Below are 144,179 nucleotides of genomic sequence, written 5' to 3' on the forward strand. Positions count from 1 at the left end.
AGGATCTGATTTATTTGCAAAACTATTGGATCACAGAGCCAGTAAGTCATCACTCCATGGGTTTTGGTGAACATAGCCATAGCTGGTACTTAAGGAAGTAGGCAAAGAAATATTCTAAGTTTAGAGAAGAAGTGTTCAAAATTAGGGAAAGTTCGTGGAATTTTTCATGTAAGAAAAATTACATAATCAACGATGATTGATGGGGTGTCTTTGTTAGTCCCAAATTTGCTACAAGTGCGTGCAAATCAGCTCTTATGGTAATAGCCACGGGGAGATACTGTTATGAAAAATACTTCATTACCCATTGACGTTTTAACTAGTTTGGACCTGATCCACTAATGATTTCAAATGACTAACATACCTCACTTTCTAATGTAAATTACAAAAAAAAGAAGTCTAATCCCCTGCTCAGTTTCTGCTTTATTCACTTGCACCAGAGATTCAAAGGCTGGTAAGGAACAGAGCCTGTAGCAGGCTAGTGTATACTGGTTAAAAGACCGGGTTTCCAGTCTGACTCACTGATCTCAAAGGTCTTTTCCAACCTACTTGATTCTGTGATTCTGTCTTTAAATTAAGGTTTCACCATTTTTTAATGAAGTGAAAAAACTTGGTAGGTCTAGGTGATCTGCATGTCAGGGCCTACCCGAAGAACTTCTCTCAGAGGCCGGTGGAGCATGTGGGATGCCAGCCTTTCCCCGGCTTTCGTAGAGGAGGGATCTGAATCCTGATTCGCGTTCCTACTTAAGCGCCCTGACCTCTGGAGGGGCTGGCGGGCTGTCACTGCCGCATCAGGGAGCGGCGGAGGTGCCTTCCAGGAGCCCGGCACCGAACGCCCGGAGAAGCTGGTCCCGCCTTCTCCCGGTTGCCGGGGTGCGGTGCGGTGCGGTGCGCAGTGCAGTACGGAGAGCATTGCGGTGCGGTGTAGTGCGCGGTGCGGTGCGCATGCAGTACGGAGAGCATTGCGGTGCGGTGTAGTGCGCGGTGCGGTGTGCAGTGCAGTACGGAGAGCATTGCGGTGCGGTGTAGTGCGCGGTGCGGTGCGCATGCAGTACGGAGAGCATTGCGGTGCGGTGCGGGACGGGCTGGCGCCCCGGGCCCGGCTCCACTAGGTGGCAGGATGCCGAAGGGCTCCGCGCTGCTGTCCTGGAGCCCGGGCGGATTTAGCCCTGCCTCTACGTATTGTCTGAGGACATGATAAAATGCGGACAGTTTCCTGGAGTCCTGCCTGCCCCGCGTTTCTTACTGACTTTGTCATTAATAAAGCAGAATCGGGAAGGATTCGAGGGAGGTCTGAGACACAAAGGAGCCCGGTACGGTGACAGGGTAAGAGGGCACTTCTTGTCTCGGCAATCTACTAGGAAGAATTGCCAAGGCAAAGAGGAATGCTTTATGAAAGCACTGCGGGGTGTTGCGAGAAACGGTGAAATTGAAAGTGTCTGCAGACTTTGCAAAGAGTAACAGCTGGTTAAATTGTAGTGCAAGGTATAAGTCCTTAGGAAAGTACGTTCGCTGCTTTACAGAGCAAGTTTAGAGGGCAACGGCTGCATGATTAAGAAAGCATGGCCTTTTCCATTCGTATTTTTTAAGTTATAGAAATGAAAGGACACTGGAATGTGTAAATATCAAATAAAGCATCAAATAAAATTAAGTCTTCTACAGAATTAAATCACATGTTCTTTTTTCTTGCTTCTTGTCATCTTTATCTCTTTTGAATATGCTTTCTGCTGCGGACTATGAAAACAGTGATTTTGTTTGTATGTCACACACACATAAAGCTTCAGAAACAGCTTTAGTGTTAGATCTGGGTTCTTGGGCTAAACTTACTAAAGATATAATTTCAGTTCCCATTCGTCTCGGTTCAGGTACGGGCGTGACAGAGAACTTGAAAAACTGAAGCAAGTGTATTTTAAAGTAGGTGTGATCGCGCTTGCCTCTCACCTTTCCCTGAGCTGACCTCCCTCTCCCTTAAGCCCTTGTGCCGCTGCGCTCGCCCGCGGGACCGCGCACAGGCATAGGGGCGGTGGAGGGGGCTTCTGGCCCCGGGTGCCCACCAAGGCCGAACCCCGCTAAGCTGGCCTCGGCTCCTGCGGGTCACGGTAGGTTGCAAGCAGGCGCCCTGTGTATTGGGACAGGCTCTGCCGTGAGGAGCTGCGCGCTCGGGAGGGCGAGGGGTGTCCGCGCTCCGACGGGGCTGTCCTCGCTGCGCTGGACCGAGGCCAGAAGGCCCGTCTGGAGGGGTGGTTTCCCCGCCTCGGCACTTGGTCAGGAGAGGGGTTCCGTGTTGGGGAGAGGCTGGAGAGCCGGGGTGCGTGACTCGGGAAGATGAGTCGGCAGGTGGAGATAACGGGCTGGGCGAGAGCCGTCGGGGAGCCGGGGAAGAGAGGGTGCGGGGGGAGCGGCGGGGCGCGCCCGGTGCGCGGTGCCGGGCGCGGCGGGGAGGCGGGGGAGGAGCAGCGGCGGCGGCAGCGCACGGGCTGAGGACCCAGCCCGCCCGCCTTTGAACCGGGGCAAAGCAGAGGCGGGGAGAGGGGCCGGGGCAGGAGGCGGACGGTGACATCAGAGCGGCCGGGCGGATAAGGTGGGAGAACCGCAGGAGCGGAGTGGGCGAGCGAGCGAGGAGTCAGCGATTAGCGGCTGCCTCCGGGTCCCCGCTCACCGCACCTCACCGCACCATGCAGAGGTCTCCCCTGGAGAAGGCGAACATCTTCTCCAAACTTTTCTTCAGGTGGGAGCCCCGGCGCGGCGGGACGCGGGCGGGCGGGGGCAGCGGGCCGGTCTGGGCAGCGGCGGCGCGGGGAGCTCAGCGGGGGCTCCGCGCTCCCCGCCCAGACCACTCGGTGGAGAGGGGCACCGAGTACTGGGCACCAATTAGCTCTGGAAAGGTCTGTAGGGAGAGCGATGGGAGTCTCGCTTGTTGACGAGATCACTCTTTTTTTTTGTTTTTGCTGGGGTTTTAGCACCAGGAATGGGCTCTGGCAGGTGTCATAAACCTTCGCTGGACCCGGACAGATGAATTTATGACATAATTTGAGCAACCTTTGGTAATTGCTCAACTAGTTAATCTGTTATTTCACTGTAAACTTCGAGAACACAGTGTGGTGGTAGGGAGCAGAAGGGAAATGCTCTCAGAACAAGGATTCCTTCTGTTTGGCTGTTTGAGTGTTTAGCATTTGCTCAGTGTGCGAGTGTAATATATGATCTTACTGGAAACAGTTCCTTGTAAGCCTTGAAAATGTTCTCTTACAAGTAAACTTCCTAGTGCCTTTTCTTTCTAAAAACTTCAAGTAAAAAGAGAAGGAGCCAATACCAGTGCCTGGGCACAATGTACTTTTTAAGACAATATGGAAGCCTGAATACGTCTTACGTGACATCGCTAGAAATGACACTGTGAACTGGAAAGAGCAAATAATCTTTTTGGCATTGGCCCACGCAACACCGGTTTTGCCAGAGTTCCCCCTTCTGTTACTGGAGGGTCTTTTTCATGGCAGAGAAGGGAGGGAGGAAATCTTGTGTAAGGTGTGAACATGGTAATTGAAATGAGAGCGCGTGGTGTAAAACTGTAACATTGTCATGAGGTCTCTGCTTGAAAAATGGAGGGCTTTTAGCTCACTTTTAAATGCTTTTGGGATAGCTTTCAGCAGGTTGGTCTGTATGTTTTTTAAAGTTTCTTAATGGTAGGGAGTCTGTATGAGTCACTGTTTGCCTGCCTCCCCCCACCTTGGGTCATTTTAGCCAGATATGATAGAGGGGGATGATCTCAAATATAACCTGTTACTAAAGTTTTAAAAACATCCAGGTAAAAGTGATGATGCTATAGGTGTTTTCCAATGGTGCTGCAGTGGGAAAGAAGCCGTGCTTGCTGTCAAATACTGCTAGAACCGGGAGCATAAGCAATTACGAATTCTCCATAAAAGATGCATCAGTCAGTGCTCCTGCTAAGTATAAGACAGAAATCTGTAGGAAATAAGTCTGTATATTAATTTAATTGCTCAAGGGGCCACTTGCTCTATTTAATTTTATTTGTTTATAAAACTTCTATCAGAGTACTGTTCTCCTAGAACCTAGGATGCTGCAGGTGTAAAGAAAAAAATCCAATAAAGCAAATATATTTCTGATTCCTACCATAGTGAAAGTTTCCATGTCTGAAACCAGATGCAGTTCATGATTATTAAGTACATAATTAACCATCCAGAAGCCTGAGCTCGTCTTTAAAATCACAGTCTTTAAGTCAATTGAATGGTGTTTTAATCATGCTTATCATGCATGACACATTATATTGTACCAGCTATTGGTCAGGTGACTGTAACCAAAGTGATGATAATAAAGCATACGAAGTTAAGGAGATGTTCATGATGAATATTAACTAGAGCAGAGAAATGGAAAAAAGATGTATGGAGAGAGATTGCTTCTTTTCAATGATAATGAAATAGTTGCTTTCAAATACAACACAGTACATGTTTCAGTGAAGTAACTTTTATAAGAGTCTGCTATGCATTTATGTGGGAAGTACAGTCTGAACATAATGTGATAAGTTGAAAGTCATGTTAGCAGAAGTGATGTTAAAGTATTAGCTATTATTATTCGGGAAGCCTTGCTGATAAATATATTACTACTATTTAATATTGTACAAGCTGTTATCAGCTATAAACCTATCAGCTGTAAACCTATTGGCAAGGTTTTCATTGCTTCATAATCTATCCTGTTTGTGCTGGAGAGATAGGTTTAAATGTGTTAAAGTCAGAATGTAACTCTTTGCTCATAACTGAATAATTTATACATGTTTCAGTATTCTTTGTACCTTTTTTCTTAATTCTTTATGCCAAAAAAAAAAAAAAAGTGAGAAACTGTCTTGGTATACAAAGAGTAGTATCTTATAGAAAGTGTTACCTTTTTGTTGTATTAGTGATAGTGATAGTACTGGGGCAAAATAAAAAAAAAAGAAGATAATTGCTAGGAGTTGTTATGATAGAAAGTAATTAAAATTAGAAATTAACCTTCATCCTAAATTTCAAATACTTTTGGTTTAAACTCTGAGCTTTGGTGATTAGGAAACAAGGTGTGAAAACAAGTGGTTTGAGATCTTCTGTTAGGGGCAGACTTAGAAAACACTAGATACTGAGAATTTGGGGTTTCAGAGATTGTTTTGTGTTTTGTTGTATTTTCCTTATTACATTTTCAGAGTTGATCTCTTTTGTTCCCAACCACATGCAAGACATTGTTTCTGTGCATTGGCAACTTTTTACCTTGCTTAAAGAAAACAGAGTTTTATGCAGAAGCAGTCAGATCATCATATGATTAGCTTCATATACATTGTGCAGCTTCACTTTTGTCTTTGTAACCATTACTTATTTTCTTTTGGAATTTTGGAGTTTTTCAGGGTCAAGGCCATACGTTTTGTCACAAACAATATCTGATTACTTTGCAGTCTCCTAGTTTTTATTGAAGATTAACTGAGATCAGGAAGTCTTGTTAATTAATCAATTTTTATCTGAGAGCTGGCACACAGAGTTATTGCTGGAGTTTCAGAAATGGCTGCAACTATGGGACTATTCTGACTTTATTACTTTTCTTTTACATGTAAATTTAGATATTACAATACAAGTTCTCAAAAAGTAATCCTTGTGCTCGTGTCCAACTCTTTCAGCATATACTTTTGCTTTGGTACCTATCAAACGTGACAACTCTTGGCAAGACCTAGTACTTTAGTGCCTGATTCATTATTAAATCCAAATGAGAAATACAAACTAACCCAGCTTTTGTGTCAAGTCTTCTCATGGATTCAATCAGTCAGATCTGCTCTAGTTGCTTCTTGCTTTCCAAACCAGAGAAAAAGAAATCTATACATTTATACAGCTGTCCAGTGGTTCCTAGAACAATTTAGCCTGCAGGGGATAAATGTTGGATTCATTCTTCTGCCCTCTGTGTGTTGTGAGGGCTAGGAAAAGGAATTCAATTCTACACCTCACCTCTTCTAGGAAGTAGGACCAAGTGTTACCAGTGTTTGGCAGTGAGGGTGTTTTAGTTCTCTATCTCTGGCTCAGCTACGTTTTAGAGCATAAATCAAAAGTGATTCTGTACTCTTCTGAAAAGAAACTTCTTTGCAACTCCTAATTCCTGGTGTGAAACTTCTTATGTAGTCTGCTAATAACCTTTAAGGTAGATAACAGAATTCAGGACTTAAGGTTTGAAAGTACTTAGCCTGTACGCTACAATAATGTTATTCTATCACTCTTTCTAGTTTGATTCAGTCATGATTTCAAGTTTAAGAGTGCCTTGTACAAGATAATTTCTGTCTTGAAAAGGTATTCTCATGAGAATTAAATTGATTCCCTTCGGAGAAAGGAACTAAAGCCAGATGTTCCCTAGGCAGTGCCTGCTCTATCCTTGAATTGCATATCTTAGAATTTAATGCCAACAAGTTGCTTAGGATTTTCATTCTTTAATTGAGAATATGTGTTTTCCTTGAGAAGTTTGGGATTTAATATGTGCATTTGTACTCAAATTTTCTCCTGAAACTGTCTCAAGTTCCTAAAAGTCCCAGATTTTGTATAGGAAACTTAAAGGCCTAATTCATGTCTATAAATTTCACTCTGGGGGGCAGGTGTCTCGAAATTGTCATAACCAGTATGTATTTGGAGCATCCCTTAACAACAATACCTAACTGTAGCATTTTGCTCATCTTTCCTCTTTGAGTAAGGAGCCTCTGTGTACAGTAGCAGGTGGATTGTATGGCACGTTATACTCATTTGCTGGGGCAGTCATCTTAGACACTTATAAAAAGCAATTTTTCTATAGTATATTTTTAAAGCCCTGTATGTGTCTAGCCCTGATGAGCTGCCTTTCACTGACCCCAGGCAATCATAAATCCTGGCTGTTAGTGATAGCCAAACACAGATGCAGCTGCAGCACAGATTATGGCCCTGTGAGCCTGCCTGATCATTTGTCTGTTGCCACAAGTGGTCCTTGGAGATCCACTGGTCTGCCAGCCCTTCAGACCTGTCCAAAACAGCAAGGTGTCAGTGCTTCTGGAAGTCAGATGGTTCAAAGATGTTTGTGCAAATTTTGGACTCCTTTTGAAAATTTGATTTCTATTGCTATTTCCAAGGTAAAATATGAAACTTGAAGTGAACTGGAGAAAGGATGCAGGGTCTCCTACATTCAAGTAATTTCAGTCAGAGGAATACCTTCTTTAACAATAAGGCTAAATTGTGTCCTTGGCTCACCCTGATACTCCATCTTTGGTCTAATGACCAAAAATGCAAAACTGGCATAGCACAGGGACCTTCTCTGGCTGCTTTATAACTCTAAAGCACAGATGCCTAGGTCAAGTTGCATCTGACTTCTGAAATATATTTAAAGTCTGTTTTCTTCCTGAAGGAGGAAGACTTCCTATCTTGATATTCAAAATGAATTATCAAGCATTTGAAATATTTTCAGACCTTTCTGTACCTTGTTATTTTCTACAAGCTTATTTGATTTGGGTGCGATAGAAAGTAATCCATCCAAATCCTTGATTTTTTTTTTTAATACTGTAGGCAATGACATGGTTAGTAGATTTATTATCTGTATTATAGAGGCTTCTAAATGCGCTAACAGAAATTTGAAGTCTGCTGTACTAAGCAAAATATTTGATAAAGAAGTCTGTTTTGAAGATCTTGAAGTCTAAGCAGATAGCACAAAGGATGGGTTAAAAAGAAGTTTCCTTACTAGTTCTGTAGAGAAGAAAGTGGTGTATACAAGGATTTTGATTTTTCCTGGAAGCATGTGGTGGAATCAGTGCAGTCTGCCTGAGATCTCCTGTCCAGGACTTTGATTGCACAAGGGTATTTCTAGTGTGACAAATTTATTTCGGAATATTTCTGCGGTGAACGATTATCACCTCTTTCATACTGAAGTCTTAGTCTCTGAATATCTAAAGTTTTGGATATGCTAAATTTCGAAGTGGTGAGAATAGTGTGACTTACTGCAAGAGGGTTCTACAGCTTGCTGTTAAGTTGGTTTATCTTTTTTCCCTTCACCTACCTCCCCAGCTTTGCAGCATACGTGTGTAGGTATAGTTGTGGAGGCAGGATGGTGCCAACTTGACATCCAGGTAATAATGTGTCACATTATGTCCTCTGAAATAAGTAAATTAAAAGTGAAAATTAACCTGTATATAAGAAGACACATTGAAACATTTTGCCATTGAAGTTGTAGATGCAGTTCAACTGCCTTCCGTGAGAGTGGGGGTATGCCTGGGTGAGATGAGCAGGAACTCAGAGGCTGTTTATGTATCACTCCCTCTCTTATAAGCAAAAGGATCTGCATGAGTTTTTCAGTCAGCAAGTAGCCAATCCAAGGCTGCATTGTCTTGAAGGTCCCCAAATTAGGAGAGAATAAGTAGGCGTTTAAGACATATTTTGAAACAGCATTGTTTTTCAATTTAAACCAGAAGCCTTATGACTGTCAGATATAGGTAGGCATCCTTCCTTCCAGAGAGGATAGGCAGGAGGGAGAATTGATCCTATAAGGCAGTGCTTGGGGTGGGCTGTTGCAATACAAATGTCTTGACTCCATGGGCAAGGCTGTGCCTTAGGAGAAAATCCTAAATGACAGCAGGTAAAGGTACTTGGTTTTAGGTATATTCCCATATTTTAATGTTGGTATTTATCCTTTATCGTTTTCCCCAACTTTTAAAATGAGGGATGTGAATCTTTGTTGTATTGGAGTCATTCTGATATCTCACTTTAACTTTCACCTTAACTCATTTTAAAGTTAATCTGTAAATTCTGGAACACATTTATTTCTCTAGAGGTAATAAATACAAAGAAAACAAAAGCACTAAGCTCCCCCCACTGTTGCTTTTCTGAAAGCCCAAGACTGTTTTGGAAATCAGAAGATATGAGGCATTTTCTCATTAGTTTACAAGGATCATGCTGAGGAATAGCATCATCAAATACCCAGGATACAGAGAAAATGGCAAAGAGCAAGTAGTAAGAGAAGCAGCACCTAATTCAGGATTGATTCCATATTACTGTAATGGTAATTTACATTTAGATACTTGGTATTAAAATTAAATAAAATGTAACTGTGTTCACCTGTTTGTTTATACCCGACCACATATAAGTCATTGGGGTTGGACCAAATTATAATTTTGAAAAGGGCCATTGCACCTGATGTGCAACTCTATGCTATTTTATTATGAAATGTATCTTTAAAAATGTATGGCTAACACAGTGAAGTGCTGAATTGGGTGAAATTTGTTTCTATCCCTTAGTGGCATGTCTGGGAGATTTTAAAATTCAATTAGATCATGAATAGCACTGCTCTGCAACACTTTCGCTGATGCAAACTTGCTGTAATATTCTTTGTTCTTTCAAAGGGCTGGAAGAAAATAAGTCTTTCTCTTATTCTTGCTGTGGGATATATAATTGAGAAAAAGAGGGAAGATGAAGAAACATCCTCTCCTAGTCAGTCTAGCTGTAGGTGTATGCTGAAACAGCCTTAGGAACTTTGTTCATAGCACATCATCACCACTGTTATTTTGCTAGCTTCTTTAAAGAAATATTTTAAGCATATCTTACACTTGGCTTAGGTACCTAAACAATTGACAGATTTCAATACAACTAATATATTCTGATGGTATTCTAATGGTATCCTTCTATCTTGCACAACCTAACCCCTAATGTGCTTTGTTTTCTCTCAAAAATAGCTCTCAGTACTTCTGCAAACTGAAATATTTTGATTACCTTATTAATTGTAAGGAAAAAGTATTGAGTTTCTGTTACAAAAGCATTTAGAGATTAGATAATAATTTGAGTAAGTGTCACTTCACAAAAACGGGGCATAAAAAACAAGCCTTCCCCAAGAATTGCTCTGGAGTAATCCTAATTAAGATTTGCTATTGAAATCCTGGGGTTTCAGCAGAACATTGATTATTCTTAAAATGGTGCTGCTCACAGCTAGTGGCAGAGTCAATAATATTGCAGCTAAATGTTTTCCATGTCAAATGGAAATTTTCCTCATGGGAAAGAATTGTTTATTAGCGAAGAAATTAAAATCTAAATTTTTGTGGTCCGGGGGAAAACAACAAAAAAGCAGAAATCAGTAGGGTCTGAATTTACCTTCTGTTGTTGAAACCCTGCAATAATTATATTTTAAAATTAAACTGTATTGCATTTTTTTGTTTATAAAGGGGGAAATGCTAAAGTTAATATGGTCTTCAGAATATATAGTATGCTGTTTCAGTAGGTTGCTATTCAAAACAAAATAACTGCAACCCTAGTCTGTTGAGAGTAGCCAAGGGGCAGGAATAAGTCTGTTGTGCTCCATGGGCGTGCTGACTTGTCCCATCTGTTAGCAAGGATCACAAAAAGCTAGGGTCACCTTTTACAGCTGCATCACAGGGTGCTCAGAGAAAACAGCTGGTGGTGCAGACACTCTTCTGGAGAAACAGTTTGGGGTGTAGTAGAGCTGGCACTTCCAGTATAAAGTCAGCAACAATTTACAATTTGTTGCCACTGCAGTGATGGGTATCTTTTGTGAGAGGATGGGAGTACAGAGCTTCTGTCAGAGTCTGGTCAGAGGGACTCTTTGGGAATGTCTGAGATCTATGTGGTACGTCAGCCTTTTCTTGCAGCTGGTAAGAATTCATGGCTCTACAAACATCTTGTGAAACTTAGGCTCCAAAGCATCATAATTATGGCTTGATTATGTTCCTTCCTCCGTGCCCCCCCCTTCCCCCCTCCTTAATTGTTAGGAGGAAGGATAAGTTAAAGCCAGAGGCACTTTTCGTTCTCTCTCCATGGAATTTTAGGTCCAGCTCCTTAGGAGCTGCAGTCACTATGCTTAATTATATTGTGCACAGGTATTAATGGTTTGTAGAGGGGAGTGAAACCATGGTTGCCTTTGCGCTGCTCAGTAGATGTTGCTGTGTTGTGCACAGAGAAGCTGTTGAAATGGTAGCAGTCTGATCAGTGACCCTTGTAGGATAGCTGCTCTGTTTTGCTGTTCTTGGGTAGCCCAGCACCACTGTTCTGTTACTGTCTCAGCAACCTGTGCCTGATTTGAAGAGCCCAATGGAGCTAGGGTATTCCTGTGCCTAGGAAGAAGATCTGGGCAGTTGGCTTAGCAACACAGATGCTCCTTCTGTCTTCAGTGACATGCAAAGCAGCCTTAAGGGAGAGTCAAATCCTATTGACAAATTGTCTGTGTTAATACTCTCTGGAAAGCCAAAGACATCTGTCCTATTGATACAGTTTGCTTGAGTGGGATGAGTCTGAACATGCTGTAGAAAGCAATAGTTGTAATAAGAATTCTGTTACATACTGCTTAAGTAAATGACAAAGAAATGGTCATTAGAAATCTACCAAACAGTATGTTATATATATATAGTTATATATATATATATATATATAGTTATATATATATATAGTTATATATATATATATATATATATATATATATATGTATATATATATGATTTTTACATATCAAGTTCTTAACATATTTTTTACTACAGGCAGTAGATAATAGATGTGGAACTTGCCTTCTTTTCTTCTTTCCTACTGTACCCCCTTGAAACTTGTTCCCTGCTGGGTGTCGTATGTGTGTACCCATAATAACATTCCTAGTTAGTGGCAAAACTCTCACAGCACTGCAGGTTTCTCCGTGAAAGGGTTCATTAAATGCCAGCCAGTAATCCGATGGCATTTGCTAACATAATGCTGTAAAGCCAATCTGTTTCCCTTCCTTCTTGCTCTCTTCCTTTCAGAATAAATTTCTCTCTCTCAACAACCTCAGGAGAAAACTCAGCATTAACACTGACCAATCATTTCCAATAAGCCAAAAAAATAGAAGAGCCATATTCATTGACAAACTCTGAGCTATGTCACCTAGTGTTATGGAAACATGGATAACTACAGGTTCTATTGCCAGTTAAAATAAATTCATAGCCATTTTACATTTAAAATCTTTGCAAAGAATCTAGAATATAATGGCAATTTGGGTGCAATAGGAATCTGGCAAAAAATTGGTTTTATGAGATATTTATGTATTTTAGGTCTAGTATATTCCTTTTAATAAGATACAAACTACCTGCCACAGTTCTTGACAGCACAGATCAAGCAGCTGTTGAAAATCCACCTTGAGACAAACATCACGTCAGGCCGACTCCTCCCATGATTACTACTCCAAGCCGAAGCCACTTGGCACAGTGCACAAGTTGGCCAGGTCTAGTTAGGGTGGGACTTCCAAGCAAGGCCAGGGTAGCTGGGAGATGAACAACTCTGTGCAAGCTGTGCCAGCAGTTTGCAGTAGGAACCTGGCTGCAGACTATGAGATCCCCAGGGGAAGGTGTCAGCACTGCTCCTTTAGCTGGCTGGAGGAGTTTATCTAGCACAGTTGCAGCTACCGTGATGAGCAGTGAGGATGAGGACTGCATATGTCTGTATCAAACATGGACTTGGGAGAGGAGGGTAGCTTCGGAACAACATAGTTTTGATGGCAGTGATAAATGCACCTGGTTAACACAGAGTTAAGCACAGAGTAAAACAAGGGACATTTCTAGAAGTACAGTAGATCTGCTAAGCATGCTGCCTTCCCCAAATGATAATACAGCCACTCAGCTCACTTTCTAAATGCAGTCACATTTTGTTAGTTCAGGCTGTGGCAAAATTCCAGGGTAGGTGTTAATCAAAACTATAAATAAAATCAAATATGTGGAGAGAAAAGGTGTAATAAAAATGTTTTCTCAAAACATACAAAGTGAAACTGTAAGGCACTTATCTTTTGTCAGGTTGGGGATTGCTTATTGCAGTATCAAAGCGTTATTAAGGGGCTCAGGAAGGTTATTACTTAGCTACAGTGTTGTGAATTAAAGAAGTTGCCTAGGAAGTACTGTTACTTCCTTGCATTGGCTGCAGTAGTGGTTTTGTGTCTCATAACTTGTATTCATTCTGTCATTACTGAAATATCTACATATACAGGACTTCGGTGAAGCTGGTTGATGAGAGTTTCTATTCCTGAATGACAAGGATTAGTTCTCCACAAGATGTTCACAAAGCCAATAGCAACTGGTCCTTTCTGTCTTCAGGAGCTGGCAAAATACAAATCAGTACCTGATATACCACTTGCAGTTACCGTGGAAGACTTTCACATAAGTGTTACATGAAATTCAAAGGTTTTCTTCTAATCCATTTTATCCCTGAAAGCATTGGCCCTTATTTCCAGTAGTTGTAAAGTTTATGGGTGTTTTACCATCGCCAAATGGTAAAATGAGAGTCCAGTGACTCTCCAAAGTGGACTCTCCTAGCTGCCTTCCTATAACATAGCATGAATCACTTGTTATTTCTCAGCTACAGTGGTGTGAAAAACTGAGCTAGAAGTCATATGATTCATCTGAAACCATACTATTATTGCAGAAATGAAGGATACTCCTTCCGTTTCTTAGAGCGTATTCTCTTTGCAGTGGGTATGATATAACCATGCACTTGAGAAATATCTTGGTGCTTTACTGAATTATGGGGATTATAGACTGGTGTCTCATGCAATTCAAAGCTTCATTAAACATTCAAGTGTGCATGTGTGTGCACACAGCTGCACACAGGTAGTCTTCATCTGTTGTGTTAAGGTCTTTTTGCACTTTTGTAGTGTTTAATGATGTTCTTTTACCTTTGTATCAACTTCTTTGCACCTTCAGAGGCTGCAATTGAGAATGTTGATTACTTGGTGTGTATGATGTGTTCTTACAGGCATACAGGTAAGCATATCCAATAAGCTGTTTTCATTTTCTAAGTGACTTTGGGAAACATTATTGCATATATATTGTAATTTTTTGGTTGTTGTCTACAAAAACAGTTTAAAACAAAAATTTTGAAATAATTGAGGTTTTGCAGAATTTTATTATAATCATGAATCATGCAGGGTTTTTTTACAAACTCTGGTTTACATATGGAAGTATGATAGCAATCAACCACAAGCTACTTCTTTTGCAGGCATTTCATTATTTTAAGGAAATATTTTTTATCAATGACAGTAAAGCAGAAATACAGGTGGTTTCAAAATACACCATTAGTTCAAAACAGTTCTTATGTTTTGATCTAGTCTTTTGCTTTCAAAAAGATTTCTGAACACAATTTGGTGAAAAATTTTGTATAAATTGAACCTTGGGGATTCATAGGCCTTTTGGAGCTGAATTGTTTGATAAAATTAGTCATAGCTTATAAAGATTTTCTCTATAGAATAGACATTCAGAGTAGTCTTTTCCTGCTTTATTTCAGCATGCCCTTTAAACTGGTATTAAAAATTTAAACATGGCATTTGACAAAACATGCAAAATATGTGTATATAATGGACACAATGAAGATCTTATGAGGAGTTCTGTGCAAGATCTGTGTTGTTAAGTGCATACAGCAATGTAAGATGTCATAGAATCGTAGAATGGCTTGTGTAGGAAGGAATCTTAAAGATCACTGGGTTCCAACCACTTTCCGCTAGACCAGGTTCTCCCAAGCCCCATCCAACCTGGCCTTGAGCACTGCCAGGGATGGGGCATCCCCAGCTTCTTTGGGCAACTTGTTCTAGTGTCTGGCTACCCTCACAGTGAAGAATTTCTTCCTAATGTCTAATCTAAAACTCCCCTCGTTCAGTTTAAAGCCATTCCCCCTTGTCCTGTCATTAGATGGCCTGGTAAAAAGTCCCTCTCTAGTTCTCCCGGAGTCCCCCTTTAGGTACTGGAAGGGTGCTCTAAGATTTCCCCGGAACCATCTCTTGTCCAGGCTGAACAATTCCAACTCTCTAAGCCTTTCTTCATAAAGAGAGGTGCTCTATCTTTCTAATCATCTTCGTGGCCTCCTCTGGACTCACTCCAACAGGTTCCTGTCTTTCCTATGCTGTGGCTCCAGAGCTGGACACAGTACTCCGGGTGGGGTCTCCCCAGAGCAGAATAGATGGAATGAAACTTACGTATCCACTTTACTATAGTTCTGATTTATTATTTGCTTATATGGACATAGCACATAGCATATCTGGAAATACAGTACAAAGATTTCAATCCCCTGTTCATTTGTCTCCTACTGAATCAGTAGGAAGTTTGGGGCATGATCGTACCCCAAAACTTATAAAATGCAGGAGTTTCACAATTATTCTTTTAGTATTATATTTGTCAGTATAGTTTTGTAAATACAATGCAGGGCTGCACTATATTTTGTCATATTTGTGTGGGTATGTGAATGCATGTGCACTTGGGCGTACTTGGATGCTGTGGACAAAATATTCAGGGTGAGACAAAGCAACTCCAGAATTAAGGTTGGAAATGTTTATAACCTTTTTTTTCTTTCATATTTGCTTAGATGGACAAACCCAATTTTGAAAAAGGGTTACAGGCGACGGTTGGAGCTGTCAGATATTTATCAAATCCCTTCTTCAGACTCTGCTGATAATCTATCTGAAAAACTGGAAAGGTATGAAAGATTAATTAAATAAATTTGTTTCAGGAGGCACATTGCAATTTTCATTACAAAGCTTTTTGATGAAATGTTTGAATAGCGTTGGGTGCAAGCTGATTGCACACAGTTGTACTTTGGACGTAACTGGGATCCCTGGTGCAGATGTACCACCTAGATGGTCTAAATTACGATATACAGGTACCTGTGATATCACAAAATCACAGAATATGCTGAGTTAGAAGGGACTCACAAAGATCATCAAGTCCAATTCCTCGCCCTAAAGAGGACATCCCCAAGAATCACACCATGTGCCCAAGAGTATTGTCCAAATGCTTCTTGAATTCTGTCAGCCTTGGTGCTGTGACCACTTCCCTCTACGTGAAGAACCTTTTTCTTCATGTCCAACCTAAATCTCCCTGACACGACTTCAGGCCATTCCCTCAAGTTCTGTCACTGGTCACCTCAGAAAAGAGACCAGTGTCTGCCCCTCCTCTTCCCCTCATGGGGAAGCTGTAGCTGCAATGGGGTCCCCCCTCAGTCTCCTCTTCTCCAGGCTGAACAGACCAAGTGACCTCAGCTGTTCCTCATATGGCTTCCCCTCAAGGCCCTTCTTCATCTTTGTGGCCCTGCTTTGGACACTCTCTTACAGCTTTATATCTTATATTGTGACACCCAAACCTGCCCAAAATACTCAAGGCGAGGCTGCCCCAGTGCAGAGCAGGGAGGGACAATCCCCTCCCTTGCCCAGCTGGCCATGCTGTGCCTGATGCACCCCAGGACAGGGTTGGCCCTCCTGGCTGCCAGGGCACTGCTGACTCAAATTCAACTTGTCATTGACCAGGACCCCCAGGCCCTTTTCCATGGTGCTGCTTTCCAGTACCTCATTCCTCAGTATGTCCGTGCATCCAGGGTTGCCCCATCCCAGGTGCAGAATCCGGCACTTTCCAATGCTGAACTTCATATGGTTGGTGATTGCCCTGTTCTCTAATTTGCTGAGGTCTATCTGCAGGGCCTCCCTGCCTTCAAGGAAGTCAACAGCTCCTCCCAGTTTTGTATCATCTGTAAACTTGCTCAGTATCCCTTCCTGTCCTGCTTCCGAGTCATTTATGAAGATGATGAAGACCACAGGGACAAGGATGGATCCCTGTGGAACCCCACTAGTGACAGGTCCCCAGTCTGACATCACCACATTCACTATAACCCTTTGTGCTCAGCCCATGAGCTCACCCACTGCATAAAGTGTTTATCCAGCTGTGGGATGGACATTTTTTCCAGAAGGATCCCGTGACAGAAAGTATCAAAAGCTTTACTGAAATCCAAAAAGATCGCATCTACTGTCTTCCCATGGTCAGCTGGGTGGGCTACCTTGTTGTAAAAGGAAATCAGGTTTGATAAGCAGAACTTTCCTCTCATGGAGCCGTGCTGGCTGTGACCAATGACTGTGTTGTCGTTAAGGTGTTTTTCAATACCTCCCGGGATAATTTTCTCCATGACTTTGCCAGGCACTGAATTGAGACTGACAGGCCTGTATTTTCTGGGGTCTTCCGTCTTGCCCTTCTTGAAAACGGGGACTGCTCCAGATTCCCAAGACTGCTCAAATGTTATTGAGAGAGGTTTTGCGATGACATCAACCAGCTCTTTGAGGATTCTTGGATGAATCCCATTAGCCACCATAGATTTGTAGGGATCCAGCTGGAGCAGCAGATCCCGCACAATTTCAGGGTGATGAGCGAGGCTAGACGCAGAGTTTCAATGTTGGTTCCCTGGAAAGGGAGACAGCAGAAATGCTGTTCTTTCTTCCCAAAATAACCTTGTAAAACCTTGGTTTTCTTCAACAAAATAGCATTCTTATTTTCCTTTGATACCACTGTAGACAGACTAATTGTTTCTGCAGAAATTGTACTCTGAATTTTGTCATTTAAGCTTTTACTATTTACCCTATTTCTGTGGGTCCTAATTTAGAAATTGTGCTGGACTTGTGACTAACTCTTACAATAGAGATGCCTAAATCCATTCCCTCTCCACCAGCTGGTGGTGTAGCTTTCACTGGTGTTTCAGGGCAGCTTACATCTGCCCTGTTGTGCCCACCCAGTCAATTGTAATTGCACTGTGGTATAAGTATTCCAAACCAGTGGAATTTATTGAGAACATTGGTATGCTTATGCATTTTGACAGTTTATAAATGAAATATTCTGGTTATCTAATATTCTGTTGAAAAATGAAGAAAATAATTAGTTGAGGAAATTCTCAGGAGTGCTTTAATCTGTGAGTCGAATTTTTGCTGAAATATATGTTCTCTGTACACAACATTGCTTCTGATCTAAAATTTATTATTGAGAAGAAAGTTATTGTCCCAGCAACAAGGTTAAAAATAGTGCTGTGCAGTAGAAAAGTCACGTTTTTGATGCTTTGGTGGTGCTTTCTTTTTTGCAAGACTGGAAGAGCTCCAAAACGTTTATTTGCCTATTATTGTACTTTGGTTTTAAGTACAGCAGGTTTCTTTAAAACATACAATGTGACCTTTTAATGAAATAATTCCCTGCGGGGTGATGTATGACTGAGTATTTAAAACTACCAAATATGTGGCTGAACTAGGTTTGAACTTTTATTGATCTATCAAGTCCATGAAGAACAGATCCTTGGGGTTTCTGCAAAGCTTTCTTTCATTAGCCACCTTAGCTAAATCTCCTTGGATATACTTGAGTGAATTGAAGTATGTCACAGACACAGACATGTGTATTTGCTCATACAGCTTAATGGTTCTGTTTTTGGTTTCTTTTCAGAGAATGGGACAGAGAGCTGGCAACTTCAAAGAAGAAACCCAAACTCATTAATGCTCTTCGACGATGCTTTTTCTGGAAATTTATGTTCTATGGAATAATTTTATATTTAGGGGTAAGAATTGTTCTCTTCAGTAAGGTTTTAGTGTTCCTTAAATAGATCCAAGTTTTAGGTACTGCTAAATTAATACAGAATATTGTGTATTACTTACAAAGGTGATAAATACAGAGATGTATTCAGGGGCTTTCATTAAAAAAAGCATTTTCTGATAATATCTTAATATTTTTAAAACATACATATTAATAGTTTTTAAATGTTTCTAGTGCTGTTAGTGCTCCCAAGTGTATGATCAGGAACTTGATGTGAAAGTCTGAACTGATTATGTTTATCACCTTTCCAGCATGTTAGCTAGGATTACCTTGACTTACTAAATGCCACCTGTTTGTTTGACAATCCTATCACTGGAGTTAAGAGCTGTGAAAATAATTTATTGCTAATGGTTGTCTCACTAGGTACGTTGTGTAGCCAGACTGTAAATCTGAAAATTGCTGTTAACCAATGTGCACGTTAAATATCTGTGTTATTTCCAAGTTTCTGTGATTGAGTAGTAAGAAAGAGAGTGTATCACCTCTATAAGGAGGGGCAGGCAAGTCGGGACTAAAAGGATGTTGTGAGGGAGAAAATTAGAAGGGCTAAAGCCAAATTGTAACTAAATTTGGCCACTGCCATTAAACACAGCAAAAAAAAAGGTTTCTATAAATACATTGGCAGCAAAAGGAAGGCTAAGCAGAGTATCCATTCTTTGAGGGCAGGGAGTAGCGTAGTGTCAGGGGGATACCCTTTATGTACTGGATCCTAAATTGTCTTTGTCCAGGTAGGACAGTTAACTATCTAGGACAGGGCCTCTTGCTATGTATGTATGATAACCCTTCTCTCTCCACTCTTTCACCATTTTTGTCAGCTCTTCTCTGGGATGACATCTTGACCCCTACTCAATCATGTCTTTTATGTGCTCCTGTGATGTCATTACTGCCTTTAGATTTTAAACTTTTTTTACTCACCAAGCCAGCAACTCCTTATTCATGATAGGTTTGTTTGTAAAAAAAACCCCAACAACAAAATGGTTCTACAAATGTAGCCTACCATACACTGTAATAGGTGCTCCTGCAGAGTCTGCCAGCCAGAACCTTTGCACTAATGCATTCCTGTTAAAAGTTAAGCAGTGTCTGAGGGCTTTTGCAGGCAGTCTTGAGGATAACACCCTTTCCCAAAGTTTAGGCAGTGTGTGTAGGCATGCATGTGCAGGGATTTATCCTTGTGGACTTTTTTAATGGAGTACAATTTTAGACTGGGTGAGGACAGAACAAGACTGCAGGATTTTTGAGTCATATTCTTTGGTTGTGTGTATGGGTTTTTAAAAAATATCTTTAAGAAATCACAGATATGTGCAATTAAACACATAGTAAACGAATCTGTGCCTTTCACAATGAACATGGAAAGATTAAATCTTAGTTTAATTTCTTGATTCTATTAGCATTAGTCTGCATTGTATTTAAAGCTTTTTAAATTGAAAGAGGAATTGTAAAAAAACCAGATTGCTCCTTAAGCTGCTGGTGTTCTTTGCAGGGCTTGCTCACGGAAATTAATGGGAGCTTTGCCATTAATTTGAAAGGGGACAGGATGTTGTGCCGTACTGGCATAGGTGTAACCAAGTTGTGTGTTCTTTTGATCTTCATTTTCCTTTCAGCTCTTCTCTTGTCTAATCTCTGAGCTGTTTTCATGACATCTTTCTTGGACTGTGGTTTAAACTCTGCTGACATCCCTGCTGTTTGTGTAGTTGTCCTTTCAACTGGCATCACAGCTTTGCTCTCATTAGGTCTAGCCTTTTTTCCATCTCTCCCTTGTCCCTGATGCGCTGTAGGTAATGATGTTATTGCAGGGTGGACACTTGTGCTCTGGCCCCCTAGAGTACTACAACTCCCCCTCATAAATAGTGTTATGTTAGGCCCATTGAGTTACTGCACTTGATGTATTTGCTCCCTTGCTGTTTGAGACAGTTTCCATTCCTCACCCCATCAGAATATGAGTCTTGCAATTTAAAGAGAAGGTGTTACAGTGGTGAAAGAAAAATCTTTCTTTTTAGCTTGATACCTGCTAACTAACTAGGTACTTTGCTGTGAGGATCAGTTTGATTCTATTTGTATTTTGGTTTTATATTTATCGCCATGAAATTTGTATTTCCACTCAGGCACAACAGCTGCTAACATTAACTTTGAAGTGGTTTTAGTATCATATCCCAAAGGACCCTAATGAGGATTTCCTGAAGTTCTTGCATATGGGTCACGGGTGTGAGTGAGGAGGCAGGGAGGGAAGCACTTCTTGGCCATATGCCAAAAAGAGATGTGCATTATTGTCTTCAAATGCAGAGTGCTTGAACATATGGGGGATACGTGTAACATAAAAGTTGTTTTTGCGTAAGAATAATCATACCCGGTCAGATTAGCACAATACCCTGTGTCATAATCTCATTTCTCTTCAGATCTTTGCTCTTTTAATTAAGATTTCTGTGAGGGGGATGTTTATGGGTTTCTCAGTGGCCTATGATGAATGCAGAGGGAAGAATAAGGACAGGTAAAGGCAAAACATGACTCTTGAAAACGGAATTTTTTGTTAGGTGTACAAATTCCATTCTTTTTTTCAGGCAGGTTGTTCTAATCAGTTTATTAATATTTATATCAGTGGGTAATTTTGAGTTTACAAGAGGAGAAATGAAAACCAGGTAGTTCTGCTTTGATTTGTATGTAGACTAGATAATATCTTTGGTTAGCAAGCTGATAAATCTCCACTGTAAACCAGTGGACTTTTATGCCCCATGAGATAGCGTATGACTTGGCTTATTGCCAGCCACTATTCTAGTCTGTAAATCTTCTTTTTTTCCAGCAATCTCGGAATGTATGCAATACATTTATGGTCACAACAAACACAGCAGCAGAACATGTCATTTTCACTGGAATAAAAGTAAACACAAAAAAAATTTTGCAATTTTAAGCCTATATAGAAAAGCTTATCTTGGAATCTCCAAGAATATGAAAGCACTGTATTGTCCTTGAGAGGTGAATGTTTTGTGAGTTTTGGGGAGTCTTGGTTTGACGCTTTGGGATGCATATGGTCTAAGCACAGCTGTCTTGGGTCATGTGTTTTTTAATAAACACTCCTCCCTTTGCCTACTAATAACACTGAAGTCTTTGTCAAAGCTGGTTCCTGATTCACAGCATTTATGTTGGGGAAGAGTGGTGTTGGATTTGGGTAATGTAGCACATAGTACAGGTATGCTGTTTGAGATGTAAAATTCTACCTCTTCTGTGGAAAAAGTGAATGTTGAATATCAGCTCCGCCAACAATGACATTCGAAAGGGATTACAGTACAGGTTATAGAAGTACTTGGGATTGCTTTTGTATAGAGAACTCAAAGGAGAAGAAAAAAAATTAAAGGGGATTTATCTAATCTGTTTATCACAGTAGAACATTAATTACAGCTAAACTTGACCAGTTCCCTTCTCTGAGTCTCAATGGTGCTCTGTGTGGTTTTCATCTGGAAGGCAGTACTAATAACTTCTTGGCAGAATTTAACACATCTCTATAAAAAAGAATTCAGTAGTGTCTTGTTACTTTGGAAGTATCAGATGCTTTCTGCTGCAACACAACAGAAAGAAGGATAAGGAGATGCATTTAAGTTCATAACACTATGTAGTTTTAAACTGAACATAACGTGAAGAAAGTGAAGCAAAGGAGCACATACATACTTCATGTCCTCCTGAAGTTCACACAGAAGACAAAGCAAAATGTTAGACCACAGCACACGGGTGATTTTTGCAGTTCTTTGGGAAAGACTGGGTGAGGAAAGAGGAGGCAAGAGGCAGAGGTGGAAAAAGATGAGGTTAGAGGAGCGAAAATATGGGAATGATGGGGTAGGGAGGGAAATGGAAGGCATAGGTGAGGTAACTCTGGTGCGATTTAATTACAGTGGAAAAGGAGACTGAGGACAAATGTAATAGCAGAATAAAGTAGAGTCAGGGCTTTATCAAATCATTTGGATACCTTGTAGTTTAGTGGTTTGACCGTACCTCTTTCTCTTCTCCTACCCTGGTTCTCTACTGTACTGCTCATCCCTGGATGGGAAGTGCTGGGCCTCCAATGCAGGAGGGACTGTTTTCTCTCTGGGACTTTTGTTAAATTTGCCTCCCCTACCATTTACTCCCTCTCCTCCTGCTTTTGTTAAAAAACTGCATACTGTTGAGTAGGATGAATAGGATGATCCAATTATTTATACTTTTATTCTGTTGCTATTTCGTTTTGTTTTTTTTTTTTTTTTAGCTGTATTCTCACTGTCTTATGAGAATGGTGGTGTTCATTTTGGGAGTTCTGAGGCTTCCTGTGTCCTGTATGTCCAGTAAAGTGCAGTGAGAATTGTTCCCTAGGGACCAAAACAGAGATCCAGCCTGGTAAACTGGATTCGGCTAGTCCATTACAACTCTGTAAAGTAAATGTGGAAGCTAATCTCAGTTGTCACTTCTGTAGAAAATGATCAAACAAAATTTATGAGCTAGATTTGCTTTGGTGGAGTTGCAGGAGCATCACAGACTTAGACAGCAGTGAGTTGTCTGCTCTCCTGTGCAATTACTGCAATTTTCTGTGGTTTGCACAGCAAACAGGCCTGACTTCCTCATTTAAGATATAAAACTTTAAATCTTGTTTGGTAGGACTTGAAATTGAAATGTTAGCCATTTTGAAAAAAATTAACAAACTGCTGACCAAAATTATTTTTCTTGTTTCCCTCTACAGGAAGTCACCAAATCAGTGCAACCCCTTCTTCTGGGGAGAATAATAGCTTCCTATGATCCGGACAACTCTGATGAAAGATCCATAGCCTACTACCTGGGCATTGGCTTGTGCCTTCTCTTCTTTGTGAGAACACTAGTTATGCACCCTGCTATATTCGGTCTTCATCATATTGGAATGCAAATGAGGATAGCCATGTTTAGCTTGATTTATAAGAAGGTATTTGTTTCATTTACACTCTAAGACAAGCCTATGTAACTTTTAGGCTACTTTGTTGAAAGATTGGTAGTTTTGTTAAGGTACACAAAGTACACAGAAGAACAATGTGGCTAACAGTTTCTGACAGCTCTCCATTTCCCAGTCCAAAGAATTAAATACCTGTCTACAGCTGGTTTGACTGAAATCAGTCTCTGTGAGTTCAGACTTGCTGGATATTTAGTGAGATACCTTAATTGTTCTACCACTGTGCTCCTGTTAAAAATGTTTACTGCAAAGGAAGAATAACATGCTGGTGGCCAAAGAATATCTTCAAAAGAGAATTAGAGGTGAAGATTTAAAGAACAAGTGTAACATTGAAGGGATTGAGTTTGAATGATACTGTGTGACATCGCTATAGCATGAAGAGTCAACCCATCACATGTTCAAAAATACAAAGATTTAAAAAGTAACTTGGTTTTACCAATACCCAAAGCAGCTAATTTAAACAAACATGTTAGTTATTCTAGTATAAACTCACTGTGAAAGCATCTCTCAGAAATATTTGTCAAGAGGGTCAACAGTAGGAGATTTTTGAGGATGCACAGCAGCACACAGCATGCATGCTTAATTAAAGTTTGCATTTGCATATATATATATATCTATATCCATAAAATATTCAACAGAAAGCAAGGATTAAGTCAATAAATAAATATTTTTAAAGCAATTTTAGTGGCTATATTGAATTCAAGTGACATAAATAACAAGTTTAATGAGACTTTATAGCATAAACAGATAAATGGATTATTATTTATACTACTGTACCATTGCTTATCATTTTTATCTTTATTTATTCTGTTTTGTGGAGATAACTTAGATGACCATTTTTATATGGTTTTGTTTTCTTTTACAGATCTTAAAACTGTCAAGCAGAGTTCTAGATAAAATAAGTACTGGACAATTGGTCAGTCTTCTTTCCAACAATCTGAACAAATTTGATGAGGTGCGTCATCAGTTGTTTAATTGGCTTGGTGATCCATCAAATACAAATGTTACCCTTCAAGCTATTCATGACAGATATTAAGGAAGGAAGGAGCATAAATGAAGAACTACACTGAGTGCTCGTTGTAGACTAAATGCTCAGTCATTATTTTAAGAAAATGTGTTGGCACATGGTCATAGAAATGCTCATTCTGATACTTATGAAATCCTTTCTCTCCTATGCTGATTAAAAGAAGAAACCTAAAGAACAGCTACATCATAAAAACATGTTTGTTCTGCAGTCCAGTGAAAACCTGCCAGGAAATCTCTGGGTTAAACAGTTGGTTTCAAAGAAGTCAGAACTTGCTGGTTCAATCTTTCCATCCTACTTCCTGAGGACTGTATCTTTTTACTAAGGTGATCCAGTCCATTTCTGTCATTGAACAAGCCATGAGGTTCAGCCCCCTGTTCCTATTATTACCCAGTCCACTCAAAGGGATTGTTGATTGAAGACTGTGTTAGGAAGTCTTAGAGGTCCGTCTTAGAAAATCTTACAGAGTCTTCTGTAAAACTTCTCTTTTGTTAGACTACAGTAAATCCCTGCTAATGCCTTTAGGAACTGGAAACTCTATGAACTTCTGTTCTTCATGTGTGTTTAATTGGCCCTTTGGTTGTATAAGATTTTCTTCTCATGAAAGACACAAGATCAGAGAGACTGTAGACACGTGGCTGGAACTGCAGGGTGTATTTACTTTAAGCACTGTGTGACTACACAGAGTAATGTCAGCTAGTGCTGCGCAAGGCAAGTGGTCTGTCATTGCAGCAGTGTGGCTGCAGTAACACAGACTCCTGTGCACCTGATCATGGGATTCACTCCAAAACCTCCTGAATGCGAAGGAATGTGACTGAAGTAGGCGGCAATCTGCTTTGAATTGGTTGTGTACAACATACATCTCTTCACCAAAGTAATATTTGCCTTCTGTATCAGATTAACACCCTCAGAAGATTCTTACATGTATTTTTCTCATCTTACAGTGGTTGAAAAGCCAGCATTGATGCCAAATTTTGTTTACTTTTACAAAGCTGTGACTTTTCCTCATGCATATACGTAACAAAGAGACAATTGCAGATTGAACTTTGCCTTAGAAAAATCAAAGTTTAGGTGTGGAATGTATATGTATTGCTGCCCTGTCATCATAATTAACACCCAGAATGCTATGTGCTCAGGATCAAAAGTCCTCCTTTATAAACTTGTTTTTCTGCTGGAAATATTTGTACCATTCTTCATTACATTTTTCAAAGTGTCACTTTAATGACTACTTCCTTTTCTTGTAGTTTTCAGAGCATGTCTCTAACTTTTATTATTGTTTTCTACTGTGGCCTTCCATAGGGTCTTGCTTTGGCTCATTTTGTATGGATTGCACCATTACAAGTGGCACTGCTGATGGGGTTGCTCTGGGATATGTTAGAAGCTTCTGCATTTTCTGGACTTGCTTTTCTAATAGTCGTGGTCTTATTCCAAGCCTGGCTGGGACAAATGATGATGAAATACAGGTGACAAGAATGTTCTAAAATATTTCAGTATATTTTCCTGAAACACATTGGTTTTAAGAAGTTTAAACCACTTGTTTAAGAGACTCTGGTTATAACATTGCATAGGATGAGTCCAAAGAGTGTTTTCTGTGTATGGAAAATTACAAACAAAACTTTACTTATTTAGCAGCAGGTGTCTAGAATTAAAAAAATGAAAAGTCTAACATGGAGTAAATAGCAATAAAATTAGATTTAGCATTAAATCTAGAATTTTTATAATTAAAACTCCTTGCTCATTACTTGATTTATTCTTTTTAGAATTCACATTTTCTCCTTTTAAAACAATTACTGGATTTATAATAATTCCTTCTATATTCTTCATAATAATTCTGTTAAAGTAAACATTTTAAGTAGAGGCATATATGGAAGCTGTTTTCATAAGATATAATGGGATACAAGCTAACTATGCAGGATGAAAAAGATGAAAATTAACCTATTGCCTTTTTACTTTGTAGGAATAAGAGAGCAGGAAAGATCAATGAGAGACTTGTCATCACCTCAGAAATAATTGAAAATATACAGTCAGTTAAAGCCTATTGTTGGGAAGATGCAATGGAAAAAATGGTTGAAAACATCCGTGAGTAAGTGTGCTTATTTGTTACACAAATTTTTTTATGTGTTCAGAAAAAAAAAAAATTAGGTGGCTATGAAGATCATCTGTGGTCATGTTAGTTAAGAGGTAAAGCAACAACTATTAATCCTCCATAAACTAACCATGCATTCCCACACTGCAGCTTGGATTTTTGTCCCAATTTTTTTTTTTCAAGTTTACTATGGAGGTGAGAGTTTTTTGTTTTTTTTTTTAAATTTACTTCCTCATTTGTTATAATGATGTTTCAGTGGTTAGTTTGCGCAGGTAAAACAATTGTGGGATGTGTGTTTGTTTCTGGCCAACCCTGTCCTCATCTTAAAATAAAAAGCCCTTTTGTGACGGTTGCTTAAGGCTTAACAGACGTCCCTATTCTGTGGTGAAGGAAACAATATGAATCCTGTGCTGCCATTTTCTGAGAAATGCTATAAAGCTGGTTATAAAATTTGCATACAAGCTGTGAAAGGAATAGAGTAGATTCATGTATTTATCATGCACATTTACATTAACATTTATTGTCTGTAGATGGCCTTGTAGACTGCTTATCTCCTCAATTAATATAAGGATTGAACTGTAACTACCAGACCTGAAAGAGAAAGGAGGTAAAAGTTAGCTGAAACCTGTGAGAAGGAAGTCTTTGTTACCAGCAAGGAGTCCTGGGGAAAGGGAGGAGAAGTGACATATTGATTGATGGGTGATGCTGCATTAAAGCTCTCCCATGTGTCCTGTGTGTTTGTTTAGTCCTTTACAGAGAAATAAAATTCTGTGCCAGGTGTGTGATTGGGAAAATAAAAGAAATATAAGTGTCACGTTATCATGTAAATAACAGACATAAAATTATATTGTTCCACAAACATCATCTTGTTCAGCTGCTTTCTGAAAGACAATCCAGGGAAAGAGTTCTTTACCATTAGAATTTGTAATTATTTACTATAAACAATTAGAGAAAACTCAGTCTGAATCCAGGTCGTGAGTGCTAGCTCAAGGATGGAACTAGTTTAGGATTTGCCTGATGTCATTAATCACATGTATTGCTTTTAGGAAATTTGTGAGCACATCATGCTAGCAAGTCCTCTAGAAATTAACTAAATAAACTCTAGTCCACAAACTGGTCACAGAAACCTGGAAATTGGACTGTTATTTTATTATCTATATTTTCTATAATAATTTATAGTCAATTTTGTAATGCTGCAGTTAATTTTTATTCTATGATGCATGGATTTTTAAAAGACAAGAATATTACAAGATCAGAGTAGTTCTCCTATGAAGAAATGCTGAGATAATTGGAATTATTCAGCCTGGAGAAGAGAAGGCACTGGGCAAACCTTGTTGTAGCCTTTCAGTACCTGAAGGAGGTCTATAAGAAATCAGTAGAGGGATGTTTTGCAAGGGTATATAGTGATAGGACAAAGGGAAATGCCTTTGTACTGAAGGAGGGTAGATTTAGATTAGATATTAGAAAGCAGCTCTTTTCTGTGAGGGTATTGAGGTGCTGGAACTGGTTTCCCAGAAAAGCTGTGGATGCCTCATTCCTGAAAGTGTTCAAGGTCAGGCTGGATGGGGTTTGGACCAGCCTGGTTTAGTGGAAGGTGTCCCTGCTTACAGCCAGAGGCTTGGAACTGGATGATCTTTAAGGTTCCTTCCAACCCAAACCATCCTATAATTCTATGATTCTTCTGTACTTTTTTGAGTCATACAGCAGGTCATTTGGTGAAGACATCACCAGAGCAGGTCAACCCAGGAATATCAGTTTCAATTGAATTTGGCTGCTGAACCAGCTCTGCCAAACCTCGCCATCATTTGGCTTGTTAAGGTGCTAGGAAACAAGACCTTGTGCTTGAAGCCATGTCTGTGTTTTAGCCAGTGTGTTATGACTCAGTCATCACAAAACCATTTTTACATGCTGCCATTTTCTGATACAAGCCAGTTTAATGAGCTTCAGAGACACCAATATGGGCTGTCTACTGTGTGCCCTCTTAAATGTGCACTGAAAATAACTGTTCGTGACAGGTGCCTGAATAAACATACCTGCACTCCTATGGGCTATGCAATGTATTCAGAGGAGCAAAAAAACACCCCAGCAAACTGTTGCTCTGAACCATAGCACAGCACTGGAGAGGGTGAAGGTTGGAAGTGTCTGTACTTTGCCAGCAGAGACACATCTTTATGTAAAGCGAAGGATCTCAAGCTTATGTATTTAGTACTGGTTTCCTGCAGCATCACTGCAAAAACAGGCCTACACTGGCCTATACTCTGTCTATGCACAAGGCTCATAGGGTCCCTTACATCTCTTTCCAAGTACCCATATTGCATCAGCAGGACCTATCCCAAGCAAGTGTGTAATCTACAGAGCTTTCAAGTCAGACAGAAACACCTTGCGAAAACTTTGGCTTGTGGCTGCATCATTCTGTGGCTGGTACTTGGGAACATACTGAAAAGGGTTAGTGCTTTTCGTTCTCCCTCTTTGGAGCAGGGCTGTGTTCTTCAGCACTGGGGGTCTTTTTGATAGCTTCTATCCAGACATTTATGTGGGACTGGATGAGCACCAAGTCCCAAAGTCTTTGTTATCCCTATTCCGTGCTGCCACTTGCAGTTTCATACAAGCTCTGGAGGGACTTAAAAGGCTTTTTCTCCCAGGGAGTAGCTCCATCATGGTGGTGACTTGTGTGTCTGGCTATTTTATTCAGGCTTCTCTTGTGAAATATAGACTTAACAAGAAATGCTGGGCACTGCTCCAAAACGGGCTGAGCTCAGATTTTCTGTCAGGGATTTTTAAGTTCTCTTTGGCTGACAAAAGTTGGTAGGATGCTGGATGCATATAGAATTCTCATGCATGTGTGATGGGCAGCTGAAAAGGTGTTTCACACAGCATCTATGTGGACGAACTTTGGATGCAGACACTGGGTCAGTATAAGAAGACACATAAAGATTATGGTGTTCAGCCTTGCAACACCAGGTCTTGCCATCGGTGATGTGACTGCAAACTTCAGCATGGTATTCCAGTGGTTATAGCACTCACCCAGTGAATGGGCATCGTCGGGTCTAGCACCATCTCTAGCCCCTGTTAATTGCTCTTGCAGGGGAGCAACTGCTCTGTCACTGCAGCAGAGGTGCTTCTGTCCAGGCAAAACTGAGCTGCAGGGCACCTGGGGTATGTGAAGTGAACAGAGTCAAAATGAGAGCAGTCTCTTCAGCAGAAGAGAAATCTTCAGCACTGTGAGTTAGAGCTCTCAACTCAGAAAATTATTTATATCCCCTGGATTATTTATCTTTTTGTTTAATAGCTTGCTATAAGATGCATAGACCTTGTGGAAACAGCTAGGAGTAATCACTGATTGCGTTCCTGTCTACAGGGAAGCTTACTGCACAGGAGTCAGTAAGCTTCTCTGTAGACTGAGCTTTTATGGAGAAAGGAAGGGGGAGAGCAGACTCCTTGCCTTCCGCCTCTTCAAACTGGGGTTAAGTGACACCTTAATTCACGGGTGAAGGTGTTAGTAGGTTGCCACGCAAAAGAAGGTGACCTTATAATCAGGTTGTCTATTGTAAGGTTTTTTTATGGTAACATATAGTTAATCTGGCGTTTCAAAGTATCTTTTTTCTAAGGGAGTTATGCATCTAAATGACCAGATAAGTATGGGATGATACTTCTGGGAGTGCATCACATACAACAGTGTTAGATGCTGAAGGTTGGTTGTGCCAGGAACTGCAGAGGCTTGTGGTTTATTTGGTATCCAATCATGACAGATATTGTTATTTTCTCTGACATCTCTGAACACTGATGTCAAAATTTGACTCTAATTATTTGCAAGGCCCAAAAATAGTTTGGAGTGTTACTTTATAGCTGCATTTCTAGAAAATAAGAAGGATGAGTGAGCCTCTGAGTTAATTCTTATGCCAACAGTTCCGTCCAAAATATTCGTAAATTGCAAATTGTGACATCCTACACTAATTATTTGTATTTTTTTTTTAACAGAACTGAACTGAAGCTTACCCGTAAAGCTGCATATGTGAGATATTTCAACAGCTCAGCCTTCTTCTTTTCGGGCTTTTTTGTGGTGTTTTTAGCTGTGCTTCCGTATGCTGTGATTAAAGGAATTATTCTCCGAAAAATATTTACCACCATTTCTTTCTGCATTGTTCTTCGAATGACAGTGACCAGGCAGTTTCCCGGCGCTGTGCAGACCTGGTATGACTCTATTGGAGCAATAAACAAGATACAGGTAGGGTACATAGACAAAAATCTTCCCAAGTACGTAAGCTAATTCTTTATATCATGTTATCTTGTCAGCTGATCAACAAAAGCACACAGCATTTATGCAGACTTTTTAAATATATGTTGCTTTGACTAAACACCATGAAATGTCATTATAAATCTTGATATTGTTCCCCAGGCAGCATAACCACAAGAGTCTCATGCTACCTGCTTGCTGCTTTTTTTTCAAAACAGTGACATTTAGTTAGTTATTCTCATTGCAGAACAAGGAACTTAATAAAATCATGAGTTGTGATGCTTAAGAGATGTTTTTCCTTTAGTAAAGGAAGTTAAAAATTAGGACATGTTTTATATAGCATGGCTTCCAGGAGTCACAGATCTTGCAGTCCCAGATCTTCTGTTTTTCTAGATACTAGTGGCAAGAACAGCAGGAGACTGTGTGTTTTATGCAGATGTGCATCTCATTCATTATGAGTAGCAAACATAATTAAGGTACCAGTCAAATAATTATTACCCACCTCACCTACTGAGATCAATTGCTCCTGTACCAGCATGAGACTCTTATCTGCAGAGTCAAATCAGAGTGGATTCTCATTAACTCAATCTTTTTTATCTGCTGTTCTGAAATTATTCCCTAGGAAAAGAATTCTTACACTATTTGGGGTGAAAGCTTAGACCTTTTTCATTACATATTTATAGATGTGGGGTGTTTTGTAGAACACAGGTTTTGTTATTTTTAGTATGATAAAAATAACTAGTACAAAACTTAAAGATCTTAATCAGATGTCTGAACCTCAGTCTAGAATAAGAAATACGTGTAGGATTTTTATGGTTTTCAACTGGGCAGGAAATTCAAGAAATCAAGCCATAAACCTTTCTATTTGACATTCAGAAGACTGCCTTATTTGGTCCCATTATAGGCTTTTCTTGTGCTGTCAGATTCCCTAGGCATTTAGTGGAAGTATCCCGTCTCTCCTGTTTACTGGAAGAGTGTGTCCAATGCCCTGGACAGAGTCACAGAATTGGCAAGCCCAGTTGCCACACCATTGCCTTCACTTCACCAAATGCTTGTCTTTGGAGATTTTAGCAAATGGGTGCTCCAGGATCCATAAATAATCATCTCTTTGTGGCAGGTTCAGTAAAGTCCCCATAGACAGACAGGACAGAATCCCAGAACACTAAAGTCCTTTGCTAGTCTTAAGAAACATAAAGAATAATAAACCACTCACACATCTCTCTGATTTAATTTCCTCATCAGTTTAGAGAGTTGACTGGGCCAGGTATATCCCCTGGGTCATTGTATTTTCACATGTTTTCTAGACCATGTCATTTCAGAATCAGTGTGCTCTCTCTGGCTATCACTGCTCCAGGAACTCCACTGGATGACCCCTTTGTCATGAAAGCATAGCTATAATTTCCGTTGGTTTTTTTTTTTTTTTTACATAAACCATGTGTGTTTTGCTTTATAGTTTTTCACTTCCTGCTCTTTCAATCATCTGCATTTTCCCTTCTTCTTGTTCTACTTCAAAAATTTGGAAGCGTACTGTTGAGAACTGATTTCCCCACGAGTCTGCTTAGTTTTTCCACTGTATTGCCCATGTAGATCTATTTGCTTCCACATAATTTAAGAATGCAGAATTTGGAGGAGACGATATCTACAGACTATATAGCCTTAATAAAATAATGGGATAGAGAGGCTGTCTTTCCTACATTAGCATAGGCTTACTCTTTTTTCCTAATGCTGTCCCAGAAATCAACAGGAGCACTGGGTTGCTGACTTGTGTCATTTGAAATTACACTACATCAGTGCTGCACTTGGCAGGATCATTATCTGCCTTTTATTTTTGTTGGTAGAGAGATCATTCCAACTCTTTTAAACTCATGTCGTTTTGGAAAATGAAGGTAGCAGCATGTAGCTGCTTTGTTTCACTGTTTTACCAGAGTGCTACCTTCTACATCTTACTCCAAAACCAAAGCTTTATTTGAAAAGGGTTAAGGTCAGAGGGTGATCTTGCCTGATACAAGTCCTGAAAGCAAAACAAGTGCCAAGTTTTGATATTCTTTCTAAATCAGAACCAAATGCCCTTATGGATATGTTTTCACTAGCAATGAAAGAATTGGTAGGTTCAGAAACATTTCCTTCTGCATCCAAAAGATACTGTATAATTTATGTTTGTGCCTCCGCTGAAAGCACTGCAAAAGTGCCACCAGAAATATTAGTGCTGTGTGTAGGCAAATATGTACTGCTTTGTGAGATATGACCTTGTCCCTTACTGTTTTATCTGCTTTCATGGTGTTTCTAGGATTTCTTGCTGAAAAAAGAATATAAAGCTCTGGAGTATAATCTAACAACCACTGGGGTTGAGCTGGACAAAGTAACAGCTTTTTGGGATGAGGTTGGTACTTTTACCCAAAATTTATTAAAATACAGAGTGTTGGGGTTTTTTTTAATATTTGCCATGATGCTCTCTAAAGAGAGCAGCCTACACTCTTTCATTTTAACTTGCTTCAGCTCTCAGCAGGCAAGGAATACTTAGTAGGTAATTAATGCATGATATCAAATTATCCACAGTTGAGAACCTTTGGAAGAAACCTTTTAGTGAGTGTTAAGGCCTGTAATAAGTAGCTATTACTGATTTAAGCCAGCTTGAAAACAGGATCAGGCTGTGGCATGTATAAACATTGGAAAACAGTTCTATAATAAGCAAATTTTGTTTGTGTCCACAAATTTAGGCACAAGTCCAGTACCTACATTGAAAAAGTATATTTAAGAATATAATGAGTATTTTATTGATAGGCAAAGGAACATGAGAAAAATAAGTTCATATGTTTTCATAAATCCATACTATGATATACATCTCTGCATATGCATGTTTTATTTATTTTTTATGTACATCAGATACATATCCATGTATGTTGCAGGGAATTGGAGAGCTGTTTGTAAAAGCAAACCGGGAAAACAACAACAGCAAAGCTCCTGGCACTGACAGCAATCTCTTCTTCAGTAATTTTCCACTTCATGCCTCTCCTGTTCTTCAAGATATAAATTTCAAGATTGAGAAGGGGCAGCTATTAGCTGTTTCTGGGTCTACTGGAGCTGGCAAGGTATTTTTGCTTCTGCTGTGTTGTTACCTGTATTGTTACTGTGTTCTTATTATCCTGTGCTTGCTGCAGAAATGATGGCTGCAGGAAAAAGTATGGATAAACTGCAAGTTTCACTAAAATAGTTATTTGAAGTTTTATTCTGTGGCCAATATGAGATAGAGTTTGCTGGATATTTTTTGTAATAGAAGGTTACAGAATTATAAGGTAATAGCAATTTAATGACAAAATGTTTTCCCATTGGAAGTAAAAGGAAATTTTACAGGAGTAATGCAGACTGAAACCTAAAGTTAAGGCTCAGGGTGAGAATCTCCCAGCCTTTAAAAAAAAATGAAGAATATAGCATAGATATTCAGATGGCTCAGTGTGCTAGAAAGCTTTTTTTTTCCCCTGCCTTGCTAACATTTTAAGGAAAAATTTGAACACAAGGTAGTTCATAACCTGACAAGCCTGACAAGAATATAGCCAGGTATGTGTGTCCTGGACATGTGGTGTACCTGATCACTTAGCTCTGGTTCCTACAGTGCCTCCTTTGGGCTTCCTGAGACCCATGTGAAAGCCTGGGGAGATGCTGCTGAAACTGGCAGTTTTCTGTGAAAAGTTGTGGTTTAGATTATTCATCATTTTATTACCCCAAAATGCTATCAGTGCATTTAGTTTGCAGATGACACAGCCAATTAACATCATTAATATGAATGAGTTGAACTGTGATACTCTTATTCACTTTGAACAGCAAGTAATTAGATGAGTCTTTCATCTTCACTGGGTTTTTTGAGGAGATGTGAATGTTAAAACAAATTTTCATTATGCTTCTCCTGTTTAACAAGTTATAGGTGAAAATATTATGATTTCATTTACTTACATGGGGTAAAATCTTTGGTCTGTTGGAGTCAATGACAAAGGACCCATCAATTTCAATATGATCAAGGCTTCTTATTTTTCAGTAATGATCCCCACAAGAAAGAGAAAGGGACTCAGAACATGAGATTGTTCTCAAGATAATAAATTAAGATGCGTTTTACTGTGATACTTAGAACAGTTTATCTATGGCTATTGCTAATGCTGGTAATTGTAATATAGAAATGTGAACTAGAAAATGCTGAAGGATGTATGTATATCTCCTTTATTCTGCTACACAAGAAATTGAGGAAAATTCAGATTACACTGAACAGCTTGTATGAGTATATACATACCAAAAAATTTGCACTTTTCAAGGCAATAAAAATAAAAGCCTTATAATATTATCTAAAAAGTTACAAAAAATAAGGTTCACCTCCCACCCACCACCCCCCACAAAGTACTGCCCTTCCTTTACAACTTCTTAATGTAAGGTTCCTTCATGTTGCTTGAGGCCGTTACTGTATATTCCAGGAACTGTCAGGCCTGTGAAACAGTCTGAGCAACTATTGTATCTATAACAGGTATGAAGCCTGACATCAGCTCTTTAATATTGCTTCAGTATTAGATAGGGTTTGTTTTGGTCTTGTTTTGTTTTTTAATTTGTGTAATATGGCACAAGATACAGTGTACAAAACATACCAAGCGGCTGTCCTTTGCAAGATTGGAAGCTTCCTACTCAGCATTTTGGAAAAATCAGATTCTGGTATAATGGAAGGAATCTCATGAGACTCCCCCAATATATTGTATAGCTCGCAAAAGGATCTCTGGGTTTGACAGCATGAAACTGTGACTTAGACAGATTTTTTGGATCTTTGGCTGTTACGTCCCAACTTTGTTGACTGTTTATTAATGATAAGAACACCACTGCAATGGCTCTGTAACATATTTTTCCATGTATTTCTCAATTCTATTCTTTGATCTAGTAGCCAATGATGTGTGACAAGGTTACTACAAGCTACTGATTAACTTTGAAATTATAACATGTCAGTACTGAAATTGCAATCAATTCTTTTATGGAGGGAAATAGTAAATATACTTAGGTCATGCATTCACGTAAATGAGTTAACAGTTGCAGAGGAAAATTCAGATCATACTGAGCAACTGTATATACTTACACAAAGAAATTGCATTTTTCAAGGCAATACAGATAAAATACTTATGAGCACTAGCAAAATGTTAAACATGAATTATGTTGTACAAAGAGCAAACAAAATAGTCACTGATAATGGGAAAAATCAAATAGCATTCTCTATAAATACTAGTACCTTCTGTCTGTATGTGTTTCACAGATAGATTTTCACCTTGTAAAATTATTGATAGCTTCATTAAAATGACATACTTTTGCAGCAGCATGCCTTTTTTACAAGATATCTTACACAATTTTTATCGTTTTTTAAATTAAGTTTCTCTCATATTAGAGGCCTTTCAGAATCACATGTATCATGAAAATCTCCACTAACTGCCATTTGAACTAAATCAGTACTTGCAGGAACACTCTTGACAAGACAAATATGCCATTTAAGTGACTTAGCAGAGTGATTCTGACTTTGTTCAACATTTCTTTGTTGTAGAGATCTCTGACATACTAATCAAATGTTAATATTTTTTCAGACTTCTCTTCTGATGTTGATAATGGGAGAATTGGAGCCTTCTCAGGGTAAAATTAAACACAGTGGAAGGATATCCTTTTCACCTCAGGTGTCCTGGATCATGCCTGGAACAATAAAAGAAAACATAATTTTTGGTGTATCTTATGATGAATACCGCTACAGGAGTGTCATCAAAGCCTGTCAATTAGAAGAGGTTAGTCATCTAGGACTTTTAAGACCTGTGACCCAACCCAAGTGAAAAACCCCAAAGAAAAAGTCGGGGAATGGGGCTAGGTGAGAAATTTCTGAGATTTAAGGAACTCAGCCTGGCATGCCAATTTTGTGGAATTACAAGTCATCTTGTTGCCAGCTGCTTGGAGAGACACTGACACTGACAGTTATGGTAGTTTACACAACAGAAGCTAAGTAAGCTGTCTCAGACATTATATGGTGTCTGCCTTCTCAGCCTTCCTTGCTAGTTAAAAAACTGAGTAAACACACTGATGTTGAAGAAATTATGTACAAATACATTATTCCTACAAGTTTTTGTCACATTTCTTGTGACACATCTTCTTTGTCACATCTGCATTATTTAGTGGAGAATCTTGACTAAAGTTGGGATTTTTTCTGTGTATACACTAAAAGTTCTTACACTGGAAATAATTTCAGGATCGATCCTTATATGACATGTAGCCCACAATGAGTACAATCATGTTAAAATGTCTTTGTATGTGTTTCATGTTGACAGAGGGTAGTATAGGAAAATATATTTTTCACATGGCAAGATACAAAAGGAGCCAGTATTTGAGACATTTGCAAACTTTGCTATGCCTTAAGATTTTGCCTGTAATATGCAAATAGAAACAGTAAATATTTAACTGTCCTGAATAGGATTTTTCTTTAGGCCACATAGTGAAAGAGATTTTTCCTTAGCACCAGTAAAGCAAGACACTATAGCCAGTCTGTTTGAAAATAAGATAAGGTTACTGCATTTTATTTCAGAGCAGGGTATAGTTAAGCACTGAAGTAATATTTTCCTATATGTTTCTGGCCATAACAGCTTATGTTTGGATTTTTAATTTAGTTTGCTGGAATTTTCTTTGGAAGCTCCTCAAGACAGGAGAATTAACTACTTCTGTGTCAAGCTTTCTGAAGACTTGTCCTTAACCCCAGTTGTGAAAGTTGTAGTTAATGCCAAAGCTCCAAGAAACAACTGGCTTCAGCAGTTCAAAACTGCCCTTGCTCAAGGAGGCTTCCCAAGCCAGGTCGTTCCTAGAGCAGCAGGTGATTAATGGTGACTCAGTGCCTCAGTGCTGGTGGGACAGCTTGGTGTCTCAGTGGTCATAGGATGGCTCAGTGTCTCAGCAGGCTGCAGCTCCTTTGTTCTCCAAGCAGGCTCAATCAAGCCAGCTTTCATCAGTGTTGGTGCAGCTCTGTGCAGAATGATATGCTTCACTTCCTAGCAGGGCTTATTGTTTGAGATCGGGTTTGATACTTTTTTTTTCTTCTGGATTGAATAAATTGGGCTGGCCTGAAGAGAAGTCAGAATAGTCTGGAAGAATGCCAAATGCATTGCTATTATGCTTTCTTGTCTTGTTAGCTTTCATGTATTACCAAGCAAGACTCCGTATGGCAGATTGAAGGATGGGTTTCAAATACTAATTCCCTGTTTATTCCCCAGTGCAACCTTTTAGGGGTTTATTATATTAGTGCTTTGCATTGGAGTTGGGTGTGTGTTTGTTCTCCTTCTTCAGAAAGGAGAAACCAAAGGGGTTTTGCCTAAGTGAGTTCACTCTGCCCCCTACTCTGCAACCTTTCTAGGTAGTTATATATTCCACCTAAAAGCAGGCCTGCTGAGTCTAGTTCTTATGTGGAACCCTTAAGAAACAAAGGATTGGTGATACAAGAGAGTTTATTTCCTTATTGCATATATGCTCCAAGTCAGTTAACATACAGCTCTTAACAATGGCTAAGTCTGACTTATTTCCAAGCTCCATACTCACCAAAACCTTTTTGGAATGCAAAGGCATCTTCTTTGACTCAGTGGACAAATAGATGTGTTAGTAAGGCAAAAAGTAACATACCTGTGAAATGCCCCTTTTACTTTGTCATTTCCATCCTCAACGTATAGACGAAGCAAACTGAAGATCTAGTCCTAAATTGGATGTCTTTTCCCCTTCTTCTTTATTAGCGCCAATAAAATGCTGCAGGTTACTCTGTGTGGGTCACAAAATACAATTTACGTGGCTTTGAGGCTTCCAGACACACAGTGAGTAGCCTGTTCTTGTTTGCAGCAGAACAGGATGCTGAAGCTTGGTGATGTCATACAAGGTGCTTTCCACTTTGTTTTAAGTCTATAGAGATATGCAAATGATATCACAGAATTATAACTTAAATAATTTGGGGTGTATGAGAACTTTCACAAAAGTCAGTGCTACATTCTCCTGCCTGACTTTTTTGACTGGTATGTAGTTAATTTACTAAGGAGTTACCACTTACAGCCTCTTTAGAGTTGGTAAGTATGCAAAGTAAATTTATCTCTAAGTAATTATGAAAGATGGAAAGTGCAAGTAAGTATTTCCCAGAGCTTTACATACATTTAGGTGTCCAAGAATAGCATTTTCCCTGTATGGGAAATTACATCTTTATTCAGAGGTTAGAATGTGTTTTATCTTAGATTTTTATTCTGTAAAGTTGTAGAGAGTGTCAAATCTGGTTATGTCAGCCATTACCTAAACAAACAGGTTTGCTTTGGTATGTTTTTCTTGAATGGAAGAATTTGTTATGTTGTTCTAAAAGATATTCCAACAGCTTTACTTTTTGTTCTATTTGTGTATGGAGCCATGAAAAGGAAGGTTAAAAAGATGATTTCTTCTCCAGTTAATTTTGATTAATCACAAAAAATGTTACTGAAAAGCAGTGAAACTGTGAGCAACAAAAGGATTTTCTTTTATTTCTTTTATGAGCTTACATAATTTTATAGCAATTTAGAGTGCTGAAATGGGACATATTTTGGTCCAAGTAGTTCAGGTAGCTACATTTGTACTTCCTTAACTCTCTTAAGAGATTTCTCTCTTCAGCTTCTTAGTCTTGTTGCCTTGATGCAATTCACCTACCTTCCAGTTGTGCCATTGTACCTGTTCATGATGTAATGTGAAACAGAAGGTGAAGACTAAAAAGAAAATTGTTATGATATATTGGAGATCTGCATGCCTCATAATACTACGCCAAGATAGTTTGACAAAGTGTGTTGGTGTAGGGCACAATGCACTAGGATGTCAGTCTGTGCCTGAGTTTACAAGCTTAATTAGTGTGTACGTGTCTCTCAAGCATCCTTTTTTTCATGCGTGGTGCGGCTGTTGTCTCGCCCAACGCCCCTGGCGTGGTCAGATGCAGGGAATCGTCGTGCAGTAGACACTGTTCTGAGTCTACGTGTGGGAAGCGTGTGTTTTAATGGTGCTCCTCAGAGTGTAGTCCCACTTGATGACACATGTGACAGCAGTAGAGTGTCATTGGTTTCATTCATGGTCCCTGGTCCTCACAGCTCTTCTCTGTAGCGTTCTCTGGGACATGGGGATAGCAAGGGCAAGGGACACCACAGTGCAACCCTATCTGAGTGTATGAGATCCAAGTTGCTGAAATGATCCATAATGAAATACAGTCATGTATTGAAGGTTCAGTGAGGGAAGTTTGTTAGATCTAAGTACCACTGCTTCTCATAATTTCAGGATGTCACTGTACAGGTACATAATAGTGAAGAATCATCAGGAGGGTTCTCAACTGCATCTCCATGCATCAGAGAAAGTATGCCTAAGGGTACTTTTTAAACTTCTCTTTTTATGTATATTTTTTATGGTAGTGTAGCTTGTTTTATATGTCTAAAATGATTCAGAACTGGATTACAATTACATTTCTTGATTCTATTTTTCCTTTCAGAGTAGGTAGGGCATCAGAGGAGTTAAAATCATGTTTTACTATGTTGTAGTCTGCAGTTTGTAAATGGGAAGATGTTAAGAGAAAAGCAGTAAAAGGTGAAAGAACAAAAAGACTGCTTTGGAGTTGAGATAAAGGGACAGTAATTAAGAGCGACATTAATGTTCTTGATATCCAAGAGAAACAGCCTTACTGGCAAAAATTCTTTCCAAAAGCCTAGCACACACTGAATATGACTGCAATGACATGTAAGTTGTGTGTAGACATGGCCCATATTTTTGTGTGATGCTGAGCTCAAGGGAATGTCAATACATTTAAATTTCATGATACATTATGTGTAACATCACAGTAAAAAGTTTTCAAGATGCATAGGATAAGGGCTACCTGTTCCTTCTCCACTGCTTCCTTCCTCTTTTTTCCTTTTCTGGAGAAACAGTGATTATTTTAGCAAGCAAGAAAGCAGGATGAGTGCCTAATTTAATATGCCTTCTAAAATTAAGGTCCCAGTAAGCAAATAAGAAACTGAAGGCATTCACCTCCTAGATTAAACCATTCCAGCACAGATCAGTAGTCCTTACCATTTGTCCTTTATTTAGAAGCTTTTATGAAATTAATTCTTTTAATGAGAGTACTTTTGAGTTTGTGGGTATTACCTCTGGAGTCTTATGTTGGCATGATATAATAGAGAGAAGATGTAATAGGTATGGATTCTGAGTGCATTTTCTAAAGGCAGTCCCCATAGGCAAGTTTAAAGGTACTCAAAAAGTAAGATAAGATGAATAAGTGCCTCAGCAGCACTTTTGACGAAGTGGTTTACCCTTTTTATCAAGTACCTTTCACCACATTCATAATAAAAAATTATGGCAAGAGAGCGTGAACTTTTGGCAACACTTCAAGTTAAGGACGAAGTATATAGTAAAAGCCACTGAGAGATGTGAACTTCCTGAGTTTGTATGTCTGTGGAAACTTGCCACTAAATTTGAAGTAATTCTAAAAGTATGACTTCCCTAAGGATTATATTAATTGGAGGTTGTATTAATGTAATGGCAGGGATAACAGGAATATAAATGGAAATTTGTAATATTTAATTTGTAGGGGGTAATTTGGTTTGCAAAATCCTTTTTACTCATGTTATGAAAAATGGGACAGGAATGTGACTTGATTTTCAGAATCAAGGTAAGGTTGAAAAATCAGTATTAATAGCCTGCTGTATGCAGGGTATGGGATTTTTGTTTGATGTTAGCACTTGATAAGTTAAAAAGTCAAAACCTTTGGACAGTTGAAACAGGAATTTTCATGTTTAAATGCTGTTAACATTGAACAAACTCATCCTAAGAAAAGGCATTCCTCCAGTCAAGACTACAGAAGCAGGCCTGTTATAGTTATTCATGTTTAAAAATAAACAAGCATCATATTACATTTGAGTGGGTCCCATAGTTCATGAGTTTTGAAGCCATACTTCCATGACTTCCAGTTTTACCTTTTTGTTATATAAGATAGATATTTTTCCACCTAGTTAATTCATTTGATCCTTCAGCAGTTACCTAAGAGGCCATAAACACATAATGGCAAACTACCTTTGAGAGATTACCACTCTCTAAGTAAACACATGTTCTGATTTGAGAGACACCAGCTGCTCATGAATGTAATGTTTAACACGGCATGCAAATAGAAGAAGTGTTTCCGTGTGAAATTGAACTCTATAGTAGTACTAAAGAAATTTGTGGCTACATTCTGTGGAGCCGGGTTTACAGGGAGTGCAGGAGATTCATTTTCATCTAATAACTAGATTATGAAAAGATTAACTACAGAAAGAGACAGTCAATAGGCCAATCCCAGGTTTGTGTTCCTGTGTGTTCAAAGTCTCCTTGCAAAAGATGATGTCTGTCCCTGGGTGAGAAGTTCACTGCAGTGTCAAGGATACCCCAAAATGGAAACACGTCCTTGCATCCCACTGTACTGCTCCAGCGCCTTTTATCTGTGCTGATTTTGGGTTGGTTGGTTGGTTTGGGTTTCGGTTTTGTTTTGGTTTGGTTTTTTTGTCACATGACTACATCAGTAGGTGTAGAGAGGTTATTATGTCAGTGAGTAAAATACTTTGTGCTCTGGTTTTGAGCCTTGTTTTCACAAGGGAAATTTGCAGGTTAAAAAGTGTGTGGAAGAGAGGAACAATAAAGGGTTCAAGTGCAGAACAGAGTGCTTTGTGGTATGTAATTCTCTACAAGAGGGTATTAAATGTTAGCTTGGTTATTTAATCAGATACACTTCTACAGTATAATTATGTGAGAGCAAGTGACTTGACTTGTCTTCACAGATGGGGAGAGCCACTGTCGAGGTGAAGTTTATCACATCTTAATATAAAGAGCTAAAAGAGTATAAATGCCTCTTTCAGACAGAAAGTCCACATAATATGTCACAGATTCACAGAATATTCTGAGTTGGAAGGGACCCACAAGGATCATCGAGTCCAACTCTTAAGCCCATACGGGGACTCAACCCACAAACTTGGTGTTATCAGCACCATGTCAAACCTCCCACTACCAAACCTCCCACCATTGCATCTCAGACATGGGGGTAAAAAGCTGGCTACCTTTATGCTTTTTCCACTCTACACTGGTGTGAACCACTGGCATATGCAGACTCTGCTACTTGAAATTCTTGTCTGTGGCTCAAAATCATTGGCAGGTCAGCTGTGAAGCTGCAGACACAGTGAGTTTGCTGGGTGGAAGTTGTAGCAGGGGAACATTTCAATTAGAGACAAACTCCCAAATGCGCTGACTTCAAGAGGTTTATCAGTGATCACATAAATAGGTATAACAGACCCCCCTGGCAATGTTCTCTGTTGATATATTTTAATTAAAAACCTGTTTCAGTCAAGACAGCTCTCCCCACCCCTTTCCCTGTCTTAAGTACCAGGCTCTGGACTGATTACCTTGGATGTTGTCCTATCTTCTGTGTCTTTTCTGGAATCATATTTAATTCTCTTACCCTGCGTTTAACCTACCCACATGCAGTGCACTGACTACTTCATGTTTCAAAAATCTGTTCCACGGAAATATTTCGCCACAGAGAAAAGCAAGTTTTGCCAGCATTCATGTGAGTTTTGGGTGAGCCTGACACTCTGTTCAAGGTCACAAACCGTTGCAAAAACAAAGCTTATGCTTTTGGATCATGAATCCTTCAAAAAGGTTCAGCTAAAGTCTAACAGAAGCCTTGGCTTATGGAATCACAGGGAGAGAGAAGAGAGTGACCTAAATAAAATAAAATTTTAAAGAAACCTGATTTGAAATACTTTAAAGAAATCTGGTTTTCTGGCTTCATTCCCAGGAAAACGAGGATTCAAGTATGTTCAGGCTGGTTACCTAAAAGCCAAGATACGAGAAATTATTGAAAATTCATCTTTTAAAAAATCATAGAAGTGTTCTGTGGTAGGTATGAGTCTGGAACACAAGTCTTGATTTCAAAACTTTAAAAATTCAAGTTTTTCAGTTTAGTTCTTATCTGTCTTATTTCCAACATTATTTATTTTCTGAAAATCAGGACAAAGGAAAGCTATGCTTTCTGAAGAATGACATTTCTTGTTTGTTACCTAAAGATTTTTAGTAATCACTGAATTCAAATCCAGAGGTCTGTTTCAGTTCTGTTTCTACCTCAATGGTATATTAGAATTGAATATGATTGCTTGGAAGTACACAAATAATCATGTTAGTGAGAAAGTAGGTAGCAGTTAATTTTCCCATTATAACTAAAAATTATGACATAGAGTGGAATGGTATTGCAACTCCTGCTTGAAACCCCTGGTGCTTCTTCTGCTTAACTTGTATTCAGCTTTTTATGCAATAAAGATTTCAGTATTTTTATTCAAATTTAGTGCAAATAGTCAGTCTACAGAAAAGGAATGGCAAAGTGTATTCAGAGGCAGTTTCTCTAATACACAGAGAAAAGATGATGATGATGATGAAAAAGGGACTACTTTGGTAGCAGTGAACAATGTTAATGGCAATGAAGAAAAGGGAGGGCATAGAGATGACTGTAGAGGTGACTGTAATAAAAACAGAAGTGAAACAGAGAACTGAAATAGAGTGAAGATGAAATGCAGAGTCAAGACTGCTGCTGTGTTCCATCAGTTTCATGACTGTTTTGTCTTTTATGAGGGAAGGCAGAAGAGAGATGATCAAACCCCACATAATTAAGGACAAATTTAAGGGAGAAAAAGAAGTCACATAAATAAAATACTTAGGTACTATAATTAGAACCTCTTGGGCAGTTTGAGTAACTTTGGATATACTAAGCAACTCTTGGTTCTTAGAGACTGTTCTCTGTCATGCTTTATTATCTTCATTGTTGCTAATGATTTATCAAATTATTCTGATAGCAATTAATCTCTACAGAAAAGACTTGGAGTGTGAAGTCCATTCTGGAGTTCCCTTTTTTAATAACAAGCCCATATTTCCTGTTCATCCTGAAGCTATTCTGGCTGTATTCTTCTTTATCAAGCCTGAAGGTATTATGAGGGTCATCCCTTTGCTGCTGAGGTAGATAATACAGCATTTACACTGCAAAAAATGCAAATAGCTATTAAAAAGGGTACCTTCTCCTTGAGTGTGCAATTTGAGATTTTTTTAGCTTCTGATATTAGAAGCATCCGCAAAAGTAATTAATGTCTGTGGCATCTGTAGGGGTTTTCATGTATGAATAGTTACCAACAGGTTTCTCAATTTAAGCATTTAGAAACAGATATGTTAAAGAAAATCCAGTGGCTACTTCATTAATATGCTGAGTCTTGTGCCGTTCAGCATCATTACATTAGGTTTGTCCCTGGCTTGATTTCACTTCCTGCATAAAATGACAGCAAGGATGTATTTGGACTGGCCCTACATACTTTTTTACAATAGGTCATGCATGTTCCAACAAATAGCATTGTGTGTCTATTGGACTTCACTACTTTGTTTATGCCTTTGGAAGAAATTACTAAACAGTTTTTAATTGTTATAATTACAGCCTGAAAAGTTCTTTGTCTGCTCCATGCCATATATTATCTTGAGGTGAAGGGTAGAGGAGAGCAGAAGGGGAACTCATTAAAAGTCTGATTAAAATTCCATGTTGACACACCTGCAAAGAAATGTATCTGATGAAATCCCACTACCATTTAAAGCAATGGGAACCCTGGAATGAATTTCAGTAGAGCTAGGATTTTACCCTGTTTGCAGGAGAAGACATGCTGGGCCCAGTTCTTCCCCTGGATTTTTTGGGAAGGAGTAAAACCAGGAAACAGCAAGGGCAACAGCACCATTACAGGCTGCAGTACTGGTAGAAATGGGAAAGAGCTGAAATCAGCTTAGAGATCTGGATACTTAACCGTGCAAATCCCTATGTTAATGCCAAAGTTACAAATGAATAGCATGACTCCTGCACACATAATGTGACCACAAGTGATCTGACCAGGTTGTCTCAAATAAATGCTGGAAAACATTTTATGCCAGAATTTCACTTGTTATCTCTAAATACTTCATGACCTATAGGAAGGTGTTTTTGTCACATTCAGAAATTTTTTTAAAAAACTATTGCTGGCACATTCCTCTTTCAGCACATACTTGAACTGTTATGTTAGTGACAGGGATTTGCTTGTGTGACTCCTTTTACAAGAGGGAAATAACTAGTTAACGTAAGAATAATTTAAAAATCACCTGCAATAGATTTTCCGTACATGGGAGCATCTTGATTTTAAGGTCAAAATCCTCTAAGTCAGGAAGTAAATGCTATTATCAAATTAAAGAGTTTTGAGAATCTCCCATTTCCTGACAGACCAGGCAGTGAATTTCTAGCTCTTAAGTGGCTGGACCCTTCATCTGTCACTGTTCCAGGTCTGAACAGCATTGTTCACTCTGTTCCTGAGGTCAGGGCAATTTGCAGGGGAGGAAGAAGGAAACATTTTTTGGAAGGACTTTTATTTATTTATTTATTTATTTATTTTGCAAAACCTCAGGGGCCTGGAATGCCAATAGGCTGCCCAACAGAGATCAACCATCAAAATCACAGCAGGAGTCATCAAAATTGGATTGTATCTGGCTTTGTATGAAATACAAACTTACAGAGAGCAGCTCAACTTAGAATCCCAGGTAGTATTGCCCTGACAGTGCTTCAGGTATCTTCCAGTCCAGAAGCCATAGGATTTCTGTGGGTGCTGCAGAGGGCATGCAGACAGCTGAGTTCCTGTCTGCCTCATGGCTGCCTGGGGGATGAGACCCCAAAACAGGATACCCCTTCCAAAGCACGTCCTAAAGATTGCTCTCAGAAGCTCAGATTTTGATGGATAATGCATGCCACTTTTTCCCCCCAAAAGCTGCACTGAAAAGAGAATATGTGTGGTGCATGAGAACACCGGAGATGGTTTTGTCTGGTACTGGATGCCTCAGTCAGCTTCCTTGGCTGTGGGGGATCCCTGCCTTGGGAATGGGAAGATGTGCACAGGCAGTATGGTGCTGCTGAGCAGTGATCACAGGCCCTGGGACCTCCTGGCATAGTCAGGGATTCCCACTCACTGCGTGACAAACTGCCCTGAAGTTGTATCCCCTGGAGGCCTAGGTGCCGTGAGGTACAGGAAGCTCATCCAGCCTGTGTTTCTGGGAAAAGTCCCTTGAAACTACCTCCACCATAGTGATAGTGGTGTCACTGTATTGGCTTATGGATGTAGGTTTGGTAAGGCTTGAAGGCAGAATTAATATTTTTTGTTAGAGCAACTCTAAAAGTAGAAAGACTAGACAGCCTTCAGGCACACAAGCCATTCTCCTGTCTGCTTGTCTCCACTTCCATGAATTTCTGTGGTTTGCATGCATTATGAATTTCAGTGCTAAAAGTACTCCTCTCAAGAAAATTTCTGTCTACCCCTGCCAGTAGGACGCAAGAGTCTCCTTTTCTCCTGTGTCTCATATGAGAGTGAAATGGTATTTTCTGCTTTTACCCCTGGCTAAAGGTTTGTTTTTAACATAGTCATGAGTTCTTAGTAACTTACGGCCAACCTTTTGCAAACCTTGAGCATTCCTGGCTAGGAATTTAGTCAAGCCTTTTTTAATGAATCTGCCTGAAGTATATATCTCTCTGGGTTTTGAAGAGCTCAGAAACAGAGTTTGCTTCTTGCTCTCCTTAACTTCAGCAGCAAGTGCATTTATCATTACTTGACAGAGCACTTGAGCAGTTACTATCTTGGATTGACTTTGTATGAAGGTACATTCCTTGCTTTTATGGAGATTAGTATTTGGACAAATATTTGTCTTAAGATCTTGCATCTCGTGATTGCTTTCTGCAATAGTGAAATGTTTCTCTTATCACCATTTCTGATTACGTAAAAAAATGAAATAAATAAACCTCTATGGGACTTTTTTTTTTCTTACAACTGCTATCCAACCTGTCTGTACATGACTGCACACTATGCTTCCATCCAGTCTGTTGCTTGAGTTTCGTGGATATGGAAAATACTGATTCTTAAAAAAAATTGTTAACAGGATATTTCCAAGTTCCCAGACAAAGATTATACACTGCTGGGTGAAGGTGGAATCATTCTGAGTGGAGGCCAACGAGCACGAATCTCACTGGCAAGGTGAGTATTTTGCTGTTCAAGTAGTGTACTGTTCCATGTATATGGAATGTATTATGACTAAGCATTTAAATACATATGGACTGTGTCCTGCTAAATAATTATCCTCCAGATGTATCAGGAACTTGATTTTGCTATCAGAAATCTGAGTTTTGCTATGCAATTCTGTTTATGATACACCTGCATATTAATTTCCTGAATTTTAAAAGTTTGATGTCAGACAAATGCTGTGGCTTAACATAAGATGAATATTTCCCTCCCTGATGCAAGATGCCTTTGGAAATTCAGACCTTTAAGTGTAACTTTCCATGTACTGAAGAAACCCATAGAAAGATAAAAATAAATATTCCAAGACCTTTCCATGCTATGACATTTCTTCAAAGTGGCGTATATATCAATATATATACCTTGTCTGCAGGTAAATGGGGGAAAAAAAAAAAAAAAGGCGTATTCCAAAAAATTTTGCTACCACTTTTGGGCTTCTTTCATGAGAAGAAGTAAAAGTGGAAAGCTGTGACTAGTCAGTACCTATGAATGACTGCCTTGTCTGTTTGACCTTCCAATGTTAGTAAGTAATTCTGAAGGTCTACAGAACAATAACATAGGTGTTTGTCTTATAAATTAGCTATGTGTTTCAGCAGAATCACTTACCTATTGTCAGAAATCCAGTAATGACAGCTCTGATGTGTCAAATGGCCTCATTTGTTTCCGTGCCAAGTGCAAATTGTGTTGGTTCCCATGCCCAGAAACTCTGGGTAGAAGTAAAATCACATTATAGTGATCTGTACTGGCATCCTGTGAAAGATGTGCACATCTGTGTGATGCTGAAAGATGGGATCATTAAAATAGAGAATCTTTCAGTGTGTGTTTGTGAGACTGAAGAGGCATATGGATTGTTCTGGTTTATGCAGTAAGAGGAGAGAGGAGGGGAAGAGCAGGCAAAGCTTTCAAAGCATATAACCCCAGAACAACAAAACCCACTTAGATTTTCATTTAAAATGCAACATTTACATGGACTGTTTCCTCGATGCTATGGATAATCATGTCTGTCACTTTTCAGATGGTCACAGCTCATTTCCTGGAGGGTCACAGAACTTATGTATTTATTGTCAGCTGTAGAATAGTAATTTTTAAAACAATTGCATGTCATAAAGACAGTGACTGTCTTATATTTTGTTCAGGCTCCAGTCCAAGCTCAGCGTACTACAAGGTGTGCAGGTATTGAGGTCTGGGTTGCAGATGAAGCTCTGAAAAGTCAGAGGTGTAAATTTAGGATTACAGCCCTGGGTTGTACCTAGGTGATAAGCTGGTGATACACTGGACATTATTTTCTTGAACTGGCTACATAAATTTATCTGGTGTAGTCTGTGCAAAGTCAAGTGAAATGAGAATCCATGATGGCAGTGACATCAACTAGCTGTCAGGTGAAGCAGGGGAGAGATTGCATGAGTCCATCTTCCTTACAGAGCACTGTCAGTGCCTGCAGCTACAACCAAGGGAAAGAAAGGACCAAGGGAAAAAAACAGTGCATGTCCTGGACTTAAGTCAGCTTGCTGGCCTGGTACCCTAAAGCCCGCAGCTTTGTAGCTACTGAGTCTAACACACAAATTATATCAATGAAGCCCTGCAAACTTCTTGCTGATAAAAGTGCCCAGAACAGTGTGAAATTTGTTGTTGTGCAGCCACTACATCATAATGTATGCTCAGTGAAATCCATCATGTTAGAGGATTTTTCAATAAAGTTACTTGTTTTATTAACATAATACATAATTATTGAGGGCTTTCTCTCTTGGTGGTTAAATATTTTCACACTATTTAACATCCTTTAAAAAATACAGAAATGCAGCTGTCCAGATTTCTTTACTAATTATACTCTAATTAATATCACATAATGATTTTCATTCTCACAGAGGAAGGCAGGGGGTCTTTTTAAACTTCTATTCAAATTATTGTTTAAAAAAAACCTCTTAACCAGAGCTTTAGGTCTCAGTGAGCCATGTCCAGGTACATACAGCTTAAGGTCCTTTTTGATGTCTTCAACTGGAAATATTGTAGTCCCTTTGCAAATAATGTTTGCAAGACCATGCCTCACTAATACACTTGGTTTTGCTCACCATTTTTTTAAAAAGTACGTTTAAAACTAAGTTCTGAGACCTAAGTCTTTTCACATGTTTATTTACATATATGCAATATTCCCTCAGGCAACAGTAGATGTTACAGTAGATACTAAATTCCCATTGAAATGGTCATTGTACTTTAATGGGAACTGTCAGATTCAGGCCATAAACAGATCTTTAGGGTAACCTGTGTAAAAGACAGCTTTGTTTCATTGCACAGAAATTAATGAAAAATGGAGTTAGTTTGTAATATGGTCTGCAGAAAGAAAAGGCTTTATTGAAAGATGTCTTGTAAGCACATTTCATGTTAATCTCCATCTCCATATTGATGCTGTAGAATGTCTATAAATTAAAAGATTTGAAGCATTCTTCTTAAAATGTATTTATTTAAATTTATGAGAGATGTGAAAGTTAATTTCATTTCCATTTTTTTCTGTTCAGAGCAGTGTACAAAGATGCTGATTTGTATCTCCTGGATTCTCCTTTTGGACACTTAGACATTTTTACAGAAAAAGAGATATTTGAAAGGTATTGTATGTTTTGATAGATTGTATTTAAGAATCTCACCAAGCAGAACAAAGTAAAATGAAGGGTTTTTAGTAACAGTACAAAAATACTGAAGTGATCAAAATTATACCTGTTGAGGATGTTTATTTTTAGGGTTTCTCATAGTATTTTTTGTATTGTATTTTGTGTTAGTGGTTGGACAATGCACTGTGTGGGGAACAAGCCTGTGTCGAGCGTGAGCATTAGTGCTCCCTCTTCCATCTCAACATATTGAGCCTGCTGTAATCTCTTACTCCCAGTGTGTGTGGCTTTATATCTGACATGCCTTTGTACCAGAAAGGCTTTCACTTTAAAACAATTACCTGCTTTGTAAGTATAAATTTACAAAAAGCTGTATTTTGCCCTATTTTTCTAATCACTGATCATTGAATCACCTGGAACAGCCTGCTGAAGATTGGCAGCAGATTGGCTGAAGTCAGAGACTTTTGGCTTATCCTTTTGATGAAAACAGTAAGGACACAGACTGCCATCCATGAGCTTTTCAGCCACTGTAATTCTGAAGTTTTGAAATTGAAGTAATACTCTTAAGTTTGGTAGACACAGACCTCAGTAACCCTACAATGAAAAGAAACACTTCATGATGAACTGCTTTTTGGATTGGCCTGAAAATGATTAAATTTTACCCCTTTTTTGGTTCCCGCAATAAACTGCTCATGCTTTACACATCTCAGCTTTACCACCTCCTTTGCAGTTTGAGGGAGCACCCAAGTCCACTCATACTGGGAGCTGGGCAGGTAAAAGTAAATGGGAAGGGATAATAGTATCATTTAATCATGAGAACAAAAAAGTCTAAACGTTCACACTTCCATCTTTTACAGCTGTGTGTGCAAGTTGATGGCGAATAAAACTAGGATCTTGGTTACTTCAAAACTGGAACATTTAAAGATTGCTGACAAAATATTAATTTTACATGAAGGGGGTTGCTATTTCTACGGAACATTTTCTGAACTTCAGGGTCAACGGCCAGACTTCAGCTCAGAGCTGATGGGATTTGATTCTTTTGATCAGTTCAGTGCAGAGAGAAGAAATTCAATCCTTACTGAGACTCTCCGACGATTTTCCATTGAAGGAGAAGGCATGGGATCACGAAATGAAATAAAGAAGCAATCTTTTAAACAAAAATCAGATTTTAATGACAAAAGGAAGAGCTCCATAATTATTAACCCTCTTAATGCAAACAGAAAGTTCTCAGTAGTGCAGAAGAATGGGATGCAAGTCAATGGGATAGACGATGGCCACAATGACCCACCAGAGAGGAGGCTCTCGCTGATACCTGACTTAGAACCGGGGGACATGGCTCTGCTGCGGACTGGCATGCTCAGCCCTGACCCTGTGCTGCAAGGGCGGAGGAGGCAGTCGGTGTTGAGCCTGATGACGAGCACCTCAGTGAACTATGGACCAAACTTTTCCAAAAAGGGAAGTACAACATTTCGGAAAATGTCTATGGTGCCTCAGACAAACCTGTCTTCTGAGATAGATATCTACACCAGGCGTGTGTCTCGAGACAGTGTCTTGGACATAACTGATGAAATCAATGAAGAGGATTTAAAGGTGTGTGTTGATTTACATTCATCTTGGGTTTGGTTATGGTGTTGGTTTAGCTCAATATACTCTTGAAAAGGACTTGACTATTTCCTTCCTAATGCAGTATTTCTTTATGGAATATGTTTTTTGAATACCTCTGAAAAATTTTAAGCTCAAGTATCATCCTGAAATCATTGAATTCCTCAAAAATTTATTTTGCCTTATTTTTTGCTCAGCTTTGAGTGCTATCTGTAGAGAGTTTCAGAATATATACAGAATATACATCTCCTGCACTTTACCTTTCAGATTACTTAGGATAAAATGAAATTTGAAACCATAACTTGGAAAACCATAGTTGTAAAACATTTATGCAAAATTCACCTGTGAAACATTAAGGCTCATGGAAAAAATAAAATACATTTGAAATACTAGCACAATTTTTAAAACTGGAATTTGATCAAATTAGATAAATTTTTCAGATTCCTTAGTTCTTGTGTCCTGATGCAGATAATAAATGGAGGGGTAAGCTTGATTTTACTCTGGTTTTATGGATGTGCAGAAAAAACCAGAAGGTTGAGTTTTATACCAAAAACTGCACCAAAATTTCTTTTTTTCTAATACTTTCAATTGGCCATGATGGACTAATTTCATTTTAAAAAGTGATAGCTGATTTTCTGAGGATAGGAAAATTTTCTGGAGGAGTTTCCTAGGTAGAAACAGATTTGCAAGAAAAAATGTAAATTCATAATTTGCTGAAGCACCGCCCATTTTTTCTTTCGAGCTCAGCAGCAAAAAAAATCTCAGCATGTTTACAAATTTACTCTAAAATCACAATTATAATTCCCATTGAAAGAAAATAGCTATTGATTAATAGTTTTTTTATTCTGGTAGTGCTGGACAAATCTCAGCTTCTCTCATTGTTGTCTGAAAATTTCAAATAATCTCTCGATTGTATTTTATAGCAAAGATGGCTCAACCAGTCAGTACCTTCCTCTCCAGCCATTATCAGCCAATCTAATGCTTCAGCTCAATTATATGCAGTGAGTTAGCAGAAAAAATGATAGCATTCATATGTCAGAAATTTTCATACAGAGATACTATTATCATGCTTACTATTATCTTACTGATTTTTTGACAGGAGTGCTTCAGTGATGATGCTGAAAGCATGGGTACTGTTGCTACCTGGAATACCTATTTCAGATACATTACTATCCACAAAAACTTGATTTTTGTTCTGATTTTGTGTGTGGCTGTCTTCTCAGTTGAGGTAAGAAAATCTGTGCTTGGTGTCGTGTTGCAAAAAATGATGTTTGTTCAAACTGTTCTTTGTGAAGAATGGATAAAGCATCAAGACTTAAACTCATGTATGTATCACTTATTGACAACTGCTGTTAAATTAAATTGCAGTGAGTATTCTACTGCTTAGATGAGCATTTCTTCACTGAAGTTAGTGGTTAGTGCACAGCAGCAGAAGACCCAACTTCTCAAATTATCCAGGTTATTTTCTGCTATGTGGTACCATAAATGGGAATTGTTGCGCTACGCAAGTCTCTTGTTTGCAGGTGAATAATCTTCCATTTTTCATTAAAAATTATCTTTGCAGAGTCTTGGGGACTTCACAACAATAATTGCCATAATTTTTTTTGATGAGCACATACATAATTTCTGGAAAATTGCTTTGAAAATGAGTTACTAGCTTTGCTCTTAGTGAAAGAAGAGTAGTGAGTAAGGCAGAGTGCTGAATGCCTGTGATGGCAGTTAAAGATGGAAGGGGTGTTCCTGCAGCCTGCAGAGAAGACTTTTTCCAAGGATGGTGTAAAACACTGGAAAAAGTACTGAAGAACATCTGGCTGTTCATGGACATTTGACTGTTTTTCATATAACAGAAATTGCCTGCTTTTTGTCTTGTGTCTCAATTTAGGAAAGATATTTAGCATATAGAATCTCATAGTGTCCTCTTCTATAGTGAATATCCTAAATCAAGTATTTTTCAAAGGGAAGGAATATGTTTCATAGTGGGAAATCAACTAGACTGTATTCATATGTCAACTTATAAAATATGGTGCCAATTTCTCTTGGTATTTTTCAACATGAACTGAATGAAGAGAAGAATCCATTAGGAATATAGGACTAGTTTCTGGCTGATTGTCAGCAAAGGGCTTTTAGCAATTTTGCAGTGAGATTCAACCTTCCTTCTCTGGAGAAAGATGTGACTGATGGTATTCTGAATTTACACTAATGTTATGTTGCAGGTGATTTAAGTTAGTTCTCTTGGACCAGGAATAAATCCTGGAGCTTAGATCTAGTTTAACATCCTAAACTTTTAAACCAACTCCAGAAACAAGACAGTATTTAGATGTGTAGCTTTTCTTATCATGTAAGTTTTTTTTTTCATGATAGTGGAAAATGGCTATGTAAACAACAGCAAAGCTGAATGTGAGTTTTAGAGGCATTTAAAATGCCTCTAAAATTTAGAGGCAAAGAAAATGTTAACTTTACGGTATATCAGATTTATTCCTGTATATTCAGCATATATTTCTTATGTTGATTACACATTTCTGCTTTTACTTTAGACTAAAGCTTTTTTAAACGGTTCAAAAGCCTCCTCTTCTAATTGAAAAAAAAATCTTATGACAAAGAATGTTTCCATATGCTTTAAATTTTCCAGTGTGACTATTGTTGAAGTAAAAGCCTATTGGTAAATGAATGGGCTGGTAGATACCCAGCCTTAGTCCAGTCTTGAGCAAACCTCTGTGTGTGAGCTGAAATACCATGCCAAATGTTTATGTTGTCGTGTGCTAGCAGTTTGTACCCTTCCAACCTGAGACAATGAAGTGAGGCTAGTGATGAACATTCAAGAAATTGAAAGTGCTGTTTTTACAGCCTTCAGGTCTGGGTGGGACTACTGTAGAAATTTCAGAGATGCTGTTTTAGATTTTGAATGGATTGTTTTGTATTGCACGTTCCAAGGTGAGTCCATGCAGATCACCATAAATAGGACATCAACTGTACATATTTCCTAGGTTTACAAGGTGTATGTTGTGTAGCTCTCTTTAGCAGCTCAAAACTGTGTCTCCTAGATGTAATACCCAGGGACTAGGGCTGCTGAACTGCAAGAAGAGCAGTTTTGGAAGGAAACACAGAGAAAGGCTTTGTAAAACTATTCTGTGACAATATTACCTACCATCATCTTCACAGCTGAAAAAACTCCTCTGTTATGAGGAGTCAAGATGAGAACAGAATTCTGTTAGGAGATGTTAAAACAGTATCGTGAAAGAAGCCTGATTTTACAAATACTTGAATTCGGGACCATCATGGTCAATCTTGAGTTATTTACTGTAAGACCTGCAAAAGTTAGTGGCTCCCAAAGAGAAGACATCAGTTTTCTGTTGGGGTATTACCACAATACATTTCTGTACCAGTGACATAAAAATGTATGGGAAGAAATTGTAAAAACTGTTTCAACCCTTAGAAAAAATGATCATAGAAATAGAGCAAACTAAAAATGTGATAGATTAGATGAAGGTCTCCAGTATTTTGATGGACAGACAAGAACATATTACAGACTAAACTCTTGTTGAATACTGAACCATCTTACAATGGTTCTTAAAAAAAGGGTTTAATTCTACATTTAAAAACTATTGCAATAGATTATGTGTAAAATTATGTAAATTATTATGTGGAATTATGTGGAAAATTATGTAAAACTAAGCAGCCAAGCAATATCAATCAAATGAATATACCAAATGTAGGTATCAGCTAGCAAGAACAACAATGCAAAAATAATAATAATATTAAAGGTTTGACATTCATATTTGAATAGCTGCCTTTGAAGATACTTTAGTCTTCTAGGGTCATTAAGAATATTAATCTTTAAAACTTAAAATCTGTTAAGGCATACAGTTATCATTAGGAAGGCATTAGCAAACCTTTGTTAATAGTATGATAAAAAACAATACAAGAATATTTAGACACTTGAGAGTCTGATTGATATACAAGTCTAAATGTAGCTTTCCTGGTGGGATGCACAGCATTGTTTCCGTGGAGAGAGAAGCAGATATTACAAGGTTTTTGCTTCAAGTAAGTTTGACTTCCACCCATTTATTATGCTCCCTCTAAAAACAGGTATAAAGTCAATGAAAAAAGATAAGTGAGAAAATTACTTCCATAAAGTGATAGGACAAAATCTGACTGTGTTTTCTTTGGTCACAGGTAGCTGCTTCTCTTGGTGGGGTATGGTTTCTTCAAAAGTAAGTAGTGCTGATAATTTATTGAGAAACTGGGGTCTCCTTTTTATTAGTTTTTTTCTGTAAATAATGAATAAATTCTGCCAGAATTCTATGTGCATAGTCACTATCTTATAGTCAACAAAATGGTTCATAGATGGAAAATCTAAATACCTTGTGCAGGTGGTATCTGGTATTTCTTTATGCAATAACAGTTGAATGGTTTATGCCTTGTTATTGAGTACACAACAGTGTATGCAAGATTTTCCTGGGTCAGCTCACTCTAGGGATGTATGGACCCAATTATCTTCAATATACTGTGATTCAGAGGTGCTGGGTAAGACTTTTGCTTAGGAACATTTTAAGGGAGCAGTTTCTGTAAGACTCCATTTGTAAAATTTCCTCTGCTTATCTATGAAGAATTCCCAGAAGTTACAAGGTCGGCAGCTGAAGGTTAAAACATACTGAGCAGTGAAAAAGCCAGTGGCTTTTCCTGTGTTAATGCTTTTAATCCCTGTTTTTGTCCTGCAGCAATGGGTCTGTGTGTTTGAGTATAGGAGCATATGGTGACTTAGGTGATGGAGGTGGAGTGATTTATGTTGATTTCCATCTACATTAAGTCACTAAGGGCTTTGATTTTTACAGTATACCTAAAGCATTTTACTTCCATAATAATTCAGTTTCTTCAAGACTTAAACTAATTTTTCTGCTTAAAAGAAGTGGATATAATTTCCTGGGTTATGTTTGATTTGTTAGTGATTAAACAGGCAGTAGATTTGCAAGAGACTACCAGAGCAAATAATAATTTATATTTCATACATACATGACAGTATTTTAAAAATTACTGGAAATATCTATACTAACCATTATCATAGTTTTAAACCAAATGGACACTGGAGTACTGCTTGGTTTTGTTTAGTAAACAAAAGAGAAAAAGCACACAATTTCCAGTAATGCATTTATTTTTCATTTCCATCACACAGGTCAGCTTTGAAGGCAAATTCAACACAGTCAGAAAACAGCACCTCTGGCAACCCTCCTGTGATTGTCACTGACACTAGCAGCTACTACATCATTTACATCTATGTGGGAGTGGCAGATACCCTGCTTGCCATGGGAATCTTCAGAGGTTTGCCCCTTGTGCATACACTTATAACAGTGTCTAAAACTCTTCATCAAAAGATGGTGCATGCAGTTCTTCATGCACCTATGTCAACATTCAACTCTTGGAAAGCAGGTAACTGAGATGGGAGGTGATTGACTTATCTGTGCATTTAATTTCAATTAAATGGTTTTCATTATGTTAAAGGGCACTGTTGCCTTCCATTTACATTTTCAGTCAAGCAGAATGTTAGAAGTTTGCCACATAAGGTAATTTGTGAATCTTTTAATGAAACTTGATTGCACTTAAATGTGACATATTTCAGTTGTCAATTCTGATTCTGAAATATCTCTCTGTAAGAAAGAAATTTGGGGGAAATAAACCGTTAACTGTTCTAGGCAATAAAAGTAGAATAACTTCTAAAGAATAGACTTTGTCAAAAACTGCAATAGAAAAGATGTAGTCAGTTATGTCGTGAGTGACAAGGAATCAGATGTGGATGATAAACAGAGCTTTTTTAATGAACAGTCCTACCAAAATGGCATGAAACATCAGTTATTGTGAATAATGGTATGCATATTCAAATTTGGGAGTTGATATAAAGCTCATTATATAACTGGTGCAACAAGTTCCATCTCCCACTGTACATGAAACTCCTATCTCGTACGCTTCTTACTGGTAAGTACTAGATTACAGGAGACACTGCTAAATGATGACACAACAATGGGCTTCTCCTTTGTTTTCCCTTATACTCTTAACTTTGTTGTTACATGATGTTTAATACAGTAATTCTACTCAGACATTAAGAAACTGGTTACAAACTTGTGCAAATGCTGATGTGCAAATTACCTGTGTATCAGCAGGGCCTGCTGAATAAGGGGTACAGACCTTATCCTTTGTGCCTCTGTTTCTGCCCTTTTTAGTTGTTTCTTTTTTTTAATTACATTTTCCTGGCTTTTTTTTTACCAAGAGCTGAAACAGAAGTTGTGTAGCCAAATTCCTCCCTGGGGAAAGAAACTGTAGCTCCACTTAACTGTAATGGAATTGCTTGTACTTAAAAAAACTTAATATTTTGTATTCAGAAAAAGTTCTCCCTTTTGTTAAAGTAATAAATGTGGGATTTGGGGGGTATGAAAATGTTTGACTTTCTTTTTCTTAATCCATAGGTGGTATGCTTAACAGGTTCTCAAAAGATACGGCAGTGCTGGATGACTTACTTCCACTTACAGTATTTGACTTCATTCAGGTTTGTAGAATAAAAGTTGTAACTTTTGCTGTCTTGTAGCCATGTAATGTTTCAGCTGTACATCTTGCAAAAGAAATCATATGAATTTTTTCATTCCATGTATCTATTTACGTAGCTGCTTATCCTGTAGGTCAACTTTATTGCTTCATTTTTGAGTACTTGCCTCTGTGTGTACTTACCTTCACTGTTTATGCAAACCACTCTTATGACTCAGGCTCGGAAGTATTTTTGCCCTGCAGACCCCTACCAGACAAGTATCCTTGCTGCTGCCCACATTCAACTGTAAATCATACAGGGCATTCCTTAGTTCCTCGTGGGTCAAGCTTACTATTTTTTGAATGCTATTCTTTGATTACATTCAGTCACTTTCATAACTTCCCCTCCTTAAGCTCTTCTGTTCCCAGTTTGCTAGCATAACCCTTAGTTTACTTCTCTTCTGCTGAATATATTACTGACTTTTCTGTTGTCTTCTCTGGAAATGCCAGCTTTTTCTTAGGTAGAACTTGTTCCCAGAACATTTTAAAAATAGGAGCAAATCTTCCCTGGCGCTCCTGTTCCTCTCTACATTATTAAGGTGATGTACAGACCCAACCCAAACACTCTGCTGTACAGATTGCCTATCTCCATCTGTGAGTTTGCCTCCTTTATGGTCCCTACCAACATGATGATCTGATAAAAACAGAATTCCTTTCCCTATATCTTTGTGAGTAATTGATAACTTCAACTCATGACTTCAGAGAGGCCAGTGCAGCTTGACATGAAGAGATTCAGGTACATTACAGCTTTACTTCATGTCCTGCTGATGTCATGAGGACCTGCTGAATGAGTAAACATGGACATTGGGACTCTGAATCAACAGTATAATCTTCAGCATCAACAGTAGTTATTACCGTCTCTTCTGATATGACGATTTTGTTTCTGATATTTTGGATCTAGCATGGGGATGTTGTTCCACAAGTATGTTAAGTTTGTCTGTCTCTACATTTCAAACTTTCTACAAGAAATTGACTAGTTTTTCATGTTTTCAAGAATAAGGAAAATCCCAATATTTGGCTTTTCTGTTCTGATGCCTTTCAGAGGTTTAGCTATGCCCTATTGTCCCATAGGTTCACGTTTCTCTCCTCAGTCTCAGCTGCAGAGGCTTCTAGACATGCGTGATAAGCTGCCCTGTCTTTCCAGGTTCTTCTTCTGAAGATCATTGAACCTACCCACTGGCTTGAATAATTTTAACAGTCATTCCTTCACAATAAATTCTTTCTGGTCCTCCATAGATTCAGACTTCCATGGACTCTGCTAATGAACAAAGTCAGATTCCTCTGGAAGATGCAGTAAAATTATAGATAGGACTTCTTCCTTCTGCTGGTTGTTGAAGGGTCACAGAATGTGGAAGGGACATGGGGACCTAGGATGTGGAACCTCTCCAACCCATCTGTTCAAAGCAGGTTCAGCTGAAGTAGGTTGCCCAAGGCCAACCTGGATTTTGCTTATTTCCAAGTTCTCTGAGTAACGTGTTCCAGTGTTTGACCATTCCCATGATAAAAGTGCTTTTTCTTATGTTTAAATGGAATTTTGTGCATTTCAGCTTGTGCCCATTGCCTCTTATCTTCCCAGTGTGTGCCATTGAAAAGAATTTGTCTCAAGCACATATGGTCCACAAGAAATACCTAGTGGTGTCTATATAAACAGAATATATTTTTAATTATGTAAATCATAAAAAACTGCATACACAGAAACATGTATATTTTATATAAAGATAATAAATACCAGTAGATAGTTATACAAAGCCCTCTCTTAAGGCTAAACCCAGTTCTATCAACCAGTCCTCGTTTCTTGGAGATCCTTCATGTGAGATGCTGCTGGCACATACTGCTTGCCCCTAAGGTTTAATATGGTCACACTCAAAAATTCTTAGTGAACTCACAGAACATTTATGCCTGTGATCATGACTGGTTTTCCCTAAATAATCAACTCCTGTTGGTTAATCAGATTGGCTGTTGCAGTCATTGCCACCCTGAATGCTTGCTGAGTTGCTCTGTCTACTACCACCCGCATTTTCCAAACTGGGAAACAGCGGAATATGTCTCCCCGTCTGGCCTCTCTCCCAGGGCTGAAAGCTCAGCATCTGGGGCACTGCGGCACAGCACTGTGGCTCTGAACTGGGTTGCATGAGCCCGCTGCTGCCATTCCTCAACTATATGCCAATACAGCTGGCTTGTGGTTTAGATTTTTGTTTCTGCCTGTTTAGAGAAAGTCTCATCATCTGACTTTAGACTCTGGAGTTTATGAGATAACATAGAGTTTCATATTCAACTTTTTAGTGAAATAACTGTGGGACCAGCAGTTAGAACAACATGGCATCATGGTGACCTTCACAAAATTTGAGTAAATGACAGAAACGGGAATTATAACAGTCACTGAGTGACTGTAATCTCAAGTAATGTGAGAGCTGTATAACTTGGCTCAATATCAGTTGAATAGCTCATTTGCTTCTTAACAATTAGAGAGAGATACAAGTGTTGCTAATTTCTGCAGTTTGAAGTAATGAGTAAACACAAATCCATTTTTGCATTGCTACAGACCAGTGCTAAACAGCCTGCACAAGCATAACCCACACGTATCACCATTCCTTTAAGAGAAATGAGGAAAACAGTGAAAGAAATTGTAGAATCATAAAATTGTTTGGGCTGGAAGGGACATTAAAGATCATCTAGTTTCCATCCCCCTGCACAGGAAAGGACACTTTCCACTAAATCAAGTTCCTCAGAGCCCTTTTCAACCTGGCCTTGAACACTTCCAGAAATGGGTCATCCGCAACTTCTCTGGGCAGCCTGTTCCAATGCCTCACTACCCTCACTGTAAAGAATTTCTTCCTAGTATCTAATCTAAACCTGCTCTCTTTCAGTTCAAAGCCATTCCTCTTTTAGCTAGTTCAGCTGTAATGTAATTTTTTTTCATAAAATGTGATGCTGCTATTGCATTCCTCAGGTTTCTGATGAAAAAAAAATGGTAGGAAACTTAGAATGTGCTTAACCTGTTCATGAAAGACCTCTAACTTTGAATACTGGGAACTTAAATCCTTCCTTGAGTTTATGTGGATGTAGTAGCATAAGCACCCCCTGCGTGCTTTTTTCTAATGTGAAATTAGTTTTGCTTTCCATCTGTTTCTTTGCTGACTGGTCATTTGCAGTGATGTTTCAATGCAACGTTCATAATTTTGTCCAAAAAATTGTCCATTTGCAGTTGGTTTATGCTGGTAAGTTTGTAGCTTGAAGTAGTTGTTTAGTGTTAAAAGTAACACACTGATACAAATCAGAACTTTGCTATTCTATGTACACTGATACACTTGGTTTTTGTTAGATTTAGATATGAGACAAAAACAGTCTAGGTGCTTAAGTCTCTTCTAGAGTAAAGATCAAGACCAGATTAGCTAAATCTGTCTGGAGCTACTGAGGATGAGGTCTTAAAATGGTAGTAGTCTCTGGTAGGTTAAAATAGATTAACTCTGAAACAATTTTGTTCTTTTGAGTCTTCTGACATCTTTAAACACCTTTTTATTTCTCCTGAAACTGCTAATTTGTCATACCACAGGTTCTCTTACAATTTATTTCCTGTCTTCTGATCAGGACAAGCAGTAGTGCTAGTTTCATATATGGGTTACAGTCCCTTGAGCAAGCAAAGCAGTACAACTTCCCACTTTTTCTGATCCTCAGCAAGACTGCTTTGCCCAGAACCTGCAGGAGAATGTCACTCAGCTCCTGACAGTCTTGCACACCTAGTCCAGACAAGACAGGTGGCTGCAGATATTGCAAGTGTCATTCTTAAAATTGTTAAGTGGAGAGTGAGTGCCTAGCTGCTATTGTTTTTGTGTGGCTTCATATTTTAGAAGCCTGCAATACCGATTGTACTACAAGAAAACACTTCTTCCATCTTTTAGAAATATATGGCAGCTTATTGCAACAGATTATGGATCTGGTCGAAGCTATTCATGATCTTTTCATGGAGGTTTGTTCTCAGCTGCAAATCTTCTTAGGTTAGCGCTTTATGTTTGTTGAAACAGTACATAGCTGCCATAGAAAGGAGGTTCACCACCAATCTCTAGTCTATAAAATTACAAGTTTACTATATCAATAGTATTTTTCTTTCATTCTACAGTTAATACTGATTGTGATTGGCGCTATAACAGTAGTCTCAATATTAGAGCCCTACATCTTCCTGGCATCAGTGCCTGTGATAGCAGCCTTTATTCTGTTAAGGGCATACTTCCTCCACACTTCTCAGCAGCTGAAACAACTGGAATCTGAAGGTAGGAGCAGCAAAATTGGTAGACTTTTAAATCCACAACAAATCAGTTGAGAAGTGATTCACCCTTTCTCCTCTTTTTTGCCTCTTCTGCAAGATGACATTGTCTTTGGGAGCAGAACTCGCATCTTCTTAAAGCCAGGGCTGTTACTGATCCAGCCAATACTGAGTGCTCTGCTGCCAAAGAGGAATAAAAAAGGCCTTTTTAAAGATGGGCTTTATCACCACTGCAGCTGAAAACAAATAGAGTCCTGACATACAGTTTTCTTGAGAGTAAATGTAACTTGCAAAATTGGTCAGACTTGGTATGTACCCTTTGAATTTGTTTCTTCGTTAGAAAAATTTTCAATGGATATATCTTGATCACAAAGATCTCTTATTTCTGAATAAGTTATTTGATAAATTTCCTTCCTCTTCCCCCGTTAAGAGACTAAAATGTTCCAAATAAAATTGAAAACCTCATTTAGAAGTATGAATTTGCAGACCATGCACTGTTGCCTGGCTTTGCAGATCCTCAGCAAATCAGTCCTAAGTCTTAAACAGTGGTGATTCTCTTCCCTTTAACTTAAGTGTAATTCTGGAGCACCTCAGATCTAAATTTAAATTTCTTTGATGTTCGCAGGGATCCAGCATTGGCTCACCACTTTTTATGTAATGCAAGATCTGCTTAAAATTATCACGTCAGTGCACTTGAATCTGGAGCATTAAAGTACTCTGCCTGTACTAAAAAAGCTTCATATGATGGAGTTATCAAAATTGCAGGAATTAATTTTGTCTGGGGAGGAGCAGCCTTTCTCTTCTGTGGCATCTTACAGAAGGCCAGGAGCTTCCCCAAGTAGATATGAGACAATTAGTTATGCGCTAACTATGAAGAATTATTGTCATCCTTCCTGTCAATAAACTGAATGTAATTTCAACCCATTCTTGGAAAGACTTTTGTTGTATATCCTTCGTTAGGATTACTCCAGTCATGTACTTTGACAACATATGTAAATTACACACTGACGTTACAGTAGAGCATGGGGTGGGTGTTTGCATTATATCAAAGGTATTTGCTTATGCATGTTTATGTTGTTCTAATTTAAACACTTTGCAGCTCGGAGTCCAATTTTCACCCATCTTGTTACAAGCTTAAAAGGGCTGTGGACACTGAGAGCTTTTGGGCGGCAGCCGTATTTTGAGACCTTATTTCACAAAGCTCTGAACCTACACACGGCAAACTGGTTCCTCTACCTGTCAACACTGCGCTGGTTCCAGATGAGGATAGAAATTATCTTTGTTGTCTTTTTTGTTGCCGTGGCATTTATCTCTATCATAACTACAGGTATGGTGACTTTACCCGAAAACTGAAATGGAAGTCTGCTGCTTCTTTTTAACAGCTCAGCTTTAGGAAATTCTGAGAGAAATAAATGGTTGCAAAATTTAGCATGCATTGATTTAAGTATGTCATAGTAGTAAAAACAATTTAATTAAAATAGAAATAGCACCATTATTACCTGCAGTCTGATATTGTAGAGGACTCATTAAAGGATTAATCTGAAAATAATAACTGAAGGGACAAAACTTTCATTTTCTTGATTGTAGTTGCTGTAAAATTATCTCGTGTTTGAAACCACATTACTGTTCTGAGAAGCTTGGATGTTGACCACGCCTGTATAGCTCAAAGGTTTTTAATAAATAGAAGTTAATGTTCCTCTCACTTGAAAATGGCTAAGACATGAAAAGTTTTAATAATCTTCTAAAGCCCACACCAGAAGAAATTGTCATCCAGTTCTTTAATTCACAACCCACTGATGTATTTTTCTATGTGAAGTTTTGCAAATTCTATTCAAAATCCCCTGAAAAATGACTCACCACTCCTAGTAAACACAGTATATGAATGAGAATCACGCAATACCTTACTTGTATTTGAAGTGGTGCCCATGACTGGCCACGTGTAGCCAGCCTCAAACAAGCAAAAAATAGGAGTATGATGTCCCCAGAATGTTAATAGTTCATTTCTGTGGAAAAACTCAGATAGAGATTACTTCAAATACAGTTTTTTATTCACTATGCATTTGTTATGTTTGGGCATCATTCTATGTCTCCAAGTTTTATGCTGGACTTTGTGTGCAGGATCTGTTTGCAGTTTCAGTGTTATGGTCACTGATGAACAAGAGTTTGATGATTTTATGGAGGAGGTTTTTAAATCTAATGATATTCAAATTTCTTTCAGCTCTACTTCAGTGTTGAAAAGGAGTTGTATAAGAGCTTGCAATTTATCAAATATTGTACAGTTTATGAAATGCTATCCTCTATTTATGTATAAGGAGCTCTAGCTTTCCTTACATTAAAAAAAAAAAAAAATCAGCCACACAAATACTTCTGTATGAAAATAGGCACTTACAGCACTTCTGTTACTAAGGAGACTTCTAGTTCCCCTACCATTCATAGGAAACAATGTTCCCTGCTGTCCTTCTCATTTCGCACTTTGTGTCCTTAGTTTGGGGTTTTTAGGAAAACCCTTTCTTGTGTTAGTCTTCCTGGATGTATTACCTGAGAAAAGGAGTTAGAAACACTTTAAAAAATATTACAATTTGTCATCTTGCCACCATTGTAACCTTTACTGTTATAAATAACAGGCCCTTGGAGCAACACTAAATTCCTTTTCTTAATTTATCAGCTTTCATGAGGAATACTTTGCTTTTATTGCTTACTTTTATAATTACTTAGATAAAAAGATGTCTATAAGCAAAACAGGAGGAGGTTTGTTGAAGAAAACTATATAAAGAATGGAGAAATCATAGAAAGCCATTTGGCTTAAATTCTCAATTCCATTTAACATGTAGTGAGGTTGAAAATCGACAGCGTGGTAGATTAAATGCTTATGTTGTATTGTATGAAGTCATAAAGGAAAATCCCCGGAAAATCCCATGCTTGTTAGAGCGGACGATTAAAGCTAAAGAATATACATCTGCTTCTTTGTGCAACACTAAGGAGAACGTCCTCTTTTTGTCCAAGAAATGAAAATGTAAGCCATTTTGAATTTTAAAGTTGTTAGCTGTGTGTGGTGTTTTAATTACATAAGAGTAATTTCACAGATTCATATGTGTTGGAAAAAGGAAAGTCAAATCAAGATTGCAGAGATGTGATTCTGTTTACAGCTTAAGTACCAAGATTTAATTTTTTCTTCTGCCAAAGCAGATTAGGGTTTCTAGTGAATTCAGTGCCAAAGCCAGGTGTTTAACTGTGATTTATCTCTTAGTCCTTTTTATGATTAACAAATCCATGTTTTCTTCATGAAATAAAAGAGGAGAGAGTATGAATATGCATTTTAAGATATACATGCTAATTTTCTGATTTCTAATGACTTTTTATTTGCATGGTAATTGAATGTGGTTTTCTCTCCACAGGTGATGGACCAGGTACAGCTGGAATTATTCTTACTTTAGCTATGAACATCATGGGAACCTTGCAGTGGGCAGTAAACTCAAGCATAGATGTTGATAGTTTGGTAAGCATAAAATGTACCATGCTGTGCTTTCTTTGGAGGAATTGCCTTTTTTTGTTGATTATGGTTGTGCAGTGAATTATCTTCAGAGCTGAATATCACGCAGATGTGTCAGAAAAGTTTCCCTCATATGTTTGATAGCAAACTACTTGCTTTGGGACAGCACAAACTGAGTTCTTCCATGAAGTTTTCCTGGTCTGGAATAGGCAACAGCAAATACTTGCATTTGAGGATTCAGATTGCAGATGTAGCAGTGATAGGAAGACCTCAAAAAGGCTTGGGCTGTTTTGTTATGATTATATTTCCTGTATTTATATATATAATATAGCTTCCTTGGTCTACTTAGCAGCTTTGCATAGCAGATCATGATGGATGTTTTTGAGTTCCTTTCACCCATTATCAATAGTGATTTAAAAATCTGTCCTTGACTTCCCTAGGAGTCTTTTTCTGGTTTTATGTAAAATGCCCTCTGACATAAGACTTTGTAGTTGTATGGAATTCTAATAGGCAGGATTTGGTTTAAAACAGAGTATTTCACAAGGTTAGCCTCTCATTGCCAATTTGTTGAGGTGTGAGAAGCAGACAGGAAACTTATAAAAGAATATGTTTGTTCTTACAGTTTTCATCATACGTTAAGTTAAATGTATGAAAATTTTAGATTTTATTTTAAAATGTAATAGTTACTTATCTCTTTCCACTTCATTCATTCTAGGATTTATTTTAGACAGAATTTATGTAACAAAATACCATATTCTTATAAACAAAAAAAAAAAAATCTGGGGAAAAAAATCTCCCACATCCAGTCTTACCCGCTCTGAACCCTAAATTAGCTTCTCAAGCCAACCATTTCAGTATTGGAAAACAAAAATATTACAGCAGATCTTAGAGTCCATTAAATCATGATTAGTTGAAATGAATTGTCATATTAAAAATGTATAATTGGGGCAGATGGTGACAATTTGCAAGTCCAAAATTAATTTTTTTTCAAATAAATGATTCAACTAGATTCATCCTGAGAAAAATCATTAAGAGCCTCAAAACTGGGAATTAACCACTTACAGCATCTAATCTCTTGTTTGCACATGTGCCTGCTGATAGTCAAGAAAGCTGATGGCCATTCAGCAGTGTTTCCTATCCACCAAATGTTTTATGCTAGCTCTTTCCTTGCTTTGTTAGAACGGCCTGTCTTGAAGGGCAAGCACTTTGTGAAAAGCTTCATTGCTGTAACTACAAGACCTGCTGAACAGTAGTTACGTGACTAATAATGAAGTAAAATGTGATGTTGGTAAATACAGAATTTTTAGGGTTGGGAGGGACCTGTGGAGATCCTCTTGTCCAACCCCCCCTGGCAAGGCAGGGTCACCTAGAGCAGGTGACACAGGAACTCCCCACAGCTAGGGATTGAATATCTCCAGAGAGGGAGATTCCACGACCTCCCTGGGCAACATGGTCCAGTGCTCTGTCATCCTCAAGGTAAAGAAGTTCTTCCTTATGTTGAGGTGAAACTTCTTGTGTTTTAGTTTATGGTCACTGCTCCTTGTCCTGTCACTGTGCACCACTGCAAAGAGCCAGTCACCATCCGACTGACACCTGCCTTTGAGATATTTATATGCTTGAATGTGATCCCTTCTCAGTGCTCTCTAGACTAAACAGGCCCAGCTGCTGCAATCTCTCCTCATAAAAGAGATGCTCCAGACCCCAAATGATCTTTGTGGCCCTCAATTGGACCCTCTCCAGCAGCTCTTTGTGTTTCTTGTACTGAGGAGCCCAGAACTGCATACAGCACTCCAGACGTCGCCTCACTAGGGCCGAGTAGAGGGGCAGGACCACTTGGTGGCCATACTCTTCCCTATGCACCCCAGGCTACCACTGGCCCTCCTGACCACAAAGGCACACTTCCAGCTCATAGTCAGTTTGTCATCCACCAAGACTCCTTCTCTGAAAAGCTGCTGTCACGTAGGTCAGCCTCCCAAAAACCACAACACCAACAACAATATTCATTCACTCGGCTCTCATTTGTAAACGCCATCCCCTGTAAGGCTGAATGTGATCACTCTAACAATTTGTATACAAATCATGTGTGCATATTACATAGCTTAATACAAACTGAAGGTGTTTCACAAGAGCAACAGGAAGCCTTACTGTAGGATTCCGAGGGTGCTGGACACAAGAGTGTTTTAATAAAGAAGAACTTCCCCTTTTTAAAAGTACAGTCATGTTAAAATGTCACCTATTAGTAGCAATAAGAAAGTAACTCCCTTTCCCTTGGAAAGGAAGTCTCAAGTTGCTCTAGACATTTCTGAGCACTTTGCCCTGTATTAAGACAAAGAACTGTACTGGAACACTGGTTATGTTGTTATGTTATGTTATGTTATGTTATGTTATGTTATGTTATGTTACTTAACAGCCTTCTAAGGTCCATCATTTTATAGGTGGATCCTCTGGATATATTTTAGCAGTGGATAATTGCCCACCCTCTTGACATGAATTTTTAGGTATCCCAGATGAGAAAATGATAGATATTGCTGGCAGGATGGTTTTCTTCGCATTCAAAAGCTGCTCCTGTCACAAGCAGATAAAAATAGCTGAATGGTGTCAAGATAATAAAACTGCTTCACTGGGTGGTACAGATGTTTTATTTCCTACTCTGTAGTCTCTGCATTTAGCACTTCCCTCTTAAAAGTATTTTACAATTACTTGGCTAAAGATGTTTTGCAAAGGCTTGCCTGACTTAGTAGTCTATTTATTTATTTTTCTGTCAAGAGGTAGTTTGAAGCTCCCTCCCCACAGGACCAGATTGACTAGAATTGACACATCTCCACATGTCTCCAGTTACAGATATGCATGCACCGCTCTAGTTGACATCACTCTTGTCCTTCCTTGAGCAGCTGTGATATCTGTGTTTACAAGCCTGCAGAAAAGCATGCCTGAGTGAATAGCCCATTTGTAGGTAGCAGTCTTTGGTTGTCATACAAGCTGGAGTTTTCTGCAAGTGGTTGAAAGCCACGTCCAAAGGAGTAGCTGCTGAACTTAGTACATAATATAAAGCTCCTACTGAGTTGTTTTACAAGACATGCAAGGTACAGGACATCAGTGAAATAAATGCAAACAAAAGAACAGAAAGACAGGGGAAGAGGGAAGCAAGATCCCATGAAAAAGGAAAAAAGGTCCTGAAACAGTTGCTGGCCAAACAGATGGGTAGGTGGCAAATTTGATTTTATTCCACACAATCTCCTTCTTGTGCTTTCCATGACACTGGCACACAGATCGAAGAAATATGAGTTCCTAGGTTAGTTTTTATTTCTACATACACAGATATTGTCTTTGAAGGAATTTTTTGTTGAACAGATTTGGCTTTAAATTAAAAATCCCTATTGTCTCTTAATACCCCATAATGGTTTACTGGTTTTGGCATTTCATTCTCTACAGCCCTGATACTTTGTCTGCTCTGCCTTTATTTAAAAACAAACAAACAAACAAACAAACACCCCCTCCAAAAATCCCCCACACTCCGCCCCCAACATATGTGGTCACTCTGATAGCAATCGACTGTTTCATTTAAAGCCAAGAATTAGGCTAGATTTACTGTTTCACTTTGATAATTTCTGCTAATATCCCTTTAGTTGGTTTTCATTCTTTGTCTTATACTTTTAGGCAGTCTTGTAGTATTTTGAAATTTTTTTTTCCTTTATAAGGAAATAGAAAAGAATTTTTTTGGTAAGTGCTGCTTTCACAGATAAGCATTAGCTAGTCCCAGTGGACTATTTTAGTGCTTTATAACCTCCTCTTTCACTGATGTATATCCTGCAGTAGCAGTGCTTTAACTGTGAAGGACAGTTCCTTTTATCAGGGAAAGAGAAAATGCCATGATTTTACTGTTGCCAAGATCACTTATATAAGGAGATATAAAAAGAAACTGCCAAGGAGATATTAAAGCCAAACTTGCTAAGCCTCACAGTGCCCAACCTTGTACATCAGAGATGCTGAAGAGTTGAAGTAATGCAAGGTAGAGCAAAGAACCAAATTTAAAAATACAACTGTGAAAAATAATGGTGCTTTTAAAGCTGATTTTCGTGCTTTTATATTCCCATACTATTTCTCCTTTAACCTGTTCAATTGTTTTCTTTTTATTTTTTAATCTAGGGCATGATCTTAATATGGTTTTTTACTACTGTTGGCAGGAAACCTGAGAACACTGTTAATTTCCAAAGTTTAAGTAGAGTAAATACTTGACTGTAAAATCTGCATCAGAATGGCAGTCTTTAAAGTGAGGTGTTGGTCTTATGGAAGGGAACAGAATGAAGAGAAATTTTTTAGACCATTTTCTTTCCTGCCTGCCTGCGTAGCAGTGTGAAAAAGAGAAAAAAGTCAGAAAAAGTTTTACGTGAACTAAGTAGTTCATTTTTTCAGTTCCAAAGAGAAGTACGTCCTATAAGTGCACCCAAAATGTAACAGCAGATGATGTGAAACCATGGTACAACCATATGTTCTGCCTACAGAGCCAGTTTTGGCAGTGACTTAATGCACAGGGTTTTGTACAACATGAACCATTGGACCAATCTCCCACAGGATCTCCCAGCTGCACACTGCGCTTTCCAGGCAGTGTGTTTGTGAGGAGGTGATGTCTTGCACCACAGCCATTGAATACTGTGTGTGTCTGGTCTGAAGAGAGCCACTGTTCTCTTTTTAGGAGAAGATAACACAGAGCCTGATTAAATTAAGTGTATTAGCTTACTTGTAAAAGAATTACTTCTTCCACCTTCTGGAAATATGCATTATAAAATTATGTTATGGATTCTCCTTCAAAGTTAAGAAGAGTTTAAGTGATATTAATTAGAATAAATTAAAGAATTTGCAGTGCTATTAAAATCTCTGTAAAATACAGTCAGGCAAGGCTAAAAATAGTGTACTATGCTATAGACTTAGGGATGAAAATAGTAAATATACTCCTTTGTTCAAAAGTACTAGTTAAAGAACATGAATATAGCTGGCACAGTACTGATGGGAATAATGGATAAGAAGCTTGCTGTCACCTATCCTATACCTGTCATTATGAATGACAGAATATTTCTACCTGTGAAACGAAGAATGGATATTTTTGTAAAATGTTACTGACATGCTACATTCTGCCCAGATTTAAATCATAATTCAAGCTATAGAACAAGGAATTCAGAATTGATTTTAAAATTATTAAACTGTCTAAAATATCTGCATACATAACTGGTAAGTCTGTCATGAGAGCTAGGACATTGGGATTAAATTTTCTTTTGTGTAGAAAGGCTCTTCATCCAGCTGGCTTCACAGCAGACATTAGACAGTGTGTAGTGGTATGATCTCTTGGGCAGTTATGGGGAATCTCTGCCTGTACAAGCATTCACAGTTCTTGACGAAGTCAAGAAAGACTTTCATTTCTAAAATGGCTATATTTCTATAAAGCGAAGTTTTGTGAAAACAAAGGTACTCTCAAACACCTATTAAAATAACTGCATGGTGCTCATTGTGGGATTTACTATTGACAGTCAGGGAGAAAATTGTCAGCCGGATCCACGGTCTTCCCGTTTGTATCACCAAAATGAGCTGGCATATGTACATGAACATGATGAAGACCATGCTTTTCCATCTTGCACAGTGGTTGAGATGGAAATAAGAATTGACAGGCTTGTGTGTTAGCACGCTTTTTTAAACTTCTGTCACAATTAGGTTTCAAGATACTGAGATGTAAGCTATGATCCCAGTAGTCCCTTGTATTTGCTTCAACATAGAAAATCTACCTAACAATATTTCAATCGGGATTGAAGAGCAAAAAGGAATCCTACGTAATATGTCAAGTAGAAGCACTTTGCAGAAGGAATATAAAAGCAGTTAAACAAAAATTTACAGAGGGTTTTCCACGATACCACTAAATAGAGACATATTTCAGAGAATACGGAGTAGAGATCAAATGTTGTTTACAGGAAAAAGTTTTTGTAAAACAAGGAATCTAATTAATTAATTAGTTGGACTGGGGAATTTAGGTACCTGAATGTAAAGGGAAGTCACGTCTTTTTCAAGTAAGGAGCTGAAACTTGTTTCCTGAACAGGAGAAAAATAGGACATTTTGAAGACTCCAGGACTGCCAGCATGAACAACATTCTCTGTCAGTATGGTAGAAATTACAGCCTCTACAGAATGGATTTTAATGTTAACCTAAACAAGCTATGTGTTGGAGGTCAAGAAGTAGATAGAAAAGAGAAACTTGACAAAATCAGAGTAAGGCTTGCAAATGGCTCATAATCTGGATAAATACTTGATCTTACTTTTCACTAAAAAAGCAGTGTCTAATCTGTGAGCTTGAAAGTGGAGCAGAAGGCAGAAATGGGATTTATAATATCTGAGGTGGGAATTACATGCAAAACCAGCTAGAATCCTGGTCTCCCTAAATATCCTGTAAAGTTTGTGGAGGGACACACACCTGTGACCACCTGTGAGTCAATCCATCTAAGATCAGAGTCTTCAGCTAGGGATGTTTGGGTTCTGCAGTTGGACATTTCGATTAAACATGTGAAACCAGACTGGAACAATGCCATCCGTACCAGGTAGAGCAGACCTCACCTCCAAGTGTTCAGGAAGAACTGGCCAAGAAGCTGGAAATCTGATAATGGCCACTTCAAATATATAAAACAAGCTGGCAATGGTGGTGGCATGTGATAAAATAACAACTGTCAATTTTTTGTTGAGAAGGAGAAATGAGAAGTCATTGATACCACCATCAGTTTGTTGGTGTCATAGCAGCAGTCTTCAGAAACTATTTTTAAGACTTAATTAAAAATGTGGTGCTTGTAGATTGGAGTCAGGTTTGCTGACATTAAGGTTGCATCACACTACCCTCATAAATGTGTCTGATGATTTATTTTCCAGACAAAAGTAATGTAACAGATCTCATTTGCCTTCAGGAAAGCATTGACTGTGGCTCTGTTTCAGGAATTATATAAATGAAGGATATAAGGATTATTACAAGACCTGTAAACTAGTTAATGAGTTGGTCAGAAAGGAAATGGCATTAAGCTCTAAGTATTAACCTGTAGGGAGGCTACTCAACAAAGATTAGATTGCTGACTGAGCTAATTTTAATCTTTTTTAAATGTTCTCAATAAAATAAAAAAGTGTGTTGAAGAATTGTGCCAAAGGCAGAAAGGCAGTGTAGGCATAAAGATCCTGGGAGTTGAAATGTATTAGGTGACCTCAAATGGCAGATATTAAATAGATTTCAGTAACAAAAGTGCAAATGCTTGAATTTAAGAATAACCTCAGTTTTAAGTGAGGATCTTGGTTAGAAATGGCTGAAATGGAGAAAAGCTTGGCTGACCACCCCTCAGTCAAACATTAAGATGTGACTGTGAAGATAATAGTGTATGATCCTAGGATGTGTTAATGCAGATATTCCTAATATAGATAGGGAAGTACCAAGGCATTTGTATAATGTCCTTGTGAAACATCGCCCAAAATGCTGTGTACATTCTGGTCAGACAGGAAAGCTTGATTTGAACTGAGCTGTTTGGAGAAGGAGAACATATATTAGGAAAGAGGCTTAAACCTGGATTTTCTTTAGTCCTGGAGAACAAAGGGTGACCAGGTCTAAGGTATCCCTCCATAGATGAATGGGGAAAGGAGATAGTAAAAGGAGCTCTTCAGAATTTAAAATTAATAAAGTTATAACAGCGAAGTTGTCCATAAAGTAAAAAATATGTTTTCTGACCACCCGAGCAGTGAAATTGTAGTGAAGGAGAATAATTATTTATTTATTGATCCTTGACCCATTTAATACAAGTAAGATAAGAGGATCCTTTCTAGTCCACATTCTTTTGAAAATTCACCAAGACGGCTACTAGCAACTTCTGTCTGAAGTTCATTAACTACAAGACTTTATTATTTCACCTAATACATATAATTACTGATACAAAAGTCATTATCATGGAACTTACTACTAATTTTTTTAAACTATAATTTCTCATAAATACTCAAATGTTACTGTCTGATGCTTGTTCCTCTTTACTTAACGCTACTGCTTTGCATTTTTCAAATTCCATGCAGTCTGCTGATCTTTGGAGATCAGTCATTGTTCAGAGAACTTCAGGTTTTGGTCAGCTCCATACCTTCCTGAAGGAAAGAGTTTAAGTGACCCATGTTGTTTTTATGATTATCCTTTCTTTTCATAGATACAAGTCATCACTTTTCAAAATAGATATTTAAAGGTAGAAAGAGCTATTATGTCCATTTAAAAAGGAAGCAAGAGGAATCATATGTTGGGCCAATGTCAGTAGTGTAAGTGCAGTGGAATCTAGAGCTCTATACAAGAAGCAGTGTACCTTTGAAGATTGTATCATAGTATAGCTGTTGTGGTTTAAGACCCTTTAAAGAGATGGACACTCTAAAATGAGTTACCTCCCCTTCGTTTCAACCAATCTCTTTCCACCAATAAGGAACAAATGAGTAGATATAAGTGAAAAAGTAAGAGTTTACTAACAAGTGAAACAGCAATGGGCAGTAAATAATAACAGTAAATAATCACTAGCTACAAAACTGTTAAATCTCATGAACTGCACAGGAGCAAAGAGACACCAAAATGTCACGGTACCACCCCTCCCAAGATGGCAGCCCCCACTGCTGGCTGTGTGTACGGAGACAAAGGGAAAATGGCACCAACTCTCTCCCCCAAGATGGCACCCTCCAGGTGACCACGCAGTCCAGGAGACAAAGGGGAAAATGACGCACAAAAAAAACCCTCCTGGGAAGGTGGGAGCTTACAGAGCCGTTCTAGTGGCAGGTGAGAAGTGCCAGTGCGTGGGGGTGTCAGCAGCACTGCCGCCTACTCCTGCTGCCGGCTGGACTCTGCCAGTGCTGGTGCTGGTGTGCTCTGAACTGTGCGTGTGTCGGGGGGAAACTGCTCTGTTGGTGCTGATGCGGGGTGACCCGGCCCCCCAGGACCTGCTCGAGCTTCACTGGCAATAGAGTTTGCAGAGTTCACTCCGAAAGCAGTTTCTAATTGCGAAATGCAGTTTTTCTGAGCCGCTACTGTTGGAAGCCCAGAAACCACCGAAAGTGGAGCCTCCGCCTTCAGAAACACTGCCAGGCGCAAGAGGGACTCGGCTCGGCTGCCCTGACCTTTTCAAGGGACCAGCACCTCCTAACTGCCCCGTAATTCCAGTTCCAGCCACACCGGGTCCTAAAGAGACATTAACAGTTTTTGGGTACAGATAGGTATGGAATTCAGTGATGGTTTGGGTTACTCGTGACAGTAGCTTACACAGAAAATAGACTTACTGTTATGGCTAGGAATTAGGAACTATTTTATTTCATTTGTTTTGATAGTTCAGTATGAATTATAATTAGAATAGTGTTTGTTTTGATTTGTAGATGCGGTCTGTCGGACGAATATTTAAACTCATTGACATGCCAACAGAAGAGACAAAAAGCACTAAGCCACAGAAGAATAATCAGTTTTCAGATGCCCTTGTAATTGAAAACAAGCATGTGAAGGAAGAGAAGCACTGGCCATCTGGGGGCCAAATGATTGTGAAAGACCTTACAGCAAAATACGGTGAAGGAGGAGCTGCTGTACTAGAAAACATTTCCTTTTCAATAAGTTCAGGGCAGAGGGTAAGACACTGTTTTGTTGTGTTTTTTCTTCTATTAAGCTTAAGTATAGAATTGTCACAAACCTATTCAGTGACTAAAGAGGATTTTGAGTCCGACAAGGTTTTCTAAATTAAATTGTTGCAAAACAAAGTATCTTCTAGAGTAACTGAAGAACAGAAATTACTTGGGATAAAATACATATGCAACAGTTTTCCAAGTTGTGTTCCTGTGCCTGAAATTCTCCTGGTGTGGAGAGGGAAGCTTGCTGGTGAGTGCAGGTGCTGGGGACAGCGTGACCCAACGGGGCAGGGCACGAAAGAATACTGGCTGCCGTGCCAAGGGTAATGCACCGCTGGCTCCAGCGGCCGGAGGGTGGAGGTGCCGTCTCACCCATTCCATGAGGGCTCTCCTCCACCCTGAATTATTATATTACAGACCATAAACAGCTCTATTGTTTAGAGGATTGACAAACCTCTGATTAATCTTCATGCGTGTTTGAGGTTGTGTTTAAGAAAGAGCTTTGGTTTCAGGACAGCATTTAGGTAGAAGTTTAACACTTTGCTTCGAGTTCATGCTAAAGGCCCATCCTTGGTGGAATAGGAAGAAAGGCTTGTGATTTCCTGAGCTGAAGCCATACAGACAAAGAGGAGATTTTAACTGACCCAGGTAAATGAGAAAACAGGTTCAGTGACAGCTCCCTAGCCTTGACATGAGGCACATCTTCACTCCTAAATTGGATAGCACCATCTTTGCCAAGTTTGGTAGATTTGTCTTGGTTTACATGAACTGATTGTTTCATCTACTAAGTTTGAGGGCACCAAAATTTTGGACCCAGAGCTCTGACTTCCTGTACCACCATGCTGAAACCACTCTGCCTTTGAAAGAGAGACACCTGTGATTCCTGGAACATGGAGATGCAGATGCTCCTGCAGGCTGGAGGATTTACTTCCTGGAAAATCCCTTGAAGCAGTGGAGTAGGGAAAATAAAAGATACTTTTGTACTGTACAGAGAGAGGGTAGAGCAGTAAAAACAAAAATCTTTTTCTCGAGGGCTGTGATTCAAGCTCAATAATGAACCCTGGACTCAGGTGCTCCTTAAACTGGAGAGGATTTGTCTCTATCTCATAGGTAGTACAACAAGCAGGAAATGGACGAGCTGTCCTCTGCTGAGGGATGGAATGGAAATTGGAATGGAATGGAATGGAATGGAATGGAATGGAATGGAATAATCATCTAGTCCTACTGCCTTACCACTTAATGACTGTCCAGAAGTTAAAGTATCATCAAGGGCCTTTTAAAGACTGACAGGCTTGGGGCATCAATCACCTCTTTAGGAAGCCGGTTCAAGTGTTTAACCACCATCTTAGTAAAGAAATGCTTCCTAATGTCCAGTCTGAACCTCCCGTGGTTCAGCTTTGAACCATTTCCACATGTCCTCCCACTGGATCCCAGATCAGTTGCACCTCAGCCTCCTCTCCAAACTAGACAAGCCCAAGTTCCTGAACACTTCTCACAGGATGTTCCTTTCAGCCCTTTCGCCAGCTTTGTTGCCCTCCTCTGGACGCATTCACTCACCTTCACATCCTTCTTAAACGCAGAGCCCAGAACTGCACACAGCACTCCCAGTGAGGCTGCTCCAACGCTAAATAGAGTGGGATAATCACCTCTTTTGCCCAGCTGGTGATGCTGTGTTTGATCACCCCAGGATGGGGTTTGCCCTCTTGGCTGCCTGGGCACACAGAGCTGACTCACGTTTATCCTGCTGTCAGCCAGCATCCCCAGATCCCTCTCTGCAGGGCTGCTCTCCAGCCTCCCCTCCCAGTTTATATTTGTGCCTGGTATTGCTCCATCCCAGGTGCAGAATCTGACATTTGGACTTGTTAAATTGCATCCAATTAATCATTGACCAATGCACCAAACTATCTAGATCCCTCTGCAAGGCCTCGTGTCCTCAAGGGAGTCAACAGCATTTCCCAGTTTGCTATCATCAGCAGCTTTGCTAATGGTGCATTTGACTCCTGCATCCAGGTCATTGATGAGTGTATGGAGGAGAACTGTCCCTAGGATTGAGCCCTGAGGAATACCACTATTGACCAACAGCAGCCAGATGTAGCCCCATTCACTACAAGCCTTCAGCCAGGTCTTCACCCAATGCACTCTGAACCTGCTCATCCCACAGCAGGAGAACTTGTCCAGAAGGATGCTGTGAGGGACAGTATCAAAAGCTTTACCAAAATCCAGGAAAAGTACATCCACTGCCTTCCCTTCTTCCACGAGGTGGTTGACTTTACACAGAAGGATATGGAAGTAGTTAAACAGCCCTTTCCCTTTGTGAACCCATGTTGACTCTGCCTGATTGTATTATTCTTTAAATGCCTTTCACAACTTAAAAAAAACCCCAAAATATATATTATTATGTTTCTTCACATCTTAGAGATAAAGAAAATTAGCACCAACTGGGCAAGTTGAGGACTTGCACAGGTGCTTAGGGGTGTCCAATGGCATGATGTGTGCTGTAACCACTGCCTCTGCCCCAAGCTACCCCACTAATCAGAGTTAGAGCCTTTATTTTCAATTATATGAAAGTGGAGTAGCTTACTAGGGTGATCCAAATGCACTCCCTACTTAGTTTTTGGTTTCTGGATGTGATTTTGCTGAGGAGGGCTTCACAGCAAAGTGAAGGGAACAGGCACAAAGAGCTGGGCTGATCGGTGCAAAATAATAGATAAGCAAATTTCTGTCCTTTGGCTAGGGGTAGGCTATCAGATTTTTTATCTAGTTAATCCTAGCAAAACAAAGAAGAGTTTGCCCAGTGTTTGATTCAGACCTTGCTGTAGACTTTTATCATTCCAAATCAATATCATTTGCTATCCCATTGAGATCCATCTGGACTGTTCTTCACTGCTGTGACCTCTAAGGTTTTTGCCTTAGTCTGTGATTAGTATGTGAAGAGTATTAAATGTTTGCTTGTATGATTTCCGTTGCAGGTGGGCCTTTTAGGAAGAACAGGTTCAGGAAAAAGCACTTTACTTTTTGCGTTTTTAAGACTGCTGAATACGGAAGGGGATATCCAAATTGATGGAGTCTCCTGGAACACGGTCAGCGTGCAACAATGGAGAAAAGCATTTGGAGTGATTCCTCAGGTAATGAGATTATTGTATATTTTTGTGCCTTTATTTTCATTGGTTCTGTATCCATATATACATAGGTGCTTTTAAGATGTTTGTTCTTGTATGCTGAGAAACAAAACACAGATTTGGTGAAAAGGAGAGTGGCATGGATGGGTGGAAGGATGCAATGATTCACAGCAAACTTCGCATTTTTAGGGTTTCTCTGCCACTCCCACAAGAACTCTTCTAGAAAAGGGAAGGTACAGCACGGTTGAACAGAAGTGTTTCTAGCCTGCTTCTTCCTGCCTCTCTGAGACAGTTTGCATTTTGATTCAGGATAAGATAGTGCCACCTGAAGAAAAAAATACAATCAGTGTTCTCAGCTACTGTTTTCTGAAGGTCTACATCACATGTTATGGTTAACGTGGATACTGTACATCACCTGTTTTCCCTGGCAGACTGATGGCAAACACATAAACCTAGGGCTTCTGAGTCCCTTGCCAATGTCCCCACCACTGAACAGTGTCTTATATCAGTTACAGCTGTGGATTATCTGTCTGAAAAATGAATGTTATTGTCTGCATACTGAATGTTATTGTCTGCATACAGTAGAACTAAAAGGTGATTGCTCACTGTAAGGGTAGGAATGAAAATTGATGGAATGAACTGCATAATTTTAATGCTTTTGTACTTTTGTTGTCTGTCCTTACCAACAACACTGATATGTGAGTAACACATATTGACCATCTCTTCTTTGACAGTTATACATTGGATAGTTCTTCAGTTTCAAAACATACACAATCTCTTCCATAACTGTGCATTGCTTTGGAAATCTGTGACTGTGGCAGACTGGTTCAAGTAACACTTGATGGCAGTCCTACCAATGAGTCACTTGTAGTATCAGGGGGCAGTGGGAGACCGGTTGCAGATCAGCCTGCCATGCTGTGAGGGGCCATGCAGTCTGTCCTGCCTTTATCCATCCTTGAGGAGTGGCTACTAGGCCCAGAGAGTGAAAAATACGGTTTGATCTGTCACCCTGGATGACCTCCTCCTTGACACACCCACTAGGAGTGGACTGACCAAGGTGACCAAGCATCCCCTTTTAACCATTAGCTGCCAAACCCTAATTGTGCTGTTCCCCCCATCCTGTCCCCACAGTAAAGCTGTTTCCATATGTTTTCTGTGAAGATTTGGTTTGTTCCCAGATAGTTTCCCATCTCAGAAAGGTGGTTACTGTCTTAGAAAGCTGGTGAGTGTATGTGTAGTATAAAGCTGTTGTACTGACTACAAGAGGCCCTTAAAAATAGTTGAAGAGACTCTGGTACAGCCAGTAGTTTAACATAAAAAAGCTGTCAGTTTTGAAGCTTTGGTCACTGTTAAAAGACACTGAAATGTTCATGCTGGAAAAAAAATGGCCTTGATTTTGCAAACACTCAGAATTCAATTTTTCTATGTGATGATCAGTTTTGAATTGTGATAGCTTCCCTTTCAAACATGTTACTCTGTAGTAGCCTGAGTGCCATTTATTTAGAGTAGGTATGCAAAGCAGGCACAACTCTTTTCTCTGTGCATTTCATGCTCTGAAATTTCCTAGAGGCAGCAATTTTTTAGCACTTTGACCTTGTCAGAACAGACCCTTTCTTCCCTGCCACGTTACACCCTCAACAAACCAAGCCGAACAGAGCAGTGTTGAGCCCGCTGGTTGGATTCATTTCTTACCTGAGCTCTACTGGTCACACGCTGCCTGCTGAGCTGAGGCTTGCTTGGCAAGCTGTCATTTGATAACTGACCTCTTGTCACCGTTTCTATCCTCTCTTCAACATTTTCACATCTATCTATTCCTTTAAACTTTTATTTCTTTATTACAGCTGGTTCAGTTCTGCAGAGTGATTGTTGCTTGCAAGTATGAAAACATGTCCCCCATTCAGATCAAGGCAGCTGTGCAGCTGCTGGTATTCAGTTTGGAGGACAGGTACGTTATACAGCTGTCCTCTCAATCATGGCTGTATAGGATGAAGGATGCTTTTACCAGTATAAGTTATGTCTGCACTGGAAAATTTTCCTGTACATCCAAGTATAAATTTCTGTATTGGAAGGGGCTTCCTTATCTCTCCAATAGGCATCCTTTTGCTCTCAGCATTTTGCCCTTTGGGATGTGGTTGCCCAGCAGGGCTTCTGCTTTCCATCTTCAGCTGTCCTTGGGAATGCATGGACTGAGAAGAAATCTGAATGCTTGGTAACAAGTAGTCTCATTGTCCCTGTGAAAAATATGAGGAATAGTTCTCATAGCTGAGTACTCACTATAGTCACTAATGGTATAGAAAACATCACTATGCAGCCATCAGCAAAATGCAAGAGACATATTTTTACATGAGCAATATAACTTGCCCTTCTGCTAGTGAGATGCCTTGTTAGTGCATTGTTAAGTTTACACATTTAGTTCATGTTTGCAAGTCCCTGATACATGGATCAATGCCAAATAATCTCAGCCCTCCATTCTCTGGGAGGTCATGATAGTTGCCAGCCTGTTCGCATGCTTCAGCTCGCAGCACTTGTCCCAAAGCCTTGGCAAAGAACTGCACATTATGCCTCAAAAGTTCCCACATTCAGAACAAAATGAAGTTTTCAGCAGCACTTTCCCAGCACTTTCCTAGGAAAGAGAAATTGCATATGCCACCCTGCCTTTCCCAGCAGAACAAAGGGAGCCTTTTGTTCTTTGCCATTCACCTACCACTTCAGAATGGAAAAAAAAAGTTGTCCTTTCCTTTCCTGGGAGGCTCTCCTACAGCAACACCTGGATATTCACTGTCTCCAGGAGAGGCTTTGCCAACAAAAGGAGAATGGAGCTCTACCTGAGGCATGCTTCCTCCTGAAAACTTTCCAACGCTCTCCTTCTCTTCCTTAACCCTAAATTTCCCAATTTAGTAGAAAAGAAGTGCTTTTCCTATGTGGGAACCTCACTAATGCACAACCACATAGCACACACGGCATCCTAAGACACTGCTGTCCACTCCGTGCAGGCTGTGCTGGAATGATGTGCAGGGTGGTCAGGGATCACACCGAGCAGAAGCAGAAACCCCTTGTTTCTTTCAGTGTCTCAAATCTGGTTGTCAGTGCCTTGTAGTGGTGCAAAGGGTTAAATCATATAAAATATATTTCCTGAAGCTCCCACAAGAAAGTTTCTTCCTGTAGCTTCTCACGTGGCTGTGCCGCTGAAGCACAGCCTGCCTAACACTGCTGCTACAGGCTGTTTGTCATCCTCCTACAAAACAATTGCTCCACTGACACCAGGCTGTACCTTTGCACCCATTATCCCTTCTTCCTGGACAGGCCTTTCTGATGATTCTTCTGCAGGTGTTTGCCCACCACATTTCCAGAGTGAGGATTTCCAGATGCATTTGGTTTCAACACACTAAGGCTTTCTTGCACAAGTCCTTGTGCAGATTGCATCCTGCAGTATTTAATGGAGTCAGATTGAGAACGTGGCTTCAGAAATTTGTCTTTGAATGGAGAACAGGAGACCTGCAGATGATTTCCAGTTAAAATAAGTGATGAGAAACCCGAGACTCATGCGGTGCTGTTAGCTGCAAGGAAGAGGATGACTTCAGATGTTTTTAAGTGCTATTCCATGCATCCTAGTGGATCTCACTCTGGTTTTGACATGTAAATACTCCATATAGAGTTAAAATCAAGCTTAACATGGAGAACAAGTTTTCTATAGTTTGCAGGACTGCCAGCTGACAAAAAAAAATCAAATTTGTTTTGCTCCTTTGTTTACTGAAGAAGTGAAATTTTGCAACTTTTACCTTTGTAGTTCCAGTTTTTCAGCAGCCATCACATTCTGTTCATTTTATCTGTCTGTCTCTGTCCGTCTGTCTGTCTCCAGCCCTATTTCTCATACCCTTCAGACCTGCTTACTTTTGGAGGTCATGGCTGCTTTGTGGTGTGCCAGCACACTCCTGCCTGGTGCAGCTGCCGAGTAGGGCCACTTCCCAAGGTGCTCCCACGAAGGGTCCTGCAGAGCCTGGGTGCCTGCAGGGCATTGGGATGAGTCAGCACCACCATACTGGGGAGCCTCCACTGCATCAGACCTGTGCACAGAGCAACTGGGGACATTAATTAACAACCCCACATGCTCATGCTCATATCGGGCAGTATATAGGTTGTTTTCTGCATCATGGGTTCAGTGTTGCCAGGAGCACAGCACTCATATTTACTGGTAAGCTCTGTGGGAGGCAGATGTTTTGGCATCTTCAAGGGAGAATGTTACAGAATTGGTCCCAAAAACTTTTCAGGTTTTTATTGTTTCTTTGCTCTTACTCTTGTCTGTAAATATTTCAATGTCAATGTAAAGTCTCTAAAAGACACTTCTGAAAACAAGTCCTCTAACTTTGCACCTAGTACTAAAGCACTCACATAGTAACTTGGTTTTGTTTCATGTTGATATTGCTGCTGTAACTCAGACAAAGCAGAGGAGGCTACATGAAGGTCATGCTGCTGTTACTCTGAACTTCTCTGTGCGTGGGGCTGCTGCCTGGTTCCAGCTGATGTTACATTTGTTCTTTGGCCCCGAGGCATGTGGGAAGAAGGGTCCGTGGGTCTTGCTGAGGACCCACACACAGGTTACGGCAGCAGCTACTCACAGCCGGGATACTCTCACTCCTACTCTCACTCACAGCCTCTTTCAGCTGATCCTGAACTCTTCTGTAAGCATTTTCTTAGGTACTCCAGGGTCTTGATTCTCCATGTAACACATAAATTGCTTAGGAAGCTTATTGCCACACACACCAGGAGGCTGTAGCCACTAAGGGGGATTAATGCCCTTCAGAAGGGTTGATCTGCAATATTTGGGGTGGTCAGAACATAAACACAACCATATTTTTATTTCCAAGTGTTTTGCTTGTGGGTGGATATCAGGTCTATTTGTTGTATAATCACACCCGTTATCATCCTGTGCGAGTTTGAACAAGTGACTGAGAAGGAAATGCTGATTTCCAGATTTGCTGCCAGTCTACCCAGCCATCCATTCACCCATCCAATGCTCTCCTTATTTCTACTTCTTCCATATTTATGAAAAATGTAAGTCCTTCATATTCACTTTTGGGTGTTTTTGTTTCACTTCAGACTTTTAGTTTTTAAGAATGTGGAGAGATTTGTTTCTGCTTCTCTTCAAGTAGACTCTAAACTGCCCAGGTGACTCACATGGTATTTACTTAAGTGAACCCCATATGGTTTCTAATGAGCTGGGGGGCAGGGGGTGTTGAAATGGAGAGAGAAGTACCAGAATTCAGGACAATGAAATATTTACTTTGTGGGGATGAAAAACCAACCCTGCTTTTGGGAATAGCTTGCTTTTAGTGACCTGCTCCTTGAAAGCACAGTTATTAGAAATAGCAGCAGCTTCAAAAGAAAGTTGTACCCTTTATTGCTCTGCCTGGTGCACTTCAGCGGGAATGTTATTCAGCCCTATCTTCTTTAAAACTGGTTTGTTCAGTTAACTATTCTTTACGACTGAGAGATGAAAACACCTATTCCATTAGTTAAATGTATGGGGCTCACACTGTGAACAAACCCACGTCTGACACTGTTTCCACAGCATTGTTGTTTCCACCACACCCATTACTTGGAAGAACCTAATCCTGCTGTAAACATGTCACCCCACTCACACCACCTAACCAGTGCAGGGCATGGGAAAAGGACTGTGCTGTACTTCACTGAAGCTTTCACTGTTATTAACAATAACAATTATAAGGGAAAGAGTCTACTCTTTCCCCATTGCCTCTACAAAAAGTACTTCAATTATTAATTTTCAGCTGTGTGTGGTTCTGCAGCTCAGTCAGTGTGTTGAAGGTATCATTGCACTTAAATCCATCCCACTGAGTGCACAGCACCACATTGCAGCTGCTTTTCTCCTCTGGTTTCTTGAATTAGTTATTTCCTTCTCTTTTACACCAAATAAGTTGGCAATGGCATACATATCTTAAACAAATTTATTAATTTAATTTATTTTCCTCTGCAATGTTTACACTTTTAATTAATAATAATTAAATTATTAATGTAAGTGTGTGTATAAATCACTTTGAAATCTGATGAAAGAATGCCAAGTTCCCAGGTTGGATAAGATGGAAACTGTGGTAGACAGGCCAAGGGCTGGGAAAGTGCTTGCTAAGTGTATTCTCTCAGTTATTTTCTGCTGGTACAGCTAGTCCTTCACTTTTGGTAGTGTTTGACTACCAAGACTCCAGGAACTTACGTGGCTGTGAATCACTGGCATTTCAACATATTTTCTCTAAATAAATACTTTGTTTAGAAAGACAGAAGAGAATAATTGTCTCAAATTTTTCCTCTTGGTATTTGTTGTGTGTGTGTACAAGGAAAGAGCAAGCAAATGGTAATATTTCTCAACAAGGCACTTAAATTCTTTGAGAGCAAGTTCTCCCTATTACAAACAGCAGGTGTACCTTACAGCATAGAAAAAAACGGTTCCTTAAGAGATGTTGTGCAGCCTCAGTGTCCCTTGAAGAATCTAATTTCCATCAGAATCTGACACACCCACCCCATGTAAAAAGAGATTAAACAAATATTTAATTCTGTCAGAGTCACTGCTTCTTGAGCTACAAAATGTGTATCTAAGGTATGATCGCCTAAATCTGCTTGCCTGAACTGATGGGGAAAGCAGAATGGAGTAGTAAGCTTCAGATCGAGAAGGGCATGTTGTCAGTGCCAGGAAATGTGCATCCTCCTCATCTCCTGTAGCGGAAGGCAGGCGAGGCAGGAGGGAGCAGGGAGCGAGCACAGCCCGCGGTGTCCGGCAGGGAAAGCTCAGAGCACGGAGCGAGCACAGCCCGCGGTGTCCGGCAGGGAATGCTCAGAGCAGGCAGCGAGCACAGCCCGCGGTGTCCGGCAGGGAAAGCTCAGAGCAGGCAGCGAGCACAGCCCGCGGTGTCCAGCAGGGAAAGCTCAGAGCAGGCAGCGAGCACAGCCCGCGGTGTCCGGCAGGGAAAGCTCAGAGCACGGAGCGAGCACAGCCCGCGGTGTCCGGCAGGGAAAGCTCAGAGCACGGAGCGAGCACAGCCCGCGGTGTCCGGCAGGGAAAGCTCAGAGCACGGAGCGAGCACAGCCCGCGGTGTCCGGCAGGGAAAGCTCTAACAGAGTGGGTTGTTGCCGCTGCAGTCATGAACCAGGTCGCGCTCTGTCACAGTTCAGTCATGCGACAGTGAGAGAGGGAAAGAACATCTTTTGAGATAGGACTGGGACATGGTGAAATGCCAAGGGACAGAATGATGCTGAGATGTGTATTTGGCTACAATTTATTAGAAAAAGAAATCCATTGATGAAAAATAACTGAGGACAATGTCCCTGAATTTTAACAAATAAGCAATAGGTTTCTTTCTCTCTAAACAAAACTGTGTAAACACACACTTTAGTTTGACTTTTTTTTTTTTTTAATGTTTTAATATGTTTCACGTAGTCAAGAATCAAAAGTAGTTTTAAAAGATTTGTTTCAAAATGACAATACAGGAAATCTTTTATTCTGAAAACTGCTGAAATTTGGGGTTTGCTGGTTTTCAGACAATTTTGTCTATGATTTTATTAAGATAATTTTCAAAACCTTAATATATATATAAGGGTTTTCAAAATCACTTTTTTTGAACAATATTTTTTTAAAAAATTAATAACCTGCAGTTAGCTCTATCTGGTAATTGCACAAGGTTATTCTTTTCTCTGTATGCTTCACAATTTCTAATGCTTTATACAATGTTATCTATCTACCTGTGTCTGTATGTCTTTTTTCTTGCAGAAAGTGTTCATATTTTCTGGAACTTTTCGGATGAATTTGGATCCTTATGGGCAGTGGAATGATGAAGAAATATGGAAAGTTGCAGAGGAGGTACAGCTGTTCTGTGTTATTTGTCTCCCTCTGGTGATGTGGTTACAGCAGGGTGCAGTGTAGGTCAAATGATTGTCATACTTTACATTTATGTAGAATCTTAGGAAACAAGTGCGGAGGAAAGGTCATACTGTGCTACAAACCATATAAATTACGTTTTATATAAATAGTTATTTCAATTCTCAGGCCAATGTGAAGCCAGCTGAGGGGAGCACTCTCTGGCAAGGCATTCAGGCTTTTGTGCTACTTGTGTCATGGAGCTTCCTCTGCCGTGGAAAATAAGAGTCATGGAATGTTAGATTTTCGAACCTGGAGGTTTTCTTCTAATATTCTGTTGAGGTTTCAGCAACTTTTTTTTTCCAATTCCCAAGCTTAGGAGCCAGATTCTGTTTCCATGTTGCACTGGTCCTGATGCCTTTTCCTGGTCTTAAAATCAAGAGTCATACACGGTTAGAAGGGGAAAAGGGATTTTACCTTGGTATTTATTTTAAGGATCCTTAGCTACACTACATCCAGGTCAAATGCATCGAAATGTACCCTTCCAAATGTCCCCCCCCAAAACACCTGGTATAACATTATAGATTTTACTAATTAGCATATCTATCAAAGATTCCCCAATGAGAGGCTCGAGTGAGACCCCCTCCCCAAGGAACCTTCCCCTGGAAGGTTCTTAGTTTACAGAGTGTGTTCTGGAGAGGACCTTGGGCTCTGGGGCACACTGATCCCTAGCTATGAAGCTTCTAAAATGTTTAGTCTCTCAGCTTGACAAACAAGTCCAAGAATGTAGGCAAAAAGCACTAAGAATACAGAAGTTGTAAAAAAGGTATAACAGGGGTATAAAAGAAAACGCAAAAAATCATCATGGCATCAGTCCCACACACTGCAGTTGTCAGGTGCCACCTCTTGGCTCTGACAGTGCTTCATGGGTTGCGGAAGTGTCCATAATTCCCAGGAAAAGTCAGGGGAGCATTACAGGAGGGAAAAGGCCGCAGCCTAGAAAGTGGATACCTTTTTCCAAGGCACAGATGACCTAATTAATACAGACCTAACCATGAATTGGTGCCATTTTCCTTTTTCATTGCAAGTCTCAGGTATCAAAAAATGCTTACAGGTGTGGGACTTAATCTGAAAGCTTCCTCCTTTCCTATCCAGGATGTTAACTGTCTCTGCTTGGTTTCTTGGGTTTTTATAATTTCTTCCCTACATTTGGAAAAGAGGAAAGTAGACGTGTTCTGTGAGTAATTTACTGCCAAATAAAAATATCATGATATTTTTGTTTAGATGGTTTGACAGCAGCTTTTCAGACAGTCCTAGCAGAGACAATAGCGTGCTTAGTGCAGTGTGCTCAGTGCTGTTTCTCTGCTTCTCTGAGACTCAGGAAAAAATTGAGTGTGGATCAATATCCCCTTTCTTGAAGAAGATAAGCTCTCCTGCTTTGGAGGACTGTTTCCAGTGTGTGTTTGAATTGAGCTTGGGATTTTGAAAAGCTAAACCTCATTTACAATGGCATGAAAAAAATTTTACTTTGAAATGTTTATCATTAAGGAGTTTGGCAAATCCATACGTGATACTGAGGTTTTCATTGCACAGGCAAGAATGCAAAGCAAATAGAAAAAAGAAAGTGCTGTAATGCTTTTTACTAGGAGTGATTGAATTGTTTACCAAGTTCATGCTCTTGAAGTCTGGCTCGGCAGTGGCAGTGAGTCAGTGTAACTTTGGGAGCACGGCACAGAAATTGTCTGTCAGCTTATTCCAGATCCATGTTGACTGCTGAGGATTTAGAGGATCCTCCTGAGATCAGCATCAGCTTTTTATGCTCCTTGCAATCAACTGCAGAGGACAAGGCCTTGTCTGATGTTTCATTTTTTATTGCCCACATATTTCAGCACCTGGATCTGTCAGACTTATGTCAACTTGTGAGCCAAAGTCTTACTCCTGCAGTCAGCTGTCTGAGCCCTACAGGTACATGGAGACACCTTGTGCAGTTGTAAGAAGAAAGCAGTTGTAAGATGAAAGCACATTTTCCAGCCATTAAATGCAAAATTTCATGAAGGACACAATGTGTGTTCAAAAGAGAAGCGAGGAACAAAACACTGACCTTTATTTGCTTACAAATTAAAGCACGAGCTCTTCAGAAACACAACACATATACCCATACACCACAGTTTAATATGGTTTCCATATAAAGTGAAAACACAAAGTAGGAATTCAAATTTTTTGTTTTCCATGAATGCAAATTAGTTGGAGATCAATAATATTTAAAAAATACAAGGGAGGTGGCCTTCATAAATTTCTGGGATTTCAGTACATTTTTATAGTGTTTTATAGAGCGATGCAACTCACATATATTTCCTAGTTCTCATATTTTGTGAAAATGTCTCTCTGAACTCTGCTGATAAGGCCAAGGAGCACAGTTGGTTTGGATCTGTGCAAGATGGAAAGCTTTGCTTTGGGGTGTAAATCTCCCAATGAGAGTAAACAGGAGCACTGGAAGAAACAGTCAGAAAATATCTCCTGGGCTGGACTCTGGTTTCTGGTCCAAAGTCAGCAGCTTCACATGGCATGGGCACCCCTCTAAACTCTTTGTCACCAGTGCCGGAGGGAAGCCCCTCGTGCCATTAGTTTAACCAAAGTGCACAAGGCCTTTGGGGCAGTGAAAGGACCACATGGAAACACTGTCAGAGCTATAGAGACAGTGGCCATGGTGAGCAGGGTTATTTTCTCTGTTGCTATAATGTCACATATAAATTTTCGTCATTGCTTTTTAAACTCCTAGCAACCAAAGAAGCCTGTTTTCCTTTCAAAAATCACTTTCCTTAGCATTTACAATGATGTAAATGACTGCTGCAGTCAGCAGTAATTATATCTTGCCAGTTTTTCATGTCCTTTTTTTCTCCGGCAGGTTGGGCTGAAGTCTGTAATAGAGCAATTTCCAGGCAAGCTTGATTTTGTTCTTGTGGATGGAGGCTGTGTCCTCAGTCATGGCCACAAACAGCTGATGTGCCTCGCCCGGTCAGTTCTCAGCAAAGCTAAGATCTTGCTGCTCGATGAACCAAGTGCTCACCTGGATCCTGTGTATGTTTTGTTCATTTGTTCTGTTTTCTAATATGAAATAAGAAAACCTGTGAGGCAGCACCATCTAAAGAGACCTTTTGTAACTTCCCTGGCCTGTTACTAAACCTGATTTCAGTAATGTATGTTGGTAGTTCTGCATGGAGGACCAGGGAAGCCTGGTTACAACCTTAGCTCTATGGCTGATAGGTATTTTCGCAGCAGAGGTGCAGCTGAGGCACCTCAGAGCTGTGTCCCTGAGCGTGAGCTCTGCGACACACAGCCAGGCTGTTACACACATCTATGTAGTTATGGGCATGCACCTTGCAGTCTGAATGCCAATGTTTGTTTGCCCTTCAGAACTTCCCAAGTGATCAGGAAGACCCTGAAGCACGCGTTTGCCAACTGCACAGTGATACTCTCCGAGCACAGGCTGGAGGCGATGCTGGAGTGCCAGAGATTCTTGGTGAGCATTTCTCATAGGCTCGTTTACTGTTGTCTCCCTGCATTTGATGAATGTGCAGAACAGACCAAGTGGAAATGATGATGTTTTCTGGATTGATGGTGATCATTCAGGGAAGTTGAGCAACCTACCCATTGGCAGAACAGCAGCAGGCTCCTGTTTGCTCTTTCACCTGAGCTGTCACAGACACCTGTGTTCAGATGGGCTGGGTCTTGCTCTGGAGAGGCAAGAAAGAAAGTTTCAACCGGAAGGAAAGTTGTGTAGATTATCCAGCTGCTGATCCAGGTGCCTTATATTTTTGATTGGCTCAGGAGATGCAGAAAAATCTCATCATCTCACAAAGCTTTACAATTGCAAATGCAGAATCAGCTGCACTTGAGCAATAGGAGGCTGCCTGGGGAAGAGGGGTTTCCTAATATGTGATGATCAGAATTGCTGATTTCTTTCAACTAGCCATGTAAATATTCCTTTCATGTTTAATCACAGGGACAAATTACTGCAGTCCTGGGATATTTCCTTCATTGTATAAAAATGGTTAGTAAAGAAAAGACAAGTAATGTAAATTGTTCTTAAAAACAAGGTTCTTCCCTCTGTATTTTCTTCAGTCTTCTATAAGACGGCATCTAAATTTTATTAGCAGAGTGAAACACTCTGGTTTTCCATGTCTATTTGATTGGGTGCATTAGTATGGCAGGAGGAACGCTACCTGAAGTTAAAGCAGGCTAGTCAGTAGGCAGGTTGTACAACCTTTTGGATGTGCTGCTCCTCTGTTTGTGCTGGACTCAGCCTTCCTCCCAGCCACTGTGGCAGCAGAGCCCTAGCAGGCAGGCAGCCTCCGCCCTGAAAAGGCTTCCCACCCTCCAGAGCACATTTTAGCAACAGAGATTCAAAAAGTTCTCTCCTGTCAGACCTGTGCTCTTACCCAAAATGTGCTGTCACTGCAGTGCCAGCGAAGGAGCCTGATTTTAGTTTGTCTCCGGCCTGACAGGGGAGACTGGCAGAGCCTTACAGGGCAAACCTGTTGTCTCCTTCAAACAGAGGTGAGCAGTGCTTCCTTGTTTGAAGAAAGCAAAGAAAGCCTGGCGCCTTACTGGCAGCCTTCTCCCTCTGCTTGCGATAGAACAGTTAACGCTTTCTTAACTGGGCAGTTCAGCAGTGCCAGGGAAATGCCACGGTACTGGGAGTCTTCAGCAAAGGGACTCAGAGGTAAAACCAAGTCACAAGGAGAAACCAGCCAGTCCAGCGGTGTTTTGTAATTTGGGCAATAGGCACCTTTTCCGCATATTCAAATTTTAATGTATGTTTTTGTAGTCGTAATTAGAAACTGCAAACTAGAAATTAGAAATTGTAAATTGGGCTTTTTCTATTAGAAGATGTTTGCCATGTCTTCATGTCTCTTCCCTGCTCCATTAGTTGCATTAGCTGAATTCTGTCAGCACCTCCACTGCTCATCTAAAGGCGTGATGTTTCTCCAGGTAATTGAGGACAATAAATTGCGGCAGTACGAATCCATCCAGAAGCTGCTGAACGAGAAGAGCTCCTTCAGACAGGCCATCAGTCACGCCGAGCGCCTTAAACTACTCCCAGCACACCACAGAAACTCCAGCAAACGCAAACCCCGACCCCAAATCACTGCCTTGCAGGAGGAGACGGAGGAAGAAGTGCAGGAGACAAGGCTGTGAGATGCTGTGTGGAGACCCTCTTTGTGGAGTGAATGGTCAGCAGTGCCCCATGATGACAGGACAAGCACTTCTGAACCTCAGCCATGGACAAATTCAGCCTTGCAGGAGGTGTTCACTGCAGTGACCACATGAGCATGTGGGAATTTCTTCCCTTCTGTGGTTAATCATATGTAAGTTAGTACATTCTTTGAGGTTTTGCCACTTATAGTGGTGAAACCAGATTTCCTTTGAAAAGCTGCTCTGATTGGATGCAAACACAATAGTAAGCAGAAGTAACCTGTCTAGCCTCACATAATTGTTTCAGAAAACTTTTAGAAATGTTCTTGCTGGGGTGAGAGGACTAGACAGCAGGAAAAATTTGAAAAAAATAATCAAACCTGGATGGAAAATAGAAAAATCCGTATGTAAAAACCTTCTTTGGATACACTTCCTGCAAATGAATTAAGGGACAATATCAGCAAAATGCACAGAAAACTTCCTCCTCTTTGTTTTCCATGCAGCAACAGTAATTTCAGCTTAGCAGGAAAGGCCAAATGCCACGTGTGTAGGTGAAAATGAAGGAAGAGAGGATATTGACTTGGAAGCCTATCAACATCCGTCATATCTCCACAGTTAAGGGAGAATTGATATTTCCTCTTAAACCCTAGGCAACTGTCACCCTGACCCTGCACACACTCACAGTGGGATGAGTGCAGGCTGACATCAGTATCTAGCAAAAGGTAGGACTCCTGGCAGTGGACCTGTAATAGTCTGCACAGGTCTGGCATCTTTACATGCTTTTTACTTTGGCCTAACAAAAACAACAACAACAACAACAAACAACAACAAAACCAAAAAAAACCAGAAAAACAACCCAACAAAAAAACCCAACCTCTCAGAAGTAGACTTTAATAATGAAATTAAGTTTTATACTCTTCTGGTTTGCAGTTTTATTATGGAACTGAATGTTCTCTAGGATATTTTATTTATTTTAATATTGTTGCAAACTTTTGCTAAGGAAATTATGTATTTTAAGAGTGATTACGTACTATGAAGAAAAATATATTTGTACAAAAAGTTTTATATTTGGAATGTTGCAGGGAGATTTTGCTACTAGTCTTTGATGTCTCATTATGCTAGAGCTGTTGAAAACGAGGGCAGCCCCAGAGTTTGGCCAGGTACTGTCCAATGCTGTCTTTGTACACCAAAGTATTCTAGTGATACAGGTGTTTTAGATTATTTTTTTCTTTAAATAAATTTTTAAAAAGAGAAACCGCCTGTATGACGTATTATAACATTCCCCCCAACGGAAGTCACTGTGGACCGATTCTGCTACTTCCACTTCAGTCATTGCTGCCTGTCAAAAACATGGGCATAATTTTTAATAACTGCTTTCTGTTCTTTACAAACGCTGTGGCTAAAACGGGCTCTCGGGGCTGGCTCGGGCCGGCCGGGCGGCACTAGGTGGTGCTGCGGGGCTCAAACGCTGCGGCGCGGGTTGTGCTTAGCCCTGGGTCCCTCTCACCGCCCGTGCCCTACAGCTGCCAAGGGCAGCACAGACAAGGCTTGGACTAAACTCTTTCAGGCGTCCTGGAGCAACAGCTGGAGCTGCGCCGCTGTCCTGGGCTGCCTCCGGCTGGGCGCTGGTGCTGCTCAAGGTGCCCCTGGGTCCGGCTGAGCCCGCGGGCACTGGAGCTCGCTCTGGAGCTGCTCACCCTACATCACTCTTGTTTCCTTCTAGCTCTGTTCCCCATTGCATACTTTCTGGCCTTCATTACACATTCCCTCTGCAAAGATTTGTTGGTGGTTTTTTTCCTGCCCTGTCCCTCATACTGTACTTTTATGCTTGTTTTATCTTCTAGCACTTACCTGGATCTCTTTCCTTTCTTTCTGCGAGGACACATCCTTATATGCTGCCTGATCTTCCCCACAAAGCAATGCCTCTTGCTCACAGAACATTCTGGATACCCTTGGGTCTCAATTTTGCCATGTCACTGTTTCTTTGCCACTAAGCTCTGCTGGCTTTATAACAATGGAAAACCAACTGTGTTTTGGGGTAGCTTTGATTCACTTTTGAATCCCATCTCCACTCCCCTTATCCCCTCAAACTGTTCACCTCACACTATTTGTCCCTTTTCTCACGTAGTCAGCTCTCCATCTGTACAGATCTTTACAGAGGATATGGCTAAGCCTGGCCGGGAGGCCCGGGCTGCTGCAGTGTCGCCAAGTCCGAGGAGGCGTGCCAAGGATTGCTCTTTGTCAGGATGTTACTCAGAGTTACAGCAGACACACCAAGTGGGGGAGTTTATTATCTAAATAAACAAGATGATCAGAAAGATCAGCAGAAAAGAACCACTGTGCCATTAGAACCAGCGCATGCTTCAGAGCTTGCGCAACTAATTGTTCATGTTTTGTGTCACTGCCGGAGTTAGGAGGTGGTAGGTAAGCTGGACTCAGCAGACAAGGACACATTTCAGGAAAGAAAAGGTGGATACAGCAGGAGCATGTAGTAGATGGGACATGTGGAAGCTGCTGATACAAACACTCAGAAGGAGGACTTCGAAGGAAAAAGTAAATCAGTTGACTGATTGCCCCCACCCTGGACTACAACACTCACCGACACAGCTTCTGCCATCAGTGCCCAGCTACCACCATCACACTGCCTGTCCCAAAGAGCCCAGGCAAGATACTGCCCTCTGAGGGCAACTGAGAGAAGAGTGTGCTATTTCTTTCAGCTCCAAACCACTGCTTCAGCTCCTTTGGAGTTCAGGCTGGAACAGGAGGTAAGTTAGTTCCAGCCTGCATGAGGAGGACACAGCCTCTCCTTCCCAACAAAGCTTGAGAAGAGCACGTTACCTTCTAGGATAAGTGTTCTTGTACTTGCTGTCAGGGGGTGACAGCTCCCACGGATGTTTGCCTGAAACTAAGCTGGGAAGTTGCACATGCTGTTCGTGATGGAAAATGGAGCACAAGAGGAAAGGGAAAAAAAAAAAAAGAAGAAAATGAGGCCATAAACAGTGGAAGAACAAACAATGACCTTCATAAACACAGGCTGAGCATTATTTAAGGGAATTTTTCTTCTCACGTGCCTTGCTTTGCATGCATTTGATAAAACAGATATAGAAACCACTCCTACCAGAGCACTTTGTCATTAAAACCACCTATATGGAAATGTGGGTGTGTACAACATACAGCCAAAGAGAAGAGTATGCTGACTTTAATACTTCATGTGGAAATTTAATTTTGCTAGGAAGAAACCAAAAAGACAAAGTTGGAAAGAGATTCTGTAGCTGTCCTTAAGTACAGTGGAGAAGGGTGGCCACACTGCTAGTACAGCACTGAGAAGCTCTTGGGAGAGCAAAGGCTAAGCAAGGATCGCCTAAACAAACTTGAACTATGCACACTTACCCATTTTCATAAATCTTACATACAAAATAACTACACAAAGTAGCTTGATAATCATCATTAGCGGGAACTGCTCAGTACCTCACTGGGGTCAAACAAGCCCGCTATTCCAACAAACTTTGCTTTCACAGCTGCTTAAATGGTGTCTTACCAGCTGTGCTTTATTCATTAAATACCCATTTCTAAAGTCTTTCTTAAAATCCACCTCCTCCAGTTCCATAAGGCTCAAATCCCTCAGCCTGTTATACCAGAGCTGCTAAACACCTGATAGCCTCTACACTTCTTGAATTCTATCTACCCTATTTAAGCAACAGGCTTATTTCTTAATAACTTAAGGCCTTTTAAAGCATTTCCCCATATTAATTCTGAATTAGTGTTAATTGCTAGAAGTAATTTCAGAACTATGTAATTTGTTGCATTTTATTTGCCTAAAAAGTGTTCTGGTCATTATTTTTTCCCTCATTTTTCTATTACAGGTTTAGTATTTTAGCTCTACAATTAATTGGCTATGATTTAACATCTGGAAAAAACCCCACACCACTTTAGACTGATGTGTAATTGTTCATTAATGGACCATTAGTTGCTGCCTAAAAACATCTTGCAAATTAGGCAATGCAATGCAATGCAATACAGTAATACATTTCTTTTATAAACCCCCACATTCTCCAAAATCAATTTCCTGTTCATAGGATAAACAATATTTATACTAAGTTAATTCCCCAGAGCTCATTTCAACCTCAAAATACACCCCTTGTAAAATGCAACCAGAGGTTTGAGTGATGCTACAGCCCAGTACAACCATACCTTGTGCCCCTTAAAGTCACTTTGACTTCAAGTTTCTGAAGAACAGCCCACTTTGTAACTCTAAAGTCTCTTAACTATGGTTTGACCATCATAAACATCACTTTAGCCAGTTACAACCAAGAAAGCAATCATTCCTCCTTTCAGCAAGCATTTTGACCACCAGAGGCTGTTTTGTTTCTCAAGTTTTACTGGAAAGCTGGAGGGTTTTGATGTATTTTGTAACTCACTTGAGCTGTATTATAGGAAGTTGCACCTCAGGCCTGCTGGTTTTGCTGTTGCTGATGAATGCTGCTGCCTTTGTTGAATGATGGAGTAGATTTCTTCATGCTTTTAGTTTTGGAGTTCATGCTCAGTAACCCAAAACCAAAAGCAAATATTATCTGATGGATTCAGACATTTGCTTAAGGAACATATTCCATGTTCTTGTCAAGAAATAAGAACCATAGGAGAGATGCTGAAAGCTTTTATTTTCAGAACTGGCTTGAAGCAGAGAGCTGGAATGTTTAGTACTTACCAAAGTTGGTGGATGAGAAGTATCTTTCATATTTCTCTGGCTGAAGACATTGAGATGTGTATAAAGAATGTAGTGTAGTCAGATGAAGGCTAAATTAAAAGTCTTTCACTGCCTGTGGATGGATTCAACCTTAAGAAGCTTCCCTGTACTTTCTGAGATACTCCTCCAAGGAGACAGGGTCGCTCTTTCTCTCCACTTACCTCTTTTAAAGCTATGGGGTAATAGCCAGGAGCAGATGCAGCACAGATAGGCATGGCCCACCACAGCACACATCAATCCTCTCTGCTTGAGACACAGGAAGCAAAGAGAAAGGATTTTTGCCATTACTAACCCAAAGTGAGAGCAGCTGGTATGACAAATCACACATGAGGAGTGCTGAAGACACAGTGAAATCCTGAGCTCATGAACAGAGCCTGGCCTTGCTTCAGCACAACCTATCACAAATCAAGTGATAAGCCAGCAGAGAAGTCAGCATGTTCACAAGCAAACTGTGTTATGGTTATGTGGTGTTGACTGTTTGAGGGCCTAACAAGAGAGATTAGCACTTACTGCAGAAGAGAAGAACTAATTAGAAGATCTGCAAGATACTGTGTGATTAAAGCTGCATGGAGATCACAGACTGTTGAACTAACAGACAGACAAACAAAATTACAGCAGACACAAGTCAAACAGGTAAAAGATGCAGATGGAGAGTTTAGGACAGCAGGCTGAAAAGGAAGCATAATGAGGGCATTGAAAGGCAATGCTAAATTTAGCAAGAGATCTAACTTTCACACCATGATCAAAGTTACTCTGTCCTCCGCAGATTTTCACGCACAGTACAGTACTGATTAATTTTCATTCTCACAGACAATATACAGTTTTAAAATATGTCTCAAAACATGCTTTAGGACACTCTGCCCAGTATCTTCCCACAGAGAAGCACACTGATAACTCTTGATCTAAATGAGAGCTGACATCTCCAATGTGTATTTTAAATGCAGAACAAACCTAGCTTAGAAGCATGTCAGGATTTTTCTTTTCTTACAGCTCTTAGGAAAAAAAAGTTATTATAAATTCTGATGTTGAAATTCGTGTGATCTCTACAAACAGTCTTCCACTTGTGTTCCTCATTGCTATGAAATCCATACCTGAGATTCTCACACAAGCTACCAGACTGCTGCTCACTGCTTCAGCACATCAGGGATTCTACTTGCTGAGACTCACTGCTCTGACCTGCAGTGCTTTGCAGCTGACTCATTCTGCTAAGAACCACCAGCAAAAGCAGCATCCATTTTTCAGCACAAAAATGAATAAAAAAATAAAAGTAAAAAACAGTCTCTAGAGAAATGATCTGTATTTGGTTACACATTACTATCACACAGCAAACTGAAGTCTTAGTGAAACAGCAATTGCCAAAAAACAAGGTACTTTGTAAATATATTGTGCAGGAAATGATTTCAGGAATAAGCTTCTAATATTTGATCTCTATAGAGATAACACACACACAAACTAAGAGACAGAAAGACAATAATGCCATACAAAAATTTTATTGACATGAGTCTGGGATGACTGTTTTACATACAAAGGCAAAGCATTAGGAAACAGTTAATCCTTTCCTCCTCCAGGCTTAATTTGAGAAAAATGCTCCTTTGGAAATTAGAGGCATGACCATGTCATTGTTCAAGTTCTCCAAACCATCTCCCACTAACCAGCAGAAGGCAGCTAAGTCTGATCTCAAGAAAAATCTGTGCTTTTCCCTGCCTAACAGGTGAGCTATCTCGACAGCGCACATTTCCATGTTCCTAAAATTTACAAGGATGTAACTGCAACTACTGTAGAAAGAGGTTGGGGAAATATGCCCTGCATAGAAACTCCCTCATGGGAACATGATCTACCTCAGTAGTGGAGAGAAAAATGACAACGAGTTAATTTTAACTGCAACTCAAGTATCATTTTACAGCAATTACATCTTAAATCCACAACAGAAATTGATAATTACATAGTAACTCATTGCTACTACATTATGTTGGATAATACCGTAGTTAAGCTTTTGCTCAAATTCCTTTTCAGTCAAATCTGTTTCTGTAAAACACTGTTATTTCTCAGATGCTTTTAAAACACTAATGAAGCATATAAAATTTTTACAGTATACAAGAAAAACTAAGTTAATAAATGATCACATTTTCTTCAATTCTATCAAAGAGCAAGAGTCTGAGAAAAATAACTTTTGTTGCATTTTAATTTCTCAATCTCTTTCCTTTTTTAAAAGATGAAAGTTATAAAGGAAATTCATTACATTTTAGGTGAAGAGAAGCTTGAGAAAAACAAAATCACAATTCAGCAGGCAGATATGATGAAATCAAAGTATTTAATATGGCTTGTAGCTGAAAGTAATCGATCTGCAATTCCAAACATTTCAGTTATTGCCACATTCACTAATTTTTCATTAAGTGAAGATAAAACGTCTTTAAAATGCATGAACAATAGCTTTAAGCCATTGTTGTATATATTGTGCAACTCATCTGAATGCAGGTTAACATGTGAACTTAATAGAATATATTTATGTACAGTATATACACAAACAGAATCCTGTGGTAGGTACCCCTGAATATTATCATTTAAATAGTAATTTTCATAATAAAAGAAGAAAAAACCCAACCATCTATGGAGGAGGCAAAATGCGCATTTCTGAAGTTTAAATCAATATAATTTCCAGCTGATGTACATAGAAATAAAACTGTGGTCCTGTACAAACTTTATATTACAGGGTAACAGTTTGTTTTTAAAAAATATTTACATATTTAAGTACTTGTTCTTTGCAATAGAGATTATATGAACACAGAAAATTGTAAGATAGGCAGGTTTACTTATCGGATTTTTCTATTTGTTCATTTTTGTGCAAATTCCAAATCTCTCTTTTTGTGTTATTATCTGCCTCTATTTGCCTTGTATTACTGCTGCTGCTTTTTTTTAGTATTCTGAGAAGGCTGGGTGACTTTACTTTTAGGAACAGGAAGAAAAGATTTAACTCTTGAAACACCCAACTCTGTCTTTGATTTACTGTTGCTGCTTTCCACAGTTCGACTGCTGCTGAGAGGACGCATTCCATCCTAGAAAGGAAAACAAAGCATTTTGTGTAAAAATAAGTATCACTGTTTGACATGAAAAACAACCAACCAACCAACCAACCCAACCAGCTCCATGGAACTCTTGTTATTTACAATCTTTTGCAGTTTAGTATGAGAGTTTCTTACTATTTAGTGACCAAACCATGGGTCATTTTTGCTTCTTTGACTGAAAGGAAACATCATCATCATCATCATCTTAAAATACCAAAATAAGGCAATGAGGCTTTTGCATTGCCATTGAAAAAAACTTCAACTTGAGTCTCAGATGTCTCAACTTCAGGACTTCCAAAAAAAAAGTATATGCTCTTTCTTTTATTGCTGTGGAAAAATGACAACTGCAGCCACAGTTAAAAGGGAAAAATGGAAATTTATAGTTACAAGCAAAAAATCAGGTTCATGGCTTGAATAAAAATATTCAATTTTTTTTGTACCATCAAGGCCATAAATAAGAACAAAATACTCATGAGAAAAATAATACTTCAAGAATGGAACTTGAAATGTTAGTTACATTTTAATCCATAATCATACAAATTGTTTTCTTAAAATTAGATTGTCTGGGGGTGATTCATAATGGTGGTATATCCCATAACCATCTGTGCCCAAAAGTCATTAGTGTATCTTGAAGGTTCCACAGCCGGGAATCTTTTGTGTGTGTGTGTGTGTGTGTGTGTGTGTGTGTGTGTGTGTGTGTGTGTGTGAATTTGCTTTGGAAGCTGCATGTGCAGTCTCTGTCCCACTCCCCGCGATTCGGGAATTGGAGGCTCCGCGCCGGCAGAAAAGGGCAGCGAAGGCGTCCCTGGTTCAAGCCACCGTTAGCCACATCTAGCCAAGAGGATCCAGTCCAGCTGCCCCATCTTGCCTGCCCCTGCCTCTAAGGAGACAAATTTTCTCTGGGTTTCCAGCCGCCTGGATCCAAAGAACTCCAGTCAGAGCTCCAGCCATCAGGAGACAAGCCGAGTGAGAGATTAAGAGAATGGAGCAGGGGCAGCGGGGAAAAGTCTGGCATCATTTTTCCCTTTGTCTTTCAACCCACATGAAAATCCAGGACACCATCTTGGGGGGTGTGCCCAGCAATTTCTGTTCTGGGTCTCTCTTTTCGTTTTGGGGAGTCCGCAGGATTGAGCAGTTTTGCATCTGGTGGTTATTTGCTGTTGTTTCTGACTGTTACTGTTCTGCTTGTTAGTAAAAGGTTATTTGTTCACTTAATCCACTTGTATTCATTCCTTATTTGGAACCCTAAGGGAGATAGCTAGACAGAGAGGCTTGTCCTTTGAATTGTCATAAACCAAGACAGTGTCTCAAAGTACTTACGCTAAGAAGCTACATTCTTTAAAACTGGACATATTCACCCTTGCCAAACCTAGATATCTGAAGTGCCAAAATCAGGTACACTGTCAATTTTGTTCATCTACAGTCAAGAAGAAAGAGGTTAGTTAGGCCCTGACTAACACAGATCTTTTATGAGAGAACAGAGAAATTGGATCTTGTCTGTTACCATCAGCTGAGTCCAGATCCCCCCTCTGGGCAGCAATATTAAAAAGTTCATTTTCACCATCAGCTACTGCTTTTCACATAAACAGTAGGAACATGAAAACACTGTTCATCATGGATCCTTATTAGTCCCTTAATTCCATCAATTTGTTTGCATCTTGGATCAAAGGTTTTGCTTTGCCTTTCTCCTTCACATACTTGCAAGCATTTTTTCTTACAGCCAATTAAAAGAATAGTTAATTATGGGTATGCTACCCTTTTAAGTAATTTGTCTCATTACCATTGATAAGATCTCCTCTGCTCATGCAGTATTGCTTTTGTTACCTAGAGGACTCTCTTCACTTTCAGAAAAAGGATGCTTTTCTGATCTCAAACCCTTCATTTCACCAGTTCTTGCTGATTCGTAAGTTCATCATTGTTACAATTGCCTCTAAAAGTTTGACTTCTGCTTCCAAAGGAGTGTGCTCTTCTAAATTTTTGATATATTTGTTTTAATAATGACTAAATCTAGCAATAAAACTTGTCACTCTATTAGACCTCTTTCCCCTCTAGCAGAAGGTTGGGTTACGTTTCCCTCATTTTGGACAACATTTCCCCCCCAAAATAATTTTTTTAAAATTCTGTATGTAATCTTTTGACCAAGTTTTTCAAAAACCTCCCAAGTACCTAAGCTTGTCTAGTCAATATAATAAGCTTGCAAGTCAATATAATAATGCCTTGTGTTGTTAGTAGGAATTTTTAAAGAGAAAAAATCACTAGGAAAAATGTACAGGAGGAACTGGTAGGTCAGCTGACTTAGCCAATTATCCAGGTATCACTCCTATGTGAAGCTCTGATTTGGGATGCCTGAAAATGCATTTAGAGAGCTATTTGAAAGGAGTACACCTACTTGTGGATCTGCAAGGTTAAAATTATTTCTTTTAGTGGAGACTGTTCTATGGATTTTAAGTAAAATTACAGAAAGTATTCTAACATTCTGAATATTTGGATACGAAGAAATATGATTGCAAGGCTGGTAACTCATCTGGCCGAGATTGGCTCAGCTGGTCAGAGCATGGTGCTGATAACACCAAGGTTGTGGGTTCAGTCCTTGTATGGGCCATTCACTTCAAAGTTGGACTTGAAGACCCTTGTGGGTGGGTCCCTTCCAATTCAGAATATCTGGTGATCTGTGAATGTCAGCTCTTTTAATGCTAAGGTGTGCAAGTTAATCCAGTTTCAGGACTATTTCATTGTATCTGCAGAAAATGGTGTCTCTAGAAAACAATTTATTGCAGTCAGATAAAACATCGGGATTGGCCTCCAAAAGACCCATATCAAGGGAACACAGAAGGCCTGGTAAGGGAACACAGACCACAGATTATGCCCTGGCTAAGATTAATTGAGCTCAGAAGCTCTCTTGATGTTCAAAAACACAAGGACCAAAAAAGAAAAGCGCACAAAATGTAACGACAGAGAAAACATAATTTTCCAAAGAATGAAAACTAAGCAGGACATAATCTCATCTTTGCATTTAATAGGGATGGTAGCACCCACAAACAATAATATAAATTTCTCAAAAGAAGATGACAGTGGACTTACTATATCTACCAGTAATATTCATCTTACCTTCCCACTCTGAAACTACTCTGAAGTTACTGAAGTTTGTTTACATAAATAACATAGCAAGATGACTGTATATTTCAACAAATAGTTAGGCCAAAAATAGGAACTGATAACCTTTTAAAAAAATGCTGTTCTTCACAAACTTTGGTAGTACCATGTGTTTTCAGTATTTCTGCCTCTGAGAGCTTTGACATTAGAGCAACCAGCAATTTTACATCAAGAATTTTAAAAGTGGTGCTTTTGCGAACTTACTGAATGATATTAATTGAGGGGAAACAACAAACCCAGTTTTTATTTCTCTTCATGTCTGATGGAAATAACTTATAATGTCAATGTAATGTCAAAAATACTTGGCCTAGGGATATGGCTTCATGTAAAAGCCAAAACTAAATGCAAATACATCCATTGTTTTAATAAATCTTTAGCTTCTATTAAGACACATGAAAGGAACTTGGTATGGTAGTCTAGCAACTTTCCTAGGAATTATGTCAGTTTTTTTCTTGTAATAAACAGGGCACTAGTTCTTAGGATCCACTCAGAAATTCAGATTTTGGAGAAACTCAAGACACCTTTCCTATCATAACATAAAACTCATTTCACCTACCTTTTGTGCTGTTGTTTTATTTGGGTTAGTACCACTTGTTGAAAACACAGGAATGTTCTTAGAGTTACTGAACATCAATAACTCATCCTTAGAATCTGCAATCTAAACAAAGATAAGAAAATGGTGATTTTTTTAGTTATTCACAGAGATTATGTTTCAATTTGCCAATTTTTTATTTTATTTTCATGGTTTCTGTGCAATGCAATGCATAAATATCCAAAGAACTATTAAAATATCTCTTCTTTACTCCTGAGTGCATTTTTAGAAGATAGGAGATAGAGATTGCATATTAACTATTATCAGAGGAAGATTAAACATACCAGAGTAACACTGTTCAGTGGAGCTTAAGTGCAGTTTCCCATTAAATTTTACCCAGCCCCCAGGAACATCAGAGAAAGGAATAATCATTTTCTCTTCCTCCTGCCCTGTTTCTTCCCTACTATTTTTCCTTCCCTTTTCCTATTTTTCCTGATCAGGAAATAACCACTACAGCTGCTGTCCTCACTGAAAACTAGGTATTTTATCCTGGGGCAAGCTGATCCAATTCAATCTGCAACTGCAAAAGCACTCAACCCCAACCCAGTGGAGGCAGCAGGAACATATTTGAGTGAAAGGGCAAGTTAAAGAGCAGAAGTAATTATTCCATTTGCAGCCTGAAATTACATCACACAAAGAAAGCATGCAACAGCACCCTTACTTCTGCAAGGCTCTACTAGGCAGCTGGGGAATTAACAACAGAAATTCCAGCCAAGGATGGTTCCACCCATGGTGAGGAAACTGAACAAAAGACATGACATCTATCTCCTTCCTTATCTAACCCCAATTTCCTTGAATTGTCATCAACAAGCAATTACACTTTGCATGTTATTAACCACAATTTTAAGTTGGTTACCATTTCTTTAAGCACATCCCATTCTTTTAAGGATAGCTACGATAAATCCCTGCTAACTGACTAGTGATTAGCCTGCCAGCTTGGTGCATGTGACTCATGCATGTACTGTAAATACTTTAAGAAAAACAACCCAAAACAAAACACTGTAATAAAGAGTTTCAATAAATAGGTTGAAAAATCTTCCCAAACACAGTATTTCTTTTTTTAATAAAAACTTGGTTGTCTTCTAAGGATAAACAGAATACTTAATAAAGCAAAACTAATGGAACTGCTGTTCAGGGAAGTCCTAGAGGATGTCATGCACAGCCTAACTGGACAATAGCCTAAGACTGACTCTATCCATGTTTCAAAAGATATGGAACAGCTGCTCCAGTGTGAACACAGCCTGCTGTCACAGCCATCCACTTCAGCTGTGCTAGGAAGAAAGATGAAAAAGAATAAATAGGCTTCAGCTGCAGGGAAAGCTGCATGGTATTGGTATAAAAGGAAAAATGAGACAGATCCACAGTTCCACGCTCTGAACACACACAACAGTTTCCCAGTGGGAGCAATGACAGCATGAAACACAACAAGGGAATGGTAATGCAGGAATGGCTGTTCTCAGAGAAGTGGTCACAGCACCAGCCTGCCAGAGTTCAAGAAGTGTTTGGACAATGCTCTTGGGCACATGGTGGGACTCTTGGTGTGATCCTGTGCAGAGCCAGGTACTGGATTCAACGATCCTTGTTTGTCCCTTCCAACTCAGGCTATCCTATGATTTTATGAACTTAGAAATTTGATCCTCCACTGCAAAAACCTCTACAAGAAAAATTGGTGAAGTTGTAATTTAAAATAGTATATGTTAAACTAGAACACTTACCCTCAAATGTGTAATTTATTAGTTGACTTTGGCTTTTCCCAAATAATTGAGTAATTTTCTTCAGTTCAAGCAGGGCTTGTAAATTAAAAATTTATTTTAAACACATAACAAACAACTGAATATGGTAATGTAGTAAATTATTTAAAAGCCTTGTGTTTACCTTGCTTATATCAGGCTCAGATTTGCTGGAACACATACTTTGAAGCTCCTGCACAAGATCTACTTCATCATCAGAACCAACAGACAGCCTTTGCTCCAGATTTAATGTTCTCATATGATCTTTCTCTGAAGATCTTAAAGCATCCAAACAAACAATCAGAGAGAACATTTAAATTATTATACAGAATTTTAAAATAAATATTATAAACACCTCAAAAATAGTATTTTTTTTCCAAATGACCTTTACTACCACAAACAAAACCAAAATGTCATCTGATGAACTGACAGCAGTAGTTGTCAATAATTATCTCATAATAGATCTTTCTATACAAATTATTCTCTCTATTCTGAAAATCTAATGAAGGATTCCTCTGTCTAATATTTTCAAAGACTCCCCTCTTTTTAAGATGCAGCAATCAATTTTATTCCACTCTACTTTTTGGAAGTAATTCCAAAACCTTAAAAAACCTCTGGCATATCAGAAGCATAAATATTCTATTTTCTCTGCGCCTGTGAATAAGGTAGAACCAAGGTTTCAGATTGAAATAAAGTCTCAAATGCAGTTCCCTCTAGCTAATTCATACACTTTCTCAGGGAAACTCTATTATTTGGACTAAAGTGCATGTACTGTACCATCTTGAATTGCCATTCAGCAAACTGAAATAGCCGGAGGAGTTTTTAAAATATAATGCCAGTTGATAAAAGCATACGGTCAAGTTTTCAAGGTAGAGTAAGTGTTACATAATAGTCTTAAATCATAGACTATTCTGTAACATTAAAAGACATGCAGTACTGCAAGGTTTGAAATAAAGAAATGGATTCTAAAATTATATCAAAGTATATAAATTTTATTTCCTCTCAGGAATGAAAATTAAAAATACTTCCTTTCTGCAGATACGGGATCAAAATATTACCAAAAAACCCTATTAATCCATTCATTATAGTGTGCTGCTTTGCAACAGAATGCTATCACCTTTATTTTTTGCAAAGTGTCACAAAAAACAGAAATTAAAACTTACTTTGTGGTAAGAGAAGCTCTTTTCTTACAGTTTGGTTGCAACACGGTCTTAGATTTTATACCTGCACAAAAGAGAAGTTGACTTTTCAGTGTGTTACCATGTGTACTGATTTCTTTATTCTAAAATCTGTGATAAACAGGGATAATGTGTTCCCATTTACTAACTAATTATGTCAATAGAGTCTGTCAAAGATCAGAATACATCCCTTGAAAGTGTTCAGTGTAGCATTCGAAGTGGCTAAAATGGCAAATAGGGCATGAGCTGCCTAAGCTTTTCTGAAAGAGAGAACATGAAGTTTCTGTGTTAGGCAGTAGAACCACCTTTACTGGTTCTCCCCAAGAGAAACTGCTTGTCAACAAGGAAATATTTAAATTTGCTTCATGGAGGTAAAATCAAACAATTTACCTTTACCTGGAAACAGGAGCAGCATTTGATTCTGACAGTCCGAAATAGACTACTAAAATTAATTGATTATTCAATTTTTAACTTATATTCACAGATATTAACTGGATTCCAAAAACATTCTCAGGTACAAGATACAACATCAACCATCCTACTTCAGGTTATGTTCATTATTTCTTAAATCCTCTGAGTGGGATTAGAAAAGTTCACAACTCAGAGAACTGGCAATCAGGACACTAGAGATGCAGTCAGAAAAAGCAGACTTCTTTCTGAACAAGGGCTGAAAAAATGGATAGCTCATTTTAGTGCTGCAAAGTAGCAGGTATCAAGCATTTTGGTCTTTTGTATATGCGGTAATTGAGGCTAGAATCTTACTGTTCCTAAAGTGTATGTGTGTGTGTGTGTGTAAGCTGCCTTCTCCCTCTTCCTACATCTTCCCTCTGAAGTAGTTACTTTCTTTTCAGAAAGCAAATACTTTGATTTTTTTTCCCTGGAAGTTTTTTTCTGTTCAATATTGTATTTAGTTACAATATTACTAAGTTTTCCATCTAGAAATATGTATCCCTTAGAAGAATTACATTGCTTCCCAATATATCCAGTCATTATCTCTGTGTAACAAACTGCTTGTTATATGACGTATAATATTGAGGTGAAAAGATTTTTCAAAAGTGTCAGCCACAAATATAACATCCACATTTATACACGTGCACAGACCCAGTCATATAAAGCCTTCTTCATCAAGAAACATGCTGAAGATGATGTGGAAACTTCTTGAAAACCTTACAGTATTTGTGACTACATAAAATTCTCTACATTTATTTTTTGCAATTAAAGTGAAAACCAAATCAAAATCTTCAATTTAAACCCAAAGATCTCCTTCTTCTACTGCAAGGCTTCTAGATTACTCAATTTTTCTAGTAAGACTGAACAAGGGATGCATGATCTGGGGAGGAATATATTAATTTATTTTTACCTGGATTCACTCAGTAATAATTACAGTAGTGAAGTTATAAAGTAAGTGTAAGGAAACTCAAAAAGTCTGTATACTGTAAATTTGGAGCAAATCTAAGGAGTACCAATAAAGTAATGAAGCTTCCTCTCATCTGGTATGGGTGAAGAGACTCATCTGGTGTCATTCCACACAGTCAGAGGTGGAACCACTGCTTATAATTCCACCATCTGAGCCAACCTCATTATCAAACAGAAAGGGCATTAGAACAACCAAAATTAGTTAGAACCCCTCACAGTCACAAAGAAGTAATTTTGGGGGGAAAAAAGTAGACAGTTTTTTACTGGTGAACATAAATACAAGTGTCATTTAATTGACAAATTTTAATTCATGATGTAGGAGAAACATCTGATTCTCATCTACACAGTTTAACCCCCCACAACTTTCAGAACTGAAAATAAAAAGATTTACCTTCAGTATTTGTCTCCTGCTTACTCCATGACTGGGAGGACAAATGGCCTGACTTTTTGCGAGGACTTGTACTCACTTTTCTCCAAGAAGCATTCTCACCTCTTTTCTTACTACAATTTTTGTAGCTCGAAGCCACAGACAAAGGAAAATTTCCTCCCTTAAAATCTGCTATATAATTATCTAGCTCTGAAACAAAAGTAGAACAGTGTTAAGAAGAATTGACTGTTGCAAATGGTTCTTCTTGGAGTACTTTATACAACTACTTAGTTTAATGGCTGTAAATGCTTTTAACCCCACCACCTCCCTTCAGAACTACAGTTATGTTTTGTAGACATTTTAAAAATGGAAGGAAGCAGTTAAAAGCCCCTTAAAAGCAACATACAACTACTTGGCTTTCAGACAGTTCATTCTTACCTGGTCTGGGTAGAGGACAGCCATGCAAAACAGCTTTATTTAGCAAGATACTGAGAGCAGCCTTAACAACAGCCTGTTGCCCTTGGCTAGGATTTTTTTTGGCTACTGCTTGTCCTGGTAGAGATGGTCTTTTCACAGAGGCTCTGGAGAGTATGGCTTCTTGTACTCTGGGAGCTATCACAGCATTCCATAGCTTGGACATCCACCTATAGTACAAAACCAATTCTTTAACTTCAAAAACAATTATCAAAACCTGTGATTTTATACTTTGGTAACATATCAGATTTTGTATTTTCAAGAAGCACCCCATTTCAGAATGGGACTGATTTTATTTAAGGTAGGGTTTACTTGTTTGTTTTATACTAAACTATTTGATCTACATTTTTTTAGGTTGCCTTGACAAACTTACCACCTGATGCTTTTTCTCCTTCAGATATGGACTATAAAACATTCTTTCATTTTAAGGCTAAAGAAATGTCCCAGAAAGATGAATGTTCATATATATATATAAATATTATTTTAAAAAGTGCATGGAGAAACTTCCATGCTTGCAGGTGTTCATTCCTAGCCTATTTGCTGCCAGCATGGGAATGGTGCATCCCTTCCAGTACTCTTCCATTTCCAAACTTGTCCAGTTTACAAGACATTTCTATTTATACATCTGCCTTGCTCTCACTCTCCTTTTGTTTATTTGATCTATGGTGAACTGTGTTTCCAGGATGCTGTGGATTTTCCAGATTGTCTGGTTTAAAGACTGGGTCTGATTTTGATTCAAAAATTTGATTAAAAGGGACATGAGTCTTCTGTGACTTTTGTTTTTCTAAGAGAGAACCATTACGTTTATTAGCAAAGAAGTGAAAAATTTGTGTTAGGGAAAAAATAAAGTTATTTCTTGTAACTTAGGAGTTCTCTGGGGATAAAGGCTAGAAATTTCAGACTTAAGGCTCAGCTCACATCTACAACATACACTGAGACAATCTTTTTTAGACCAACTCCAATTCTTTTTGTTTATTCTTATACTCTCTTACAAGAGGAAGATGATAAGATTGAGTCAGACGGTTTGCATTAAAGGTCTGTAAGAAATTATAGGCTATCACGCTGTGTTCAGCTTTGCAGAAATCTATTCAGAAAATGTGAAGGCTAAAATGTCTGCTTGACTGAAATGGACCATTTTGCTGGATACATTGATGCACTGAAGCCATCTTAATACCTAAAATATTATGACGACTTTTTTTAGGGGGGAAGAGGGTTTCCATTTCTTTTTTAAATTTAGAATGCATGAATTATTTGAAAGGTGTATTTTTGATCAGTTGTGAAGCATAAGATTGCGCTTTTATGATCTATAAATGCTCAAAGTACTTGCATAAGCTTGATAAACATTACTTAGAAAAATAATTAGTATAGTTGTTAAAATACAATGTAGAATGTGTATTGGAGATGTTCCTTGAAGCTTCCTTAGCATAATGTTGTAGATATTATTCCATAGAGTTACAGTCTGCTTCTGCTAGTTAAGCTACCAAAATAAACAATTGCTAGTATTTTAGTCATAAAGAACTATCTTTTCAATTTCTGCCTATGTAAGCTCTCAACATTTTCCAATACTGCCAGTATAAATGGTCAGAAATGAACACTGCAAAGATAGAATTAATTGAGGCCATTCTAATCTAACAGTTAACAACTGATGGGGATGCTCTATAAACAAAACTCCAACCTGGTATTTAAATTCAGTTTTAAGTTTGTGCTCATCTTGATGAAGTCCCCCATTCTTTGATATAGCTGATACTTAGGAAAGGTGTAACACACCCCTGCCTCAATAAAGGGCTGCAAAGTGAAAGTCGTTCCTGTTGGAACATCATCTTCAATTCCCTAAACCTAAACCAAGAAAAACCGTAGTTAAAATTTTCTTCATTTACTCACTCTACTCACCAAAACAGGTGAAGCTACATGGAACACACAGCAGGAAAACTATTTCCTGTCACATGTACTCTCTGCCTTCCCTTCCCTTCTGCTGCTGCTTCTTCCTCTTCTCTCATGCTAATACTGAGCCCAGAGTGAACCCAGTTTGTAGATAGCTGTCTGCTGTCCTAATGAATTGGACTGACTCAGAGAAGCTTTACTAAATGCAAAAAGCAGCAGAATAGCACAGTGGACAGGAAGGGCAAGAGGACAGGAGTAGTTAATTGGATTGAAATAACAGCAACCAGTGAGCTGTTAATTAAAAGCTATTTAATACATGACCACAATCTCAGCCATCATGCTGCTAAACTAAAAGTGCCCAGTAAGAGCTCACTGGGGCTGTGCTTTCAAATTGTTTATTAGTGGATGAAAACTACATTAAAATGAGAAGTCTGATGGCATATGGGTACAATAAAGGACATTTTAGGGTTGTACTCAAAATAAAGCATTGTGAAACCAGTCCGAGTTACACTGAGGAGAAATCCAAACTCAGGAATGTATAACTAAGATATCTAAAGAATAGTTTTTCTGTCCTCTAATAATGCCACTGCAATAAATACATGATTAAAACATTTCAGAGGACATGATTCAAGAGGAAGATGGAAGATAGATGCATGGTATGCTTTATTCCTTTATTTCCCAGCACCCATAAAATTTCAAGTCAATGTTACAGCCACATTTAGACTTTGATAATTACTCTGAAGATTATCTAATCTGTACTTTCAGAGAATAAAAAGGATAATGAACAAGCAAAATGTATGAAGATCTGCAGACAGAACATGAAATGAGACAACCTCTGCACATGTTAAGCAAAGGCCCCTGGAAGAAGGGTCAGCAGAAACTAGTACAAGGGAAGGGACAGAAGTGGTGACCTGCCCTGTGAGAAGAGTTATGTCACATTTCCAAATGGTATACATTGAATTCTGAGTAAGTCTGAATCTTAATTAGGGGCTCATTAAATTTCTGATATAGACAAACAACATCTTAGCGTGAAATTTGTATCATTTAAAATTCTATAACTATTTCTTCTATCATTTGCTAGCATTTGGAGTTGGAATGTGATTGGATGTTTATGCAATTGTAGGCAATAAAAGCCAAAATTTCCATAATTTAAAATATTTTTTTATGTTACTGGCCAGCTAGCCATATGTATAACTAAACGTATATACCTGCCCTACTCACTAAGATAATATATCTCTAAACTATATGTATGTTTTAAAATTATACCACATATTTTAAAAAGTGAGAAATCATTCTCCAAACACAACTTCAAAAGGAGACTTTACCAACTTTTCAAGCTCAGAATTCTTGAATCTTTTAACCTCTGTGTCAGAAAATAAATGAAAGATCGCAAGAAGACTGACTTTTGCACAGTAATAGACACCCATTGCCCACTTGCATCCTTCAGAAGTGCCCTTCTAGTAATTAAATAGCCAACAGAAGTTTAAAACTTTCAGCAACTTCTATTGAAATACTTTTCTAAGGTCGCTGAGTCATCAGGGTTTTGGGAGAAACACAACTACTACATTTGTGGCAAGTATCTAGTTGGCACTGAACAGCATCAAATAGGAAACAAAATTCTTACTTGACTGTTGCTTGGCTGTGCCCTGGAACCACAGGACAAGAGAAGAAATGCTTTGGTCCCATAAGTGCTTCAGGTGCTCCTAGACGTGATAAGCAAGAGTTCAGCTGGTGCCAGACAACAAGAATCCAGTCTATGACCTTGCACACAGGATCACATGGAGGAGGTACTTTGCCTCTGAACTGCAGGGAGAAAAGATGTTTGACATGGCATAAGACCAGAGCTGCAAACACTTTCCTCGAAACCCCAGGAAGGCTTGGGGTTTTTTTATTGCATGTGTTGCTATCGAAAGATCAGGAACAGTCAAAACCAGGTCAAACCCTTTTACAGAATATATTGACATCTTGCTGTATTAAAACTTATTTTCCCAACTACACTTCAAAAGATATATCCTTATCAATAAACTGACATACCTTTACTTTCTTGTGGGAAACCGAGACAGGAATTTTGGTAGCAGTGCTTTTTGTACAGTGTTTAAGACTAGGATTACAAGAGATACCTACCATATACAATGCAATGTATATGATACAAATAAGGCATATGAAAAAATGCCCAATCACACTGAACAGGAATATCTGATCCAGACATATTCTCAGTGGATTTTCATATTGATTTTAGATCTAGTAGCAATGAAGGAAAGATGTATTCCTCCAAGACTTGTGTTTTTCATATGCCTTGTTAAGGGCAAATTATGTAGTGCCAGAAAAATCTCCTGTTTCCTCTGATTTAAAATTACAGTCTTCATCATCCTAATCCTAGGATTATCCTCTGTAACATTGTAAATTAAAGGAAGCATTAAAAGATGCACCAGGGTTAGTAATTGACAGCACTGAAGCCAGAGCCTCTAGACAGAGTCTATGGGTGAACTTAATGTCGAAAAATATTTAAACTGTTCCCATATATCCTAATAGTTCAAACTAAGGGGAAAAGAGCTTTTCACCTGAAAATATGAATATTAAGGCACAGAGCAATGAACTTTGAAATAGTCTATGGTTCTAACAGTAAATGTGCTTCTACTTTGATTTAGATTTTTATAACAGATTAATCTTTCTACTATTTTTGACTTTGAAATCCACTATTTTCAGTCCCATACCAACTGGCATTTGAGTTTACATGTGGCACATGTATGTATTTCAAAAAATGTGCTACCACACTGGGCATTTCAATATTTAATTAGGGAAGACACATGGCTTTTTTCTCCAAATAGCCACCATCTGCATATATGCTTCAGAAAAAATAAACTTAATGAGATTACTACCAAATTCTGTTCAACTTCAATCAGAGGTAGGAGCCTATTACATGGTCAAATTCTAACCGATGAGACTAAGGATTTCTTTCAAGCCTAAAAAAATAGCCATCTGTTATGTGATGCTGCAAGTTCTTGTATCCAAACCAGTTTGGCAGAGTCTGTCTGATGCAGCGTTTGACTATGAGCAAGTCCTAACTGAAAAAACATAATCTAAGAAAAGTAGTCTATTAAGAGTTCCATAGATTACAGATGATTCCTTTTTTTTCTATTCTGTATTCCTGTTCTTGCAATTAAAGAATACTTTGGAATGTTTCTAAATTTCCTCATTATCCTGGCTGAAATGTTCAATTACCACACATTTCCTCTTCAGGATCTCTTTGAATCAGTAAGCTTTTATAGATGAGAACTGTGGCAAAGGGTACAGGAGATGACATCCGCAAGGATAACCAAGATACATCCAGCTGAACACTCAGAACTGACAGTAGGTCTGTTATTCCACAACAGGACTCTTTATTACTGACAGTTTTTTCTATTCCTAGAACAATCTCCCTTTTTAAGCCTGCTAAAAACTGCTGCCAAGATTATTTTCCTTTGCAGCTGTTTTGATTAAACACCCTCTGCCAATGTCTAACACTGCCTGACTGTCAGTAATAGCTGCTATCACACTCAAATGGTATTCCAAGTAACTTTCAAAAGTCCACAATTCTTCTTTTGCCTGTATCTTTCTTTTCATTTCCCATCTTCATTTATTTATTAGTATTAAAACAGACTTCCCATCCTTATTCTCTTTTGGACTTTTGTTCTAGCTTCAGCAGACCTATTGGCTCAAAACAACTTTTCTAATTGTATAATTTGCCTGTCCTTTGATTTGAAAATCATGGAAAATATTTTTTCTGCTTAAAACTTAGACAAAACACATATATGATTATCTTATTTCAGATATTGAGAATAAATTATTTGAAAAAGAGATTTTATGTCTGTTTAACTGATTCTTACTACCATTCTCAGGTAGAAGCTGAAAAAAATTACTGAAGGATGTTTCATGAGGGGACAGGCAAGTAGCCACAGGATCATTATTTGTAACCAACCAATAGTTTATGCCAATCAGTCATGGCCATATACCTTTCTATGAAGCCAAGCACAACATTTCCAGATACACAGCCTGTATCTTCCTAGAAACGAGTGCTTTTTTCCCGAAACAACTTAAGTTATCTGCTCTGCTTTTGGCATTACCATTTTACATATTGCACAGAGCTGGTGATGAATGCAACTGCTGAAGCTGATTTGAGTTCTTACCTTGTTTATAACTTTCCTCCTTAAAATCCTCTGGAGCAAGCCTCGCATTGGCTCCCCATCCCACCTAAGTTGAACCCAACGGAAATGCTGCTGAACCAGCAGGTCAGAGCCATGAAGATGGCACTTTGCGATGGTCCCCAGTAAAAAGCAGTTCTCATGAAAGTAAAAAGCACCAGAAACTCCATTTGCTAAAAAGGAATCATAAAACACTTAACTGAAATACTCACAGCCTTGACATGATTCATGCAAAAGCACGAAGCAGTGACATAACTAGAAAGGAAAAAAAACCCACAAACCACCACCAATTAGCTTAAAAACATGCTATCTTTGTTAAGGACAACTGTTCACAATAGTATACAAAAACTGAAAAATTTACATTTTTCTCCTGTTCCCTGTTTGTTGTATATTACAATAAAACTGTACGGTAGTAAAATCATTTCTGCAACCCAAGTTCTTTAAATACCTCTTTGAATAGTGCAGGGATTTTCCGAACTTCGATTCTCAAGAGGTGCTAGAAAATCTCCTAGCAATTCAGACAAAGCAGCTCTCTCCAGATTTTCTAAAATCACAATTGTTGTCTTGTTTACAGGAGGATGTTTCACCGGGATCAGACAAGCTGAAAGAGAAAAATCCCATTAATGTCTACTTAGGAAAATTTACTTCTATTTATACAAACAGAATTTACTGCTACTAATGCAATGAAGGATTTTTAAAAAGTTTTTTTCCTTTTTAACTTGTTTATAGGAGCAAACAGATTGGATAATAAGTTTAAAATTGAAAGCATAAATCAAACAATAGAAAGAATATCATACTGTGTATTAAGAAAAAAATGAAAGCTATGATTAAAATAAATTCCTGAAATGGCTATAATAGGATCTTCATAGATAGGAAAGATTTCAGTACAGTGAATATAAATACAACAGAAAAGATAGCAAGGACCTCTTTAAACATTTCTTTCATTTGCTGTAATACATCTTAGACTTTCAACATGTACTCTTTATACCATGTAATGATAAAATGTTTAAGAATAGTCAGTGTTTATAAGAAACTTTATCATTCTGTGAGATAGTAGCAAACGAATAGGCAATCTTCTCTTCAAAACTTCCTTCAGTATCTTTAAGAAACACTCAAATAATCAGAGCTAATATGAGGCAAACCCAGTAGCACCTGAATCTAATAGGCATTAAAATAACATCTATTCATTTTTTTCACATTTTAAACACTTTCCTTTAATTTTCCTGATTTTAACATCTTATTGCTTAAAAAAGACACAGCTTTACAAGTGTTCTTGTAACACTAAATCCCAGGTGAATGTTTCTGTAATACATATATAAAACAAAACACTTATCTTGACTATACTGTGCCCTGCATTGTTTAAAAATAATTTGAAGGTGGTACTAACAATGGTCATTAAGGAAATTGACATGTAGTAAGACAAAACTTACAGCAACTGACTGTATCTGAAAATTGCTATTTATTTGCAGTTTTCTGACTATTACTGCCCTGTTTTACTAAGAGGCTACAGCTTGAGAGGAAGGAGGACAGGTACCCTCTTTGTGTCTGATGGATTAATTTAGAGGAGAAGTGCTCTCTTAGGAAAGGAGATGCAGCAAAACAATAGGGAAAGAAGCAGGCAGAAAAATGAGACTCAACCAGCAGCACCATGCTGAAATGCAAAACCAGACTATTTAAAAGAGTGTGTTGCTGACACAGAGTAAAGCATCCAAAAGTAGCAGCTTTCCTAAGAGACAGTGGCCAATAAACAAACCAAACTATGAGTGACATTCTCACCTCCAGGCCAAACACCAAAGCCTAGCTAAGTTCTGACTAAATGGTCTCCTCTCCCACCAGTGTGATGGCACTGAAAATGACATGTGGGAATAATCACTGGCACAAACTATCCTGCGAACTGTGACGAGGATTTCCACAGAAAAAAAACTGCCATAGACTGAACTTACACCAGGCAGTACATGAACAAACAGAACAGAACACTGCATGGCATTGTACAACCTGATAGGATGGCTCTGCTCATGAGCACAGACCATAGACCTTCAGCTCTGATTCAGAAGATCTGAACTAGAGCAATCAACTTTTAAAGGATCACAAAGGGAAAAAAAAGAATGAGACAGAAATAAATAATAAAAACTATTAATTTTACTTAAATGGCATGATCTTTTGACAGAGCTCCTTACTGGGAGTTCTGTCACACTCAGCTCTACCTCAGTTTAGACTCGTATCATTTGGCCCCAAGCACCTGAAAAACTATGGGTTCCATTAAAACATGCCATCCACTATGCAAAATGTTTTTATGTATTTCTTTACTTTGCACCATTAAAAATTTTCCTACAAATCACCAAAATTAGTCCTGCTGAAATAACCTTACCATTACTGATGAACAGTTCTGCAAGGTGCTCCTTGGAGAAACCAGCATCCACTTCAACTTTAACAATCTCACATGTAGATCCTGCAGCCACTTGCTTTTGCTGTGTTGAAAATATATGTATTTGGTGAAATAGTGAAAACTCTGATTTATGGACTAATTTACTTGATATGTTTGTGCAAATACCTTCATGCAGGCCGCTATCTGATATGCTATATAATCTTGCAAACTTCCTTCTGGACCATGGAAAATGACATTACGGTATTGTTCAACCTACAGACAGATAAATATAAATATTTATTTCATAAATTATTCTTGGAAGTTCAGACTTAGTTTTTTTTTTTTAACCTAGATGACACAATCAGCACCTAAAACACAGAATTCTTTGATTTGCACTACTGGAGTTGATAATCCTTACTATATTAGTTTCAAAGTAGACAATATTTGCATACAACATCTTGGAAATATGTTGATAAATTTATATCCTAACTTGTAAAACTACATAGCAAGGTATTTTGTTATAACAAACTTTAGAACTTAAAAAATTTATTTGGGAAGAGTAAGTTTAGTAATCACAAATATTTTCTTGATTTTGAATTAAAATATACATCAGAATGATGCCAAAATCATCAGTTTAAGTCACTGCTAACTTAAGGACTGAGGACTTATGGAGGACTTTATTTGCAGTAGAAATGGGATCATGTTATCAGTATGGTAGAACAAAAAATTTTTTTAATCTTAACTCTATTTTGCCTCTAAAAGGTCAGTAAGGGAATACACTCATATCTCTGTGCAATATTCCTGAATACAGCAGAAACCTGTGGCATGTTCTCCTGACAACATAAAATACTGTCCAAGGACACAGCAGAAATTAAGCAGATTCTAAAATAATTCTGATTCGGTGCAATGTTAAAAGAAATGATCCATGAAAGTTCTCTCATATTATTCAATTATCCTTATATTTTGAGGTATTAAATAAAGTGTGTTACAGGAGATTTCTATATAAGCTATTCAAATCTCAAATAATTGCTTACATGAATGTTATTCTAATTTACTTTATCCTCAAAAAGTGAAATGAAATAACTTGGGAAAGCAATAAGATACCACCGAGCTTTTAATATATTTTTAAGCAATTCAGTTAATCAGATAGCACCCATTTAAAGAAGAAAGCTAAAGCCCTCACAAGGCTAAAGTTAAAGGGTAAATTTAGGGGGAACTTTAATTTAAAATAACAACTTTCATCCCATTTCATTTTTTAGAAGTCTTGATGTTCTTTCACAGAGCAAAAAAGTGATTTTAGTCAAGACTGTTACAGAAATATTTTGACAAACAATTAGCATGTAGAGACAAGCTAGCTTACTACTGACCAGGCGGAGGTAATTTTGAAGTGTCTGAAGATGGATCATGGATGCATAAGTCACACTGTTTAGACAGCCTTCTTGAGGTCCTTGAAATGAGATATACAAATAACTTTCCTAAATCTCTCATGTTTGACATGCATGTATGACTGATACATACGATTTTCATGCAGTATTCTACAGCGACCTTTTAAAATTAGAGGCTACGCAAATTAAAATGCTGAATAAAGGAAAGGCATTTATCCAGCACCATTAGATTCATGGATATCCATGACATAAGCAATATATATATTATTATATGACTGAAAAATGCAGTAGGACTTTTGTGTGCCAGCATATTTTCTAAATGTTGTAGACACTTTAAAATCTAGTCAATTAATTGGATATGATATTTCTGAGAATCAAGCAACACTGAAGAACAAAAACAGTAGCAAATGACTCTCAAATTATGTATTTCACATGGAGTGTCTTAACATTCAAAACTGAAAAATTATGACTTGAAAATTACCAAACAAAAACACTGTGATATGCTCAGCTCTATTGTTCTTCAAAAAATCCCATGGTGGCTGGGAAAAAATCTGACCTGTTGACCATGAGACGTTTCCTGTTAAAAAGAACAAATAAAAGAGAGAGATATTCCTTTTATGTGTATGAAGTGTCCTACACTCAAGCATATTCACTTACTTACAAAAATTACATGCATACACTGACAAATTTGACAAACAAAACAGTCCCACGTATGAGATGTACTAAATCATGCTATTATTTGATATACGACTGAAGATACAAGTGTTTTCTACCAGTTGAGATACAAGTTAACCAGCTAGCCTGCTCTTAACATCTTTACACATAAAATAGAGTAAAACAGAATAATTTGCCCAGTCTACTGTGACTAGGGTTCAGTTTTGCTGAAGGGAAGGTGGAAGAAGGAAGGAGATTTAAGATGAATTACAAGGATTTTCAGAAACCTATACAACTGTTACTAAGACCACAACATTTTGGCTGATTTCGCATAATTTTGAAGATTTCTCTTTTTTACCTTGCTAACTGAAGTTACATAAAACAGCAGTTCTGTTTACCTATGCTGATTCACAGTCTGTATTTACTGTATATTCTGCACGTACTGTAAAGAAGCAATGCAGGCTTCAAATTGTTTTTGCAGGATCACAGAACATCCTGAGTTGGAAGGGACTCACAAGGATCATTAAAGTCGAACTCCTGGCTCTGCACAGGACATCCCAAGAGTTACACCATGGGCCTGAGAGCATTGTCCAAACGCTTCTTGAACTCTGACAGGTTTGGTGCTGTGACCACTTCCCTGGGGAGCCTGTGCCAGTGTCCAACCACCCTCTGGGTGAAGAATCGTTTTCTAATATCCAACCTAAACCTCCCCTGGCACAACTTCAGGCCATTCCCTCAGGTCCTTTCACTGATCATTACAGAGCAGAGATCAGTGTCTGCCCTTCCTCTTCCCCTCATGAGGAAGTTGTAACTGCAATGAGTCTCCTCAGTCTCCTCTAGGCTGAGCAGACCAAATGCCCTCAGTCACTCCTCATACAGCTTCCCCTCAGGGCCCTTCACCATCTTCATCCCTCTCCTTTGGATGCTCCTGAATTGCTTTTTCTTGTATTGTGACATCCAAAACTGCACACAGCACTCAGGGTGAGAATTTAGTTTCATCTGAGATACTGATTTCTCCTCTGGAGTACTAGAAGTACTAAAAGACTAATTAACATAGGGCCTCATGATTCCCAATATTATATTAAAGTGCATAATTAATTGTGCCATACACACAGCTAAAAGTAAGGAATGCTTTCATACCAGCACTGTTCAAAGTTTCATAGCTAGTATTGGTTTTCTTAGTCTAAGCTTTAAAAGATGCAGTAATTCAAAGATATTTTTATCTTATTTAGAAGATTTCACAAATTCAAGAACACCCCCAAGTTTTGCTTTTTTCATTAACACCAGTATTGATACCTAGTTTGACAGAAGATATACTGCTTGCACTGAGGCCAATGTTGGATTCTGCAGCACTATTAAATGACAGGTCTTCTAGGCTCCTCCATCCATCAGAAGTGATTGCTTGGAAATGGTTTGTCACTGCCTGACTCACTGCTTTTGAAAAATCCTCCCATGACATCTGCTTGCGGATATTTAAAGCACATATTGTATCAAATTCCTCTGTACCACAGTGGACTGGTTCAATGCCACTGACTGAAATCCTTACAGGTACATTAAGAGCATCTGTTGAAAAACAAAACAGTAACAATGAGAAAAACTGTAAAACTCAATTTAAAATAATCTCATCATTATAACCCAAAACCATCTAATATTACAAAAGAAAGCTACAAAATAACTCCTTCTACACAGAAGCAAATGGTAAAGAACAGCACAGGTCACCACCACAAAATCAGAGCACTGCTGAAAATACCAAGGTATTTTTTTACGAAAAAAGTTCAATATTATTATGCTTAAATAACAGGAAGCAAGACAAAATTTACTTAATCTTGTATTTCCTCTTTACAAACTAATTACTTATAAATTAAGACAGATGGTAGGCAGTGTCTTAATTTTTCAGTTTATTGTGTTTGTGCACATTTTCATTATCAATGGAGAAAATAATTTTCTGGCACTAGAGCACAAGTGAAAAACACAGCTGAGCCAAAAATCTTTACGTAAAAAGCTAAGAGCTAAGACAAAAAATGCAGTTGAAAGGGTATATTTGATTTGCTATAGAGTATATTGACAAAATGTTAAAAAGGGGAATTTACATGCATATTCTAGAAACTATGAAGTATTTCAAATCTTGTTCTTTGGAATACAATTCAACAGAAGCAGCAGTCTCTGGAGATCATTTAGATGACTAAAAATGAAAAGGAAGCTGTCTTCTAATTTTCATGCCAAACAATACCTTTCAGAAATTATCCCTGAAATTTAAAAAGTACACCATAAAAAACCCCCCATATCAGCTTATTATGAAGTCTTGCAACATGATCTCTGTTTCACTTTTGTGTTCAGAAGCCAGATCATCAGCTGATACAAACCAATGAAGTTTTTCTGATGTCAGAAAAGCTCTGATTTAAACCCACTAGCCCACCATAGGGAAAAGATTACTCAGAGGCATCCTTCAGATGTGGAATTGTGAGAAATGTATCAAAGGCTTGCCCTTCTGATGTCTGGACCTCAGGGAAATGAGCACAGACTGTAAGGAGTACAGAGGGTTCTCCACAAGGAAACAGGCCCCTAGGACAGAGGTACAGTATATGCCTAAACTTCAGTGCATGTGACCTCTGGCAATCCCGGCCCCCAGTCCTTCAGATCTGTCAGAGCACATCCTCCTGTCCTACAGGGGAAACTTCACTTGAGTGGGAGGAAGGTAAGGGATGGTACATACACACCTTACCCAAAAACACGGTCTTGGCTTAAGGTGTACAGAAGAAGAGAAAGGGAGGCCAAAGATTCTGACCTGATAAAAGCCATTGGATTCACAACAAGCATGACCAGAGACACTAAGACTGATGGAAATAATACAAGCATTTATTTAACAGGCTACAGATTCAGCAATCAGAAATGTGCTTCAGTCTGATAAAGAAGATGACCATGGAGGAGTTTCTAATAGAAAGTGATCTGTGTTCCCCTCTGAACCTGCAGTAAAATGATAAGAACCAGGATTTAAAATAGCTGAAGAGGAAAATCAGAAGCAGCAGACAGAGAACATCCTTAATTTGTTGATAATCAGTGAACTTAACTACCCACATCCCTATATCCCACAAGACAAACACCAAAAAAAGGTGAAAAAATAGAAAGCATACAAATCTACAAATGCTATACAGAGCTAGATGTATTAGAAGTACAGATATTTCTCTGTATATATATATAGAGCTATAGCTAGATTTATACAAAACTAGTGAGAGGATTAATTAAGTTCTGTCTCAAGAAATACACAGATCAGCCTGCTCTACTGAATTTTGAGAAACCTTACAGAGAAGGAAGAAAATGACAGGTTTCAACAGAAGAGCAATCTTCTTACAGAAGTTACTGATGCTGGAGAAAAGTTCTTTGATGTTGTCTCTAAGACATATTTGAAGAATCAAACAAAAAATCCCCTCGATGATAACTAAGTGACAAAATAAACTATGCTCTAAAAAGAGATTCAGATATATGACTAGATGATCATCTTAGCCTGAGGAAATTTGACAGCTACCCACCACTACGTGACTGTTTCTGCAAGAATTTGAAGAAAATATAAGAGGAGGGCAATAGCTTTTGAAAAAGTAATTGCTAACATTAAATTCAGAAATTTTAAGAGAATATGGATGTTTGCACATTTACAATATGTACCATCTTTTTGAATGGTTTAGAAACAAAGACATGAGGAATTGAATAACCTCCACCAAAATTTTATCATATGCTTTCGCAAAATTTGGAGAATAGAAACTTGCTAGTAATTTAATGTTGTGGTGCCAAAAAAAGTGACAACTACCCTTTTCATATTTCTCATTTTTGCCCCACAAGTTCTTTACTAAAAACATTTTTATGTAGTGCTGATAGCATTTACTTACTTAAGTTTTCTAGGAGATGTTTGCAATCATCAGTAGCAACATCATGCAATGTTCGATTACACTTATCTTTTCTCTCAGCCTCTAGTCCACCATGGCTACAAAGGATTTCTAGACAGTTCTGCAAAGGTAGGAACTGTATTATTTACTTGTCCATTTGCTGCATTAAAGAGTTCTACCAACACACAGTTAGATTCCTAATTGAAATTCTTACACATACATTTCCAAAGACAACCAGCTACAGAGTTTCTATAGAATCCAAATGATGTTTCTCACAGAGTTGAAAACCAGGAGTAAAAATATTTCACAGCAGACTTGAAAGACTCAATGATTATGAAAAAGCAGAACACACAGAGCCAGGGTTCTACTGTCTCTAAGCATCAAATGCTGATCAGCTGAATTAAGAAATTCTTACATCTGGCCACTAATTTAGGTACTGATAAGGAGACAGAAATCCAGCTATTATCCTGGTTTAAACATCTTGGCCTCAATGTTCAAGCAACACTAAATAAGCAACTCTAAAGCTTAATACAGACTAATAAATGAATCTATTTAGGCAACAATCCATAAAACCAATTTTCACTTTGCAATTCACCAAGTAGGAGCTTCCATCATGACTGACACCTGAGTGGGACACAGAAAAAGAATAATTTTAAAAGCACCTTGCAAGCTCTTATTTGGCAGAATTTTTGCAAGCAGAAAGCTGGAATTCTGCAAGCATAGTAAGAATACAGTGATATAAAATTGGATTTTTATTAAGTCAGAGCACAGACATCTTGTGGATGCCAACAACATGATGCCCTCTAAAAAACGTCATATGCTCAACAAAAGGAAAAATCATTAAAAGTAGAAACAACCTACCAGCATATAAATTTGGATTGGCAGAATCATACTGTAACATGAAAAAATACTCACTATATAGATTCTCCCAAATTAGTGTGGGACAAAAAAAAAGTTCTCATAAAATTATATGTAAATGTTGATTAATCAGCAATCAGGAAAAGGATCAAGTCCTTGTTTCTAATGACCATCATTCTGCAACAATACAGGTGGCCTTCATGAAAGCTTTGCCTCAGTTATGCTTTTAAAGACACATCCATATTGGAAAAAAGAGAAACCAACAGAAATTACACTAGTTAATACTGTATTGATAACATCTGGGGTTAACCACAGCAGGGAAACCAAACCTTAAAAACACAGAGAAGCAGCTATTGAGTATTTTGATGCAGAACAGTGCCTAGTTGCAGGTTTGCATAGTGTTACCTGTTTTGTAGCTGTTCTACAGAAACTTTTGTCAGTATATCTGACACCCTGAGACCTTTCATAAATACAGCACTCATTCAAGGTATATCTGCCTGTGAGGTGAAATTTCACCAGGCTGTAGCTACAGCACCTCCAAGTACTTTAAAAAAAAAAAAGATTGGTTCACTAAGGTTGCCAGAAGGAAATCAAGCAGAAAAAACCCACATTTTCTTGCCAGGTTAGTTTGTTAACACTATCTCTCAAATGGGAGCAATGAAGAACAGAACAGCAGAAGGCTGAGGACTGAACTGTGAGGCTGAAAATGGGAAGTAAAGCAGAAAGAAGTGGGACAGAACAAAGAAATCAAGCTTATTTCCTTAGTAAAATGAGGATGTTTGTTGTCTCTTCTGCCTATGAAATAACAGCTAAGATGTCCTAGCAGAATTAATCTGTAAAGAATGGCACCTACCCATCTCAAAACAAAGGGATGCAAGTGTCAGCACTGCTTAAATGCAGCTATCATGCACTGAAATGAATGACATGCAGTGTACGTAATGGATTAGAGAATGAAGCTGAAGTGTTAACAGTACTTGGAGATGGCTATTAAGCTTTTTTAGCTTTTAAGTATCCCAAACATATCTCAAGTCAATAAATGCATTAAATCAAATACAATTTTATACAGTCTCTCCAACAGCAAAAGCAAGAGTCTGACTGCCAGCTCTATACTGCCTTCATCACCTAAGAGACTCCCCTCAACCCCAAATGGAGATCTTATTAAACAGCTGATTTGGAATGTGCTCAGAAACTCAAATCCTTGAGTTATTAATGAAAGACATACATGAAGACTTCCAGTGTCAGAACTTTCAGAGAGATCACCTAGTCAAAGCAGCTTTTAGACAGCAAATGAAACCTATAGTCAAAGTTCCCAAGGATTATATTATTGCAGAAAGAGCCAACATACTACACATTATTTAGGTATTTGCAGACTATAGCAAATACCTTCAACTCCATCGAAATTGATATGAGAGGAAACTGGAATAAGAACCTGCACCTGCCTAACAGACATTGGTAATGGAACACTGACTTTGTAAAGCAAAATGCTGAGTAAGCAGTGGCTGTCCCTAAAAACCGTAACTTAAACTGAATCTTAAATCTGTGTCTATTTTGAACATATCATAGTAAATTTACCAGGAAAAAAAGCAAACATAATGACAGGTATTGAACTAGGCATGTAAAGACAAGCTGATTTTTTAAGTCTTGGGCTGTATTTTCTTAAAATTCATTCTCTTCTGTGGTTAACACCCTCTATTTTCTACCTAGGTAAAAATTTCACAGTAAGATCTGGCTGACAGCTACCATATAAAAAGAAGTTCTTTAAACAGTCAGTGTTAGAAGTGCATAGCTTCTGATGTCAAAACCTTCAAGTAATATTAGATTTCCAGAAATCTTCCTATTTGTCATAAGTAGGACCTGTCAGGTCATCCTCCACGTCATCAGTCATCCCAACCTCACAAAAATGTTTCATTGCCTGCTAAAAAGGCTGCTCAAAATAATAAATTAAACAATGTATGTCTGCACTAGTCTGGTTCTCAAATTTCTTCTTCTCCCCTCCTTCACAGAGGAAATATTGTTCATAGTTAGATTTAAATCATTCCTACCTGTAACTGGAAACTATCTATAAGCACATGACATCCAATGAATTGGCATTCAGGGTGGGATTCACCTCACTGTAACTTTGAAAATCTGCATCTCAAGTAATGATGTTTCCTCTTTTTATTAATGTGCCATAAGAAGTAGACATTTAAATATGACAATTCACTCTATTTGACACCTGGATTCTGGGATTAATTGTCTGCTGGAGGTCTATCTCTGTTAAATCAAGCTGGCCTATAAACTAGATAACAACTTAAGACTTGACATCTAAGTTGTAATTCTTCAAAGATAAAAAAGGATTTATCTTGCCTAAATTCTATCAGGTTACTGTAACTTGTTCACACAGACTAACCTTAAAGCCTTTTGATGCTGCTATATGGGCAGCAGTCCAACCCTCTTTGTCAGCATGGTTGATGAGATCTGCAGAAACAACAGGCTTTACTCTACTGCTATAGTCATCTTCTCTCTTCTCCAAATCAAAGTAGTCTAAATTAGGCTCTGCATCCATCAAACAGTTCCCATCGTTCGGCTCCCCATAGTACATAAGGAGCTTGAGACTTTCAACATTACCAGAATCCACTGCTGCGTGAATTGGTGACCAGCCATCCTAAAAAAAAACAAAATCAAAAAGCACACTGCCACCAAACACATAGAAAAATGTTTGTAGACTTGTATCAGCAAAGAATCTGAATGGAAGGCTCGGCCTGGAAATTAAGAAGACAAGCAAGAGTGACATAATAATCCTCTGGGAAAACAGAGTTGCTTGTATGTGTTTTGGGTGGAAGAGAGGGAAGAAAATGTAACAGAAAAAAAATTTACAGTTTTCTCCAAGGACAGTCCAACAGATGAAGTCTTCAAAATTTTTAGAAAAGTCTAAATGATACAGTGCTTACATGCTGTTAGTAAACTGCTTCCTTCCTGTGCATCAAACAAAAATTATTCCAACTATCAATATTGTTTCATGCTGCATTGATACATTTATTAGTCAGTTTCACTGTTTTGACAACACAACTTTCTCTCACTGCAAGTCAAATTTACTTTCCAGATGCAAAATAAATGAATCATAAAAAATTTAGTGTAATAATTATAGGAGGAGTAGAACGTTCTGTGAAGCTACTACTCTTTGTGCTGTATTTTGGGATGGCCTAAAACCCACATTTATTGTCATGAGAATCTACTGACATCAGACTTTAAGAAAAACTTTAGAAAAGCACCTGAAAAAGGCAATATGTAGGTAGTGATTTTGAGACAGTCCTCTTCCCTTTCTCCTCTAGATATGACTTTTTTTTTGCCATATTCTGCCACTTGTGATATATGAAACTTTACAAGACTGGCAAGAAAGTTTTGGGGTGTTGTCCCTTCAAGGACAACAATAAGGCACTCTAACATAAAAAGTGGAAGCAAAATCCCTATCTCCACTTCTCCACCTTAAAAATAAGCCAAAACAGAAAAGTTTCATTTTACAAATCCAGTGCTGGAGAAAACTTGCAGCAAATTGCCAGTGGAATCTGAAATACGTCAAATGCTGTGAAAGTCACATCATTTAGGAGATTTTAGACAATGTACAGTTTAAAAACCCCAGAAAGTATGATGAAAATAACAAAATACTGATTTCAAATTATTTGGCTTATTCCAGCTTTAAAGAAAAGTTTAAATAAATATTTTAATGTCAATATTCAGTACTATACAAGGTACTTTAACTTTACAAACTATTTTAACTTACACTGGTTTTTACTGTTCGATCTGCTCCACCTTCCAACAATAGCTTAATACAATCGTTATTTCCATTTTTACAGGCCAGGTACAAAGGTGTCTGTCCTCTTTCAGCAGCATGGTTAATATCAGCCTGATACATAATTAATAATTCTGCACATCTACAGCAAACAATAAAGCAAAAAAATTGTCTTATGTTAGACATCCAACACCTCTTTATAACTTATGACATTTAAATATTTTAAATATTGATTTTACAGATACAGATCTACCTGTGATCAACCCATATACACAAGTATAAAGTATAATTTTGTACACATGTATAAAGACAGGTTACTTTCAACATGTAAATCTTAAACTACTGTAACTGCATTTAAAAACTGTGAATGTAAAACACTGAATTTCACAAGACTGATGAAAACTTGATGACAGCTGCTTAAGAAAAACATTCAGCTGAGCAAAAAAAGAAACATTTCTGACTACTGATATTTAAAATAGGTTTAAAAAGAAAAGGGAAAAAATAAAATGAAGGACTAGGACTAGCTTTACCAGCAAAATGGACATTTGTCTAGGGAAGTAACCTGGTGGAGACAGCGAAACAGCTGTGGCAGTACCTACCATTCAGATCCCTGAATGGAGGCTACTACAGAAGGATGGCTTGGGGGGTATTGGTGGCAGCTACTGGTTATGGAAGATGGAAGACTAAATGGACTGCTGAAGAGCAATTAACTTGAAGCTGCCATTCAGATCCAAGATCTTGTACTTCTTCACAACCCTGTAGCAGTAGGTTCAGTTTTTTCCCCAATTCTTGTGCCAGGGTTGGCTACCTTTCCCTTCCCTAACCCAGCTTTTCAAGAACACTTAAGACCTCAGAAAAATCTTAATGCCAGTCAATTCACTCTGCAGTTCAAACAAGCACTGTTAATAAAGATAAGTTCCCAGCTCTCCAGCTCCATATTTATCAGTCCATAAAAATAGAAAGCATATCAACAATAAAGCCTCAAAGCAGTTAATGCAATGCCAAATAACTACTGATTAGGAGATCACTCTGTAACAAAACTATGACAAAATATTTAAAACAAGGTAAGGTACACATAAGAATGTAAGGATATAAGAAATTACATACTAAAAAAAAAATCACAATTATTTAAGAAAATTGCCTTTTGATAAGTTTCTATTCAGTCAGAAAATCAGTTAAGTTCAAGGTAAAATGCACAGTTTTAGAGAAGAGTAAAACAGATAGCATTGATATGAATTACTTAGCTATGCTTTCCAAAAATGCTCAACTGAACAGAAAAAAAAATACAAATAAAAATAATGTTCTGCCTCAACAAATGTTAGGCATACATCCTAACCATACAGTCACAAAAATCATCTTAAGAAGGGCTCATAACAAGACATTTCCATACAGCAAATCAAGACTGAGTTTTAAAGTCTGCTAGGTTACAAATAACTGGTTTCGTGTTTTACATTGTGTTTGGTGAATCTCAAAAAGCTACATTGACTTTCCACCTCAAGTTCAGGGAACTGGCCTGGACAACATGGGAAATTATTCTGGAAGTTTCTCCTAAAACCAGTTTCTGATCTGCTGATTTACTAGACTAGCCACAAAAAAATAGAATTTTTTTTCTGACTACATAACTAGAGTTAGAACAACAGTATTGTCTTGGCTCAGGAACAAGGTTAATAAAGATGTCACAGGGGACTGGTTAGCAAGTCTATGACAGACACCTCATGTGCAATTGAGAGCAGTTTAGTGCTGTCATTAACCCTGCATTAGGAGACAGACAATACTGTTGCCCCAAACTCCACCTATTACAGATTTTTTTTTTCTGCTCCTGAACTTTGAAACAATCAACAAATCAAACAGCCTGAACCATTTGTAGTCTCCCTGATATTTCTGGCTAGCCCTGTCATTATTCCATGCTCAATTTTACAATTCAGTTCATGTTTAGTATCTAGAAAAGTAAAAGCAAAAAAAAGTGTTTAGAGATAACATATTACATAACTTTAAGGCAAAAAGCATATAAAGCCTGCAATATCACAGCACAGCAGATGACACACAGCAAAGTGTTGTGAGGGTAAGTCAGGGAAATAAATAGCTTCCTGTTTAAATGAAGTGTTAAGGTATTTATTTTAGTGAGAGAATATGAAGGGTGTATTTTGGGTTTGTCTTGTCAAGTCACACATATTTTTTACAGATTTTATGCAAAACACTGAAACACTTAACTAGATACATATTTCTGTGCTCAAAACACCGAGTGGGCATCTGCTACCTCTGGAGTAAGACTTCCAGTAAAAAATAACCATTAGTTGATGAGATTGAAATCTCTAAGAAGTGGCATGAATCTCTGAAGATTCTTATACACTCATGGAAGACAGTCAGAAGAACAGAGATCCCACTCTTCCTCAGTGTGGAGTCAGAGGCTATCACAGGATAACACTCAAAGACTGATTCCTGTGTGTGACTGTACCAGAGTAAAATCCTTAAAAATAACAAAATTTAAACTTCAAAAGAATCAGAAAGATTAAAAAAAGCAAAGATATGTAAAACAAAGGTAAATTCTGTAATAAGAATTCCTAGTAATTCTGTTTAAAGCCTTTTGAATTTGTAATAATTTTCTCTGGAAAATGTTGCTCTGGAAACAGTTATTTAATAGTTGCTTCCAACTTCCAGTTCTATTTCCTATGATTCTATGATATAAATTATTCTAATTACATTTTGAAAAATGTTTTTAGTAATATTATTTGACTTGTACATAATTTTCCATTTTTCAAAGTTACTGATACAAAAAAACTTAAACCTTCAAAAAACCTTGTCTTATTGTGTTAGGTATTTGATCCTATATCACTAAGGAGAAAACTCAGATGTTCTTTTGCCTCTGAATATGATACTCATAGTTTTCTATGCTTGAAAAAAATCAGTGCAAAAATTTCCTTCTTCCTTTCTCTGTTAATCCCATACTATGGCTGATAACACAAAGAAAATTAAGAAATTCAGAGGTATGGTGCCCATGTAGACCAGTACCACACTGTAATCGCTAAGAATACATGTTCAGCAACCTTAAGAGCTGAAATTGGAAACAAAACAAATAGAAAATATTCAAATCAGAATGGCCTAAGAACATGAATTTAAGTAGATGCTTTCAATAAATTATAGTTAAATACATAAGAATGCAACAGTAATGTAATGAAAAAAGTATATAATGTAAAGAGAATATAAAATTGAGTAACAGCTGACAGGCAAAATCTTAAAGGCTTCACTTACTTGACATGTCCCTTAGCAACTGCTGAACACAAGGGTGTAAAGCCATTTTTATCAGCAGCGTCAACTTGTGCTTCTGCAGTCAGCAGCAATCTCACACAGTCTATAAATTGAGCAAAACCATAGAATGAATCAACAAGAACAAGTGGTTAAAACTACCAGAGGCTAAAGTCTGCTCAAGGGGCAACAATCAGCCAGTCTTTTGGACTACACATCACACCTTAGGGGACTGAAATAAAAGCTCAGGAAGAAGTTTGTAGGAGAGAGATGAGAATTGTCTCCCGGGGGCTTCACCACCGTTTTGCAAAAAGGGTTTGGGTTGGGTTCTGCTGGGATTCAAATAAATGCCCACTACAGGCAACTCCCACAGTATTAGCTATTTTACCTCCAAAGTGGGGAATCTGAATTATCCAGGAGTCCCTACAGGCATCACTGCCTACTGGCAGTTGTGACAAATATGACAGCCACAGGGGAGATGTTCACAAGCCACACATAACTCAAGCAACACGCTGGCCAGTCTTGTTTTAGGACACTTTGACTTGTGATTGTGATGACAAATAAAATAAGCTGACAAACTCAAACCTCCCCAAACCATTCCCATTCATATAGTTCCAAAATGACATCCTAAAAATAGTACCAGCCTGATTCCATCATCCCTACAGCTAATTTAAGATAATTAATTACATAGTAATTAGACTGCTTTTCATCCACAAATTGGAATATCATTTGATGCAATTAACTTTGAAGAAAACAGTTGATCTGTTCCTCATTCTTGAAATTGGCTCCAGACCAAAATAAAACAAGTCTTTTGTAATTGAAACTACTACTTGGAAAATAAGCTCAGCTACAACACCAATTATAAACTCCTGACCTGATTTCTGAGCAAGCTTAATGCATGCTGTTCCAGCACTCGGTAAAATCCTGAAGCCAAGTTCTGCTAGTGAAGTTTAACTCTAGGTATCAGAAACATTTATTAAGAACTACTTGGATATCAGAAAAATATATTAAGAACTACTTAGAAATCTGACCAGTCTAAACAATTCTTCAATGTATTTACTCCCATTACAATTTTTCCAAATACTAATACAGATGTCATGGAGTTGATTGAATAAATAATTTAACATTAAGAAGCAGGATTTTAAAATATTCTAAATTATTATTTTATAAATTAGGATTCTTTACTTTTGAAATAAGTAATCTGACATGAAATTTGTTGTTGTTGTAAAGTTGGTTGTCACAGTAAGTTACCAGGACTTGACCTGTAATTTTTTTTAAGTCAGAAAGAAACTCTCTGTTAACTAACTTACCAAGTCCTTCCAATTGTAAGATAGTACCACTTAAAATTATCTTTTCATTCACTTTTTAACACAAAAATACTCTGCTAAGAATGACCTTTTTTTCTTCTTTCCATTGTCAATCCCAGTCCTATATTAAATGATTAACTTGAAAATACAGATTCCTGCTTAACATCCTAAAATACTTCTAAAGTTTATGAGGGATGTTGAAAAAATTTTCACCTAGCAGTTTCAAGTATTTGGCAGGAATACTCTGCTGTTTGTTCATAAAGCATATGTTAGCCATGCAAAAGCCATGAACACACAGAACAAGACCACCTTTCTAGAAAGGCATGGTTAATTCACACGTATTGATTGGCAGATCATTCAGGTGGTAGCTTATGTCTGTAAAAATACTGTTTCTGATGAAGCTTATCTCTGTGAAAATACTGCTTCTGAAAAGAGCTTTTTATTCTTAGGTGTAAGTGTGACCATGAGGAAATACAGCTACTTTCACAAGGCAGAACACGTGAGCTAGTAAGCTCTATGTGACCTGTTCTGGTGGCATATCAAGTGAAAGAGCAATTATCTCCAAGAAGCCTGGGTTTTCTGGGTGCACTTTTTACTAGGATTTGGAGAAGGGTAATTTGGGTCAATCCAGGCTCATTCACTCCAGTTCACACTGGTCTGCCATAGAAGTAATCAGCAGTGTGGAGTACTAGGTGGAAGGGTAGGCACTAGACAGACATTGGTGCCACTAGGTCAAAAGTTTTGGTCAAAGCAAAAGCAAAACATGGAAGCAAATTAGGACAAACACCTGGAGACTTTACTGCTCTCCTCCACAGCTGGGTAGTTAGTTCTTCCAGAGTGTTGGCAAACATCATGCAGATACATCCGGTGGCTTGACAAAGCTGACTCCATGTAGCTGTATGTTTCTGCACCTCACTCCTTTCTACTTCCCATATTCCAGTTTTTTCCTATCAATCAGGGTGCCACAGCCTCCAAATACTCAGGATAGAAGAGAATCGATTACACCATAAATGCATATGATTAGCACATAGCTGAGTCCAAAGGATATTATTTTCTCCACATCTCTTGGATTCAGAAACTCTTACTGTTAGTTTTGTCTTTCTCAACCTCTTTATGGCAGAGAACAGTCAGGATTTGCAACATCATAAAGCTATGGAGATCTATCAGCTAAGAGAACTACTGTTACTAAGTGTACAATAGACCTGAAGTGGCTCCTTCTTTGCTAATGGTCAAACCAAGACAGCCTGATAAAACAACCTGTTCAGCTATCCCAAACTAGTGGTTAAATAATGAAATTAACAGTTTCCTCGTGTCCATTCAAATACAAAGAAAACGTATATTTTTACATTAATTTCTCTCAGACCTACAGAATTAGGGATAGTGTGTGGTGGAAACAAAGCATCTGCTATTAACTTCATGTGCTGGAAAAACCCTCTGCGGCAGCTCTCAAAAGGCAACTGTTTCCAAACAGGAAAGCTAAACATTTTGCAATTAGGACAGAATATTTCAGTGCTCTTTTCTTGTGTAACTCAATTTTTTCTACAGAATGGGCTGAGAGCATATAACAGCTGCTGCCACCATGCTGGTTACAATGTGCTCTACCACTCTCAAGCTATCTACACATCTCAAACACTGTATTTCTTCACTGGAAATCTGTGGGGATCATTCGCTTTCCACTCTTCTCAGAATCTCCCAAACACGGTGTTTCTGAAGGGAGGTACTCATTATACTTGCTTTTATCAATTCTAAAGTTACTATTTTTTCTGGTGAAATCTTCTCCAGGAGAAACAGGAAAATCTGGTTAGTTGACTTAAAAATCTCAAAATCCATTTAGTCACTAAGTCCACTTTAAAAATATTCTCAATAAATTAAATCATGGTGTGATCACCCACAAGGATAGGCTTGTGTTAAGTCTTATGGTTAGACTGAACAATCTGAAGGGTCTTTTCCAACCTAAGTGATCGTATGATTCTAAGGAAAAAAAACCCTCAGAAACTTACCATTGGCAACACTACTCAAGACACTGAAAAATCTGAACAATAAACTATTTTGTCCTGAAATGACACCAGTATCATTTCTTTCCACCTGGCTGGTTAAGAAAAGGTATTAGAAAGGACTTTAAAAAATATTTATTTCTATACACCCTTTCTTAAGCCTATGTAAGTAACTTCTAAAAACAAGTCTCCACTTTGAATTGCTACATATATCCATTCACTTGAGAACAAACTACAAGTAATGAAAAAGGACTATATAATAAAGTTAAGCCCAAAAATCTTTCTCCCAAAACATTATAAATCTGTAACTTTCAATTTTCATATAATTTATTAAGGAGACATCAACACTGCTGTTGTGTGATTCTCTCATTGAGGATTCACACAATACATTTAGTTGCTGAAATGTGATGATTTGTACAACAAAGTATTTTTCACATCCTGTCAACTATAAATAGAAGAGCAACACTATACACTCTGTAATATAGTTTTTATCTCAGAAAATAAAAGATACTAAACAATTACAGGGTGCATATGCATATGTTTGGTTTTGGTTTTGTGTTTTCACAATTCTGTCATGTGTCTGTCTTATTTGAAATTTTGACAATAAAACAAGGAATCAAATTGCCTTTGCTGTCAGTAAGAGCTGCTCAGTAACTGTAACTGAAAATCAGGATATTTGCTTTGAAGCAATTTTAGAATACAAGACGAGTAAAGAAGAGTTGGGTCAATTACGGTTGCTGACAAACATTAGCAATAAGAAATGGATGTAAGCTTAGATGAATACACCAAACCCCCATTCAGTGAGGGGAGAATAATAAATCCACACAATATAATTACCTTGGATTCTTAAAACTGCAGATAGCAAGTTGAAAAAAGGAAAAAAATCACCAAAGTTAAAAAAAAAGTACCTTTTTTCTATTTTAAAGGTCTTGGCAACAGAAAAGAATCTCAGGTGAAAAGGCCTGGATGTTTCTAAAAAAAAAAAATACCTCTAGCACCTAGGAAGCAAAGAAGAATACACCATTCTGAGCAAAGGGAAAATTCCTCCTCTATGCCTGGTAGCAAAATTAACCCTGAACATGTCAGAAAAATGTACATTATCTGCCTTTCTGTGGATTTTGTATCCTAGCTTTAGTTTTATTTTTAAAATACTTGAGAAAAATTATGAAATAGTTTCTCTAAGTGCTGTTTGGAACACTAGATCAGGGTTTTCGAATTGTGCCACTAACAAATATTTTGTTAAATAAAACCACAAAGTACTCTTGAAAGTAGTGGCTTTAATGGGACTATGTTCCACCTTTGACTCTGAAATAAAATTTTGACTTTACTAAAAATTAATGGAATATTTGCCATTGGTATCGCTTTAGTATTCATCTTTAGTATCCAAAACAGCATAGTGATACAACTTGAAATATAAGAATCTGGAAGGTTTTACATAGGTAGAAAAAGCTATCATAATGTGCACTGCACTTTTAAAAGAAACTGCTGTTTGAGAGCCTTGTGTTAGAAGTCTGAAAATTATTGCTTGGAGTTTGTATTCATGAAAGTCGTATCTCCTAGTAACATACGTGATGTATTTCATAAATATATTCATAAAATACGAAGACTGACTGTTGAAAGGTTCAGAAATGCTACTTCCTCAATACAGAGGAGTGTTGGGGTCATGAGGAAAGGAAAAAAAAACCTTTTCATTTTCGCAGGAGAGCCTAGGTAACAAATGAAGGCTATTTCATTTAGTTCAAAAATAAAGACAGCTCATTTTATTTCCCAAGTAACACACTATTCTGACATGATCTTCCATCCTTTTCACTGCTGCTGCAGAAGATCAAAACCCTGGTGATGACCTATTCTTTGCTGCTTAATCCCTGTAGAGGGAAGTTCTTTCTTTCAAGTTCCCATTGCTAAAAAAGATCTTTAGTTTCTCACAGAATATGGGGTGATAATATCTGGTAGTTTTTTATATGAAGGGAGTGGAGAAATAGAACAGATGTTCCTGCAGAATGCTACCAATTTTCTGTGTTTCAAACACTGAGTTCAAAAATTCTGCCTCAAGAAGCATTGCTTATATATATATCATGACTTTGGTCATATAATCTATATATTTCATTTTCAATTTCACATTTTTAAGAAATATGCATTTGACCTAACTGAATATTAAAAACTTAGGAAGTAAGCTTTCACTATTTTACATGGATGCCATAATAGACCTTAGTATCATTTACCTGTATGTCCATTCGTAGCAGCAGAATACAAGGCAGAATAGCCATCTTCACAAGAGTAATTAATGTCCAGTCCTTCTTCATTAAGCAGCATTGATAATAAAGTGACATTTCCCTGGGCAGCAGCTTGGTGAAGAAGGGTGGGCCTGCCACCCAGGGGGACAGGACCACCACTTGTTAACAAAGGGGTTAGGGAGGAAGACCAGCCTGTGAGTTAAAGCAACAGAAGTTAGAGACACAAATAAAGCACTGCATTTTCTGTGTTCTTTTAAGAACTAAGAAGTATCTTCAAAATGCATTTATTAGTTTAGCAAAATTTTGTGATGATGCTTTGTCTATACATTAGAAGGTCTTCTGAAGAATAAAAATTGCATTCAGGGGTGACACTTGTTAATACAAATGAACTGGACTTCACTACAAAAGGTCAATGTGAAACTTTTTATGAACTGTAGTAGCAGCTGGTTGTCTCAAAAAAATTTATATAATTGAAATTACAAAACTAACAGAAGTTTTAGGCAAGTTTTACTTTAAAAAAATCTTCCCAGCATGTTCAAATAAAGTATCGATAGAAAAGTTTTCAAAACAAAGTACTCATTTTCATATATAATTTTATCCTCTTTATAGTCTTAATGCAAACTCTAGTATTATATTATAATAGTATATATTTAGCATTTATATAACTCACTTGTAATTACAAAGATAAATTGCACAGAGGGCCCTTAGTGACTTCAGGTGCCTTTCAATAAGTTTGAAAAAATATGTAGAAATCATTTACACAAACAATACAGAAGTAAATACATCTATTATTGAACTCCTCATTAAGGTAACGTTCCTTTTACTCAGTGATACTTAACAATACATTATAAAATGCTCCAGTGGGAACGAATAACAGGTTATATAAAATTTATGTCTGAAAGCTTTGAAGTCAATCCATTAACAAAGAATATTCAATCCAAAACTCTGAAAGCTTAGGAGTTGTGGTTAAATGTTCTGCTGACTATTTGTCAGCTTTAGTAGGGACTTTGTTAAGAATATGAAGTTTGCTGCATAAGGCATGGAATATTTTGTGCATTCCTCCTTGATCAAGGACTGCAAGAGAAAATAGGAGAAAGGTTTTTTTTTTCATATTTTCACTATTACCTTTAGAAAACATGCATTATATTTCTCTCTTGAATAACTGTCTTCTATGGCCACAAATAGGCTACTATATGAGGCTGAAATCTGACAATACAAAGCAAGTTTATGCAGCTTTTAATGCAGTTTTGCAAAGCCTGAGACTGAAAAAGAGCTTTAGGGCTTCAGTTCCATTCAAGCTAAGTGCTATCCATCCTCCAACATCTTGAACTAGAGAAAGTATGTGGTAGCAGCACTACCATGCTGGGATGATCTGCTTCAGATTTTGGAAAACAAAATGAAATGCAGAAATTCCCAAAAGAATTCTACAGAAACAACAGACTGGGTACCTTGTAAGATCTCAATACATTTTAATTAACATCAAGGCTTACACAAGAATTCATCACCTGAGCAGTACCACTGAAGAATACATAGTTTGATTCCAGTTCAAAAAACAACAACAACAACAAAAGCTTGGAGTATTTTCATATTTGTTTCTAAAGTAAGCTAAATTTGTCAATTTAAATTAAGTTTACTAGTTTAGTATCTAAAGGAAACATATTTTCAGTATTTCCACAGTATTATTAGCTTCTTATTAAACTTACTTTTTTCGTATTCACTGTAAGAAGTCATCACTGCAGCTATGAAGTTACCTTATAAATCCAAATTTAAGCCAATGATAAATTGTAAAACTAACTCCATACATCTTCTTATAACTTCAGTTCTGAAGCTACCTTCTGATTATTAATACTCTTAGTAATATTTAATTCTCCAATATTTTTATTCAGAGGATTTTGAGGGTTTTCTTAAGTTTATTAAAAAAACCAGTAAGCAATATACAAAGTAAACTGTACCCTTTAAGTGGCAAAAAAATATATTACCTTTAACTTCCAACATTTGAGAACAGTTAACTCTTACAAAATTCCCTAAGGTTCAAAGAATAACTTTTGGTATTCCTTTCCATTGTGAAAGTGGTTTTATTTTTTTCAGCCTTTTGTTATTCTTTGAAACTAACTGTGCTGCACCTCTTGCTATACATATATTAATGTTTTTAAAATAGTACTTGTGTAGTTTTTACTGTCTTCTTTTGGCAGTTAACTGATAGTGGATATTGCCAAGGTGGCACTACAGTTACTAAAATTCTTTATCTAAGTTACACTGGAATTATGGTTATATAAATGGTATTTTGGGTTTCCTTTCCTTTTGAAAAAAGCACGATTTTTTTAATGTAGTTTATTTGCTTGTTTGTTTGCTTGTGCTTAAAGCATCCTTAAGAGAAATGCCAAAATGAAAGGAATTTTTTAAAGTCACATCTTAATTTTAATTTCAGCTCCTTGAAAAGAAAAATATGTTGTTGCAATTCAGTGATGAAATTCGTTATACTAGGTTACCATTAAATGAAAACCTTCTACTGAAAAAGATACAAAAATAAGTAATAACAAAAATATAACTTTACTTTCTATTATCAATGTGAAGCAGTATAATAAGATTCAATTCATCCAACAAAATGCACCAACATTAGAAGATACCAATAAATAATGGACACCATTACAGATGCAAAAAGTTAGGAAATATGAAGCACCTGTGAAAGCTTGTAGGGCATGCAGTGATGAAGGGCAGAGGGACAGACAAAAACAGCTTCTGGCATCAGCTTCAGAATGTGAGATGGTTAATTTCAGAGCTTACATCAGTCCTTCACCACCCCCCTCCCCCCCGCCACACACACTTTTATCTTCAAAGCCAATTGTAAAGAGAGAATAAATCAATCATCATAGAAATGAGCAAAATAAAAAAAAATATATGTCATTGAAGAGTAACACAGAAAGCACAAAACTAAGAAGAAAGTGAAAGCAGAAATCCCAGGGGTATGATAATCCAAATGCCTACATTTGTTTCCATTTTGAAGTCTTACAGCCATTGAACTGTAGAAATCCAAACAGAGCAGAAGCATTTTGGCACGGATCAAAGGCTGCTGAAGTTAATGAAAACACTGTCACAGATTTTGAATCAGGCCATAAATGTTCATTGTAATGTCTCTATGTGCAGTCTGCTTAACATTAATGAAGGCCCATGTCTTTTCCTACCAGGGATGAAAAGAGCAACATGTGGTACAATAGCCTATCTCTAAAAGATATGACCGCATTACTTTAGCAGAATGCCCGTGACAGGATCAGAGCGCCCATTTTAAGTTTGTTCTTAACAGTTCCTCTTCCTAGAACCAAGACACTTCCTTACGAAAATCAGGCTGTTGCTATGTTCCTAAAGCAATCTGAGCTAACTAGGAAACTCTTAAAATTAATAATACTTTAGTGATTAGGTTATTATCAATTCTTTTAACTCCACCATAAGAAGAAACAAGCATGAATTAACTGACAAACAAAAAAATATAAAGATGAAGGATTCTGTCAATGTTCTTTAATATATTAAAATTCTTTGGCACTGTTCTTAAAAATATAAAAAAATTCTGATTGAAGCTCACTGCTTACTAGACAATAAGAGTAAGATTTAACCATGCTCTGCTTTAACTGAATGTAAAATTGAAATTCTAAACATTTTCTGAAAAAAAGTAAATAAAACATATTAAAATCAACCAGATCATTAATAAAACTAACTGGTTCTGTGCCTAGAGGACATGAAAATGCAGATATGGGAAGGAAGTTTCAGCAGTATTTGTAGTTTGTTAGATGTTTCTCACCTCAAAAAAAGTCATACTTAAAAAAGAAGCTGAAAAAAGGGAATAAGGGACATGAATTCAGGTATTACTGACCACATTATCTTAACAAAATTAGTGTTATTAAATTTGATTTATCTTTCTATTTTCATATATATATTTAAAATATAATTATTTTCTTAGCATAAAATTTTGAAGGAAATGTTTTTCCATACTTGCATAACATCTGTTGCTCTAAATTTATTTAGTTCTGCAGTTTGCTAGAACATTTGGCCAAAATAAATTATATTCCCTTAAAAACATTAAAAAAATGAGATTGAAGAATAAATGCAATAAAATACGAGCATTATTTGGGGTAAAATAATATTATTATTTAAAATAATATTATCCTGAATATTTATTTGAATATTACAGATAAAGTTATTAAGGTTCTTTGAGCCTGTATGTAGCCAGTAAACTAATACTAAAATAACATCTCTATAGTAATAAAATAAAACTGCATACAACTAAGTAGAGTTTAAGCAATCTTTCTTTGCAAACTATAGATCATGGGATATGTTTCCCACCTGCAATTGCAAATATTCCCAAAAACCAGGGTGACTTAAAAAGTACTAAGATCAAATGTTCAGAGCAAGGATTATAATGGAATTAAATCAACAACTATTTCCATGCCTCCCAAAAACAAGTGAAGGGAGTTAGAGAAAGAAAGCAATCTGAACACAAGCCAAAAAATTTTTAAAAAACTAACAATTTTTGACAAAAAGTCCTATCTTTGAGAATTTTCTCTGAGAATGGTCACACATTTCATAAGAAACACAAATTAAATATTTGGGGGCAGAGTTTGATTGAAAAGAATGATTGCTCTCCTAAGAAAATAGTTAATACCTCAAAGCACCAACTCAGGCAAAAACAATACATGGAGTTATGAAGAAAGGCACTAGTAATTTCATTTTTAAGGTATAAGGCTTATTCTTCTAATGAATAATCAATACCTATCTTAAATGATTACCAAATATCAGATAATTAATGTAATACTAACTGTTATATACACCTAATTCATGCTGATAGGATTTGTGGAAGACAACGTCTTGCCTACAAAAACTATTCACTTAGAAGCTGACTTTTCAGTAATTTGTTCTATGTTCATAAAATCTTAGATTTTGTTCTTGAAATCATTTTTAAATTATGTTATGGAGCCTAATAGCACTTGAAGGCAAATTAGTTTGGAAAAGATTTAAGTACTGGGAGACTAATGATCTATCTGACATGGCAACCAGACTCATCTTGGAATACGAATTTAAGATGAAAATTCAGGACATCCCTATGAAAAACAGCAAACTAATAGGCAGTAATCAAATCCCAGTATTGTTGACTCTGAGGAGTAGTAGACAAAGGGAAGGATAAAATTTCTGAGCTCACATTTTTATGGCACAGTTCAGAAAGGAGAGAGGATTCTGACAGTATGGTGTGACAACTAAATGCTAGAAGGATGACCAGGTTACTCCTGACGCATGTAGAAAGTCTTCAGTGAAGTAGAATGGGAATAAAAATTGATTAATAACAGGAAACCTGGAATCTCCTATATATACACACTCAATTTTACCACAGACTGTTTTTGGAATGGCTTCCCCAGGACTAGTGCTTGAGTTTAACTCACTTCTTAGTGGTGCAGCTACCAAGAGAAAGTGGTTGGTTACGTGCTGGAAGCAGATTGGCTGTGCAGGGCTTTTATGCCCTACAGACGATGATGCAGGGACTAGAGTTATGAGGGACTGAAGTACCATAACTGAACTGAGAATAACTGTTGAAAGCTTGAGACAATTCAAACATTCTTCAACACTGATGAAGGTCTAAAGTGTTCCGTAACTGTGTTCCTTTTTTTTTTTACTGCAGTGCAAGTCAAGCTAAAGAGGAGCTTCTACCTAATGTTCTAGTGCTACTGATCCCAGCAGGGAAATATGTTAACAAAAAGATTTTTAGGAGATCTATAATTCACTGAAACGTAGACCAGTATTGTCTTTGTTCACTTTAATGCCAAGAAGATTCCGTGAAGCTGGTGGCACATTAGTTAGTCCCCACCACAACGCAAAATGAGTAGCAGATACACATATTGACTCCAGATTTAAGATTATCAAGTTAGATTTTAACTTTCAAACAGCGAATTTGTGCCTATATTTGTTGAAGTAAACCTGTGAGATGCCATACATGAGTATTAACAAAGCCTACAACCAAAAAAAGATCTACAGAAAAACAGAAATAAAAATGAAATGTATTCTACAGGCATGTAGTGATATATGGGAAACTGCACTGTTATACAGGCAATTACATGTATTAATGTGCAACCATCTACTGCTGTAGCAGAATACCATAGGCCCAGCTATGCCCTATTTTTTAAAAGGGCATAAAACTCACACAGCACAAAATACATATTCCATAGAAGATCACTTGCAGAGGTAATCAAAATATCATTTCAGACTGAGAAAGCATTTTGAAGTCCAAAATACTAGCATAACCAAAAATATATTAAAAAAAATTTTAAAGGAATTTATTTAATAGACTATAATCTGCAGCTCACTTAATTTAAACATTAGTCCTCTTTATCTTTAAAAAAAGCCTTCAATATGGAGACTTCCTTGAGGAAGCAAACTAATTCATAACATTACTAAATCAGCAAAAGAATTCCCATGCCCCTGGAATGTGTAAAAAATATAAACAAAAATTTTAGCTTCTAGAAAGCAAGAAAGAGAAAGTTTCTACAAGATAAAGCAAAGAAGACATAAAAGAAAACCAAAACATTATTTTTGAGGGAGACAGTTTGTAGCATATCAATCCCTTTACCTGATGCTGTTACCAGGAGGCTGTCTGAATCACATGGTCTACAGGATGAAGCACTAACAGGGTTTATGGAGGAGCTACAGGCAATGGTGGTGGGAATGACAAAGGAATTTTCTGAACATGCAGGTTGGTTCAGTCCAGGGAAGTGGGAAGGCCAGGCACCCACCTGAGATGAGGCTATGGCTGGTATGGCACAGCCTGCAGGTGCCACAGATAAATCTATAGCAGGTTTTGGTGGCAGCTGAGGTGAGGACTTAGAAATAATTTCCTCATTTATTACCCTGATTCCTTGTGGTGAACTTGAAAGAGGTGAGGTCATGGTTTTGTTGTCAGTTTTTGCACTTGTATTTGGGGATCGATTACTATCCATTAAAACTTTAAGCTGTGGGTGTGGTGGAGAAGGAGCTTGTGAAAGCCCTGGTTTTTTAGGAGGAATAGGTGGAGGGTTTCCTCTGTCAATTCTTGATACACTGGGAGTCTTTAAAGTCACTCTACCGACTGGGGGGTAAGTGCCAACTTCCACTGAATGTGATGTCCCTGGCCGTGATGGAGTGCTACTCTGAGGGCTTGTAAATCTTGAAAGAACTTGGGTAACAGTATTCCGAGCTGCCTGCTTAGCAACTAGGTTGTCACGACTAGTAGGGGATACATCCCTTGAGGGAGGGCTTTGGGTTGTGTTTCCATTTTGGTCTTGATCATTTGTATTGGCCTGAAATCTAAATCTAGCTGCTTGGACTCGTGGATTTAGGCCTGGATGGCCAGCAGTGTTGGCAGATGGTGAATGCAAACTGTGTATAGATGAAGCAAGCGAGGAATTCTGAGCTGTGGCAGTTGGTGTGGTAGGGGTGCAAAGGGAATTACTATTTGAAAAAGGGGAAGCGCTACTTGATAAATCAGGGGATGAGCCTGTACTCGGTCCATTTTCTTCAATCCTGTTTTGATTCTGTGCAAGAACAGGAGTTGTGGGGGGGACAAGCTCACTAGATGAAGATTGCC

At 38.3% G+C, this 144,179-nt stretch overlaps 2 protein-coding genes across 3 annotated transcripts in view; one reads left to right on the forward strand and one right to left on the reverse strand.

The window, feature by feature from the left end:
- Positions 1-2,619: 2,619 nt before the first annotated feature.
- CFTR (CF transmembrane conductance regulator) lies at positions 2,620-93,130 on the forward strand. Of its 2 annotated transcripts, none has more exons than XM_082279754.1 (26): positions 2,620-2,725; positions 15,330-15,440; positions 18,209-18,320; positions 23,049-23,264; positions 24,154-24,243; positions 25,612-25,775; positions 26,270-26,395; positions 30,377-30,623; positions 32,920-33,012; positions 33,539-33,721; positions 36,230-36,421; positions 47,643-47,737; positions 50,293-50,379; positions 51,237-51,969; positions 53,081-53,270; positions 57,157-57,405; positions 58,437-58,516; positions 62,669-62,819; positions 63,912-64,139; positions 66,208-66,308; positions 75,699-75,941; positions 78,908-79,063; positions 86,832-86,921; positions 89,824-89,996; positions 90,333-90,438; positions 91,911-93,130. In XM_082279754.1, the coding sequence occupies exons 1-26, from the start codon at positions 2,673-2,675 to the stop codon at positions 92,115-92,117; spliced, it is 4,476 nt and encodes a 1,491-aa protein (XP_082135880.1). In that variant the 5' UTR covers positions 2,620-2,672; the 3' UTR covers positions 92,118-93,130. The 2 variants fall into 2 exon arrangements, with proteins under 2 accessions (XP_082135880.1, XP_082135881.1); XM_082279755.1 differs by having other exon boundaries at positions 53,081-53,250; positions 57,152-57,405.
- A 5,243-nt stretch (positions 93,131-98,373) lies between these two features.
- Positions 98,374-144,179, reverse strand: part of CTTNBP2 (cortactin binding protein 2) — an 81,359-nt gene continuing 35,553 nt past the window's right edge. Inside the window, 21 exon segments of the mRNA XM_082280769.1 lie at positions 98,374-99,767; positions 99,769-99,911; positions 103,630-103,731; positions 105,541-105,673; positions 106,559-106,619; positions 108,381-108,566; positions 108,795-109,000; positions 112,336-112,514; positions 114,878-115,065; positions 115,341-115,493; positions 117,261-117,360; positions 117,444-117,530; positions 118,625-118,704; positions 119,124-119,219; positions 120,593-120,859; positions 123,178-123,295; positions 126,422-126,676; positions 127,793-127,943; positions 131,051-131,150; positions 136,568-136,771; positions 143,187-144,179. The exon segment at positions 143,187-144,179 is cut by the window's right edge and continues 658 nt beyond it. Of these exon segments, the coding sequence (XP_082136895.1) occupies positions 99,665-99,767; positions 99,769-99,911; positions 103,630-103,731; positions 105,541-105,673; positions 106,559-106,619; positions 108,381-108,566; positions 108,795-109,000; positions 112,336-112,514; positions 114,878-115,065; positions 115,341-115,493; positions 117,261-117,360; positions 117,444-117,530; positions 118,625-118,704; positions 119,124-119,219; positions 120,593-120,859; positions 123,178-123,295; positions 126,422-126,676; positions 127,793-127,943; positions 131,051-131,150; positions 136,568-136,771; positions 143,187-144,179 (3,905 nt within the window). The 3' untranslated portion in view covers positions 98,374-99,664.

Source organism: Coloeus monedula (genome assembly GCF_965178545.1).
Source record: "Coloeus monedula genome assembly, chromosome: 4".
Lineage (NCBI taxonomy): Eukaryota > Metazoa > Chordata > Aves > Passeriformes > Corvidae > Coloeus > Coloeus monedula.

Bases quoted from the DNA above. Each gene is read 5' to 3' on its own strand.
- CFTR (XM_082279754.1), top strand. From the start codon at position 2,673: ATGCAGAGGTCTCCCCTGGAGAAGGCGAACATCTTCTCCAAACTTTTC. The intron at 58,517-62,668 runs GTTTGTAGAATA...TTCATTCTACAG, and splicing joins CAGTATTTGACTTCATTCAG to TTAATACTGATTGTGATTGG. The intron at 62,820-63,911 runs GTAGGAGCAGCA...AACACTTTGCAG, and splicing joins GAAACAACTGGAATCTGAAG to CTCGGAGTCCAATTTTCACC.